The following is a 133,882-nucleotide window of genomic DNA, read 5'->3' as shown; positions in this document are numbered from 1 at the left end:
AGGGCATATTAATTACTCTTTTCGCCATTCACTGGTGGCCCCTGGAACTATAACACATTATAGTATTTCAATGAGTGGGTTAAGAAACATACAGTATCATTAAATTTTAGCAAAATGATTTATTAAAAGCACACTGAAGCTGTTGTCATCAATGCAAATAGAAGCCCAATAATGTGACTTTGTTTGCATTGATAGGCTGTCTGCATGGAGCAGATGCTGTTGTTGCAGTTGTTACAGCTGAAAGTATTAAACATAACCAGCCCGACCTTGGGGATGCAGCACGTTTGCCAGTGATGGGCTCTGGTTCTGCATATCAAATGTCATAACTGTTTTTGTGATGTTTGGGTTTTGGATACACCCGGAAAGCAGAGGCTCAGGTAGAATTGGCGACAAAAAAAAAAAAAAGGCGAGAGGCAGAGAGAAACACAAAATGGAACCGCGAAATACTAATAAAACTTACAACAGAAAAAGACGCTCATCCAAAAGGAGCGGCTGGACCGGAACAATGAGGCTGGCAAGAAGACAAGGACAAAGAGGATAGCCTACACACAAAACACGTAACTTTAAAAACATGAATTAGATGCTGTAGACAGATGAGGAAGGAAGACTATGTTCAGCTCATTCAGGACACGTTGGCTATCTATCAGGACTTTTCAAAATATTCCCACTGGTTCGATCCTTGACTCCACTGTAATCATTGTAATGATTGTCCATCCATCCATTTTCTATACCGCTTCATCCTCATTAGGGTCGCGGGGGCATGCTGGAGCCTATCCCAGCTGACTTCGGGCGACAGGCGGGGTACACCCTGGACTGGTCACCAGCCAATCGCAGGGCACATATAGACAAACAATCATTCACACTCACATTCATACCTATGGACAATTTAGAGTCGCCAATTAACCTAACATGCATGTTTTTGGGAATGTGGGAGGAAGCCGGAGTGCCCGGAGAAAACCCACGCGCACACGGGGAGAACATGCAAACTCCACACAGAAATGCCCAAGGGAGAATCGAACCCAGGTCTTCCCGATCTCCAGGCTGTTCCTGTATTCCATGCGGCCCTGTAATGATTGTAATCATTATATTAAATAATTTATTCATACATTTCAGGTCATTTCAATTCAGCTCATTTAGGACATGTAGACTGTCTTTCAGGATTTTTCTAAAAATTCCCACATTTTCCTTAAGTCAATATTTGTGGGCATTTTTCCTACTGAATATGAAAGTGTAATTTTTATGTTGCCCCCTATTGGTGGAAATTAATTTTACATTTAACATGACATAAAACATTCTACATGTTCTTTGCTCAGTGGCATGGCTAAGGGTCATCTACCGACCTGGTGGTAGCTGGTTCGATCCTCAGTTGCTTGATAGAGTTCAGCATATTTCGACATTTCAGTTCAGCTTCAGCATTTCAGTATTCACACTCAATCTTTACTGAAATGGCTTCATCTAGTTGTGTTTGCTCTTGCGGGAATTTCTGTTCGACTTGTTCTTCCTTTTGGACTTCTGTAGTTGTTCTTATAACAACAACATATACTTTGCAAACACCGATTTCTTTGTCACCGAATGCTTTTGAAATTTTGATCTGCATAACAAGCATAACTCTTTATATTGCTCATACTGCAATATTTATTGTCTTGAGTGGGTGTAAGATTACACATACATTTTTAATACAAAGCTTGTGGTTTATTGGTAATGTGCACATGAGCAACAATCTCAACAGCTGGTGATTTAAATTGATAACGAGAATTACAGAAAGAAGCACAGACATTAGTGGAATCCATACATTCATATCACTATAATTGTCATGAAAATGCCGAACATGACCAGAATAATAACCAGGGGCCTCACCTATGAAGCTTGCGAACGCACCAAACAGGGTCGAAAAGTTGCGTACGCAATTTTCCACGCCAAGTACGTTACTGTAAAAATACAACCTGGCATGAGCGCACCAGTACGCACCCTTTCTAGCGGGCGTATGCACTTTTTGGAGACATGGCAAAAAGCTAACGCACATTTTAAGTGGTGAAGTGATATCATATGTTAGAAATAAACATGCAGTGGAAGCCAGTAAAGATGTATCCATCACTGCATGAAAACATCACGCACGCCATTATTGACATAAAACATTTGTGGAGAGTGATGTTATTTTACACGACACTGATGGATATCATGTGTCATTTATCATAAACACCATTACGCACGAGTGTAGAGTATGCTGACAAAAAGATACATGAAAAACACACCGCAGCGCTTGACTACGCCATTGTTTTATTTTATAATCATGACGATATGTGATTAATATCATTCTAACAAACAACAGGTTGTAAATTAAATAATTCTATAAAGTTTAAATTTACAATACATAGAGATAGTATGTCCAAAGTTTTTCACTGCACATGTCAAGTATGTCAGTGGTGTCTTTCTCTTTCCATTTCCACAAATGATGGGGTTTTCTTTTGTTGTGCTTTGAACTAACACAGTTTTATGCTGTTAATGTCATCATTAAGTGAAATAATTTTGAAATATCTGTCTGGAATTACAGCAATTAATCTTTGACGTAACTTCATACCCGTTTTGAGTTTTTGCGTACGCCTTTAAATGAAACAGATTTTGCTAAGTTTATCCATCCATCCATGCATTTTCTATACCGTTTCTTCCTCATTAGGGTCGCGGGGGCATGCTGGAGCCTATCCCAGCTGACTTCGGGCGACAGGCGGGGTACACCCTGGACTGGTCGCCAGCCAATCGCAGGGCACATATAGACAAACAACCATTCACACTCACATTCATACCTATGGACAATTTAGACTCCAATTTAAACTCCACACAGAAATGCCCAGGGAAGAATCGAACCAGGGAAGAACCAGGGAAGAATCGAACCCAGGTCTTCCCAATCGCCAAGCTGTTACTGTGTTGGCCAACGTGCTAACCACTAGACAGCCGTGCGGCCAAAAAATCTAAAAACATGCTCAGTAAAAATGGAAATGTGTGCCTTAATATCGGATATATTTTTTTTTTTGCCTCTGTTGGCTCAGCTCCTTTCTCACATATGACAGCGGATGTGCTCTCACTCAGTCTTTGTTTTATTTATTATGCCACTGCTGTGTCTTCCAAATATGACACTTTTTCCAGTATTTCCACCTCCATTTCCATGAAAGTCCGTTTCTTCATCCTCATGGTCTTCCCACCAGATGTGATTCCAATGCAATCAAGGCTCTTTAAAAATGGATGCCACATTCATGAGTCACTTTGCATTGATCCTCAATGGCAAAGTGGAGGCGTGCAAAGGGCGTAACTTGAGGCGGAGTTCTTCAATTCTCCTCAAAGTGGAATCTATGAACCACAAATTGCGTGAATGTGTGCATATGCCACTTTTTTTTAGGTTTGAATATTTTTTGTCGGTACGCACATTTTGGATATCTGGTGCACGCAGACTTTTAGGCAGATTTCCATGCACATTTTTATAGATGAGGCCCTAGAAAGGAGAGGGTCTGTGCTTTACGGTAGTAGTACTTGTAATTACCGTGTCACAGCAGCTCTGAGAAGGCAATACAAAGCAGAGTGGGGGTGTGTATACTAAGGAGCACGAGGAGAGGGAGAGCAATCTTTACTGTACATGACAAAGTTCTGCAGCAAAGTGACATTTTAGCAGATTTGTGTGTTTCTTACTGTTGGTTTTTTTACTGTTTGTTGCATTTTTGCTTTTGTTTGATTCCAAACATGTCAAGGAAGTCTTCTGGGACGTAAACAATACAAAGCTGATTGAAGGAGAGAAAAATCATCTCAATCACTGTTAGTAAAGACTAAAATGATATACTGACCCAAAGCTGACGTAGTCTTTGATGTTGAATGTCTTATAGTTCATCGTTCATATTGTAAAGCCAAAATCCTTCATTCATGTACATTCTGGGTGTCTTCAGCAAAAACCTGTAAAATCCAATTGTTTGAGTTGGTATCATGTCCCGGTATAAAGAACATGCTTTTTACATGTCTTGGACTGTATGTATATTAGATTGGGGGGGGATGCAACGGTACATTTGGTCCACCCTGCACGGGACAATCCGACCTTATTGACAGGGGTTTTGCAATACATCTGGCACTTTGTGTGTATGCACGTGTGCCGGTCGAGGCTGGCGAAAAACTGTCCCATTTCCCACACTGTATATACACATACAAGTGAGGGACAATCTGCCTAAAAGCAGACAAAAAGGTGACGCATTCGGCGACAGAGTAAAGGACAGAGTATATATTGGAGAGTATCGGTGACAACAGCCGTGCGGCCCCGCCTGTCTGTGTCTGCAATGTGCTTTAACGACTCCTGGCCCCGACGTCATCACCTGTGTTTGGAAGCTACACCTTTGTAAACGGACAAAGATGAGTGCAATAAGATGAAAGCAGCGTGCTGCCGTTGTTTAGTAGAGATGAGAACGGTTTTGCACGCTGCAACTATTAACGCTGCACTTCAGGTAAGGAACTTTACTAAAAGTAAAATAACCATCGCCCTGTTCAAACACTGTAAACCAGGGGTGTCCAAAGTGCCATTTTCGGCTTATTCTAAAAAGAAACGTTATTTATGAGTTATATTATTAGATATTACAATTATTTGCTTCAGTACCTATAACACAAAGCTCATATAGCATACAGCACAATATACTGACCTACAATGACTGGTTTTAGCATCTTTAATGTACACATCAAAGTGGCCCCCACATTCTTTAGATTTCTATACACTATATCGATAAACTGTATTTTTTGAGAATTTTATTTATTGGGAAGTTATCTGTCAATACGTTGCAATTTCATTTTCATGCTTCATTTTAAAAATCTTTTAATAACAATGAAGAGAATTTTGGGAGCAAAAGTTGTTCTTTTTACGCACTAAAAATGTAGCAAAACCAGACCAAAACCGTAGGCCGAATACCGAGGTGCGGACCATACAATGGGTTACCTGTACCGTCACACCACTAATATATATACCATAAACACACATATATATCTTGATAAGTGACCTTCCATAATTGATCTTTCTCTGTCTCTCATTAAAGAAGGCCATTTAGCCTCCCAGTCATGTGAACTGCTATTACATTTATAGCACATACGATGATATGCTGTGGGTATCATTCTTATCGAAGTGAGGAGCTGCCCATCTGCTGCAAGTTGTGACTGATAGTCGACCGATGTGATGTTCCCACAACGTATCGTCCTTGTGCCAAATGGAAGAAGATAAATGGACACGTGTGCATATTTATTTCAAGTCTAAAACAGATGCTGATAGCGCATGTGTGTGCATCAGCGAGTGAGAGCTCAAGCGAAACAGGCTTTTGTTTGACTTTGAAAAGGTTCTCATAATTGACTGTTTAATTGTACGTTCTGGAAGAAGAGTTCCTAATGACAGACGAGCAAAGAGTCTTTCATTTGCATGCCGACCGAACTGGATTATATCACCGGGAAAAATAAACAACTCGTGATTATAATCAGACTAATTAACACCACCTGAGAGTAACTTGAATTTTTGACATTATTATTTGCCAGCTGTGATTGGATCCACCCAACTCTTGAAATGACAAAAAATAGCTGACAGTGTAGCGTAAATACATATGTAGGGACATTATAGTACTGCCTTGGCACTTTCAGTGCTATCTTGATAGGTGCTAGCATGCTAACTGTAGCGTGTTAGCATTTTTCCTATTTTAATATCAGAATATCAAAATGCACATACATTCATGATGTTGGGACACTATAGAACTGCTTTGGCACTTTCACTACTTAGCATGTTAACTGTTAGCATGATAGCTTTTAAGCTATTTTACTCAGGTCAAATGCCAATTTATACATTGCATTATTTAAGTACTTTAGAAATGCTAATAGCATGCTAGCAAACACCAGGCTAGAGGTTCACAACAGGTGGTATGACCATCAAAATTTTCACTTTTTAGTCATGATAACAATTTAACTACATTTATCTTTTTTGTTTGTTGAATTTTTACACATGTTTTTTTTATTATACATTTTATGTTTGTAAGTCATAGGAGGGGTTCATTACTTGTTAGACGTGCTTACACTAAGCACAATTACATTTTCCTGACTTGGATTTGACATTTTCAGCGGTTGACTCCGTAGTTCTTTACTAACTAATACAGTTACAGTTACGGAACAAGTCTCTGCTTTTCTTATTAATCACGGCTGCAAAGTAACCCAAAATGGAGCCAAAGAAAGTGTCAGCATTTTGATGAAGGTGAGACACACTATTTAAATACATTAAATAAATAACTAGGTGGTGTCCGTGTTGATCTTGTTGCCACATAGTGTCTTTGGCAACAATCACGTCTGTAATGAAGGTAAAAGTAACCTTAAATGTTAATTTATCCCTTTCATTTGTCATTTATATTTCAGTGTTTTCTGCATAATAATTGTAAAACTATAAAACTGTAGGGCTGCATGGTGGCTTAGTGGTTAGCATGTTGGTCACACAGTCAGGACATCGGAAAGATCTGGGTTGAATTCTTCGTTGGGCATCTCTGTGTCATCTTCTTTTCCCCGTGCATGGGTTTTCTCCGGGTACTCCAGTTTCCTCCAAAAACATGCATGTTATGTTAATTGTCGACTCTAAATTGTCCATAAGTGTGAATGGTTGTTTGTCTATATGTTCTCTGCAATTGGCTGGCGACCAGTCCTGGGTGTACCCCCGCCACAAGTCGGCTGAGATAGGCTCCAGCATACCCGTGACCCTAGTGAGGATAAGCAACATAGAAGATGGATGGATAAAAATGTATTTTGTGTTCACATTTATGGGTTTCTGGATTAATGTTTTTTTACATTATTTCTTATGGGAAACATTTATTCTGTTTTATTCTTTTTATTCTGTCACCGGTACCGCTCTGTTGGTGGGGCCGAACCGGGTAGTGGGAAACTTTCAGGTGCAACGATAAAAAAAATTCACATAAAAAAACACATTTGTAAATTAGTACATCAAATTGTATGCAAATGCTCGTAGTGTCACACGATCTCTTGTCAGAAGATCTCACAAGATTAAAACGTGACAAGATTTCTCATTCAGAAAAATACATAGACCTGGGACCGTATTAAATCAATTAATTAATCACACAATAAATGAAAATGAACTGGAGAATTTTGCCGGCCTCAATACATTGCCATGTGCATGCGTGTCTGCTTTCCTCATCTCCTGCCTCCTAACAGGCAGGAAGGACAGTTCACTCTGTGCATTGGTTTCAGCACCTTCCTGCTTTTGTTCCATAGAACAACGGCATGAACGGAGTGAGCCCATTTGTCAGTTATACAGTCTCTTTGTCTCCGTGGGTGGAGGCAGGACTGGTAGCATAAACAGAGTGCACGAGTGTAATGCAGTAGAAACTATATTAGTAGATATACAGTATTGCGATATATTGTCATATATTTTTAATAAAAGTAAGGCTAAGTTCGTCTCGTAGACCCAATCTGGTGTATCGTCTCATCTCGTGACACCCCTAGTAAATACATATACATTTTGGAAATATAATATATAATATCTTATTCAAATAATAATTTACAGTTAGAAAATCAACAGTGTCTGATACTAGTGTCATAGTATCTGCGTCTAAACAAACACAAAATCTGTCTTCCATCATATTTGACACATATTTGTCATTAACACATTTTGGCATTTCTATCAAATGTGAAGATCAGTCACAAGCTGTATGTAAAATTGTGTACCAGTTTTGTTAAACGGGCCCTATCCTGTTTATCATTTAAATGATATTGGATCTTAGTGGGGCACTATAGTAAGTGTCGCTAATAAAATATTCCATGAATGTCAGAAGATATTACAGTGGAATTTTAGGTAGAGTCATTAGTCCCATCCAGAAGGTCCGACTCTAACCGAAATGTACTCTAATCAATAATCAATAATGTACAAAAATCTTTAACATAAAACACGCTTTTATAGTTTTATAATTGTAGTTTTACATGCAGAAAAGTATTGGAAATGCATGTAAATACATATAAATGATGAATGAAAGGGATAAATGAACATTTAAGGCTTAATTGAAAATGTGATTGTTGCAAAAGAAATGATTTGGCAGCAACATGAGGAGAAGCGACATAGAAAATTGATGGATGGATAAACAGACTCCACTTTGGTGTTTATTTTAATTATTATTATTTTTAGTTATTTCTTGAACTCAGTACTGTTTCTCACCTCAAGTCTCTGTTTTTCTTTTGATCACAGCTGCAAAATAACCCAAAATGGAGCCAAAAAGAGTTGCAAGTACCAGCATTTTGACAAAGAAGGTGAGAAACACTATTGAATTCAGGAAATAAGTCATGGCAAAACACGAAGGTGGTGTCTGTGTTGATCTCGCTGCCACTTTGCGTCTTTGGAAACACGTCATCACGTCTAACCTTAATTTTTGGTAAAAGTAATCTTAAATGTTCATTTATCCCTTTTATTCATTTATATTCATTTACATTTTTTTTGCATGTAAATTTATAATTTTACAGCTATAAAAATGTGTTGTGTTAACTTTTTTGAGACTTGTGGTGTAATTATGTTAATAGTAGTTATGTAGTTATCAAAAGAATAACAGTCAACCGCTCATGACATCATAGATGGTCGACGGAGCTGATTTCCGCTTCCTGTTTCCACATAGTTGTCCCTCGCCACTGAGCGATCACTGTTTTTCAAAAATATATTAATTAATAAATCACGCTGTTTCATGGTTGAATACGGCCTAATAATAGTACAAAAAATATGCATATCTAACTACGTTTTAGTATTTTTTTATCTAAATTAAACTTTTTCAAGTATAAAAATGGCTAAATGACCTAAAATACAAATATAAGGCATTAAGAAGACACATTCAAAGATGCCGTGAATGATATGTACCGGTAGTATTCTGCACTGGTCACTAAAGCACAATAATCCCGAGTAAAAACATGGGCTAATGTTGCAACCATAACCCAGGGCAAACTAAAACTCAACTCTGAACCCCCAATTTCACTCCCTATCCACCCCTTTACTCAGCCCCCCTAGGGAACACATTTATGACAACACACACAAGCACACAAGTCTTATTTATGTTTTAAATGGCTTATTTTTCTGTTATGTGTTATGTTATGTGTACTATATTTTATATATATATATACACACACACACACATATATATATATATATATATACACACACATATATATATATATAGTGTAAAGTTTAATCCATATGGGGTGTTAGTTCATGTTTAGAGGGCTCTAATAATGTTAAAAAATTTACTTAGAAGGTCGTAAACAGGTTTTCTTTCCTCTAACTAACATTTATAAGTAATGAATCCTACTTATTGAAATTCACGGTTGGGTCCGGAACCAATTAACCACAATAAATTAGCAAGCTACTAAAGAAAACAAGACAAGACACGCGCCATATTGTACAGCAGGGGTGTCAAACTCGTGCCACGGAGGGCCGAGACACTGCAGGTTTTATCTCCAACCAGTTTCTCCAGCAGGTGATTTGATTGATGAGCTCCTTCCCTCAAATTGAAGGTGCTGATCATTAAAATCACCTGCTTTAGTAACTAGCTGGTAAGAAAACCTGCAGTGTCTCGGCCCTCCATGGCACGAGTTTGACACCCCTGTTGTACAGTAACCTGAAAATGTACGCAAACCGAGTCAGACTTTTATCGTAAATTTTAACTGAAAAACGCGCTAATTGGGGCATACACTAACCGTTATCAACTTAGGGTGAATGGGATGTGTGTGAGATGTGAATTGTTTTAAATGGTAAAACACAAAAGGTGGTGTTCATGTTGATCTCACGGCCACATACTGTCTTTGGCAACAATCACGTCTTCAATGAAGCCTTAATTTTTTTTCCCCCCAAAATCTGCAAATTTGTGGAGTCACAAATGCCGAATAATGAGTACCCGTTGTAGTTGGATGAATATTACAGAATCCAGCATCGAACTGTGCTTTCTTCACAAAACAGGTGACGTGGCAAGAGCAGAGGAGCAGTGACCGTGAGGTAGGTCTTTAGCTCCCCAGAAAACAACAAATCATTCCATTGTGTTATGTGAGGATCGGCTCTGGACCCCAGATGCAGAGGCAGGTGAGCAGGTAAGTGAGTCTTTTAATACAGTCTTAAGTGAACAACTAAAGGCGATGGTGTGTGGATAAGCAAATGAAAAAATCACCTGGAGAGCCGTGAGCAGTGGGCGCACACTTTGGGAGACGATGGGGAACGCTAAGTCTTCAAGAGGATAAAATAAGTTAAGTACGTGTAATGCAACAGAGGTAGTTAAAGTCTAAAGAGCTGTCCATACATGTGGCACAAACCCAGCGGACTAATCCAGCGTCTCCCAGGTGCAGTCCATCAGCTTAAGAGGGGTTGGTGCTCATCAGGGGCAGGTGCACCCAGTAGTCTCCTGCAAAAGAGAGAACATGCCCAGGAGAAGGCAGGGAAGTACAGAGGGCAAGGACAGGAAGTGAACCACGACACATTGCTTCTTTACTCATTTTTCTTGGAAAGCCCATGGAAAGATACACAATTCTTACATTCCAAAAATCACTTTCTGCCTGCCATTTTCAACGAAAAGCGACCCACGGTACTGAGCAGCTGTCGTCGATTACCTTTGGACAACTCAGCAAGTTGCCTTTCATGGACTTCCTGAAGTTGTGACATGAGAAATTCACAAGCTCTCATAAAATTCTCATACCCGACCGTACCGAAGATTGAGCAGCGGCATAAAAATGAAACCAGAGATAACTTAAAAACATACCAACCTCATGAAATGGCACTTCCACATCGTGTAGAACAAGAGTAAAATATTTCAAACATAAGTCTGAAAAGTTGCAAATGTAGGATAAGATTTTAATGAGTGAGTTATCTGGTTCTTGTGCAGGTGTGATGTAGCAGCAAATGGGGAGTTGCTGCTGTCAGTCTATATTAGGTCTCCTTACAAGCCATGACACTTGGCACTGACCATGGCACTTGAGAGATGATCAAAACTTCTCCCTCGAGATGAGCACTGTGCTTGTGTGAAAAGAGGGCAGCCATGACTGCACAATATCTATTCCTCAACTGTCATCCGAAAGGTGTCGACCGGACAGAAGCATGGATAATGAACTGAGTGACAGATTTGAAATGAGATCTTTTGAAATGTTAAATGATGAATATATGCATGTACTGTGTACAAGATATCATTAACTTTAAAGTGCTCTTCACACCAAAAAAATGTTTAAAGGAAAGAACACACTTAATAAAACTTTTTTTTCCAGACTGCTGTCATCCGCCAGTAAACAACTATAAAATACGAGTGAAATGAAGTTGTAATTATCAAACGCCCCCCAGCGAGTTTTCTGAACCGCTGCCATCTTGGCTGTGACGTGATCCTGAGAACACTTTCCAGCAACCAGACACATGAAAACACAGCCACGAACGCACAGCAATACCAAAGAGAAAGAGAAATATTCCCAACAAGAGCACAGTAATAACATTCACTGATATTGTGTTGTGATGAGTATGATATAACACACACACATACAACAGGTATGTTGTATGTGACTGGCAGTGATTGACACTGACAGGTTGACTGCAGGATACAAGATGAGTGAGCAGTGGTCCCTGTTTAGCTAGCCTTGAAATTTAGCATGAAAACTCATATTCTATGATTTGTAGCATATATGTAGTAGAAAAAATGTGGATCTACTTAAGGCTAGGTCACATACTATTGTTGTCGCGCTATTTTTGGCGTTCCCCAAATCGCTGCATTTTGTTGTTTTTTGTTCTAGGAGAACGTAGTTGTGGTGACCATGAAGGAGTAAGATCTCGGCACGCATGGAGGACGTATGAAATATCTGAACGTGCGTTGGCTGCATTAATTACTTATGGGGGTGCGCGTGTGGTGCAGGACACACATAGGAGTCTGCAAGTGCGTTGTATGAAAAAAATTGACATTTTGCCCAAACCTGACACCGGCAAAACGTACAAAAGACACACGTTGGCCGCACGGACGACGAATGAAGATGTACGAAGTGCATAAATTTGTCTTACAACCTGAAAAAAAACGGAAGCGGACATCATTTCTTTGACATGACAAAGAAGCTCTGCGGCCGGTCTACAGCTCGAAAATCAGCACGTCACACAGGCCCTTCGTGCGGTTCTTGCGTTTTTTTCACGTAGACCGGCCGTAGGAGCCTGTAGGGACGGTTGTAACCTAGGCTTTACTGACACTGACAGATCTACTGCAAGATGCAGGACGAGTGGGCAGCTGTCCTTGATTAGCTGGCCTTGAAATTCGGCGTGAAAACCCATATTATCATTCTAAGATTTTTAAAACATATCAAGTAGAAAAAAATGCGGATTTAGTTACTGCCACCATTGCACGTTTTTCCACGGTAGAAAGTCTTCTTGGTTTTTGAGTTTTTGTTTATTTTCATCTGGATGGTTGAAGCACCCTCCGGTAATACACATTCAGTCCCAAACCTATCATTATCTGAGGCGCAGCATCAAAACAGCATTGAAAAGTGCCAAACACAATATTAAAGAATCTGACGTGGTGAATGTCCTCTTTAGGAAAAATGAACAGGCTTACTCTGTCTGCTCGAGTGTTTGAGCACAATATAAAAAAAAATATCAATTTTATATAAAATCAACAGAAAAAGCACCATGACAATATGCAAAGAGTGTATTCCATGGCTAGTTTCGAGTGGGAGGGTTCTGGAGGCAACAAGACTTTCTCCTTCTCCTTTAGTCTCCGGAAGAAGGTTTTAGTGACAAAAAGTGTAAAAAAGGGTAAATATGTCAACGTTCAAGCACACACCTAATGCAGAAAATATGCATTTCAGTTATTTTTCACAGCAAAAAAGCTGTCTAACCTCCGCAAGATGTTGAAACAGAGCTTGCCAATTTATAATAATTATAATTCTCATTTATTTAGTAAAAAATTGCACCTTGTTACTGCAGCTGCTTCTGAAAAACACATTTTATGAGTCATCAGTCATATTTCATACTCTACAGTAAATCCATGCAAGGGTAATCCAAGGCTCTCAACTTCCCACAGACCTGATAAAGCTAATACATGACATGAACACGATGTTCCAGCAAACAGTCCTAATTTCATATTTTGGTCCCTCACAGAACATATTATATTATGAACTCATTTTAACTAACAGCTAACATTATCTTCGTCGTTTTCCAGGACTAATGAAAAGCTGATGTTGTGCACACCGCCCAAGGATTGTTGCGTCAAAATTGAGTGCCAACTGTATCCATGCTGTACCTCCGATGCATAGTACCGCCAGTTGTACTGTCGTTTAAAAGGTAACGTTATACAACGGAGCCCCGCATATTTGTGAATTAGTAGATTTTTGATCAAAGCAATTTTTTATTTGTGGGAAAACCCAACTTTTGTGCTTTTAGTCTCCATAATTACACTGTTCATGTGGCAGAGAACCCAACTCATTTACCCTAAATGGGTGATAATTTATAAATATATGGTAATGAATACACAATACAATGTCAGCACAGTACGTAACTGCATTGATAGGCAGCACAGTGAGGCAAGCTTGAATTGCACAGCAAGTAGCCAGAGGCAAAGCTCAGCTTGCTTGAGGAAGTGCTCTTTATATGCAGTGAATCAGCTTGACATTTACACCCTTACTCACACAAGACAAATCAACAGGAGTTCATCAAACCACGCATTGTGCAACCAAAAATACCACAACAAGTAAAACATGTGGAACATGTCATGTACTGTGCTATGCGGGTACAGAAATAAACACTTACGCACTAACATACAGGCATAACAATGCTATTTTATACTAATTCATAACCTGCAAGGCATGCTGGAAATGCACACATGCACACTTACCCAACAAGATGTTGCCCAGCATGCTTTGCGGGTTATGTTGTGCGATAGGTGTTGGTTTTGAGAATTCCCATTGCTTTGTATTGTGTGCGCAAATTCATTGCAAATAAAGAGTGCTTCTCTAAGCACATTAGTGATATGTACACTAAGTAACCCCTGGACGAAGCAGCATAGCCCAGGCTTGAGCAGAGTGTCAGACATTTTTAGGGGCGTCTCAGTTACTTGCAGTTTTTCGCCATTCTCTGGCGTTATCTGTACCTTTGCACCCCTAGTACTGTATACTGTATCTATACTACTGTTCTAGACTATTGAGAAACCACTGGCTTATGTTGATGTGAGTCGACGTAGACACTTATTTTGAGTCATCTTAGAAAAAGACTGTCAGGCTAATATAGTGACATTTAGGGCATTTTTACTGACGTCAAACGGGTGGTATTCGAATGTATGCAAGGGTTAAGACAATGTTTTATTTGCTCTTTGTGCAACTGTGCTTCGGAAAAAAACATTCATGCTAATGAAGTCTATTATGAATATGATTTGTATCATGCGATATGACATTGAGCAATCAGCCTGTACATGACTGTAAATCAAAATGACACCGTTTATTATCCGAAATATCATTCCTGACAGTAAATGTGACAGTTAACTTGACAAATTAAATGTCTCCGATTTATTATCAAAACATGTTTCTTTAATGCACACCTCATTTTAAAGTGCCATTAGGAGCCCGACTGCAAAATAATAAACTCTAATGACCTCATTGACCCTCTCACATTGCTCCGCTGAATGGACCCCAGAGAAAATAAAATGCGCCCAGAACCATCGTGCTAATGAAACTGATAAGGCACTGTAAAAGCAGTTTGGCACACGTGGACAACGACAAGAATTATGGTTACCATGGTAGCAATGGGGCAGCAGAGTGGTTAGCATGACAGCCTCACAGTCTGGAGATGGAGGGTTTGAACCTCTGTGTCTCTCTGTGTGGAGCTTGCATTGTTGTCTACAGATACCCCAGCTTCCACCCACATTCAAAAACATGCATGATCAGCTAATGAGAGACTCTAAAGGTGGGAATGTGAGTTTATTGCATTCTCGGGGCATTGAATTCATCACAGCTGGACTGTTCAGGTTCTCTTAGAAGACGTTTCGCCTCTCATCTGAGCAGGGTTCACGCTCATAGATTAGATAGGACACTGTCCTGTAGGACTATCTAGGCTATATTGATTGTTTTCACTTTCAACAGTGTCCTATCAACAGTGTCCTATCTAGTCTTTGAGCATGAACTGATGAAGCGTGCTCAAATGGGATGCGAAATGTCTTCTAAGACAACTTGAACATTTCCATTGTGACTGATCCCATGCAATAGAAGTGAGTGTGAATGGTTGTTTGGCTACATTTACCTAGTGGCTGACTGATGACCAGTCCAGGGTGTACCCCGCCTCTCGCCCAAAACCAGTTGGGATAGGCTCCAGCTCACCCCTGACACTAATGAAGACAAGCGGGATAGAATATTGATAAATGTGTGGAATAATGAATCGTAGTAATGATCCAATCCTACTAAACAGCACCTTTACATTCACAAATGTGAAATTTTTGTTTCTTTCAAAGAAGTTGCTTTTTAGACACTTCACGCCTTTGTCAGCTTTGCACTGCTTTTTCAGCAATTAGCAAATCTCGTCTCTCTTTTTAATTACTGTATTTCTTATATACAATAATCCCTCACCACTTTGCGCTATAAATTTTACAGTTTCACTCTATTATGGTTTCTCAGAAATACGTTATATGAATTAATAAATCATGCTGTTTTGTGGTTGAATATGGCCTATTAACAGTAAAAAAAAAACATGCATATTTAAGCAAATGTTGCATTTTTTTTTGCCTAAATTAAACAATTTTCTAGCATAGAAATGTCTAAATGAACTAAAATACAACTACTTGTATAAGGCATTCAGAAGACACATTCAAGGAGGTTGTGACGATATGTAGTATTCTACACTGGTCACTAGGTGCCAGTAAATGTCACTGTAACGTTCAGTGAGATACATGAGCACTCAACTTGGTCCCCAGAACAACAGGCTTTTTTTGCAGGTTCGAATGACCTCAGAACAGGTAATCCATAACTCGGACTACTGGTGCAGCCATAACCCCCATTCAGCTCCCCTAGCACCGGAACACGTTTACAGCATCTTATTTATGTCTTAAATGGCTTATTTGCTCTTATTATGTCTACTATATTGGGTAATACGAGTGTAAAGGTGACTATAGGGGTGTTATTTCTTGTCTAGAGGGCTCTAAAAATGATTAAAAAAAACTTATAAGTATTTATAAGGTCATAAACATGTTTTTTACGCTCAAGCAAAATGATGGAACACGGATACGGCAACAATAGCTGCACACTGTTACTAGGTGGTTGGCGGAGGCAGAAACAGATGGAACCAAATATAGTAGAAGCAGCGTGCAAACTCAGCGTGTACAGAAAAAAACAACTAAATTAAGATCACTGGGAACAGGCAACATAAGACGACTTGGCAAAGACTACAGAAGAACATGCAAACAAATAATAATGACTAATGGCAAGACAAGGCACACATGGACAAAACATGGACGGACAGAGATGTTTGGAGGAGACATGAGTGTAAGAGCAGACATGGTGGACACAGGTGGAACTAACAAGACAGAGGCTGTCCCTCAAATAGTACACTTCAATAGATGTACACTGTAGTTACAGTTCCATCCATTCTCCTGCGTTTATCTGGATCTCGGTTGCGGAGGCAGCAGCTGCAGGAGGGAAGCCCAGACGTCTCGATTTCCGGCCACCTCAGAGGCGTTCCCAGGCCAGCAGTGAGACACAATCCATCCATGTGTCCTTGGTGTACCCTAGGACTTAGAACACGTCTAGGAGGCATCTGGAGTAGATGCCCGAGCCACCTCTGTTTCAATAAGATCCAGGGAAACAAAATATAATAAGGGGGATGAGAGAAAGAATATATTGAAAATATATTAATTAATAAGTCATTGCTGTTTAGTTGTTGACGAGAGTCTATTACTAGTAAAAAAAAAATGCATGTTTAAGCAAATTTTATGTATTTTTGTCCCTAAATTAAGCATTTTCAAGCTTAAAAATGGCTACATGAACTAAAATCCAAATCTACAACATTCAGACACGTCACCACAAATCTGCCTTTGCAAAAACATGCGAGCGACGATGACGTTACTACTACAACACATGTCAACATAAATAGAATGATTTTTCATAGAAATTATCCCTTTTGGGCTCAAATTTTATGTAGACAAAAGAGTTGGTGGACGTAGCCGGATCGTCGACATAAACAGGGTCGACCTGTTAGATATTATCATTATTACACTTTTAGATTCAGTCTAAAACCTCAGTGCCTTGTGAGTCTAATAACTTCTCATAGGGGCCTTCTGGACACACACACACACACACACATACGCCATGACACACATTCACATAGCACATCTAGAGTTGCACAACCATGGGAAAATATAGACAGACAATAGATGCATTGTACTCACTCACACAAGCTTAACTCTCACTTCACAAATTTAAGTTTCACTTTCTTGAGGAGCACGGCAACTGCTATATGGACTCTTGTGTACTTTCATTCTGGGCTCTTCCTCAATCTTCCTCATTGATGGTAAGAGTCCAGCGCTGTAATCAAATATATTGCTCTTATTTTTCAACACAATTTGAAAAACTTAAAAATTCTATAAATATTTGACTACTTCTCTGAAAGCAAAGTGACCCTAGGAAGCGGGAAGGAAGGCTATGGAGAAGAAATAGCCTTGACAGACCGAAACAAATTCCACTGTAGTGATTATACAATAGTTTAATTAATCAAAGCCTTGAAACACGTTCACACACTCCCTGTGCTCATTTGCCATTATATAAAGTCATAAAGTCTGAATTGAACAGTTATAATAAAAAACTTATTTGACCCTTAGTGAGCTAGTCAGCTATAACGTGTTTTTTACAAAAATATTAATCAGTGGCAGATCGATCGAAACATCCCCAATGCTCAATAACACAGATTTAGACAGATTTGTGAACAGTATTTGAGAGGGATCGGCCTTTTGTGTACAGTTCATGAAAAATGGGAGCAAGAACAAAAATGTTGCATTTACATTTTTGTTGAGTGTATTATCACATATTTATAAATGACCACCAACTTACGTTGAATGTTAAATGTGTTTCTGTGGGAGAAAATGTCCAATTATCAGAGAAATAAATTTATTTTGAACCAAAATCCACAAATTTATCTCCTGTTTAAAAACATGTCAGTACATATTTTTCTACAATATAAAAATGTATTGTCAATTCCAAAACTTAATGGCAGAGCCTGGCTCCATATGCACAGCCTCCTTGGTGGAGGTTTAAAAAAGTCAATATAGTGGAACCACAGGGGGCAGTAGGGGGTAGGTTATATTAAACGTGAGCTCAGTTTCGCCTGCGTGTGTGCATTCTGTTGGAGCGGAGAGGAAAGGCATGACAGTCCACGCAGGACTGAGCAGAGCTCCTCACAGCATGGAGACAATGGTCCACATATTCTGTGCTGGCACGAGGACGTGCGTAAAATACGCGCTGCATTTTACGCACCGAACAAATTCAGATTTCTACTGAAGGAAAGTGAAAACCCTCCAAACTTACACAGTTGTGATGAAAGTTAAAGTTGAGTGAGAGGTTTTTGTAGTGTAGCATAATGGATCCAGTATTTAATAGCATGGACGAAGGCAACTGGAGCGTCGACTCCTCCAACGAAACGAACAACGGGACGGAGTACTGGAACCAGTTTGTGCAGCCCGCTTGGAGAATCGTGCTATGGGCGATTGCCTACTGTTGCATCGTGGTGGTGTCGGTTGTAGGCAACGCGACGGTTATTTGGATCATTATGGCGCACAAGCGCATGAGGACTGTCACCAACTATTTCCTGCTCAACCTGGCATTTGCCGAAGCCTCCATGTCTGCCTTCAACACGGTCATCAACTTCATCTACGCCGTGCACAACGAGTGGTACTTCGGACTGGTGTACTGCCGCTTCCATAACTTCTTCCCCATCGCTGCTGTGTTCGCCAGTATCTACTCCATGACCGCCATCGCCCTGGACAGGTAGAATTCACTTGCATTTATATATTTTCATATTTAATGTCAATTTTTATACATAGTCACATTACACATGAGCGAAGCTCCAAAAATCTGCAATGAGGCTTAGTGATGCGTTTTAAATGATCTTTTTTCCTAATTGGCAGTCTTAACTGGCCCAGGTGCGCTGAAGTTAATTCATCATGTTTATATTAATCAATGTTAATGTTATTGCTTGGTACATTTGCAACGTGCAGCACTTGAGTGGGGATTTATGTAAATGCGTGGTTATTGTGGATGTAGTCATAAGAAAATGAAGGTAATTAAAATAAATCAATATTAATCATGTTCATATTAATCAATGTTAATGTTATTATTTGGTTCATTTATAACCTGCAGCACTTGAGTGGGGATTTATATGAAAGTGTGGCTCTTGTGGATGTAAAAAAAAAAAAGAAAATGAAGGTAATTAAAACAGAGTAACATGTAACATGTGTTCATTATGCATGCTATGTTGTTTTATCTGGCCTGCCACATGTATTTACAGTGGCTTGCTTTTATGGTGTGTATGCGGGTGTGTGTGTGTGTGTGGGGGGGGGGGGGGGGGGGGCTGAGTTCATCAATGGGCGGCTCTTCCTGTCAATGAGGGTGAATGAAAATTGGGTGCATAAAAGCAACTATAAGCTCGTGTGTGTGCAAACTATACAGTCCTTTGAGCAACAGGAAGCCACCATTATCTGTCATTCTCTTTCTCTGTAATGCCAGTGTGCTCTCAGCACTCTCATCTGCTTGACAGAATATAGTGTATTATGGTGGTCTCTTGCGCCCCCCCCCCCCCCCCCCCCCCCCCCCCCCCCACACACACACACACACACACTTGCAGCATTTATTTCATGACTGTAGTGGGAAGTAATTTTTTTCAGAGTTTTCAGTATGGTAAATATGATGATGTACTGGCATTTGTTTGTATTATACTCAGTGTTTCCCACAGGACTGCAATCTATTTGTGGCGGGGTTGATGATGCAATTGTCTAATTTGCATTATAGGCCATGGCACATGGGCAAGTGTAACAGATGCCAGCTAGTGTGGCTGCAAACCTCAGTCCTTGATACCTTAAGAGGCACTCTGGATTCTATGATTTCGGCCTCTCATGTGGATATTTTTAAATGTCCTTAGCCAAAAACAAGATATTCACACAAATCAGCTTTGACTGATATGTTGCGGACCAAGCCACTAGCTGTTTGTGGGCCATCTAGGGCAGGGGTGTCCAAAGTGCGGCCAAAGTCCAGGTGGCCATTTGCTTTTTGCTTTTTTTTCCTAAAAATATAATTTAACAAGAAAATGAAAAAAGGCAACAACAATTGAAAAATCAGCAGTCATTTTAGAGGAATAAAGGCAAATTATTAAGAGAAAAATGTTACAATCTGATGAGAAAGTTACACGTTAAAAATCATCCATCCATCCATCCATCCATTTTCTATGGCGCTTCGACTCATTAGGGTCGCGGGCGTACGCTGGAGCCTATCCCAGCTGACGTCGGGCGACAGGCGGGGTACACCCTGGACTGGTCGCCAGCCAATCGCAGGGCACATATAGACAAACAACCATTCACACTCACATTCATACCTATGGACTATTTAGAGTCGCCAATTAACCTAACATGCATGTTTTTGAAATGTGGGAGGAAACCGGAGTACCCGGAGAAAACCCCCACACACACGGGTAGAACAAGCAAACTCCACACAGATCTTCCCAATCAGTCACACTGTGACTGTGTGGCCAACATGCTAACCACTAGACCACTGTGCAGCCCCATAAAAAATCATTTTAAGGGGAAAAATAATGTCATTTTACCAGCATAAAGTTGAAATATTATATTATTATTATTATATTATTAATGTTTATAGCGTGTCCCCATGCGATAAACCAGAATGTGACAGAATGCCCAAACACAGAGCAACATCGCGGAGTACGACTATTGGGCCCAGCTGGTCCTCAAGGTGATGGAGTCCGAGTCCACACAGCCCGAGGCGCTGGAGACAATGACGTGGGGATGTGACGGCAGGCTTGTCCCCATGGAGTCGGTGCACCCAGGTGCCACCGCTCACACACCAGCCCGCCCACGACACAGACACATGTCTCGGCCATCTGCAGCGAGGGCTCCACAACATTCTAAGGTTCAGTCACTACTTTTCCCTTTGCCACGCCAAGTTGAGGTGCAGTTGCAGCATGATGTTCCTGAGTGGCGGCCCAGGGTACAGCCTGTTACGGCTCCTGGTCAACATCAGCACAAGTTCCAGCTGCCCTTGTCACCTGCACAAGTTTTGCCTCCAGTGCAACGCCAAAAGGAGGTTGTCTCACCCCTTACTGCTGTACCACGCCTTTCCAAGCTTACAACGCTCCCGCAGCCCGCACCTCGTCAGGTCCCGACGCTCGCATAGCCCCTACCTAGTTGGCTCCCGACACTCCCATAGCCCACACCTCGTTAGCTCCCAACGTTCCCACAGCCTGCACCTCGTCAGCTCCCGACGCTCCCAGATCCCGCACCTCGTCAGCTCCCGACCCTCCGGTAGCCACCTTGTCAGCTCCTGACGGTCCCGGAGCCCACACCTCGTCAGCTCCCAACACTCCTGGAGCCCGCACCTCGTCAGCTCCCGACGCTCCCAGAGCCCGAACCTCGTCAGCTCCCGACGCTCCTGGAGCCCGCACCTCGTCAGCTCCCAACACTCCCATAGCCCGCACCTCGTCAGCTCCCGACGCTCCCAGAGCTCGAACCTCGTCAGCTCCCGACGCTCCTGGAGCCCGCACCTCGTCAGCTCCCAACACTCCCATAGCCCGCACCTCGTCAGCTCCCGACGCTCCCATAGCCCGCACCTTGACAGCTCCCGACAGTCCCGGAGCCCACACCTCGTCATCTCCCGACGCTCCTGGAGCCCGCACCTCGTCAGCTCTCGACGCTCACAGAGCCCGCACCTCATCAGCTCCTGACGCTCCCATAGCCCGCACCTCGTCAGCTCTCGACGGTCCCGGAGCCTGCACTTTGTCAGCTTCCAATGCTCTTGGAGCCCGCACCTCGTCAGCTTCCGACACTCCTGGAGCCTGCACCTCGTCAGCTCCTGACGCTCCCGGAGCCCACACCTCATCAGCTCCCGACGCTCCCATAGCCCGCACCTCGTCAGCTCCCGACAGTCCCGGAGCCCGCACTTTGTCAGCTTCCGATGCTCCTGGATCCCGCACCTCGTCAGCTTCCGACACTCCTGGAGCCCGCACCTCATCAGCTCCCGACGCTCCCAGAGCCTACACCTCATCAGTTCCCGACGCTCCCATAGCCTGCACCTCATCAGCTCCCGACGCTCCCATAGCCCGCACCTCATCAGCTCCTGACAGTCCATTAGCCCGCACCTCGTCATCTCCCGATGCTCCCATAGCCTACACCTCGTCAGCTCCCGATTCTCCCATAGCCCACACCTCATCAGCTCCTGACAGTCCCAGAGCCTGCACCTCGTCAGCTCCCGATGCTCCCATAGCCCGCACTTTTTCAGCTCGCTATGCTCCCGAGGCCCGCACCACATCAGCTTCTGACACCTTCAGTGCCCACTCCACTTCCTCTTCCGATGCCCCATTGTGCCCGCTCCACGTCGTCGCAAGCCTCCGATGCCCGCGGTGCCAGCACCACATCGTCTCAAGCTTCCGACCCCTCCTGCATCGGCCCCTCGCCAGCCCACGTCACCTGGAATTAGGAAGTATGTGGGACAGATTGATTGACATTGTTTAACAGTGACAAAACACACTGAAATTCATGATCTCATTTAGTGACGCTAATTTATTCTTCTAAGAACAGGTCTCTTGTGTGGCAGTCGCTGATAGCAGTGTTGGCCTTTAAATATGAATCACTGATGATTACGCCCTCATTTTCAGTCTTCAGCATTAATTGAATGGATCCATTCATAGTTTTGTCTGGAAGGCAGCCCAAAAGCGGGGTATGCTCATCTCCAAGAAGATGGAGTAGTGGTAAAAATGTGCACTTTCTAGGATCAGTTTATGTAAAACCAGGCCAAGTCGTATTTCAGTACTGTAGATGTAAATAATAATTATTCCCACCAAATACTCTTTGTTTGTTTGTTTGCAAGATTATTTCAAAGAAAAGTGCAGTAAACGTTTGATCTGAGGTGGAGTGGTTGATGTACAGTAGATTTGTTTTAAGGTTACGTTTACCTTCATTGAAGACATGATTGTTGACAAAGACATGACGTAGCACCACCTTTCTGTTTTACTATGAGTTATTTCTCAAATTCCATAGTGTTTCACACCTCAGGTTTCTGCTTTTCTATTGATCACAGCTGCAAAATAACCCAAAATGGAGGCAAAGATAGTTTCAAGTGCCAGAATTTTGATAGAGAAGGTGAGAAACACTTTTGAATTGACAGTGGTGTGAAAAAATGTGTGCCCCCTTTTTTTTTTTTGCATGTTTGTCACACTTAAATGTGTCAGATTATCAAACAAATTTAAATATTAGTCAGTGACAACACAACTGAACACAAAATGCAGTTTTTAAACTTTTTCCAAACCGCCATGGCCCTGGGTGGCTATTTTTCACACCACTGTAACTCACAGCAAAACACAAAGGTGGCGTCCTTTCCGTGTCATTTTCAATATGTCATCTCATCGTTAATGAAGGTAAAAGTAACCTTAAATGTTCAAGCATCCCTTTCATTCGTCATTTATATGCATTTAGAATAGAGCTGCACAATATCTTTTTTCAGACCAATACCGATACCCTAACCCTAACTTTCTGATTCTCAAGGCCGATATGATACCGATTTATATATTGTTATTTGTTTTTTATTTAGATTTTATCATAGTTTGTGCACACCTAGAGGTAAGAAGGACTTGAACAAATTTGGATTTGACCAATTGTACATGTTGATTGGTCCTAATCAAATATCAGGACATTACTACTACCAAGGTGCACTGTATTCGGGCACCATGGAGACGCCATGGAGGTCTCTGGCAAACCTTTTGCACTTTTCAAACGCAGCGGCGCTGTCGTTTCAGGTGGCTGATAAGATTTTTTGTATGCTCGATGCGGGTTTTCCTGTCATCTTGGAGCGTTTGGTAAAACGTCCTTCCTTTTTTAAAGTGAATTTACAAGTGAGCTCAGGGTGAAGTTACGACATGCCGTGAATGTCACTGGCAGGAGAAAAAAGAAGCGAACGATTATCGATAAATCTTGATGCGTCTTTTTTTGTGATTAATAGTTTTGTCAGTTTTTTTATGCATAATTTCTTTCTATATATAATTTATTTTTACTCACTGTGTAGTATTAAAACAAATCATATTTGTAATGATCCACAATTAAAATAAATGTGAAACAGATTAATTAACTTCCATTATCTTTTAATAATTGGAAAGTTACATCTACCAACATACAGTATTTCCCATTGCACAGAACCAGCAGGAAAAATAAAGTGCACCACTAGCAGCATGTACAAAATTAACAAATATCAGCATATTCTGAGTAACCAACATTAAAAAAAATCTGCCATTGTTCGCAAATAAATAATAGACTTCTGAATTCCTGAGCATAGAATCTCTGACAAAATAATATTTCTGCTGAATAGCAAAGTCAAAAACAGCTTTCAAACAAAATACAGATTTTTGTACCAGCGGCTCTCATACAAGAATAATGCTTGCAGAGGTCAGTATATTATGAATAGCCAAATAAACTAGGCTGCCCTTATTCACAATTGACATAACATTGTGATGGGAAGTTGTATCTGGGTTCCAAAGTGCGCAACAAAGCATGAAAGCCCTGCTTCTCAACAAACGAATACGGCCACAAATCCTTCACAATAAATGTCGCGATTGACTTTGTGGTTCGCTTCGCCTTTTCCGAGTGGGGTGGAAAATAAGTTATCACCTGCTCGATGGTTCTTTGGTTGGCAGCAACTTCAGATGGCTGGTTTTCCTTCTGGTTCACGTGGAAACGTGCTATGTCGTGTTCCCAAAATATTTTAAGCTTGCATATTGTCTGGCTCTTGTCCAGCTCATTTTTACCTTCAACTACGTGAAAGGCAAAGTGCTTCCAGACGCTCGCTTTAAATCCAGGGGGTGCGGGTTGGAGTTTACACTTAGCCATTTTGGTAGCGTCTTACACTTAGGTGCACCACCATAAACTGGCCGCTTTTCGTGTTTTTGCTCCGTTTTTTTTTTTTTGTTCCGTCAGCATTGATTATTGACATTTATGAATCGATTAATAATCGTCAATGTCCGTATCGCAATGCATCTAAGAATTGAATATTTCCCCCACCCCTAGTGTGAAGGTAATATAATGTCATGTCTCATCAATGTTTTGTGTCATTACTGACGCCTAGTGACCAGAATACTACAGATAAGTTGTATTTCAATATTTTTTTGACTAATAAAAGGCCATAGTCAACCAGAAAACAGTGATCATTTATTAATTTAATAATTAAAAAAAAAAACACACAACAGAGTCAGGGAGCAATATTGGAACCGTGATGTGGCGAGGGACGACTGCAAACCCTGTCTGTTGTGAAACCATGTAGCAACTACACATTGTGAAGTTAATAGTCAAGAGTGTTTCCTCTAGGTTTACAGCTGTGGGGGAGTGGGGGGCCTGACAGATAATGACAAAAACATACGCAAACACGCCTTAAATTACTGTACATGTTGTGATCAAAAAATTGCCTTAAATGGTAGGGGAAAGACTGAGACAGGAAAACTGGAAGCACTTTTCCACCACTTTTTGTTGTTGACGACCTGCATAGTGTATCAATAAAAATCTTATCATTGTCTCTTGTCAGGCTTTCTTTGTTATTTTCAATACACTTCATTCGCTTTGGTTTTTTTTCCCCAGACGGATCACGATGCATAATCATGAGATGGTATTTTGGCCATTCCTTCTCATCACAGCTCAAAAGTGGGAATTATTCGTCACTAATCATTCGAAAGGCATTAATCCGGCAACGACAGAAACTGGATTGATGTTTTATCAGAAACAACAATCCACCACACTCATTTGAGTCCACCTCTTTTTGAGTCCTCCCTGGGTGAAAAAGACGCCCTCGGTGCATCAGTCCTAATCAGAGTCAGTGTCACACATGGAGATACGTTGAAACAGATGCCTGGTAGCTATGTCACCTCAGATAGAATGAACAACAGTCCAATCAACACCAATCTAATCATTAAAAAAATGCAATCTTATTGGAGCTTGATAAACGACATGAGATTGGACGTGCTTTGCTGGAGGTCAGTTTGCAATGCGAATGCTTTGAGACTAAAATCAAAGAAAGTTTGAATTCAAAAATGCTTTGCTTTTCGTGCAAATGTCCGTTATGCATGGACCATGCTATAAAATGGTTCAGGTCCAAATAAAAATGCAGATTTAGCACTTTAATTTCAGTTTTTTACACTTTAGTCACAGTGACATCTGGAGCTGCAACAATTAATGATGAATTGATGATTATTAAATTTTCCAATTAAGCAGCATACTTTAATATTAGATTAATTACTATTAATTGTAAATGTTCTCAGATTCCAGTCTCTCAAATGTGAATATTTTTTTCCTTAGACCCATTATCTTTGTGTTTTAGGCAAAACAAGATATTCACACACATCAGCTTTGACTTTGGAAAATAGTGATTGACATTATTGCCTTTTTTCTGATAGGTTGCAAGCCAAACCACTGTTTGTCTTTGGTTCATATTGATTTGGACCTGAGGCCTAACCGATAACTGTAATTTCCGTTGTAAAAGCCGCTACGTTTTTCTTCAACTTTGAACCCTGCGGCTTATACAGTGGCGCAGCTAACACTGTATATGGCTATGTTCTAATGCCGTGGCATCTACTTCAGAACTACTACTAATTGTTTAAATACGGTTTCTGTGGCAGGAGTCAATCACAAGTTATAAGTGAACTCACGAGCTTGTCAACCCATTGGAAATCGCAGGAGGTCAATGCTCAATATAACAGTCTAATTCACGGTAACATTTTATAAAGAACGCTAAACTCATTATGCAGGAAGTTAACACTCAAAAGGTAGCTAAGGAATGTACACTACAAGCACCAATACGAGTTTAAAATAAAAAACAACCATTTTACCTTCTTACCATAATGCATTTTGTCTCAGGAAAGTGTTTCATTCAAAGCATTTCAAAGCTGATTCATTCAGCTGCCTGTGTCCATCAGAGGGAGCCAGAGGAGCCGGGAGCCCTATTTGTTGTTGTTTTTAATGTTAAACTCATGACAAGCTCGTCGTGAGTTTTTTCATAGCTCATAATTGGCTCCTGTTAAAGAGATACCTGGTCCTCACTGACTTGTCCGTGTCACAATATGCCATTTTATGATGTGGACATGTGCGGCTTATAGTCCAGTGCGGCTTATGTACCTGTATGTACTGTTTTCCTCTCTAAATTTAGTCGGTGCAGCTTAAACATCAATGCGTCAGTACCGGAAATTACGAGAAATTAAATTACTCGATGAATCAAAACACCAAGCTTCAGATTAATCAAAAGAAAATAATCGTTAGTTGCAGCCCTAATGACATCCAACCAATCCCTGGCCATCGTTTGTCCATTCGTAACATCTTTCATCATCCTCTATGAATCAGGAAGTAGCCTACAAGCCAACATAGGGGAAAAAAACAGTTTGTCGTTGGCAGAGGTCTGCACTCTGTATTCTAGCTGATATTTTGAGAGTGTACAGTGAATCCACGCACATTCGCCATTCAGCATTCACAGCTCTGCAAAGTTGCACATTTTTGGTAACATGTATTTTTTGACCAAAGAAAACACATCTCATTCATGTCAGTACTAATAAATGTGTGATGATAAAACTAGGGCTGTCTTGCATTAAGGATTTTCATAGTCAAATCTGATTAGTTTTTATCCATAGTCAAGTAATCGTCCAACGTTATTATTTTTTTTTTTTATAAGAGCATAGAGTGGATCCCTACAAATAAACAGATCTCTTTTGTGACTTTTTTCATCTCAAAGAAAAAGGCTAAAACATTCCGTTAAACAAATAAGCATGGTGGGTGTGCTTTATTTATTCAGTGACACAGAAAGCAAGATGAGCAAAACCGAAACACGGTCACTTTCGGCAAGTGGGCATATCACGCATCGGCAAAGTGCACATAAAATAGGAACTTGGCTTAAATACAACTTGCCCAAAGTCTCTGTTAGCAGCCTAAAACTATACATCAATTCCTTGCGTCTTTTCGCCATTCGCTGGGAGTCCTGGAACATCACCCCCCCCCACAACTGCAAGGGATAACAATGAAGTTAACAATACTACAACACCTCAACATAAATAGACCATTTTCCATAGAAATGACCCCTTTGGGTGTGTTAAAGTTTATGTCGACTTAGGTGGGAACTTTTTAGCAATAAGGAGCCGGTGGACCAGGGCTTGATGAGTAGGTCAACTAGACGGGTTGTGGACGTACAGGGTTGACTTAAACATGTTCTACTGAAGTGAAGCAGAGAAGCCGAGGTGATGTGTTGGTGTATAGATGGAAATTGATTTTGCAAGGGGGGCACAGGTATTGATATTGATGAGGCCACGAAGCAGTCTTGTGTGTGTGTATGTGTATGTACTGTATGTATGTGTGTATATAAACAATAATGAAAAAACAATGCGTACCATTGCACTCCCATATATCTCCTCCACAGGCTTTTTCCTTCTTGGAGTTTTATGTATTCTGCAAAACAACAATAGCCTAAAAGGCCAATAAACCAGTAGAAACAAATATTTGATCCAATTATTCCAACTTAATTTCAAATGCCAGGCATGAATGTGGCTTCTTTAGCAGCTTACTTACTTAATCACTTTCGTCTTTTCAGCAAAGGAGCCTCATGGTGTTTATATTGAACCGCTGCATTGCCAGTGCAGGTTAGGTGCTATCCGTGGATAATTGAATGAATGAAGGTATACTTTCGCCATCGAGCACTGGCTGGCCACGCTGCGAAGGTATTCGATTTAAAGGAACCAAATATTACCCAAGTCTCTCAGGTGTCGTTTTCAACATGAGAAATTAAAGGAGCGAAAACAAGGGAGTTAAGACACTTTACTTCTTTTAGCTCCTTTGGAGGAACACAAAAGAAGAGGGTATATAGTTGTAAGATGGCACAGGAGTTTATCATAGCTATTTTCATACATTTACAAGGACCGAAAGTCATTTGAATTAGTTTTGGCACTGACACAAATGTGGAAAAATCAGCATGCCTCCACATAGATAAAGTTCACCAAGATGGAGGAATTTGATGTGATACGGCTCAGGCAGTGGACACCGACAATGTAAAACATCAATTATTATTACATTGTAAAAAAACAGGTACCACTTTTCCAGGGTCACTAAATCACTTTTACAGAAGTCAAACCAAGCAAATTTATTTTTATAGTCTATTTGTTTTATTACAAAACCAAAATATTGGTTAAGTTTTAACAAAATATACATACAATTACACATGTATTATAGATGGTAAAGCAAAGATAACTACTGCATCACGAATACAATTTATTTTTTTTTTTCCTTGACGGGGAAGAACGTGTATGACAGGAGCTCTGTTGATGATACTGGAAATTTTAACTATTTTGGTGCTTTCCTGACTACACTTCATGAACACAAGATCAGTGCTGCTTGCTGAATCCCCCAACTTTAACTTGGATAGTCGAGAGGTACAGATACAAGTATCGATACCTGCTAGCAAGTCTAGCTAACTAGTGAACTGCAGAAGTTCAAAGAGGTTGCTTAGCAACAATGCCAAACACAAAGGAAAATGATTCTGGCTCTGGATTTGCAGAGGACGTGGATATAAAAACAATGCCAGGATACCTACAGTTGAAAAATGTTTTCAATAAGTTAACAGAAACCTTAGATAGTCGCTTCGAGAGTAGAGAGATCACTCTACCACAAATAATGCGAGCAATTGAGAAACTGCATTCAATGGCAGAGATACATTCTGCTTCATATACAGCTATAAGGAAGGCTATATCGTCTCTGGAAATAGAAGTTCAGAGTAATTACAAAACCCTTGAAGTCACAGTGGACGTCAGCAACGGTGTCACAAACATTATGGAAGAAAATAGAGCACAGAGCAAGGCTATCAAAAAACTAAGGAAAGAAGTCAAGAAGTTGCAAGATAAAAATGCAGACCTGAGTGCTGCTCTTAAGGAGGTTAAATACCCTATGGAAGATATCAAGGCTCTGCAGGACGATATTAAGGAACTGTTGAATGACAATGCTGCCTTGCGCTCTGCTCTTAAGGAAGCGAAAAAACGTAAAGAAAATACAGAATTTTGCAAGGATGTTAGGGTTCTGCAGGATGATATCAGGGCATTATTGGAAGATAACGCTGCCTTGCGCACTGCTCTCAAGGAGGCTATAAACCATATGTAAGCCACCTCATGTACTGATCTTAAGGACGCTAAAGACCCCAGGGAAGAAAATAGAGCATTATGCAATGATATCAACATTCTACAGGATGACATCAAGGCACTATTGAAAGATAATGCTGCCTTTCGCACCACCATTGAGGAAGAGAAAGAAGCAAAGGAGAATATCAAGGAGCAAATTAAAAACTTCATTGACGAGATGGATCAGATGGCACGAATGAATGATGTGGTCCTCACAGGGCTCCAAATCACACCCAAGTCAAGAGATGTTCCTTCAATAAAGCAGCAGATTGCTAACTTCCTACAATCGAAGGAGGTGGATGTCGATGTCAACAGTATTGACACTTGCGTCCCACTCCACGGCAGAAACAACACACCTGTCATCATTAAGTTCACCAACAGGGAATTCAAAACTGCACTGCTGAAACAGGGAAAGAAGCTAAGAGGCACAAATGAATGAGCATCTCACAAAACGCAATGCCGACATCACCAAGAAAGCATGAGACCTGAGGAAGCAGGGAAAGATTCAAAACACTTGGATCACTAACGGGAAAATCTACATCAAACTAAAAGGAAGTCCAGGAGTTGCAAGAGTGCTTGTTGTCCAAGATATCAGCGATGTGGATGCATATTAAAGATCATATGACTATGACAATAAGCATAATGGAGGAAACGCCCTACAAGACAGACCAATGCAACGAGAAGGACTACATTCCATGGCAATAACCTTGACATAATTCATAAAAGGAACTCTTGTATACAAACCCAGCGTCACTAGCAGTGCAATACAGAGAAATGACAGGATAAATACAAAGGGAAAAGGAAAGGAAAAGGAGAAAAAAAGGGGAAAAAATATATATGTATACAGTATTTTTTTTAAACATGTGTACCTGTATACTGTATATGTGTATACTGTATATGTACTGTATATATGTGTGTACTTGTGTAGGTGCAGATGTATGTGTATATACAGCCAAACCTGTCTTAGCGGCCACCTTTATAGAACGGCCACCTGCCTATAGCAGCCACTGAAAAATCCCCTGCAGCAAATTTACATGTTATAGACCGTGTGTATAGCAGTCACCTGTCTAACGCGGCCAGCGGCCACCCATTTTGTCTCCCTTGGTCAATATATGACCGCATATAGCGGCCAAATTACCGCCTCAAGTAGAAGCTTCATGCACAAAAAAGTTTTGTTTTTCAATCAATGAAGCCGTCGTGTGTAGACTTTAATTACTGAGTCCTAGCTCAGTCACAATCATTCACAAGATCCACACAAACTGTCAGTTGTTCCACATAAAAAGCCGTCTTCTTTTGAGCTTGCTATTTCCTGGTACATGTAACTTTAAGAACATTTGCACCAAAACATTACCGCAAAGTAGGCTGGGAACAGGACGTGCTCCCAGCGACGCTACAATACAATACAATACTGCCTGCACGCTAAAACCATGCTAGCATATGTTTTTAAAAAGCAGCGGGAGCAAAACTGAGTTCGGTTGTACTTAATTGAAGTATTTTAGAATGTACTCACGTTATTTTTTATCAGTCCTCATCCACAAATCCATCAAAGTCCTAATCTTCTGTATTCGACACAAAAAAAAGCCGTCTTCTTTGCCGTTCGCTTAACTTGTCAGTGTTATTCAGGTCCGAACCGTAGTAAGGGCGACCAGACTCCAGCAAAGAATGAAACTTCTAATATTTAAATTTGATGATCAGGAACATTTAAGTGTGACAAACAGGCAAAAAAAAAAAAGAAATCAGGAAGGGGCAAACACTACTGTATGAGTTGTATTTCAATATGTTTTGACTAATAATAGTCTACCACCAAGCAGTGCTCATTTTTATTAACTAATTAATTTCTGGAAAACCCGCTATAGCAAGGGAGCGATAATCGAACCACGATAATCGAACCACGAGGGACGACTGTGCTGGAGTGTTATTGACACATGTTAGCATAATAGAAAAAATCTATGGTATTGAAAAAGAGTCACTTGAAAAATAAGATACAAAATACAAAAAAATACAATATTTTATGTGAATATTTTTCATATGATGCTTTTCATTGCCAGTCTTCAGGTGTTCTGTTTAGTACTATTATTTGTATTAAAAATCTTTCTAACAACTGTAGTCGCGTCATCGTTTTTTTGTTGGCAAGATTAATGGTTAGTGATCCACTTTCACCAGGACTAACCTTCCAGCCTCTTTGCGGTACTCATCTATGTTCAATGCCGCAACTGAATTCTTCGCTGTGACCCTGAACAAGATAAGCAAAGAAAATGAAATAAAATGACAGATGTATTATGACCACGTTGCTAAGCTTGTCCAATACCGTTTCCTTCAAGTAAGAAATATTGCAAAAATCTGACCCGAGACCCCTGTGTGTTTCGGCCAAGAGGAGAAGAATGCAGATTTACCCTGTACACAGAGTATTTTATTAAAAGAAGCTTACTATATTGCCTCACTGGGATCCAGTATCATTTGAAAAGCTCCTTAAATGGAGGAAAGGGCCCCTTTTAAGTAGAACCAGTCATCTGTGTCTCATCACCTGTACAGTACTCATGTCTGTCCATTGTCAATACCAGAGTTCATTTGACCATCCTCTTACGCTTTATTGCGCAGTACGTCACTGTTACTGTTATATTGTTATATAAATAAAGTTTTACTTTGCTAACTGGAGAGATTCTGAGAACGGGGGCTGCAATCCATCAAGCAGAGTTCTGACCTCTGTCAGGGGTTCCTTTTGATTCTGACTTCCACAACCCACGTATAAACAAAGAAAAGGGCTTCTATTGTTGTTTGAAGCCAGGACCAAAAGTAAAACTAAGACCGTAATCTTCCCTTTTTTTTTAAACAGACCATCGGAAGATGTCTTTGAAGTAATTAGTGTGAGCACATCTATTAGCAGATTCCTAGTTGTGATTAAGCCCTTAATTCGCTCACTTTAGCTATTCCAAAACCTTGATTAGAATATTCACATTCCTTGATGAACCATGGGGAAATGAACTATTAAATGAATCCATTAATTGGTGTGTCACATTAGGAGAATAGTATGGTGTGTATTTTTCTGGCGAGGCATTGTGTTGCTTTGAATTTCACCTGTTATTGATGGTTAGCTTGGCTTGCTAGCGGCAATCGTAACCCGGACAGTACATACAGACTTCAAGCTGAGGGTATCAGTAAGCTATACTGTTATTTTGGTCAAAATTCGTGGTAAGTATATGTGCCCTGCGATTGGATGGCGACCAGCCCAGGGTGTACCCTGCCTCTCACCCAAAGTCAGCTGGGATAGGCTCCAGAATACCCGCGTAACTCTTAAGGACAAGCGGCATAAAAAATGCACACGTGGTCAGGAACACTTGAAAAAACAATATGAAACTGATATTGATGGGAAGCTCAGACTTTTTTTTTAAATACATTTTAACTTGCGTATATACCAGAAATGGCCAAACTTTTTCACCGCGAAAACCAATCCAATGAAAGTCAATATATGCTAAACAAAATCCACATGCAGTGAAACCTCAGTTAGCGTACAACCCAGTTAGCGTGTTTTTCAGTTAACCTCAAAAATGTATGCGTACATTATTAGTTATTTGTTTTATTTGTTCAGTAGTTTTTCTCACTTTTACCAAAATGCTGTTGCAACTTTCTTTGGCTCCGTTTTCGGTTACTTTGAGGTGAGAAACACTATTGGATTAAAAAATAACTCAAAACATGACGGTGGCGTCGGTGTTGATCTTGCTGCTGCATCATGACTTTGACAACAGTCACGTCTTCAATCACTGTAGAAGTGACGTTCAATGTTCATTTATCCCTTTCATTTATCATTTATATGTATTTTGAATCGTTTTCTGGATATCAACTATAATTGTAAAACTATAAAAACATGTTTTGTGTTAACATTTAGGCTTCGGACCTTCTGGAAGAAATTAATGACACTAACCAAGGTTCTACTATAGCGTTGAGTTATAGGTGACAAAGCAAATTTGTATAATGTGGTTGAAAAGGGCCTTCAGGCCATACTTTGGACAACCTTGGTATATACAGTAGACGCCATTAATATTGCACTGCATTTTTATGGTTTTTAATTTGTTGAAAAACACATGTAGAAAATGTCCGTACATTAAAAATGTTTTCTCAACCTGGTGCTTGGACTCTATACAGTAATCTCTCGGAATGTTGCGCTTGGAAATTTGCGGCTTCACATCCCGGTTTTTCAAAACGACATTAACTAATAAATCTTTCTGTTTTGCTGTTGAAGACGGCCTATTATTAGTCCATAAATTTGCGTATGTAAGCAAATGTTACATATTTATTTGCCTAAATTAAGCATTTTCAAGCATAATAATTGCTAAATTAACTAAAATACAAATATTTATATACATATTTGTATATAAGGCATTTAGAAGACTCTTTCAAAAACATTGTGATGATATGTAGTATTCTACACTGGTCACTAGGTGTCAGTAATGTTACTGTAATGTTGAGTGAGACACACAAGCTCCAGACTTGATCGACAGAACGACACTTTTATTGCAGGTTTTAATTATTTCACAACAGGCACAATAATCCCTAACATGGGCTCCTGGCTCGGCCGTAAACCCCGCCAAGCTGAAACGCAACTCTGAACCCCTGACGTCACTTCCTTTCCGCCCGCCACTCAACTCCCCTAAAAGCGAAACACACTTACAGTAACACACACTAGCATTATTTACCTCTTAAATGGCTTATTTTGTCTTATTATGACCGATATATTTGATAATACGAGTGTAAAGGTGACTATAGGGGTGTTATTTCATGTCTAGAGGGGTCCAATAATGTTAAAAAAAAAAAAACATATTTAGAAAGTTATGAACAGGTTTTCTATGCTATGCTATGAAAATATTCCATTTATAAATAAGGAATCCTACTTCACGGAAATTCACTTATCATGATCGGGTCTGGAACCAATTATTTGTGATAAATCAGGAATGTATACAAGTGTGATTTGAGTTCATTTAGCTTAAAATGAATCTGTTATTAATAAAAGACAAATATTCCAATATTTATTTTCTGAAAATAGTTTGGAGTTTAGGGGCTGCACTGTGTGTAGTGTGCAGTAGTGGTTAGCATGTTGGCCTCACGGTCAGGAGCTTCAGGGTTAGAATCTCTGCTTGGGCATCTCTGTGTGGAGTTTGCATGTTCTCCCCGTACGTGCGTGGGTTTCCTCCGGGTACTCCGGTTTCCTCCCACATTCCACAAACATGCATGTTAGGTTAATTGGCGACTCTAAATTGTCCATAGGTATGAATGTGAGTGTGAATGGTTGTTTGTCTATATGTGCCCTGCCATTGGCTGGCGACCAGTCCAGGGTGCCTCTCGCCCGAAGTCAGCTGGGACAGGCTCCAGCATACCCCCGCAACCCCAGTTTTAAAATTCATATTACAGGGTAAGCACTTTTAAAGTTCAGATCCTTGATATGCCCGTGTTTGTAATTAGAAATAAAAGACATGTACTTAGCTTCTGATAGAATTGCTATAATGGCCATGCTAATCTTTTCAGGCGATACCATTGTTTACAAACTGGCAGTTGCTTCATCTAAAAAATGCCATTCTATCTTCTCAAATGATGATTTTCTTGTTATTTTCTTTTCATCTGAGGGGCCGCAATTGTATCTGCATTAAGCTTCTTATAATGGATCTGATCCTCACTAATCCATGTGCCGTGCGAGGGTTATTGACCCACATAATCAGTCAGTAGTATTAACATGCCAGTCTTTGTTTAAACGTAAACGTAATTGACTGACTTTGCTTCGTGTTTTTTATTATCAGTCTTTTCATCTTGGCTCCTACTCATACACACTATTTGTTATGTTTCCCTTCAGTCCACCTGAAGCGTTTTGTAACTTAAAAACATTTCAAGTTGAAAGGGGTTCATTTTAGGCCCTGTCCACACGAATGCAGATATTTTAAAACCGCATATTTGTCTATACATTTTGGCCTCTCATCCACACGCATATGGAAGTTGTTGTCCTTAAAGGGGACCTATTATGCTTTTCCTCTTTTCTGACCTATAAATGTTGTTACAATGTTGTATTCTCGTGGTAAACAATGCCAACGCGTTAGATAATGAGGTTTGTGTATTTGAAGTGAGACCTGAAAGCAGTTTTGGACGGCTCTGCATGCCGTGTTTTAACAGTTTTTTTTAAACACAGAGTTCCATTGACGTCAATGCAACCCGGACGTCCTTATATGGGCATGCCCATGCAAACACCTGCCCTCCCCCTGCTCTGCTTCGCTCTGCTCTGTTCACCATTAGCACGTATGCCTAAAGAGGCAAGCATCAGGCAGAAGTGGTTGTAGTTGCTGATTCCCAGCCAGCAAGAGGAAAATATGCTTATCTGTCCACAGCATTTCACACGGGACTGTTTTGTGAAGATGGGCCAACAGGAAGCTGGACTATCCGCTAAACTGTGGCTGAAGTCCAACGCTTTTGGTCGTGTTGAAGAGTCAGGAGAGCAAGCTATAAAGTAACAATTTATCAGTTTTCTAACTTTGTTTACTGTGTTTTGTGCAAGTAATCGGACAAAAGGGGTTTGGCAACTGTCTGTAAGTCCTCGGGAGCGCTTGGGAGTGTGAGCAATCAGAGCGGATTGGGTTCGGCGGGAGGTGTACCTGGAGGAGGGCCGGGGGTGGAGTAAATTACACAGACCGTTTGGGCGGGAGGCAGGAAACACTGCAGGAAGAGGTGCAGAGTCTGGAAGATCTAGAAAGCTTTCTGTGCGGGTTATCGTGTGTAGCTGCTCTATAAGAGCCCAGAACTCAATGCAGAGGTCTGAAAATGAGTATATTAGTTGAGCATCTGTCTAACTAATCTTGCTATCCAACAAAGTCCATGAGAGCATGAAGGCGCAAGGGCTACCTGTATGATGTATACTTTGTGGTTCCAATTTTGCGAGTTCCCTCTGTCACGATTTTTCAAAAAGATATTAACTAATTAATTAATTAATCATGCTGTTTTGTGGTTGAATACGGCCCATTAGTAGTGAATAAATATGCATATGGAAGCAAATTTTACATATTTTCTTCCTAAATTAATCAATTTCAAGCATAAAAATGGCTAAATGAACTAAAATACGAATATAAGGCATTCAGAAGATGCATTCAAATGATATGTCTTATATTATTGATGGTTTGTATAATTCAATGATAGTGGTGGTGTTAAGAGGTGGATTGGGTTGTCCTCACTGAAGGCCCGGGTACCAAATGCACCGTATGTCGCTGGGACCTTCATTGTATGTATGTTCATCTTTCTACTGAGTTATTTTATCCCTAATTTGGGTAATAAAAATGAAAAATGCAGTTTTGCATGCCGCTTGAGACTGTCTGCCGTTAGCCATTTTATCATTGCCGCGGAGGAGAAACAGCAAATTCAAAGGGGACTCTGATGTCAGCTAGTTCAATTCATAGTGGCATCAAACCAAGAACACTGTATCAAACTGTTCGACACAGATACATGTATCGTTGCACCCCTGCTTTTCCATGTTGGATTTCTTGGGGATAATCATGATGATCCATTGCCTAATACCAAAACTTCTGAAGTAGACATGAAATGCAGTGAACCAATATGGCAAAAGCAGGATTTTTTTTACTTCAGTGACAAAGACTATGGAAAGTACCTGCCATCTAAGCTAGGTTGATTAATGTTCCCGCTGCAGGTACATGGCAATCATCCACCCGCTGCAGCAGCGCATGTCGTCTACAGAGACCAAGGTGGTGGTCGGAGTGATCTGGGTCCTGGCTCTGCTCCTGGCTTTTCCCCAGTACTACTACTCCAACACGGACCAGCTCCCCGGCCGTGTGGTGTGCTACATCGACTGGCCAGAATACACGATATGTGACTTCAAAAAGATGTGAGTGTCTTTGAAACTATTCCAAACTGTCCACTGCACTGTAACAGCTAATGCGGGTGGATCATGTTTGTATCCAATGTAAATTAGGTAGAGCGGTGCTGAGGATTATTTGTGCTTTGCAGTTAATCAACAGAAGGCACAATTTATGTTCTCTGTTTGGGAATAAAAAGTAAATCAATTGTATAGAGCAAAACAATCGTTAGATGCGAGTTTTCCATTCACCAATTCAACCAGTAGTGTTGGAAAAATGCCAGGGGTACTCTTTGAGGTGTTTTTTTTTTATCCAAATTTCACCTTTTTCTTAATGACTGGAGGAAAAAAAGTAATGCAGCAACACAGATTCACAGAACTGTGCAGATTTTTCCAGACTGCCAGGTTGCCAGTTCTAAGGGCTTTATTCTAACTGCATGATAGGCACATGAAAACAGATGGGCTGTGTGCTGTGGCCCTGGACAGAACGCCCGTCAAAAACAGGAAATCTCACAATAACAAAAGTAGAACTGTCAAAACGATGGAGACTTCGCATCGGCCCGTTGTGGTGAATAGGTAGGGAGCTGAGCCAAAAGGCAAAGCTCTCAATTTACCGGTCGATCTACATTCCGACCTTGACCTATGGTCATGAGCTTTGGGTCGTGACCGAAAGGACAAGATTGCGGGTACAAGCGGTTGGGTGGTTGGGGGGAACTCGGATTAGAACCGCTGCTTCTTCGCATTGAGAGGAGCCTGATGAGGTGGCTCAAGCATCTGGTCAAGATGTCTCCCGGACGCCTCCCTCGGGAGGTGTTTAGGTCACGTCCGACAGGTAGGAGGCCTCGGGGAAGACCCATGACACAATGGAGAGACTGTCTCTCATGTGGCCTGGGAATACCTCAGAATCTACCGGGAGGAGCTGGACAAAGTCGTATTATATAAAGTAGTATCATATCAAGTTGTAACATAATACTGCTTTGTTGTTAAAGGTCACGATTTTTGACATGTTTACATGAATAACATCATAAATCTTAAATGTCATCGTTTAATAGGATGTAGTGTAAAACGTCTTCAGTCACCATAATAACAATGTGGATGTAGCTTTGTTAATATGCAGGTCACGTTATGTCAATGGAGCGTTGTTGGCAGTTTTTGGAGTTTTTTTTCAGAAGGCTTACATGCATTCGTAGCTGCTTCTTTTTAGGTGCTTTTATATCTTTAGAACGCACAAATGTCTCACATAAGGATTGTGAATGATGGGCAAAATTTGCAAAAAAGTGCAGTTTTCCTTTAAGACATAAATAAGACATAATATTGACTCTCATGTTAGCATTGGGAGAGTTCATTATTGTTGTTACTTTTTGCAGTGGCTATTGTTTTATCAGTGTAACGTTACTGACACCGAGTGACTAGTCTAGAATACTAAATGTCATCACGTCTTTTTACTGCCATGTATTTGTATTTTAGTTCATGTAGCAATTTTTATGCATGGAAATGCTTAATTTAGGCCATAAAAACATACAATTTGCTTTACATATAATAGGCCGTAGTCAACCATGAAACAGAGCTGCTTTGGTCATTATTATATTGAGAAAAATCGTGATAGCCGCGAAATTTGAAATGCAATGTGACAAGGCACGACTGGATATTAAGTGACACAATACATAAACATTGGTTTATTTTATGTAAAGATTTGACTCTCCTTCAAAAGGGACACACAACATTGACAACAACTGATTTTGTCACACGCATACACAGTAGCGTAAGGTGACACAAGTTGACGAGCGCGCACATCTCGTCATTACACCAGATTATTAGAAAGTTGACTGTTAAAGCAAGTGTTTACGTAGCCACACAGGGAACAAGGTATAATGCCGGCCAAATAGAGAAGCAACGAGACAGTGCTGTGGGAGACCAGGAAAATGCTACAAAACAGTAGAAAAGAACAAAACCAAGTGCAAATGAAACACCTACCAAAAACAGTGTAATGAGGAAAATGGATATGCTGGCAAAAAAGTTTAGTAGAACAACCAGCATGAAAACTGTGACTAACAAGCCGTGGCACAAACAATCTTATGAATGACACTGATTGCGAATGGCGTCCACCTGCCTCACCACTCCGCTCCCAACCTCAAACCATCATACCTCACAAACACCGAACAATTAACCAGTGAGGTAGAAAGAGGAAGTAACAAAATGAAAAAGTGTACGAATATACAGACCATGACAGATAAGATAAATCTAAACAATGTTAGATTTCATAGTAAATAAAAATGTGTTTTTCTGTTAATCTTTCTGTTAAGCTTCAGCTTCTGGCCACCCACTTCTTCTGCTTTTAACACTCCCTGTATGTTTAGCTCATCATCATGTGTGCTTTCCTTCGCATCTGCCTTTCAGCAAGCTGCTAAAGCGGCCTCAAGGTCTGACTGCAAACCGGCAATTATGTTTTCCAGAGTAACACCCAACCAGAAAATGAAATGTGTGAAAAGCCGGAACGAAAAACATGAATGTAATTCACCCAGCATATCACAACACAGTGACAACACGCTATGCAGTGCTTCCCACAGGACTGCTATCTATTTATGGCAGTTGGTCGGAGGAATAGCGGGGTTCTGGGACATGACACATGTGCATATCATTTTTGTGGATGTTGTGGGTGATAAAAAGTGAAAGTAAAAGTGTTACCGATAAGTTTTTTTTAACTAAATTAAGCATTTTCAAGCATAAAATGAACTATAACACAAATATAAGCCATTCAAAAGACTCATTCAATAATGCCGTGAATGACATGTAGTACTCTACACTGGTCACTAGGTGTCATTGAAATGTTGGGTGAGACACACAAGCACCAGACTTGATCACCGGAACACCAGGCTTTTATTGCATTATTTAAGCTGCACATTTCTATGTGGCACATAATGTGCAAAGTGTGAAACTGTGGACTAATACAATCAGTGAAATTATAGACAGGGATTGTTCCGCACATCACACATGAATGCAACATGAATGAAACATATTCGATTAAAAGTATTAAAGGCATATTTGCCCTATTGGCTGGACGGGGCAGGTTTAATAAAAAAAAGTATTAGGAAAACGCCTTACTCCTCCCCTAGAAGGTGAAACTTGGCAATAATTCCAGACCGTGGACATACTGAACTAGCAAGCCTGTTGCTGTGTGGAGCACAATGTCATCCATCCATCCATCCATCTTCTTCTGCTCATCCAAGGTTGGGTCGCAAGGGCAGCATCATAAAATGAAAAGTCACAAGCTTCCTGCTCTCCAGCTGCTTCGTTCAACTCCTCCCGGTGGGTCTCGAGGTGTTCCCAGGCCAGCTGAGAAACGTAGTGTCTCCAACGTGTCCTGGATCTTCCCCGAGGCCTCTACCGGTTGGACATGTCCTGAACACCACCTCAGAGGTGTCCGAGAGGCATCCTAACCTAACATGTGGAGGAGCAGCAGCTCTACTCCGAGTTTCTCTCTGATGACAGTGCTCCTCACCGTATCGCTAAGGGAGAGCCCAAACACCCCACAGAAGAAACTTATTTGGGCCGCCTGTACCTTGTTCTTTCGGTCACAACCCAAAGCTCATGACCATAGGTGAGGGTAGGAACATAGATAACCTGTAAATTGAGAGCTTTGCCTTTCGTCTCAGCTCCCTCTTTACAGAGTCTACACCAATCCGCCTGTCGATCTTGTGATCCATCCCTCCCTCAAGATCCCCAAGGTATTTTAAGTCCTCCACTTGGGGCAGGATCTCATCCCTGACCCAGAAAAGAATGAATCAGGATAGAACTATGGACTCGGACCTGGAGGTACTGATTCTCATCCCGGCTGTTTCACACGCAGCTGTGTGGTTAGGAGGGTTTATAATAGGAGTCTCACACTCAACTTACCTGTGAGTCGCTGGAAGTAGGAAGAGGCTCTTGAATTGGGCAAGCAATAGCTAACACTTAACTCACAGTTTACCTGTCACATAGTGAATAAACAAGGAGTCACTAGGCAGTGCATTAACTACAATCACGGTGCAAATACAGAAATGACAGCACAACATGTAACAGGGGAGTAAACGTACATAGGACAACTACTACTACAGTATGACGAATAACAAAAAACTACAGTAACTCTAATCACGGAACTTTAGCAACTGGGAGTCAGGAAGCACTCACAGCGATTATGCTTTATATTTACTTTTGATATTTTCTCTGGAATACTTCAAACCTTTTTTTTGTAGAATACTTGATGCAGCTCAGCCTCACCCAAACTCAACCTACTTGATGTCAAGTAGGGGGCCACAAAATCTGGTCTTGCATGAGTTTGAGACCTTGCTGTATAGCAGGGGTCCTCACCAGTGTGACAAAAAATAAATAATTGATATTGTCCATAAAATTAAGGCAAAAACATAAATCGACTGTAACGGTATCGACATGGGAATGCTAAATAAGGTCATTACAGAGTTCGCGGAACCACTGGCGTACATTAGTAACTTATCATTTCAGACTGGTATATTTCCAAATAAAATGAAAATACCTAAAGTAGTACCAATTTTCAAAACAGGAGACACACGTCAATTCACAAACTCCCGACCAGTTTCTCTATTGCCACAATTTTGTAAAATCATAGAAAAGCTATTCAGCAACAGATTATATACATTTATAAATAAGAATGAATTGACGGATAGCCAATATGGATACAGAGCAAACATTTTAACTTCCATGACGCTGATCGAAATAACTGAGAAAGTTACCAATGCTATAGATCGTAGAGAGCAGCTGCAATATTTATGGATTTAACAAAAGCATTTGATACAATTAATCACAATATCTTAACTGACAAACTAGGCAGGTATGGAATCAGAGGAGTAGTCTTGAACTGGTTGAAAAGCTACGTAGCAAACAGAAAGCAATATGTGAAGCTAGGAGCATGTACATCTGCATGCTTAAATGTCTCGTGGCGTACCCCAAGGGTCAATCCTGGGGCCAGAACTGTTTAACTTATACATAAATGGTGTCTGTAATGTCACAAAAGACCTAAAGTTAGTATTATTTGCAGACGACACAGCCGCATTCTGTTCTGGAGATAGCACACAAAGGCGAATAAAAATGATCACAGATGAAATGACTATACTAAAAAGATGGTTTGATAAAAATAGATTATCCCTGAACCTAAGTAAAACTAAAATAATGCTCTTTCGTAATAGCAGAAAAGATACTTTTCAAAAAAGATACCTCGGTGGAAAAAGTTTGGACACCCCTGGCCTAGCCTCTTGAGAAACCTGGTGAAGTATTTTGTGTGTCTCTTTTGTCATTGCTGTCAGAAGCACACCAATTTCATCTCTCCTTGCCACTCTGATGCATGCTGAAAGGAAAGCTTGGGGAAATGTATTCTTGTGAAAATGTTGCTGTTAATCATCTGCCTGCACTCGCTGTAATCACGCTGTGATTGACAAACTTCTGTAGCTTGCTGGAGAAAAACCAGCTCAATTTGGCATGCTTGGAAGTGATTTATTCCCCATAACCTCCTCCTTTCATTTATATTGCTCCAATTCCACTGCCCTAACTAGCCAATACATACACCTCGTATGTACTCTTCGTCACTTCTACAAATGCAGACGGATTAGTTGTATTGGTGAAAGAAACACGAGCAATGACGAAGGCTGATGACAACTTCTGTGTTTATCCCACTCAGCAGCCAAGCAGCCATTTACAGCCTGTTTTACTGCTTCTGTTGTATTTCTCCATGGAAATAAAGCTTATGATTAATTGTGCAGCAGCAGTTTAATTTGTTCATGATGGGATTGCTTCCGCACATATTACTTTTTTAATGAAAAAGCCTCAGTAGAACATAGGAGCTCAGTGAACGCGCAACATCTGCTAAGATGATCCAGGGAAGCCGAGTTGCTGATTAGGAGCGACTCGGTGAGGTCTCCCACATTGCCCCACTACAAGTATTGTTCCGTGCAGCCTGCTGCGATGTAGACCATCATACAGAGATTTGTGCCTAATATTTTCACCTCGTCATGGAGCTTGATGTTGGAGGTCGTCGGATTTGCATGAGTGGCCATGATGCATGTGCATGTAATTGTGATAGACGCAGTAGGAGAGAGAAATAATGTTGTGGGAGGGACAAAAAGTGAGTAAAAACCATGAAAAGTAAAATAAATATGTTTAGAAATACAGTGGAACCTTGGTTAGCATCATTAATCCATTACAAAAGGCCGGACTCTAACCAAAACGTACTCTAACAGAATCTGTTTTTTAAAATAATGTAAATCAATTTAATTAAGCCACAAATGTTAACGCAAAACATGTTTTTATAGTTATAGTTATACATTCAAATTATGCACATACATTGAATGAAAGGGATAAATGAGCATTTAAGGTTACTTTTACCTTCATTGAAGACGTGATTGTTGCCAGAGATACAATGTGGCAGTGAGATCAACACAGACACCACCTTTGCGTTTTGCTATTTATTTGCTAGTTATTTCTTGAATTCAATAGTGTTTCTCACCTCACGTCTCTGCTTTTCTTATTGATGACAGTGCAAATTAAACCAAAAATGCGTTGCAAGGGCCAGCATGTTGATAAAGAAGGTGTGAAACACTTGAATTCAAGACATAACTCATAGCAAAACATAAAGGTGGCGTCGGTGTTGACCTTGTGTTGAGGGCTTTTGCTGGGAACACTCAAGGAGAAGAAGTACGCCTGTTCACATCTCGAAAAGAGACCATTCGCCATTGGCAAAATTTGTGGGACAAGTATTGTAATACTGCCCCGCAAATGGAAATAAAGAGTCAAAAAACAACAAGACATTCGACCGTGGAAAAGCGTGCCCCTCTCTTCACGTGCGTTCATGGCTGTGCTTGTTTGCACCTGGTTGCCGGTGTCGCCCGCAAGTATTCTCCACATGAATTGCTTGCAAAACATGGATTGCAGTCACTCGTCTTTCTAGCCTGTCTTGCAGCCGATCTGTCAGTTTCAATAAGTAAATCCATATTTTCTGACTCCATCTATTCTAGGAATCTTTTAATAACAGTATGGGGTTTCATTCCAGGGCTGAATAAGCAGCGATTGCTGCTCACTGGTCTTTTATTTTGCAGTCTGCATAGTCAAAAACAACGTACTTGTGGTCAATTTTTGTGTCATCCGTCATCCCGGACGAGCCTGGCTCAAGGGCCACAACCAAAAGGAGACACAGCGAAGGTACAATTAAACAAACCATACTTTATTATAACCCCAATTAAGCCAAATTAGACCAAATCCAAATGTTAACTAAATAATAAGGCAGTGTAGGTGAATGTCAGTATAATGTATAGCGTTGGGTGTGTATGCATGGAAGTGTGTACGTATGTTGAGGAATGTAACCCTTAAGTTACAAGTTACCAAACCAAAGTTGGGAAGATAACCTTCAACATGTTCCCCCAGGAGAGAGAGTGATTAGTTGGCAGCTGGAGCTGCCACAGGTGGTCCAGATCGCCCGATTAGCCAACGGCACCTTCAAGAAGACCCCAGGGGCCATAACATATCATACTCATCACAACACAATATCGGTGAATGGTATTCTTGTTGGTTGGTTGGTTTTAATTAATTTCGAACATGCATACAGCATACATTGCATGCTTTATGTTGCAAGTCTCAGTTTCACATGTCCGAAAGGGGGTAGGAAGAAGCAGAGCTTATTTAATCCTACCCCCCTCTTCGTATCACATCAATTGCTAATACATACATGTGTATACATGCATTACACACATATACAGTATACAGGTACACACTTAAAAAATATATGTTTCTTTTTTCCTTTTCCTTTTCTTTGTATTTATCCTATCCTTTCTCCCCTGTTGATATCCACATCTCCTGGACCTCCATTTAGTTTGATGAAAATTTTACCATTGTTGCCCCAAGTGCTTTGAATCTTTCCCTGCTTCCTCAAGTCTCGCGCTTTCTTGGCGATGTCGGCATTGCGTTTTGTCAGATGCTCAATCATGTAGACGTTTGTGCCTCTTAGCTTCTTTGCCTGTTCCCTGTTATGTCACTTTTTTGGCTTTGCTGCGAGCGCACAGCTGCATTTGTTTGAATCTGGTTCCCGGACCCTAGTCTGGCAGTGGTGTCACGGCCAAGATGGCGTTGGCTCAGAAAGCTCGCTGCGGCGGGGTGTCAAAATCACCACTTTGTTTCACTCTTATTTTGTAGTTTATTTATCTATGACAGAAGTATGACAAAAAGGTTTTATTAAGTGAGTACTTTCATTTTGTTTTTCAAACATTTGTTGGTGTCCTGAATACTTGAAATGTGCATATTTTTTTTTACTAGTAGGCCGCGTCCAACCACAAAACAGCAAGTTTTGTTAAATCATTTTTAAAAACCGTGATTAGGTGAAAGCGTGAATCAAAGTGCAAAGTGGCGAGGGATTACGGTAAAGTACACTTCGGGATGCTTCACAAATTTGGACAATGGGAACATTAAAAAACAACTTACCAAAATTAACTGAATTGCGTGGCAGGAATGGTCTTATTGGGAGCAAATTAGCTTCTTCTATGTAAAACAATAATAAACCCGAAGGGGTATGTGGGTATTTTTAGCACTTGCTTCAAGATTCAGGTGGCAGCATAACATGAACGGATACATGAAAGGATACAAAGCATGCTTGTGCACTTTAGCAAATACATCAAATGCTCCCTTGTGGTTGACTTGTGAGAGCTGCTCCGAAGGGTGACATTGACCCAGTACATCCTCTCAATACCCTCTAATGGCCACTATCCTTCTTTTGAACCTCTATTATGTCAAACCAAAAGCAAGAAGACAGGATGCATTTGTAGCATGTTGAAGAAAGGCAGAATAGTACAGCAAATGAACAAATACAGTACAATAAATATACAACACAATACATGTTTTTGGAGCAGCTGCTTCTCCTTCCAAGACACACAATGTTAGGTCAAGAGGTACTTGGACAGTGACACTTTTTACAACCTCAATGGATTTAATGTGTAGTGGAACCACATATATTAGCGATTCAGCATCACAGCCCTGCAAATTCACAGGTTTTTGTTATTAAAACAACAAAAATATCTGCAAATAGGCCATATTTTCCACAGAAAACACCCTATGTGGGTAATAATTTATAAATCTGTGATAAGACAGGTAAAATGTACAGCATACATGTACCACTGTTAAAAAAAAAGCCTACAATTTTTCCATGTTTATGCCTTTATGCATCATTGATCTTTTTTTCCTCAAACATTAAAATTTTCTCAGCAGTCCCTGACTTGTCATAGTCGCTGTGAGACACAAAAATGAAACATTTGTAATCAAAATTTTAAGACCAGTTGGAAAAATTGCAAGAATTTATATTTCGCACTGTTGGATGTTGCAAAAAGAAGAAATGGGAGTGAGACGAGTAAGTAATGAGTAAGCGATTTTTTGCAAATAAGCATTAAAGTGAAATAGGTTGTTCATCAGCTGATCAAAAGTTTAAGATCACAGCTTTATAAGCCAAAATGTTGGCAAAAATGTGCAGTTCACAATGCCCGCTGACAAAGGACTTCTTCCAGAGGAATAACCCCACTCTTTTGGGACCTATGTGTTCCCGTGATCTAAATCTAGTTGGGGATGGATGGCAAGGGAAGGTTACAAAAATGGACATCAGTTCCAGACAGTGGATGCCCTCCGTGAAGCCATCTTCACCACCTGGAGCAACATTCCCTCTAGCCTCTTGGAAACACCGGCATCATGCCCAAACCAATTTTTGAGATGATTAACAAGAACGGCACAGCTACTCATTACTGAGTCCTTTTTTGAACATTTTATTTCTTCAGCTGGTGAACAGCCTCTTTCATTGTAATGGTTGTTTGCAACAAACTGCTTACTCCAATTTTTTTTGGGGTCACTCCCATTTCTTCTTTTTGCATTTTCAAGCTCCATGTAGAACCTCCTTAAGATCCAACAGTGCAAAATGTAAATGCAATTTTTGAACTGGTTTTAAAATTTTGATCTGGAGTGCAGTGCACTTATAGACACTCAGTACACTCAAATTCACACCTACCGACAATTTAGAGTCTCTAATTAACCTAGCATGCATTTTTTTGGAATGTGGGAGGAAGCCAGAGTACCCGCAGAGAACCCATGCACGCACGGGGAGAGCATGCAGACTCCACACAAATACAAACCCACGATCTCCTGACTGTGAAGCCAGCATGCTAACCACTAGACTGCTGCACCGCCCTCTATTTGAAACCAACACAAAAAAAACGTTGTTTTTTTTTTCATAATTTGTTTTGTAAACAAAATCAAAAAACATATATTACCGGGAATTAAATCAAATATGAAGAAGATGGATAATAAGCATATAAAGTTGATTTTTACGATTCAACCCGGAAGTAGTTTTACATGGACTTGGGTGTGCAGGTAAACAAATGTAGAATAAGACAGAGGAAGACCAAGACAATTAAGAATACACTAAATGGTACGTTTGTGGTGGTGGTGCAAAAATCTAAATTCAGCCACTCTCCAAATACTTCTGGATGTAACTTGATAAAGTTGACCTGAAGTTTGTTCTCCTCCCCTGTTTGCATTTTTGTCCACATTCCCACTCACTGTATACAGCACTTCCAGCCAACGTTTAAAGCAAGCCTTCATGTTTGGTAAAGAGATGAAGCAGCAGCACCACTGTGTATAATTTGTCAGTGATGTTATGTGCTGACCAAGGTTTTATTGATTCAGCTTGAGTGACTGGAAGGCGACAGAGTGCAGCCTCTTTTTTCATAAAATCTCAACCTTCAGGCAGAGTGGCGGTGTTCTCCCAGGAGATAGCTGTGTCAGCTGCGTACAAGATCCTACTTCAACCACTTGCCTCCTAACAGATGACAGTCGGGATTTTATAGACATGTTGCTTTCCTGTGCTTCAGTGCCACCACAACCCTGAGATTTATGAAGTATTTTATTAAAAGAAACATACTACTGCCGTACTGGGATCCAGGATTCCAGCAAGGAATACATACTGAAAAATCCATACTGAAAATGAAAGGATGCAAGGACCGCTTTAATATTTTTTAAACCAACACATGTAGATGTGCTACACGCAACAAAAATATAAACGCAACACTTCACTTTTGTTTTTGCTGTTGTTTTTCATAAACTGAACTCAAAAGGTCTCAAACTTATTCTATTTACACAGAAGGCCGATGTCTCTCAAATATTATTCACAAATGTGTCTAAAATGGCCACAATAAAAGGCCACTCCAAAATGTGCAGATTAACTGTATTGCAGGTGGTCTTCAATATTTCAACTCTGTGCGACTGAACGTTTATGCATTTTATTGTCATGAAATTGGCATTTTTTCTTTTTAGAATACAACATTTTTTCTCTTAATATTTTGAATTTCTTGTAAAATGTCTGCTGTTTTTTTTCCTTTTCTGCTAATGTTTTTTTTTCAGTTTTCCAAATATTTGAACTTTCTTCTTGAGAATGTTCCTGTCATAGTTATGACTTCATTCCCATAACATTTGGACTTTATTCTCATCATATTTGTCAACTTTTTCACCAACCCAATTTTACAAAAATTACAACTTTGTTGTTCATTGTTTTGTTTTTTTCTAGTAATATTATGACTTTAAAAAACGTCTTTCTTTCTTTCATATTTCAACTTTATGCTACAAAAATGGCATATTTTTTTTGTCAAAATATTACAAGCTAATTATCGTAAAATTGCAACTTTTTTGTCATTAGATTTTTTTCTTAAAATTTTTAAATTATTTTGTTCTCGTAACATTTCTTCAGTTTTCCATTTCTGCTGTTGTTTTTTTAATTTTCCAACTATTTAAAATCTCATGTGAATTTTCTTCTTGTCATGACTTTATTTTGACTTTATTGCCATAATATTTTTACTTTTATTCTTATAATATTATAACTTTTTCCGCAACCTAATTTTCCAAAGATCACAATTTTATTTGTTGTTTTGCCTTTTTTTCTTAATATTATGACTTTGAAAAAAATCACATTTTTTTCTTTCATATTTTTTTGCGACTTTTAACGTTTTTTTGTCCCTCATATTGTTACATTACTGTGGTGCAATTATGACTTTTTTCTTGTTAGACTGACTTCAAAATGATGTTTTTTTTTTTTTTTTCATTTTTGCTGTTGTTGTTTTTTACTTTTTTTTCTTAATTTATATTTTTAGAATTTGCAGCGGCCCAATAAACAAAAATGGCTAATGGACCCCGGGTCATACTTTGGACACCCCTGTTTAAAACAATCAAATTGGTGGTGGTCAACAACCTTTTATGCAGTATCCATAATTCCATATTCATGTTGCAAGAGTTGTACAGACTACCTTCAGGCTTCAGTCCAGTGAGCTCAAAGTTTGGACAATCCAACAATTGTTTTCCCTTGATTCCTCCCCTCTTTGCAATGTACTTTGGTTTGTGCGTGCACAGTCATTGTCACCCTGATGAAAGCCAGTACTGTGAATTTCTGCGCTATTAACATAATTGTACCTAATAGCCACGGAAATGGCCTGTGAGGCTCATCGGCAGCGTTTGCAGAGGAGAAAACAGTCTGTGAAGGGTGAAGTCCCTCGTGTTTCATGTTACACAGGTCAAAATTTGTACTTTTTTTCCCTAAATCATCTAAAATACTTACACATACCCGTCCATGTATGCTACATAATGAGACACACTCGTGATGCTGACATGACCAAACACTGTGTCTGTGACCAATTAGGCATGAAGCGAATTGTCACATTTGTTTATTTCATAAAGTCGTTAAAATCCCTGGACAGTTACTGAAGCTGTGGTTGACATGTTTCAACTCCATCTAATGAGCTTATAAACAAAACCACAGAAAAAAAACAACAAAAAAGACCCTACTAGAGCCTGATGTAATCATTTCCTCTAGAAACGATCTAGACTTCTTCCACACCTTCCCATAACTCAGCGCAATAAAGAAACAATAAATTGCATCAACTGTATATTCATTACATCTTAACTGTATTTAAATGAACTAAAGGTAAAGTAGGATTCCTAATTAGAGCATAGAAAAATTGTTTGCAACCTTCTAAGTACGGATTTAACATTATTGAAGCTTTCCAGACATGAAATAACACCCCTATAGTCACCTTTACACCCCATCCATCCATTTTCTATGCCGCTTATCCTAACTAGGGTGGCAGGGGTATGCTGGAGCCTATCCCGGCTGACTTCGGGCGAGAGGCGGGGTACACCCTGGACTGGTCACCACATATAGAAAAACAATCATTCAACGGAGATGCGAACTCAGGTCTTCCCGATCTCCTGACTGTGTGGCCAACATGCTAACCACTCAGCCACCGTGCAGCCACCTTCACACTCGTATTACTCAATATAGTAGCCATAATATTAAAATAATAAGAGAAAATAAGCCATTTGAGACATTTATGTTTGTGTTACTATAAATATGTTCCCTAGGGGAGCTGAGTTGGTGATGGACAGGAAGTCGTGTCAGCGGTTCAGAGTTGGGTTACAGCTTGGCGTGGGTTACGGCCGCAATAGTAGCCTCCGTTGTGAGATCATTCAAACCTGCAGTAAAAGCCTGTAGTTCTGGCAATCAAGTCTGGTGCTTGGGAGTCTAACTCAACATTACAGTAACATTACTGACGCCTGGTGACCAGTGTAGAATATGAAATCCGAAGCGTGAAGTGGCAAGGGATACCTTGGCACCTTAGTGGACTGACATACAGTTCACAAAATTTGAGAGCAGTCGGTTGAAAATCATTGACAACAAATGGGGGGAGCCACAACTGCCAAAACAATTTAGTTCAAAATCACCCCGCAAGTGTTATCATATTGAAATTGTATGCTGCCGTCTGGCTAAATGCACTCAAAATAGCCTTTTGACCACAGGCATACGTGCCACAAATGCTAATAATAAAAACATGGCAGACACTTTCACAATGAAGAATGTTGTACTGTTTGTTTTAGCGCTGCCAAAACGCTGGCTGGTGTGTGTGGCAGAAAACAATTGCTAACTCCAAAAAGGAGTCCTATAGTTGCTCTTTTCGTCAAATGTGGGGCCTTGAGCTACTGCAGCTCCACACGCATACGTCTATTAGAGCAATGGTGCCCAAAGTGCAGCCCCGTGGCCATTCTAGGCCCTGTTTTTTTATGGTCCTTGGGATATTGTAAATATTAAATTAATTCATTATTAATGAGATCTATTTTTAAATGTTGCACTAATTTGTTTTGTCACCTGTAACACAAAGCTAAGATGTGGATGTTTTGTTCAGCTAGCACATACTGGATACATTGGATTGCTTTTAGCAGATTTCATGTACAAAATGTATCAAAGTGGTCCCCATGCATTCTGTTCATTTTTCTGTAGTTTTGATACCTCTATTAGAGTCATTAGAACACTACGTTTTTCACATGACTCGAAGTTACATGCTTTAGAACAATGATTCTCAACTGGTGGGTCGCGAACCTGTTTTCAGTGTGTCACGGATCTTTGCCGAAGAAATCATACGAGAATGATCTTGCACTTTTATTCTAAAGGAGTAAGATGGCGGCGTGACTACAGTAGATGCAACAGCCCCTCTCTCTCCGATGTGTTTACATTTTTGCTTTCGCTGAAACACGTGTACTGTCGGAAGTTGCATTGGCAGCAGCTCTTTGCGAATTTTAAAACCACGGACAACCAGGAATCATGCGGTGGTCCACCTCAGCCTCGACCCCCACTACTGCGCTGCAACCGCATAGAAAGCACTGTGGGCGGTGTGAGACGAAGCAGAGGGATCCGGGCTAGGCTAACAGCTAACCCGTACAACCCGGCTTGTCCATACAACGCTAATGTAAGCTTCTGATTCGCCAGCCTCTGATTCGATTCGAAGGTGGAATTAAACTAATATGCAGGGAGACTGTTTGTCTGTTCTCCATGTGAAAGCATTTTTGGTAAGACATTACCTAGGGCTGGGAGATATATCGATATTGTAAAAATATTGATACTTAAGCACGATATCAAAAGACTGGATTTGCACTGTATCTCCCTCATCCCCACATGCAGGAGGAGGGAGGAGGGACGGAGCAGAAGCCTGGCGGCTCCAGTCGAAGCGATAGAGTCTGAGGTGGAAGAATTAGTCATCAAGGAATAAGCGGTGGCTCGGTAATGTGGCGGTATTTCGAATTCAGAGCATAAAAAAATCTTTTTCACCACCTTAAAATTTGGCACAAACTCCAATACGAGGAATGTGTGAAGCTGTGCGCTGTCTGCCACACGCTTGTTGCGTTCCTCATGAAAGGATAAGCAAGGTGGTGTGCTATTAAAAAGAGGTGTCCTATCACATAAGATATGGTCCCCGTTGCAACTGTGGAAATAACTGCTTTAAAAACCTGCTGAAAACTATGGATTTGCCATGTCCAGCGAGCTTTGCAGTCACAATTATTTAGCACGACAAGCTGTACCACAAATGTACAAGGAAGTACTTCCTTGTCTAACCAAAGACAGTTGCTAAGCCTGATGCATTTGACAGGTTGGTGTTCCTGGCACAAAATAAGGACATGCTTGTATCTTCTAAAAATGTTTACCTAAAAAAAACTACTGTTCAATTGAAAGTATTTTTGAGTTGCTGACATTTTAAAATTTCCTCTTAAACTGGGCACTCCTTCATATTTTGTTCTTTTGTTATTACCTGAGGATTTGAGCATATCCAAATGTTTTCTATAAAATAGATTATACAGTAGACGCCCCTACAACGTAAATAATCCGTTCCAAGAACTTTTATGTTATAGGGATTTTATGTTATACGAAGCGTAAAATACATGTAAATAGCCCAATCCATTCCAAAATCTTCCCAAACTCACACCTTTGGCCCTTCAAAATATTCAAAGTCCACCAAATATGGTGGGAAAATATAAGAAAACGTTAGCATAAACATAGTAGAGTAACATTCCAATATAAAATAAGGTAAATAAGGTATAATGGTCAATGGGGAACGGCCGTATAGTCTAGCAACATCACTTAATTTCATACCACCGTCATGCTTCTGGATTATTTCCTGCTTTGTTTCGATCGACAACTTTTCCCTTTTTTTCTTCTCACTTACACTTGGTTTAGGGCCCATGACTCCGGTAATTTTAACACAAAGAAAAGTAAACAAATTAAGAAGAGATTTCAATGCGTGCGAAGTTTAAGGGTGACTAAGATGAGGAAGGGAGCTCACACACAAACATGGACGCGCTGGATAAGTCAACCAATGAGATAAGAGCGTAGGCGGTGCCCCGATAATCAGCCAATGAGATGAGAGTGTAGGCGGTGCCCCGATAATCAGCCAATGAGAGCGTGCAGCCAGAAGGCATCACCAAGTGTACTCTGTTAGTCTCTCTGTCGCTTGCACCGACTTGACGCTTTACGTTATATGGAATTCCTTACGTAATACGTTGCGAAAAATTTACTTAAATTCTTTACGTTCAGTGGAATTTACGTAAAAGGAGGTTTACGTTATGCGAGGTACTACTGTATTCGACTTTTTCTATATTTATTTTAAAAAGAGATTGGCACACTTTATTTTAGAAAAAAAATTTTTATGTGCATCTTGCATGAAGCTTTAAAATTTCAAAAAACATGTTAAGTATTTATTTTGCTAAAACTTGACACGCATATTTGGTCTAAACTCATTGGATGAACAATTGGATTAATAATTAATTGTTGTACCAGTTAACATTTTAAAAAGATTACAACTTTTACAGGTGTAAGCAGGTGTAAGCTGTGTAATGTTTTGCGGCTCCAGACTTTTTTTCTTTTTTTTTACTGGAAGAGGAAGCAAAATGGCCCTTTTGATGCTAAAGGTTGCCGAACCCTGATCAAGACAATATTAGACCTGGTCCAGTTCAAAAACCACTGAACTAAGACCGGGAGTCTCATGCTCAGTTTCCCTGGGAGTGGCTGAGTAGAGTCTAAGTGAGGCTGGGCCGCATCAAGTATTGAGAGCTCCCAGCATCCTTTGCAGTACTTGTTTTGTAAAAAGTTGCTTAAGTTATGTGTTTAAACTTAAAGGAAAACTGCACTTTTTTTATTTTGCCCATCATCCACAATCCTTATGTGAAACATGAGCATATACTGTATGTCTTTGCCTTTTCTGTGCGTTCTAGAGATAGAAAAGCAGTTTGCATAAGGGAACTAACAATGGACGTAATTGGACACACCTATTTTGACTCTATCGCCCTCTAATAAACATCTAACAACATTTTATTATTTTATATACATGCTGTGACCATGCAGTAACAGCTACATTCATGATAATATGTAATACTTATAGTATTTTGCCATATTTTGATCATTTTAAACATTACCAGAACTTCTTTGTGAAGTTCTTCTTTGTGAAATCAATGCGCCCACGCATTGATTTCACATAGCCCATAGGTCGAAACGAATGCTACTTCCGTCAACAACAGCAGCATAGAAAGAGCGTGTCTGTTTGCTATTACTAATCATGGCAGACTTCATGAGACGACGACTACGACTACTTGTGGACAAATGAGGATTCAGAACCCTATCTTTTGGAGCCTGAATGTGCCTGAATGCTCATAGTTATTGTGGGTGTTTTGGAGACTGCGTTGATGGACTTACTGTGCTTAAATAACAGCGCCCCCATGTGGTGTATTTGGCAGATAAATGACAGCACACGTAATACAGCAGTATCACAGAAGTGGTGCATGCCAAATTTCCACCTTTTTTATTTTCGGTAGTTGACGACTTAGCTTACACAAACAGACACAAAACACATTTTACATTTTGACTGTAATTTTGGTATCTTTCAGATTAATTTCACACCTACAAGCTTCAACGACAGAGTCTTTGATAGGAAGAAGTTTGCCCTGGTGATGGATGGAGCATCCTTGATTAACGAAGAGTGCATGTATTTCCGCAGGTATTATGTGTGTGTGGCCATCCTCATCTACTTCCTTCCCCTGATGGTGATGGGCTGTGCTTACCTGGTGGTGGGACTGAGCCTCTGGGCCAGTGAGATCCCAGGAGACTCTTCAGACCGCTACAAGGAACAGCTGACTGCCAAACGCAAGGTACGCTCAGCTTGTTGCCTTATCTTATCTTGTAAAAATAATGAGGTTCGTGCATTCTTATTGTGTTGTGTATTAATGTGGAAATGCAGGTTTTATTTCTGTTGTTTTCTAATAATATTACACATTTCATGAATGTAAACAGTATAATTCATTTGATTTATTGACCTGTTTCCATTAAGGGCGGAAGTGTATTGAAAAATCAAAGTATTTACGAGGCAATTGATGTTTTTAATTGTGTAAAGAGGCTAGAAAAAAAAACATATAGCAGCCTTCATGTCAGCCTTGTGTTATAGGTGACATTGCGTATTGTTATTAGTGGGGATGCTCCGATCAGGGTTTTATGCTGCCGATTCCAATACTGATCATCGAGGACTAAAAACGGCTGATACCGATCACATGGCCAGGGGCGCCGTATAAAGGGGTAAAGTCAGGACAATTCCAAGGTCCATTATATAGGTAATTACTAACAAACTAGTAATACTAATAAAATTACCGCTTACTAATAAAATTTGTAACGTGACGGGGGGGAACGGGATTTTTTTTTTTCATGGGACCCAGAATTCCTGGCTGCCATCCCTGCTACTGGCTATATGACTTGAAGAAAGGAACCATAAAATCACCTTTATTTAGACAAAAACATATTCAACTTACTTTTTGAAGACAACATATATCACTGGTGGATGACACGCCTTCTTTAAGGAGACTTTGGATATGAGAGTACATTGGTGGAGCTTCCAGGTACGTGAGAAAGCACTCAGCGAAGCCAGTGTCTTCCACTGCTGAGAAAGGCTGATCATCTCGTCCGATAAAATCAATTATTTTCGAGTTATTAGCTTAAGCTTCTGACTGTTATACACATACGGGCGAGTGTTGTCCTCATGGCTGCGTTAGCTGCCTCGAAAACTCACCATACTCCGTCAATTGTTTGTTCTTCAGAAGCCGTATTAAAGCTTTTTAACGTGTCTGTCGTTCCACACGACAGACATGATTGTTATTGTTTTGTGGGAGGAGAAAGTGGAAGGATGATGCTGCCAAAGACGTTAGTTACATCAAGACGCTGCACGAAAGATCGCTGTGGGCTGCAGTAGTGCACCCGATCGGAGCGACACTAGTTATTACTGTTATTAATATAGTCCAACCCGTTTAAGTTTATACATCCATCCATCCATTTTCTATGCCGCTTATCCTTAAAATACAACATAGTGTTTTTGAATCGTATCTTAACTCGATGTGTATGGAAGAGTTTACCACAAAGAGATTTACATCCATATTTATTATAGGTAAAAAATTATTTCTATCTGTGATTAAATGTGATTAATTCTGAGTTAAATGTGATTAATCATGATTAAATATTTTAATCGATTGATAGCCCTAATTGTATTATTATTAAGTGTAAAGGTGACTATAGGAATTTTACTTTATGTCTAGAGGGCTCTAATAATGTTAAAAATAGTATTTAGAAGGTTGTGAACAGGTTTTCGATGCTCTAACTACTTAAATATTCCATTTATAAACCAGGAGTCTTACTTCACGGAAATTCAAACATTTTTAATAAATATTAACGTATAGGCAAGTACATATCTTCTTTTCCTTTTCTGCTCACTTCTTTCTGAAGCTTAATCCTTTTTAACACCAAGATGTTTTGGACAATTGTATGCTTTCAACTTTGCAGGAATTGTCTGGGAAAGTCTCTTTTCTGTTCCAGCGTGACCCAGAAACAGAAAACTGACCTCAACCTCATTCAACACACTTTGGATGGACTAGAACATGGATTACGATGCAGCAGCATCACGTGTGACTTGTTTGTGTTGCAGGTGGTGAAGATGATGATCGTGGTCGTTTGTACATTTGCCATCTGCTGGCTGCCCTACCACGTGTACTTCCTGTTGCACCAGTTTTTTCCCGACATGTTTGAGGAAAGATTCATCCAGCAAGTCTACTTGGCCATTATGTGGCTGGCTATGAGCTCCACCATGTACAACCCCATCATCTACTGCTGCCTCAACAACAGGTCAGCATCTGCACTCACCATATATACAGCACAGTAGATCCCTGCCATTTGCAGGCCTTCTTGCAAAATTATATTTGGTAACAAGATATTTGGTATACAGAAAGATTTTTTCAGCTTTTAATTAAACAAATGCTTTTTTCCAAACAGGGCTGAACACTGTGTGTAATATGTCAAGTTAAACAGTAGTAGGGATGGCTACCTTTCACATTTGAACCGAAACGGTTCAAATGTGTACTGTTATCAGTACTCAACGGTACCAATTTTTGGTACTTTTGTGTGTGTTTATGTGGTAATTAAAAAATAGTATATATTTTTTTCAATGTAAGACCTTTATCTCTCGATAAATATATATAACAAATAAATATATACAAATATCTATGAAATATATATATATAGATGAAATATATCAAAACAACATCCAACTGTTGTATTGTAACATCACAGTTATTATAGTTATTACACAGTTATTATATCGCAAAATTCCTCATGAAAACCGATGCTTTTTCTTAATAATGCACAAATTAAAACCCAGTTTTACGTACCTTTCGTGTCATTTCCTTTTTCTTTCCCATCTGGAGGGCAAATAAGTTTAAAACAAAAGTTGGGACTGTAATGCAAGGGTCAATATTGGGTACAACTTTGTCGTATTGTCGTGTTTTGGGTTATGCAAAGTGGTACTGGCAAACTACATACAGTATATTGAAGTTGACCAACTCATCAAGTCCTGGTCCACCGTGTTATTGTTAACATAATAAATGTCAACACCATGAAAAATCAGCCTGTTTACGTAGACATGTGTGGTTAAAATCAATAAAAACAAACAAAGAAGGGCGGGAGGGGCAACAGGAAAGGAACTACCACTTACCTTCGATCTTCGGACTTTCTTTTTTTGCGATAGACTTCTAGCCGTTCTTGCATCCCCCTTTTAACTACTACCATTTGAAAAGTGCACAAAAGGAGGAAAACGACGTCAACCAACTGCCCTAGGTTAAAAACAATTCTGTCATTGCCTGTTCTCCTTCGGTCTCTGGTGAAAGTCCCAAGTAAATATGCAAGCAATGATGGCTAGTTCCAGTTATGTCGACAACCGCTATTGTAGGCGTTAGTCAATCTGAGGGAGGTCAACAGGTTCCATTGTATATAAAAAGTGACCCACAATAGAGAAGGCATTCATGCTCACTTTGACGCCTTGCTCTTAGAAGTCTAAAGATTGGACTCGCACATGCTGACAATGTGGCGTGATAGATGCCCGTCACGTTTATTTAGTTTGACGCGGGAAAAAAACAGATGTTGAACGACGCTGTGACAACCTGTTAATTGTCTCCTTGCTGTCACTCTGCGGGTGTTTTCACCTCTACGTGAAAAAGTGAAATACGTGAGCGTCCTAATAAATGCTGAGGTTTAGTCATTCTTCAACTGCTGATGGACTGTGTCTCTGCCAATTCAGATGATTTAAATCAAATAATGGCGATCTCCTTCCATTTGCCATCAATCTCTTCTTATCTCTTTCCCTCTCGTCTTTATTCGCTGCCCTCTCCTCTCCCTGTGATTCCGCACTGCCTCGCCTCAGCTGTTTCAGTTATCGCCACGCTATAATTTCTACTCTGTAAACCTCACATTAAGACATGTAAATTAACACCTGCCAACAGCAAGTGTGGCGGAAATGCACCCCCAAATGAATGTCGTACACATCAAGTGTTAATTTAAATTACAACATTGTTCAGTTAAACCAGGGGTCTCATCCTCAATTTCACTGGGGGCCACTGTAGGTAGAATCTGGTGAGGCTGGGCCGCATCAAGTATTGGGAGTAGGGCCGCGAATCTCTGGGTACCCTCACGATACGATACGATACGCGATGCATGGCTCACGATAACGATAATGTCTTGATACGGCCATAGAGTGACACAAACAATACATTTCAAGCCAAAAGTGATTCTAACTATGCTATGCTTTCTATTTAACTTCACCGGACGATTCTGCTATTTGTTTTTTTCTTCTTCTTCTTTCATTTCTTCTTCTCCTGTGTTTTCCGCCCAATTTTCTGCCATTCTGGCGATGAGCTGCTCCTGGATGACATGTAAAATGGTGGCTCTGCTCATTGCGAAGGGACGGCGGTTTAATATCACGATAGTTTGAGATCAAGTTGTTTTGTCACGCTTCTAATTGGGAGTGATGCCGCCTCCTAGTATTTGCCCTGTGTGTGTTTATTTACCTGTTACATCTTGTGCTGTCATTTTGTGTGGGTAGTGTTCTGTCTGGTGACCCCCTCGTCTCCATGTGATAACACCACTGTTAGTTCAGAGTCTGTGTTCACATTCCCCTGCGAGTAACACTGAACTTACCCGGCTGTCACAAGCTGCAATTACACTACGGTTTGATGTCACGTCGCGGGCTGCAAAATACAATTCGGTGGGCCGCGAATGGCCGTGGGCCGCGAATGGCCGCGGGCCGCGTGTTTGAGACCCCTGAGTTAAACAGAGACGTTTACATTACAGTTCTTTTTAGGGAGTGGCGATATTAAATTGTCAATTCCTCTCTGGAAAAGGTTAAAATGGCCTTTTTTTGTTGCATGATGATTGGACAAATACATCCATGGCTGTGAATAACAATAGCAGATTAAGGATGAATGAACGCCAGAGGGGTCATGGATTCTGTGTTCTGTGTACAGTGTGACTCACTTCGGAGTTCATTTGGGTATAATTTAGGCTTACACTAAAACTCAATTTACATTGCAGTCTAGAAACGGAACTCCTCACCTGAAAACCACGTGTACTTTACTAAAAATGGTTACTGAAATGTGAAATGAGCGGTGTCTCACTTTTTTTGAGAGATGCTGTATAATGCGGTGTATGAATGCGTTACATTTAATAACCTAAACTAAACTAAATATTACAAAATCCATACAGCCTCAGTGGTGAACACAGTGTTTGCACAAAGTGCATGGAAATGCATCTGTGTGTTTTTAGGATGTGTTTGTGGAGCCAGTTGGAACAATTCCAATAATCCTCTCAGATTTGTGTTGATGCACACCTACAATTAAGAGGCAACATTTCTATTTATCAGCCTAATTTCCCACTATGCTGAGAAGCCGGTGACTAACTTTTTCACTAATCACAGCCACCTGCTCTTGTGTGACAATGAGATTGCGTGGTGGTCTTCTTTCACTTGCGCAAAAAAGGGGATAAATAAAATAAAAAAAAAAGAAAAGAAAAGTAAAAGCATTAGATAGATGGTCACGGTTATGGTTTACAGTAAATATCATGCTCGTCCTAGGTCTAGTGCCCATGAGGCTTTTTTTTTTTGGAACAATTAATCTTGTCACGTTTTAATCTCGTGAGATCCTGTGACACGAGATCTGGTGACACCCCTAACCTTGAGTGAAGTTGTTTGATTTATGGAGATTAAATTATGTAGATTAAAAGCAGAGGTGTCAAATTAAGAGATTAATTTTGATTAATTAATTCCAGTCATATTTATTGAGGTTTTTTTTAATCACAATCAAAAAATGTTACAGTTTCGGTATGTGAATTGAGTTTTTATGAAATCTGTTTGTATGCATTGGGCTTCTTCTTGTGGTTGATTTGTTGGTGGTGCAAACCTATGGTCAGTCACACCCTGAAGTGGACATTGATTGGCTGTCATTGTGTTTGAGCCTGTTTAGCATGAGCTGATGAGCTCCCGTTGTAGTTGGGAGGGCAAGGTGAGGAGCGGTTTATTTGTTTTGGACAAGGTTTGGACATTACGCAGGAGTAGAAAGAAGCAAAGCGTATTTAATCCTTTACGGGTTTTTTTCTTTAAACAAAAAATATATCTTTATGTTTGTTTGTTTTTTTAAAGAAAAAAATGTACCACTTCTGCAAATCTATTGTGATATATTGTTTAATAACTCTTGTTTACATTTTGTCATTGAAAAGTTTGTCCACATAATATGGAGATAAAAATATCGTGAAATAGATAAAATGATGTATTTCCTCTGCAGGTTCCGTGCAGGTTTTCAACAAGCTTTCCGCTGCTGCCCCTGTGTCCCTCAAGGCTCACACGAAGGTCTGGAACTCAAGTCCACTCGTTACTTTCAAACTCAAACAAGCACCTACAAGGCAGGCCGAATGGAGACCACCGTGTCCACGGTGGTCCAGGTGGGAGACGAAATGGAGCAGTCTAAGCCGAAAGCTAGAGTTGGTCCTGGGCCTGTTGGAGCCGCTGTCACGTCTTCTTTGGAGCTGACTTCCAACGGGTCTTCGTCTTGGAGCGTCTCCAAAACGATGTCTGAGGGATCTAGCTTCTACTCCAGTAACAACCTTCAAGAGCAGACGTTGTGAGTTGCACAAAAAGACGACACGAACGTTGGAGTGACTGTGAAATATTGCTTTTCCACTCGAACGCCATTTGCAGCTGAGGGCGCCCACAACATTCTTGTGTAATTGACTCGTGCCAAAAAGGAATGATGAGTACAACGCCGAAAGTTGTACACTGAAGCAGATGCAGCGCCTTGAGTGTTCACACAACTTTCTGCTCGTCACACCCGCCCTCGCATTGCACACATCACACATTCTCCATCTCACAAGTCTATTTTAGACCAGCTGAGCTAAAACATGACACCAGCAAGCTGTCAGTGCACAGCTCTTCATTCCACACAAGTGTTTTCTGCAAAGAGACAAAGCTGGAGGACCTCTGGTTTGGGAGTATTTTCATGCCAATTTGTCCCCCAAGTGAGACATGTCAAGCTTGAGCACCTGTTTGGCTCAAGGGAGCCCCGACAGACGCTCCTGGAAAGTAGTGATGATTACCTGAAACACCGTCATGACTATTTCATCACGATAAACATTGACTCCAACAGCTGCTAGCATCTTGTCTGCATCACAGGGATGCTCCAGAGACTGACAACTGGCGGAGGCCAACCTTGAACAGAACACAAAACTGTCACAGGAATGAAGCAAGCCTACTAAGTCCCACACCTTGCATTCTAAACAGCACTTTGACTCTACAACACAACGTACCTTTGCTCAGCACTTATTTGCTCAATGCTTCTCACATGTTCAAACTTTACTGCTGTGTGCTCCAGCATGCTGTGTGTTTACTTCACACATTTGAACGCAATTTAGCGTAAAATGAAAAAAGTAGACATAAAATGATTCAAGAATTCAGAATCTGAGCAAAAAATGGGAGAATGTAATAATATGTCATAATTGTGGTAGTGGTTTGCTGTACTAAAGTGGAACCCTTTTTCAACCCCGTATTTGAAAAACGTGTTCAGTGGATCCTTGGTTAGCGTCATTAATCCGATCCAGAAGGTCCGACTCCAACCAAAACGTACTCTAACCAAATGTATCTTTCCCATACGAAATAATGTAAATCCAGTTAATCCATTCCAGAAAGCCACAAATGGTAACACAAAACACATTTTTATCGTTTTACAATTAGTTTTACATGCAGAAAACAATTTAAAATGCATATAAATACATATAAATGATGTATGAAAGGTCGATTTTCATTTATATAGCCCCGTACATCAGCTGCAACTGAACCAAAGAGCTGGACAACCAGATTAAAAGAGCATAAAACGCAAAAAATAATAAAATATTTCTTAAAATTTATAGCAAAAGTGTCACAGAATAAATACTATAATATATAATAATCATTTCTAAATAAATGTCTATATATATTCATAAATAAACAATAAGTTTTGCCTTAAATTAATGTAAGTTTATGGTGGTCCGCAATTCAACAGGTAAGACGTTCCAAAGCCTGGCTCCAGCTACAGAAAGGACCAATCACAACACTGTCTATGTTTGAACCAAGGGATCTCAAGCAGCTGTTGTTTGGCAGACTGCAGAGCTCCGCTGGGGCGATGAATGTTGAGAAGCTCACATAAATAAGATGGCACAGTACCATGAATTGCCTTAAAAAAAACATAACAAGTTTAAAAGCGACTCTACAACGGACTGGAAGGCAGTGTAGAGAGCGCACAACCAGAGTGATGTGGCTCTGTCTTGGAGTGTTGGTGAAGAGTCACGCTGCAGCATTGTGTACCAGTTGCGGACGGTTAATTGAAGACTGGTTGATACCAACACACAGGGCATTACAATAATCAGTGTGAGAACTAATACAGTCATTTCAAGATCTTGCCGACTAACAGAAGGCTTCGCTTTAGCCAGAAGGCAGAGCTGGAAAAAAATAGCTCCAACGACACAGCCAAACTTCTTGTCAAAATTCAGCTTATTGTCAAACTTTACACCCTTGATTGGTTAAGGTGACTATTACCTTCATTGAAGACGTGATTGTTGCCAAAGACACAGTGTGGCAGCGAGATCAGCACAGACAGTACTTCTTATTTCTTGAATTCGAGAGTGTCTCTCACCTCGTCTTTGCTTTTCTTATTGATCACAGCTGCAAAATAACCCAAAATGGAGCCAAAGAAAGTTTCAGGTGCCAGTATCTTGATAAAGAAGGTGAGAAACACTATTGAAGTCAAGAAATAACTCAATGCAAAACACAAAGGTGGTGTACATGTTGATCTCCCTGCCACATCGTGTCTGTCTCACATCATCAATGAAGGTAAAAGTAACGTTAAATGTTTACTTATCCCTTTCATTCATCATTTATATGCATCAAGATGTGTTTTCTGCGCGTAAAACTAGAATTGTAAAACTACAAAACGTGATCTGTGTTGACATTTTTGAAACTTGTGGCGTAACTGTGTTAGCTGGCAAAGAACTACAGTCAACCGCCGATGACATCATTGGCGGGCGACCGAGCTGAATTCCGCGTCCTGTTTCCATGTATTAGCAAGGTGCTAACGAGGACGTTTTGTGATTAAAAATACATTAAGAACACAGTTGGATTCACGAAGTGTATTAATAACCATACGAAACGAGCGCCATATTGTACACTAACCACAAAATGTGTGCACGAGCAGCATGACAAACATACACACCCGTTAGGTTTTTAAGAGCAGTATATGTATAATCATAATATGGCCATATGGAGATATTGTCGCGATCGTGAGCCATGTCATGCATATTGTAGCGTATGGTGAGGTCCCCTCAGATTCCGAGCCCGAGCAATGAAGTTAATGATAATGATTCATTTATTCCAGAAAATTTGCAAAGAAATGCCTACTTGACAATCACTAAAATAGCTTAAAGCATTTTTCTGTGACTATCAGATACCCGATAAATACGTTTGGGTCCTAAACCTGTTTGAGCGAGGCTGATCGAGGCTAATATATCTATATATCTGACTAGTTATTGGACTCAGGAGCGTCCTTGGGACTGATTTTACGTACATAAGTCTTATTCATGGAGTCATAAAATATAAGACTTGTATTACAGACTTTGATTAAGTTACATATTACAGCAGGTAATCAGTGCAATCAAAAACAAAAAAATAACCTATAAAACCAGCATGTGCTTGGGAAAGGGGTACCTAATCAGTGACGTGCTTCTGTTATTGGTCAAACCATTTAGACCTGCACAAACAGAAAGCTGAGTCGAAATCATTTTCCCCCCATTGCATTGGCACCCGCCCTTATGAATGGCATATTGTGCACACCCACTTTTTACGCCACTGATTGGACTCCATGTTTCAACATTTTCAGTGGAACCTTGTTTAGCGTCATTAATGCAAAGGACCAACTCCAACCGAAACGTACAATTTTGCCCATAACAAATAACGTAAATCCAATTAATCCAGAAAGCCAAAAATGTTAAAACATAACACGTTTTTATAGTTTTACATGCAGAAAACAATTCCAAATACATATAAATGATAAATGAAATTGATAAATGGTCATTTAAGGTTACTTTTACCTTCATTGAAGACGTGATTGTTGCCAAAGACACAATGTGGCAGCGAGATCAACACGGACACCACCTTTGTGTTTTGCTTGAATTCAAGTCTTAGCTTTTCTTATCGATCATGGCTGCAAAATAATCCTAGAATGGAGCTAAAGAAAGTCGCAAGTGCCAGCATTTTCATAAAGAAGGTGAGAAACACTATTGAATTCAAAACTCGGCAAAACTCAAAGGTGGTGTCCATGTTGATCTCGCTGCCACAGTTGGCCTCTCGCAGTGTATTAATTCAAGACAAGCCGTGGCTTAGTACACTAACTACAAAATGTACGCAAACCGAGGCAAAATTTTGGCCTTAACCAGGGCGTACGCATAACCGAGGTTCCACTGTACTCCAACGACTAAGGACACCATGATGTACAACTTCTGACATTATTCATTGGTTTTGCTTTCCGGATGTATTCATATGTAATCCAATGTTGAAGCGAATGACAGTGTTGTCGTGGCAGGGCTTTGCTGACACGTTAATGCGAATGCACGACGCTGCTTAGCATAACCACGGTAAAAGGACAACGGGAGACGCGGCTCGCTCTGCAGGAGCCCAGGAAAAGGACAGCTTGACAACGTGCACCGAGGAAGCCCATCAGGGTAATTTAACATCTGCATGCTTAAACACACACGCACTCGCGCATAAACATAAGCAACCATTGTGTGGAACGACAATACAAAAATTCCATAGTGTAGTAAATGAGTGATTGACAGCATCTAACGGCTTGGATTACTACTAACTAAATCAGGTAGGCTGGAACAAGTTGAAGATAACTTCTATGGGTTTTACACTTGTTGCTTGTTCACTGCATTAAGCAAAACACACACACACAGTGATCACCTGTTGAAATGCGTCAATCTGCCCCCCCCCCCTGTGTCCCCTGAGCCCCCACCCGCTGACTCCCGGTCTATTCTCAGCATACAAAAGCTGCTATTTTAAATTCCATCGTCAACATGATGTGAAAGCGAGACACAAACACGAAGCAGTGCAACTTGACGATGACCGCAGTCTTGTTTCGGTGGCCTGGAGTAATCCATGAAAACATTCATAGTATAAAAACTAAACAAGTCTGCTTTTTGGTATGCTATGACATTGTAACAGTCTACTAATAGTGCAGTGCCGTGGTGACGTAAACATCATAGCTGAGTGCTAAAATATGAAAATAATGTTTTGTGATAGTGACAGTCGGTGACTTCTACGAAAAATAGAAAATGTGCCAAATGTATATGACACGACATCGCATTTGGAAAGATGCAGCAAATTCAGTGTATTATTGGAATGGAAAGAATTTGCCCTTAATGCCAGCTTTACTCTACTGGGATATTCTCTGCTGTCCAGCTCAATTGTTTTGTAATGTAACAAAAGATACTTAGGATTATGTCTACATGGTTGTATCTTGTTTTATTGTTGTTGTTGCTGTTATAAATAGTGTCAGAACAAGCAGTGTTATTGAGCAGTACCTGTGATGACCATAAAACAACATGGCCTGCTGATTTTAGAAGTCCACATGCTTATACTTGTAGTCAGCCCCGGCTGTGGAGCTTTGAATCCTGACTTTATCATTTCACACCTTGAAAACATTCTTCATTTTATATTTGGTTATTACAAAATATGCATTCCAGCTTGGTCCCTCGGTTTTATTCATTCATTCCAAAAGGTCAGCAAAGCCATGTTTCCCAGAAGAAATCATGTAAATCCAATTGATCCATTCCAGACACCCAAAATATATATAACAAAAATGCATCTTATGGGTAATAAATATAGTTTTACCTGCAGAAAATAATTATAAATGCCAAATAAAGTGGGTAAATGTAAATTTAACATCACTTTTACCTTTATTGAAGACTCTTGTTGGCGAAGACGGCGAGGAGCGAAGAGGCAGGTGGGGAGGGCATGCTATTTTCGTACTTTGCCATGTGTTGTTTCCCTAATTCACCAGTGTTTCTCATCTTGCAAATTGTCGTCTTTCTCAAATTTCAACTTTCTGTGACCCCGTGGCGGGCTATTTAGCAGTCACCTCAATAAATAAAAATGCATGGGCAGTGAGTCAGCAACACGTATGGTGCTTCAGGGCAAACGGACTACAGTAATCCCTCGTTTCAAACATTTTCAAACATAAAAATGACAAAATGAAGTAAATTACAAATATGACATGTTCATATGTAGTATTCCACACTGGTCACTAGGTGTCAGTAATGTTACAATAGTCACCGCAAGAAGTCCTAGAAGTTAAAATAAACAAAACAACAACAACGAGGATCTCTCCCCATGTGTGAGTCTATACGATGTCTTATTTTCTCTTATTATGTTATGTATAATAGCGGAGTGTTAGCAGTGCGAGTGGCTGGTGTGAGTTGTGGCCAACAGCAGCTCCTGTGTGAATGTTCACTGCATATGTAATATAGTATACTGGTTACTAGGGGTCAGTAAGGTTACATTGATGAGACAATAGCCACTGCAGGAAATATTCTGTCATAGCTAACGTGTGAGTCTATGTTATGTCTTATTTATGTCTAAGACTCTCTAAGATGTCTTATTTTCTCTTATGGCGACTATAATGGGTGACTATGACTAAAGGTGACTATGTGGTGTTATTTCATGTCTAGAGGGCTCTAATAATGCTCTAACTATGAAAAAATTTCATTTATAAATAAGGAATCCTGCTTTGCGGATTTTCACTTATCACTGTCAGGTCTGGAACCAGTTAACCACGATAAAGGAGGGATTACTGTACTTCTTTACGCGCAATATTGGATGATAACTGAGACAGTGTACAAGTACCAGGGCAAAATCTAGATGAAAATTTTCATCAAAAACCAAATGATACAACGAGGGCGCTCTAAAATAATCTAAAGGTTTGACTGCAGTGGCAGAGCTACGGGGTGGCCAGTGGTGGCCGTGGCCACCTCACTGGCCATCTAGACATTTCAGGTATCAACCTATTGCCACCCCTGTGTGAGTAATGGTCTCACCTTGGCCACCCCAGTGAAAAATGTCTGGCTTTGCCACTGTTTGACTGTGTGCAGCTACAAACTAATACTTTCAACCAACATCCTACTGCTTGACTACTTCAGTGAGGTTATTCTTAAGACAGTGGTTATATTCTTGGATATGTACAGTTTTTCCCTGCAGACTGGACAACCTACATGATGTGTCTGGTTTCACTACAGTGACCCAATTCAGATTTTTCTCCCCCAAACAGGGCCCAGTTTGGCTATGCATCATTGCAATTTTGACAATGAAAACACATTTAATCAGATCCGAGCAACATTCTCACCTGACTATAATATCCACCGGTTTGAGTGCACAGTAGGTGGACAACATTAGATGCAGTATAAAGTAGTTCTCTGGAGAAGTTCCAAGAAAATGACAAAAAAAACAAATAATGGACGCCCCCATAAAAAGCTACGACGGTGCACATTTTTGATACTCTAAATTCTACAATATGCCTGCAACACTCATTAAAGGGTACTTTGGATTTTTTGACATGAAGTTGTATGACATCCCCAATAACAGCGACTTACCCCCCTCTTGGTCTCCTAAGTCCACTTCTGGTCAGATTTCCGTGAAGAACGTAGCTCCACTTAGTTGCTGGGGACAATTAAGTAAAGAGTTTGGCTTCTCCAAAACAATTGGTTTGGTTTGGTTTGGTTTAGTTTATTTGAACATGAAGGTTACAATGGAATACATCTCGTGAATCATTTTTTGACAGTTCCACATGTCCAAAAGGAGTAGGAAGAAGCAAAGCTTATTTAATCCTACCCCTCATCTATTCTACATCTAGTACAGTACATGTAGTTCACTTCCTGGATTCCATGTCATGTTTTCAGTGATAGTCAGGATAACACATAATAGATAACGGTGAGATAACCCTCCCCCCAAAAAAAGAGAGAACATTCATAATAATGATAATATGATGACAATACTAAATAAATAAATAAATAAATAAGAACAAAGCTTTTTTTTTTTTTTTTTTAAACACAACAAAGAAAATTATAAAAAAAAATAAATAAATAAATAGAAATAAATAAATAACAAATAAAATTTAATTAAATAAATAAAAAATAAAATAAAATAAAATAAAATAGAAAATAAAAAAATAAATAAATAAAATAAAATAACAAACCTGACAGAACAATCAGGACTCTTCTGCCTTGTATTTGGCAAACATCAACTGCTTGTATTGTTTTTTGAATTTGCTCATCTCTGTACATTGAGTTCTTTACTGTACATTGTTTGAGTTCTTTACTATATAAGCGTGCAAAAGATTAAAAGAGACCAAGTGGGGAGTAAGTCACTGTTATTGGGCTACACTGCTGATGGGGATACATACAACTTCATGTCAAAAAATCCGAACTATCCCTTTAAATGGATTTTACATTCAGTTTTACACAGTAAAGGTGCAGACATGTTGAAGCATTGAGTGATGTGAATGTGAGACAGCCCCCTCTGCTGGATTCATCGCTGCAGTAAAGTTAGTGTTATTAGTTAGTGTTATTAATACACTGCGTGAGTGCAGCTGTCTTCTATCACAAAATATCCTTGTTATTAGCTTGCTAACACATGGAAACAGGAAGTGGAAGTCAGCTCCGTCTATGATGTCATCCGTGGTTGACTGGTTCTTTGCTAACTAACACAGTTACACCACACTAGTTTTACAAGTACAGTTTTACATGCATAAAACAATTCTAAATGCAAATGAATAATGAATGAAAGGGATGAATGAACATTTAAGGTTACTTTTACCCTCACTGAAGGTGAGTGGTAATGTGGTTACAAAGACCTGACGTGACATTAAGATCAACACGGACACCTCCTGTGTTTTGCTGTTTAGTTATTTCTTGAATTAAATAGTGTTTCTCAACTTCTTCTTTTTTGAAAATGCTGGCAACTTTTTTTGGCTCCATTTAGGGTTGTTTTGCAGTCATGATCAAAAGAAAAGTAGAGACTTGAGGTGAGAAACACTATTGAATTCAAGTACTACCTCATGGCAAAACACCAAGGTGGTGTCCGTGTTGACCTCGCTGCCACATCGTGTCTTCAGCAGCTAATCACATCTTCAACAAAGGTAAAAGTACCCTTAAATGTTAATTTATCATTTTCATTCATCATATATATGCAATTTGAATTGTTTTATGCATGTAAAACTATAAAAACATTGCATTTTTTTGTTTTCTGGAACAGCTTAATTGGATTTCCATTACTTCTTATGGGAAAAAAATGATTCGCTTAAAGTATGTTTTGGTTAGAGTCAGTCCTTCTGGATCGAATCCTCTACTCCCTCCTGAACAGCTCGACAGGAAATTTGGAAGAATATGCACCTCCTATGTTGCCTGCGCTCTTATTTGCCTGACAAATACACGACACGGTGTCACTGTTATTAAACCCCAAAGTGTGACCCCATTAATCAATTCAACCTGAAATAGTATCTTCCAAGTTGAAATTGTAGATACCTCAGAAACTATCAGACTACGTCCATCAGGCTGAGGGGGAAAATACTTTGGAATCATCTGATGAGCTGACATCCTCAGTATCACACAAGCAGAACAGAACAGAATGATCCAGGATAACAAGAGCGCAACGGATGATGTAATTGGAGAGTTATCTGATTAGACTGTGAATGCAACCTGTCCCTTGATGCCTCCTTTCCTGAAAAGGGGATTTGGAGTCAGTTGGGCTGTGGCTGCTCCTGTCCGCATGTGTTGATGCATGTAAATGAGCCCGTAAATATAAATAGGTGTGTTGTGCAGATGGTGGGACAAAGTGGCTTCTCACTGCTCGCAAATTGAGTACCATTCTTCTTCAACTCAACAGGCTATGTTCATGTTGATGACACTCACTTGCAGATTGGTTCTGATCCTGCAGAGGTAATTGTGTAATTGTGTTATCCGGAGGACCCAGCACTCCATCATTCTGGTCCCAGATAGCAGCATCGGGGTTTCAACTTTTGGAAGATTTTTTGCAGGAATTCAGTACGCAAGGGATCGCGTTCTGTGTGGAAATGCTGTGCCTCGTTTCAACCTAAGTTTGTATGGTTGGCAGTGCAGTGTTTCTACCAGATGTTGGACAGTTAAACGTCGCAGTCGTCCCTCGCCACTTTGCGGTTCAGCTTCACTCTCTTACGGTTTTTCAAAAGAAACGAATTACTAAATTATCGCTGCTTCGTGATATACTACAGCCTATTATCTGCATATTTCATAAAATGTCACGTATCCTAAGATAAAATTAAGCATTTTCAAGCATAAAACGGCTAAATGAACGAAAATACAAATAAAAGGTATTCAGAAGATGCAATATGTAGTGTAATATCTGTGACGTGTGTGCACCTTTAAGGGGCGGGGCATGGGAAGTGACTTGTGTGATAACATCTAGCAAGAATTGACTGTGTTTAGCTGAGTGTTAGCAGTGTGGAGAGTGTGAGTGGCTGGCGTGAGTTGCAAACATGCATATTTAAGCACATTTTGCATATTTTTTTACCTAAAGTAAGGCAAAAATGGCTGACTGAACTCAAGTACAAACATAAGGCATTCAGAAGACGCATTCAAAGACATTGTGATGACATGTAGTATTCTACACTGGTCGCTAGGTGTCAGTAATGTTACTGTAATGTTAGGTGAGACACACAAGCACCAGCACCACCCTGATATGAACAGCACAAAAAAACAGATATTTGTGAAAATAACTGAAAAATATCCATCTCATCACGATCGGATACTGAAACCACCCATGGCATCGATACAAACTATGTGGATCGACCACCCACCCTGATAACAACAATATGTAACATAAAGGCAACCATTTTGTCCTCCGATTCAACTTTTTGACACAAATTAACATGCAAACGGGGATATTCTTATTGATCATGCATGCAAACACGTGTTGTCTTAAAGAGAGCATGAACCTCCGCATGAAAACGTAGCGAGCATTGTTTAAGTCAGTACAGGGTTACATAATTGCATTAGAATGCTAGCACGCCCAACCAAATTTGGCCTAATGCGATATACTGTAAATTGTCCACGCATCATAGACTGAGACAGTACTTGGAATGTCAAAACAGAATGAGAACTGGACAGTAACAGATAATTATCACGTCAGTCCATCTATTTTTTGTGAAAAGCAGGAATGAGACACCTCGATGTGTTCACATGCAACTGTTTGGACAAGCCTAGCGGTGCAGGTGAACAAGATGCTGGAGCTTTAATGAATGCGTAATCAACTTTGTTCTTAAACGAGTGGAGAGGCGCCAGGCAGGCTACACGGCGGGGGGGGAATGGTCTCATCAGTGCCATATCTTCCTGTATCTATCCATTCCTTGCCATCCAATCATGCTAATTACATCCAAGATGTGGAGAGACGAGTGCTCATGCATACTTTAAGTGTTTAAGTGGCAGAAAATCAAAAGATGACTGACTTTGGTGCAGACTACTGAGCGTGCGTGTACAAAATGCAGGTAAATGAAGTCCCTCGATCTACATCCGCCGATGCGAGTCACGTTTTAGTCTGAACTTATACCTGCATTTGACTTGAATGAACTCCTAAGTCACTCACACTGTACACAGAACACATGGAAGGTCATATAAAACAGGGTAATAAAAAGATTATGTACAAGAAAGAAATGAAAACATGATAAATATGGTTGTCTTGCATACTGGAAGGGGCGTTGCAAGGGAGGGAGAGACGGGCTTATTGGGAGGAGGAAAACCACAATACTGCTTACTTATCACTGCCTGTTTCATAGGAGCAGATCATGTCACATGTTCAAGGATACCATTTTTATCCTTGATGATTATGAAGGGAAAACATGCTTCTGGCTCCAAAATAAGACAGCAGACAAAACAAGTTATTAGAGAATAATGAAAGGTGCAATTTCATAAAACTTGCATATAAAGGGACAAGTCAATACAACCCAAACCGTTGCTAGAGAAAATGTCTGACTGTTCATGCTGAAATGTTAGTCAATATAGACAATCACATATGCGAGGGGAAGTGTGATGTTCTCCCCCTGTGAGACGGTGAAGGGCAGACTTCACATGCGTAGACACCCAAGGCTGTTTGAATCAGGAGAGTATGTGGAGGACTTGTGTAACCCTGCTTTCACACTGCCCGGTTCGGGGCTCGAACACAGGACCTTTGCAAGAGGAGACAAGAGCGCCGACCACACGGCCAGAAGCCCGGACTTTCGACCGCGTGTTCAGCGCAGCTCTCAAGGCACACGTACACGTGCACAGGCTGGCATCCGTTACGCTTGTTTTGGAGACAAGAGGCCTTGAGCGGATAATCATAGCAAGTCAGTGTGACAATGTGTATCAAAGCAGAAATACATATTCATGCCAATGCATAATTATAACTAATATTAGTCAAATGAAATTGAATAATTGACACAAAACATTTTTTAAGTGCAATACCAAACCGTATTTTCCGAGTCGAACGGCTTAGAACAAGCATGCGACCAATGTTGGTCCGTCTTTCTCCACTTTTTGAGCACTTTACAATGTCAAATTTCACTTCACTTTCACTTTCCCTTTCTGTGACGTAGCAGCACAGTGTGCCTCACGCTTGGGAGACACAATAAAGGGTTTAAAGTCAACAAGTTCAGTTCAGTTGTCCATCCACAGTGTAGCGACATGCTACTACGGATTCTTCCACTGCTACGCACACGTAGTTTTGCAGGGTATTTATAATTTACGGAAGTGCAGCGTGACCGCAAACTGTCGTAACATGAGGGTCGTCTGCATACACATTCAAGGCGGAAGGAATTACCAAATGGAAGTTGAGAATTCAAAGTACAGTGGAACTTTTCCAAGTCGACACCGTCGGTGTCCAGCGTTACACGGGAGTGTTGATGAGTGTTGCATAGCCGCCCACAGCACTTTCTAAAATGCAGTATATTAAATATAGCACAGCATAAAAGCGTAATTAATTCGTTCCAAAAGGTCCGACTCATCCTGAAACGTACTCTTAACTGAATACATTTTTCCCATAAGAAATCATGTAAATCCAATTAATTTGTTCCAGGAAGCCAAAAACGTTAACACAAAACCCGAGTTATAGTTTTACATGCAGAAAACAATTCTAAATGCATATAAATGATGAATGAAAGAAATAAATGAACATTCAAGGTTACTTTTACCTTCATTGAAGACGTGTTGACACCATGTGGCAGTGAGATCAACACAAACACCACCTTCCTGTTTTGCTATGAGTTATTTCTCGCATTCAGTGGCATTTATACCCTTCTTTATCAAAATACTGGCACTCCATTTTGGGTTATTTTGCACCAGTGAGCTGTAAGAAAAGGAGAGACTTGTGGCGTAACCCTGGTAGTTACAAAAAAAACTACAGAGTCAACCGCTGATGACATCATAGGTGGGAGACGGAGCTGACCTCCGGCCCCTGTTTCCATGTAGTAGCAAACTGCTAGCAAGGGCATTTTGTGATTAAAAATACATTCAGAGGGCCGCACAGGGGCCGAGTGGTTAGCATGTTGGCCACACAGTCAGGAGATCGGGAAGACCTGGGTTCGAATCTCCATTGGGCATTTCTGTGTGGAGTTTGCATGTTCTCCCCGTGTGTGCGTGGGTTTTCTCCGGGTACTCCGGTTTCCTCCCACATTCCAAAAACATGTTAGGTTAATTGGAGACTCTAAATTGTCCATAGGTATGAATGTGAGTGTGAATGGTTGTTTGTCTATATGTGCCCTGCCATTGGCTGGCGACCAGTCCAGGGTGTACCCCTCCTCTCGCCCGAAGGCAGCTGGGATAGGCTCCAGCATACCCCTGCGACCCTAGTGACACTAAACGGCATAGAAAATGGATGGATGGATGGATGGAGGGATTGATTGAGAACACTGTTGGACTCGAAGCATGTGACAAGACGCATGCCATATTGTACGCTAACTGAAAAAATGTACGCAAACCGAGGCAAAATTTAGGCATAGATTTTTGACGTAAACTGAAAAACACGCTATCTGTGGCATACGCCAAAGGGGACTTACATCCCAACGTACGTGCTTCTACAAAAATACGTGCAAAAATGGGGAAAATCGCAAGATTTTCAAACCCGCAGACAGCACGCAAACGCCCGTAGGAAGAAAATTGTGAAATTGGGAGGAGGAATGTCACGAATCACCTGCTTCATAAGAACAACACACTTGCAACCCCTCCGATACCCTACTTCCTCAACGCGCTGGCCACGGCTAACGCTTTTCCCAAAAATTGCGCAGCCCGTGTGTGTGGTAACACGTGCGTCAGGATGTAAGTCCCGCTTTACCGAGGTTCCAGTGTGGCTCTCATCTCACAGTCTTTTGCAACCAGTCTCATTTCCAGCTTTTTCACAAGATAAAAATGTACCTCGACTCACAATTTGGCCAGGATTTGCGCTTGATTGTGGATCTCAGTTGAAGCAGATTGGTTGCTTGTGTTTTCTTAGTGGTGCTTTGGCTCACCGCCATTGGAAAATGTCAACCATTTCCCCTGCCAGAGTTGCTAAGCCTTCATAACCTTGAGTCCATCTTTCTCCACATTTTTCCTCTCCACGTCCAATTGAAATGTAATATACAAGATTACGTTTGATTGTATTTTATCTACGCTTATGTACAATAAATGTTGTCATTTCAATGAGTTTTTTGTGAACACAGCATTAGTGTGCGCGTGCGTGTGTGTGTTTGTGAGTCGGAGTTAAAATGTGAATCTTCCAAGAGTGATGATGTTTACATATCTGACTGCCTGAGGCATGTTAGGGAATCGAACAACTTTTTGGATTATGTGCAAGTGTGTGCTGCACCGAGCCTACTAACCTCCCAGCATTGTTTTTTTTTAAAGCCTGACATAATCCTTCAAGCTGTAAATTGACATATTTCTGTCAAACCATGCCTTTTACGGCGACCATGTTCAGTGAACTGTACTTTCCAGTGCCGTAAATGTGAAACATACGCTGAAGATGTCAGACAAATACAGTAAATCCCCGCCATTACCTTCCAAGACCATCCGCGAATAGTGACGGCCATAAAAATGTGTATTTTTCACACTCTAATAACAATTATATTACTGCGTCGAGGTGCCACCGTATGCTACGCTGGCTCGCTCCTCCACCTCCAAACCCTTCTACTAGCTTGAAGTTTGAACATTTGCAATAAAACTGATGTTAACCTGCTACTAGAAGCATAATGCAGTCTTAAACCTTAAATATGCCTCACGCACTGAATAAAAAGCACTTTTAAAGTCTAAAATGTAAAGGTACTCACCGCTAATGAATGATCACGGAAGACGATCCATAGAACAGATGGAATCGAAGCCTACCCGTCAACATTTGCTTTCGTAAATAAGGGAAATGTTGGTTTTTTTATGCTTTACTATCATATATTTATAAATGATAGACAACTTAAGGTAAATGAGATGTGTTCTGTGAAAAAAAAACTGCTTTTTTCGGAGAGAGAAAGCATAAATGTGCGGGGTTTTCCCGCAAATAAAAAAAATTATAACAAGTATGACCAAAAACCCACAAATTTGCGGGAACGTGACTGCTAAATGGCCAGTATGCGGGGATCCACTAAAGTACACACTGGGTGTTGACTTCTGATCTGTGCGTTGTGTTGCTGTGTTGTTTCCCGTCATGCTTTTCGCCATCATGCCTTTGGAAATGTAAATGTTCTTCTGTAATCGAACATTGTACTCTGAAAACCAAACTGTTGTTCGAAAAAGAAAGATGACAAAAAATCCTCTATGATTTTCAGTGTTGATATGTGTTGTGTATCGACTTGTGCCTCCATCGTCACCTGTCTGCCGTCAGGTCGCCGTTATGTGCTCTGTGCCAAAATATCAGCGTAATGGAACACAAGTGATAACAGTTGTCATTTTACGGTTGTAAATTGTCTTTGTGTGTCCTCATTTTGCGTTGTGTGTATGTGACGCGACGGTATCCAACACAAAAACAAATAAAAGCAAGCATCAAAAGTTGAACGGCTTATGTTGTGTTCTGAGAGTGAAAAATCCTGACCTGCACACTTGCACATAAAGTGTGTGTGTGTGTGTGTGTGTGTGTGTGTTCAGGCAAATACCATCATTTACATTTTTTATAAGTGCTAATGCAATTACAGATGCGAAAACAACAAAACAACCCCCCCAAGAAGACAGACGTGCTTGCGTTACCTTCCAAAAGTTTCTTTTCGTTTCTTGGTAAGTATAGAATACAGCAAACCACCCCGAGTTGATTGTGTTGAACTTCACATGTGACTTGCATTTACAAGCTGTTCAAATTTCAAGACTGCTGCTATTTTTTCCTTCACGTATTCCTTTGTGGCAGGCTCATGTCACCTTCCCGAAACCTTTATCAAGTGCGCATCCAACATTTAAATAGCATTTCAACGTTCATAACTCTTATACAGGTACAGTGGGTTCCCGTGTCAGGATGGCTCCAGGCATACCTTTGGATGCCTTTATTGCAGCACCCTGATGTACAGCATACCTCCGCTTTTTGCCCTGCTTTTCATACACGTTTTTCAATGTGAGTCACCTTCCAGGATTCCCTCCGCCTCTATTCACGTACTGTGAGTATCGATCAATTCTCGTCTTTTGCTCACACCAAGTTGTCTGCATTTTAACATTTTTTTTCTCTGAAAATGGGCTATTTTTTTTGCAGAAAAACATCTCATTCACCACAAGTTGGTAATCCATAAATGCAAATAAATACAAAATGTACAATGTCAAATGTACAGCATACATGAACAACTGTTAAAAAAGCCCCAAATTTGTACTTGTTTATGCGTCACTGGTAATGTTTGTTCATCAAGCGTTGAGATTTCACATTTTATTTGGCGGCCCTTGAATGCAACATAGTTGTGTGCTGTGATTGACTACGCAAGGCCCCTCAATCCCTCATGAGCTGCATCCGGCCCAAAACCACCTATTTGTGGCCCTCAAGCTATTATTCCGGAGGGGTCAGTGCACATATACTAGGACTGTGTCCCCGTGCCGTTGATACACAGACAGCCTGTTACTGCGTCAAACAGAGTTCACTTTTGTTTTTGGACCACTTCGCATATTGACACTTCGTCCGCCATCGGAGCCTCGATTGCAAGAAAATGGCGTGTTCCAGGTTCGCTGCTTAAAGAGTGGAAGGTGAAAATCGGTAATTGAAAGAAGATTGGATTGAAACATTTGATTCATTCTCCCTCCGGCGAGACTCATGCTTGTAGGCCAGAAGACGACAGCTACGATGGAGATGTCCACTTTCAAACATCATTATGAGACAAGAGCATCAGATTTTGCCATCAGATTCAGAGGTAGCAACAACAAAGCTAAATGCACTGAAATTGTCACACATCAAGCTGCTCTTTTCTTGTCACGTGTATGACACAACCACAAAAAGCAACAGAGTGCTCACTTAGAGTGGCGTGGATCTTCAGTACGTCCAAGAAGGCGTTCTCAGATGCAATGAAATGAAAGAATGCATGACTGAAGTGACAGACAAAATGTGTGAAAACAGAAGAAAGGAAAGGACGGCTAAAATGAAGCAAATCCCCCACTCAGATTCCACAACAGTACAGTACACAGACTAAACTCCTGCACCTTCTTCAGCTGGTAGAAGACAGCTGCTCAACGCCAAGTTGTTCCTTCGTACGTCTCCTGCAACCTGTGCCAACCTGCCTTCCATTTACCTTGTGTTTTTGTGCTTTTGCTATCGTGTGTTAGTTCCTACCTGGTAGTGAGTATTATTTTCCTGCTTGGCTATTCCAGCAGCGATCCTGTTCAGTGTGCTACTGCTGTTGTTAATTACCTGCTTGGTTCTCAGCGGCGTTTTCAGTTCTCCACTAGTGTGTGAGCGTGTGAGCGCGTTTTTGCTCGCAGCGATTTTTTTTATTCCTTTTCTGTGGCTCTGCCATGTTTTTGTTTTTGGACTGAACCCCCTGTGTTTCCCCTTTTCCTCCACGGATGTCACTTTTTGTATTAAAGCTTTTTTGTTATCTCAGCCATTGTGTTCCTCTCTGCATCTTGGGGTCCGATAGCGTTACCACGCCAGCGCGTGACAGCTATATTTTATACTTCAAATGCATTTAAAGGTGCTATACCTCCTTGGCTCCAAATGACACTTTCTTCACTCGGAAAATATAAGAACGCCACCCCTGGCGAGGAGCTCCTCCTGTATAAAATGGCGACTCACTGAGATAGAACAGTGGAAGACGTCTAGAGCTGCTGCATTTTAATAATAATGAAAAAAGTGGTACACAGTGAGAGGGTATCGGTAATCCATTGTGGGGTTAAATATTGCAATAGTTCAATATATCCATATAAGGTACCGATACGCCTGACCTACACTATACTGCTTGGAACTTGGAGTTAGAGACTAATTTCCACCAGTGATCGGTGGTGCTTGCAAAGTAGGCGCTCAGCCAAATGTAACGAGCGTAAATAGAGCGGCCCGGTGATTAAGGGTTCACCTACACTACAACATCATCTGGAGCAGTTCACAAGCAATATTTATCTAATAACATGACAAAATGTAAGACCTTTTAAAAATATATACAAAAGTAAAATACATCTATTCACCAGAGATGTCAATTTCTGATCAAAGCTAGCTATGTTAGCTAGCTAGCTAGCCCTGAGAGGCAAATGTGAAGTCTGGCTAAAAAAAAAATAGTGTACACACATTGCTAATAGTGTATGGAGAAGCACTCCCGATTCTTTTTGGACATTTTGGATGGCCCACATAAAAAATGTTAGGATGAGCTGCTTTCAAGCTTTTAGAGGAGGAGAGAGAGTGCAACAGCAGCTGATCTGAGTGGGCGTCAGGGAGGCCTTTATGATATCTCACACAACGTAAGGACTATTATTTGGCTTCGCTGCGATCATCAGTCCAGCAGTGGGGATATAATGACATAGCAGGCAGCGGCCAACTACCCCTGATTATTTTCTACATAAACACTCAAACAATCTATGTCTATACTGCTCCCGAGGGGTTTTGGTGCCTAACATTTTTATGAGAGATCCATTTTCAACCAGACAGTAAAGTACACAGTCCAGTGCATCCTGGAAAATGTATTCCCTCTGAACTCACAGTCAAGGGGAAAAGGTACATTTTATGTGTGTATGTTTTAGTTTTTACTCCGGTGTGTGTGCAGTGTTGCTGCCATATAGTGATGCCAAAACAAATAATAGCTGTCTTGTTCTCAGGGTGATATTTACAGAACACAGCGCATCACCGCATATTTGAGATTCGACATCCACGTCTCTGCAAATTCAGATTTTTGGTTTTAAAAATGTGTTTTATTTTTGGGGAAAACCCACCCATTTGTGCTTTTTCTCTCCAAAAACATATCCTATCTCATTGATACTAAATCCATAATAAGTGTCTCTCATACATTCATTTATGTGTGGCGGCCCGCCAAGAATACATTTGGACCATCAGAAATATATTTGGTGCTACCTGCTCGCCCTCGCTAACAAACACATTTTAATGGGAGTGTGAATGTCGCTTGTCATTCCAAATTTGTACAGTAGATGGCATTGCTTCCTAACAGCTCATATGGGAATAAGAAACTTTGCCGCTATACTTATTGAGTATTCTGACCCCTCTGCGGTCTGTTTTGCAAGCCCGCCTTGTCTGCTTCCTGCCATTATCTCTCTTGCTACGGCCTACATTAGGAATCTTGTGTTTACATTTTTTGGGTGATGCTTGGTAGGCCAAAATATAAGCTTTTTTCAGACCGGATTTGGCCCCTGAGCCGCCTATTGAGGATGCAGATTCCCCCTCTGTTTATCAATCATCTTATATTGCTTTATATTATTAGTGGCGAGTACCTTATTAAGTTGCATTGAATAAGTGTGTGAGGCATATTTAGGGTATAAACATTGATTGTTCTTCTATGCATTTAATTTGTTAGCTTACTTTTTTTTCTTAACCTGTCCTGTTGAGCAGCTTAGTCGAGTAGTATGAGTGAACACTATGATTGTTTTGCAGGAACAGTTTTTCTTTCCAGCAGGTGAATCTGGCATACTCCTCCTGTTCCAATGGCATTGCAAATTAATCGTTAAGACCACCGAACAGAACGTGGTTAGAGGGACGAGAGACAAAGAAGAGAGGAAAGACAGCATTCGGTCACAACATTGACTGAGATCAGAGTCTGAGTAGACAATATTGGGTAAGGGTTATGGGAAGAGAAGGGACAAAGATGCAGCCACAGGTGGTGAGAGGATCCACTTCATCGCCTGTTTCTGTAGTGCTGGATGAGTCAGATAGTCAGCTGGTGCAGGAATACTAGGGGTGTAGTTGTAAGAACTGATTGAAGAACCTTGGGACTGGTTTTAGAGCCTTGTGGGAGAACCTGGTGATGGACAGGAAGAGAGAAGAGAGGGCGAGACATACCAGCAGACACAGCAATAACTGTAGTAAAAGCATCTTTATGGATGGTTGTTATTACTGCTACGGTTACTGTCATTACTGTAATAATCATTAACAACAATGACTGAAACAATGGTGATAACAATAATATTAATAATGTTAAGTACCAGATTAAAATAGGCTCAGAACAGACCATGTATGCATGCTAGTGTGTTCAAATTTGTTTAAAAAGTCTTAAAAGTGTTTGTCGCTTGGTGCCGGTGCTAGTTCCCCTTGAGGGAGCCACACCGCCCCCACGCTCCAAAGGGCACCAAGGGCTCCGCCCAGACCACCCCGGTCCCCCCAGCCCTCAAGAGTGTATGAGAGCCGCGGAAACTCCACCCCCTGGCAGCCCGAGGGACCTACAGCGGAGCACAAGGATGCCCAATCCCACAGCGGGGCATCCCCCACCAACAGGAAGGGCAGGAGCAGAGAGCTGCCCCACGCCCAAGGCCACCAAACGCTATACACAGCACGACCTCACACCCAGGACCCCCCACGAGTAGACCTCCCAGCGTCCCAGATGCCACGGCCCCGCCACATCTCTGGCAAAGAGAGTACCCAGTCCCAGGCCCACCTGACCCAGTGAGGCAGCTCAGACCAGGACAGCAAGCAACCCAGGCCGACTAGGAGGGTTCTGGATGATCCGAAGTCAGAGGAGAGCGTCAGTGTCAAGCGAGCAAGACGGGTTCGGAAGTGGCATACCGTACGGCAGCGCCTCGATGCAGCAGCACAATCTAGGTTTCATTAGCATGTCCAAAAGTTTTGACGCAGCTCAGTAGTTCATATTTCCCCATTCCGCCTCTTATTGAACTTTTATGGTCAACAATAGAAACAACTTTTTTTACAATGACTCAAAACTTTGCTGGCGGAGCTTTGCACATTGACTTGTGCAATATGCCGAGTCATGACAAATGACATTCCCTGGAGAAACGGAGGAGCTGATACAGGACAGAACGAAACGTCAGAAAGACAAACTGCCATACACAGCCCAATCTGTTATGAGTGCAGAAAACAAATGGTGACCGCTTCCAGCATTAAAAAGTACGGTACCTCTGATTGCCATGACAGTACGTCGTCATGGTGCAATTGTCATTTTATTTCATATCCGATTTTGTACACTGCAATTCCACATCATCTTTTATTTACGGCACAGAAAACCATTAAATATGCAACTGCAGCATTGCACACATGATCTGTTGTAAAGCTGTGGCATTCATCAGACAGTATTACAAATACACATACGAAGGCCATACTGTGTGCCTTTCTGTGAAACTGTATTGGGCCATTCATGGATCACACACCTGTTGCCGTTCAGCTCCCTGTTCGAGAACAGCAAGTTATGCAAAAAGTACTGAAACATTGAACACTTTACTTTTAAAGGTTAGACAGTAATCCCTCGTTTGTTGTGGTTAATTGCTTCCAGAAGTGAAATGGAAGTAGTATTCCTTATGGAATGGAATATATTTATAGGTAGAGCATAGAAAACCTCTTCATGAACATCTAAATACATTTTTGACATTATTAGAGCCCTCTAGACATGAAATAACACCCCTATGGTCACCTTTACACTCATATTACCCCATATAGCAGACATAATAAAAGAAAGTAAGACATATAAGAGAGAAAGAAGACATACTACACACACACACATGTTAGCATTAGGAGAATTCCTTGTTGGTGTTGTTCTTTTATTTTACTTCCTATTCTGTATAGTACTTCCTGCAGTGGCTATTGTCTCATCATTGTAACATTACTGACACCTAGTGGCCAGTGTAAAATGCTACATATCATCACAGTCTTTGAATGCATCTTCTGAATACCTTATACAACCCTTTAAATCATTGCTCTTTTGTGGTTGAATACGGCCTATTATTGGTGTGCAAAATATGTCATTTATGCAACTGTTACATATTTTTGACTGAATTAATCATTTTTAAGCATAAAAATGGCTAAATGACCTAAAATACAAAGATGGGGCATTCAAAGAAATTGTGATGATATGTAGTATTCTACACTGGTCACCAGGTGTCAGTAATGTTACTGTAATGTTCGGTGAGACACACAAGCACCAGACTTGATCGCCAGAACAACAGGTTTTTATTGCCGGTGTGAATGCTCAATGCACAACAGGCACAATTATCCCTAACACGGGCTAATGTTGCGGCCGTAACCCATGCCAGTCTAAAACTGAACTCCTCACCCCCGACGTCCCTTCCTGTCCGCCCCTGACTCAGCTCCCCAAGCACCGGAACACATTTACAGCAACACACACAAGCATGAGTCTTACAGAATGGCTTATTTCCTCTTATTATGTCTACTATATTAGGTAATACAAGTATAAAGGTGCTATTACATGTCTAGAGGGTTCTAATAATGTAAAAGAAAAACATATTTAGAAGGTTGTAAACTGGTGGAGGGATTGGCTGACAAGGCAACGCAACACCGGTTAGATGAGCATTTGAGATGGCGAGGATTGACTGGCACAAAGGGGGTGTGTCGTGCCTAACAAGACCAGGTGTGGGACTGAGTGAGGACTGATTGGCCATATTATTATTTAATTTTATTATTTCAATTAATTAACTAATTAATCAGCATGGCTAGTAAAAAAAAATATCCATCTTTTCTAAACCCATGTGGTTTAGTAAATAAACCCTTCTGGTGTACGAGTATGTATTTGAGTACCATGCAAATTCCCCAATGGAAGTGCAGATGAGTAGCGAAGCTACAGGCTTGATAGATGACGTCAGTAAAGAGAGAGAAATGAGATTTCACTGATTATGAGGAAACGTATAATGAGAAGATTTGGACAGGCAAGTCATCAACATTTTGAGTTATTGAGGTGCAGCTCAAGTTCTTGCTCTCAAGAGCTATGCTAGAAAGTGATTGCAGTGGTAGTTAGTTAGCATTATAGTTAGCATTAAAAAATCTTCCCCGTGACCCAGAGGTAGATGCCTAAGTTGTCAGGAAGTAGGACAGTTTTAGTTATTACAGTGGAACCTCGGTTTGCTGGGGTTAGCTTGTTTTTCGGTTAACTGTGTTAATTGTGCTTCGGTTTGCCCACATTTTCCGGTTACTGTACAACAGGGGCCACCATTGTGGTGCCCGCGGGCACCAGGTAGCCCCCCAGGACCACATGAGGTGCCCGCAAGCCTGCTTTTCATTCAGGTTTTCAGTTAATAATGTGAGAACACTAGAAAGAAATGTATTCTGTAGGTATTTATCTGGTTTCGAGCTTGTGTCAATCAAGGGTGCATGGTTGTGAACTAGTGTGCAAGCAGGCATGTGATAAGGTTGCCGGGCAACCTGTCTGCCCCACTGCCCTCATCCCCACCCCTGCACAGAGAGGCCTCCAAGCAGCCTGCCTGCACAGAAGTGAGAGCAAGCCCAGCGCAACCACAGAATAACCCCATAACACAACTCTATCTATTTCTATCAACTCTAACATGAATGTATTTTTTATCATAAAATGTCCTTGTTAGCAGCTTTCTCATTCGTGGAAACAACAAGCAGATGTCATCAGTGGTTGACTCTGTAGTTCTTTGCTGGCTAACAGGGTTACACCACAAGTCTCAAAAATGTAAACACAAAACACATTTTTATGGTTTTACACTTATACTATTACAGGCACAAAAAACAATTCAAAAGAAGATTTACTACATATTTATGAACCACATTTTAAAATGTGCAAAACATTGTCAATTTGAACAATAAAATAGCGTAAAAGGGTGGACGAGGTCTTCTTTACCACATGAGAGAGACACTCTCACGGGTTGAAAAAGAGTAGAGTGAAGAGTGATACTTGCTCTGTTTTCTTGTACGACATTTCCCTACAGATAGAGCTAATTCCTGAAGATCACGTGGCTAGAGGAATGATCACTGGCTGCATTTAAACCGATATTTATCAATAACGGGGGGATGGTCAACACTGGGACAGGTCATACTTTGAAGTTTTAAAGCATTAAAATCTTATTAATGTACAATAATTGCACATATTTGACAAATAACATTACATAATAACACAAAATGTAGAAATTATTTGATGTTTATTACTTATATTTGGAACTGTAGCCAAGCGAACATGAGTGGGGAAACGTCAGGTGCCTGTTTGCAAAACAGTAAGATCAGTTATTCTTAATTAATTAATCCTGTCTTTTCATATTGTTATACTTTATAGTTGAAGTGGACATACACTTTCAAATGTGATTTTTCACATTTAAATTGGAAGGTTTTTAAACAAAATATACTGTAGCATGACAAAAATGGCACAGAACTGTAGGAATGACTCATGTAAACTATAAAAATGTATTTTGTGTGAACATTTTTGGATTTCTGGAACGGATTAATTGGGTTTACATTACTTCTGATGGGAAAAATGTATTTGGTTTGAGTACGTTTTGGTTAAAGCCTGACCTTCTGGAACGGATTAATGATGCTAACCAAGGTTCCACTGTAATTTGTTCCAAACAGTCCCTCAAAACCCAAAACGTAAGGAAACCGAAGCAATCGGAAATAATGTAAATCTAATTCATCACTTCCAGACATCCAAAAATATGAACAAAAAATACATTTTATAGAGAATAATTATAGTTTTACATGCAGAAAACAATGCAAACTAATTATAAACGCTGAATGAAGACTCTTGTTGGGAAGCCGGTGAGGACCACAGTGGAAGGGGGGGGGAGATCCACACCAAGAACTTTGATCTCAGCATGGAACTTATTGTTGATACGCAAAACAGATTAATTTGTGTAACATTCTCATTTGAATTTGCCAAATGAATGAGCCTTACATGATACCTTAGTGTTGCACACATGACTAATAAAAGGAGATGTGTACTGGTTGTTTGCTATTTAATAAGTGAATCTGTAACAACAGAAATAGCACATGAGCCTTTTGTCATTTTGTCACACACTTGTTCTTGTCCAGCGTGATACTCCAGCACAGGATGTTCTTCTTCTCTGCAATTATTCCAGTATAACTCCAACATACACCATATAAAACACACTGTATCCCCACATTGCAACAAAACGACTGTTTCACAGTAATAAGTGCACTTAATTATCAAGTGTGATACTGAGTAGCCATATCCGGTCAGCATCACATCACCCTCGTTCATATCCGTTAGCTTAGCTTAGCTAGAGCCATGAGGTGTAATTATTGCTCATTGCACATACAAACGTATGGATAACCGGCCAACATTCACACACTTGCATCACTGATGCTACTCAAATACATCGTGTACAATCAACTCTCACCTGTAACAACAGAAATAGCACATTATCCTTTTGTCATTTTGTCACACACTTGTTCTCCAACGTGATACTCCAGCACAGGATGTTCTTCTTCTCCGCTGGAGCGACGCACATTTGACGAGACACTCCCCCTTGTGGCGAAATAGTGCTACTACATCCCATTAGTTATTTGTGTGCAAGGGTTTGGAGAACAGTACATATTTTAACAATGCAACAACCGTTAACTTTCCAATACAATCAAAAATGTGTGGGGGTGGCTTTCTTATCCTTACATTAGCATTGAGTCAACTAAGGCTGAATCCCAATTCCACCCCTTAGCCCTTCCTCTTCATCTTACACCTTGTCTTACCTCTTCTCCTACCCCTTAAAACCTATGGCCAAGGGAAAGAAGACACTAAGAATTGGGACACCACTTGATTCTTCTTCAAGGTTTAAAATCCTCCCTGTTATGGCCTCGGTCTCCTTCTGTAGTTGATGTTTTCCCTCAGATTCCCTTGTAAGAAAGTCTAGAATGGCATTTTGTTGCATTTGACTTTTCCATACTGGGATCGCAGCTTTTGAATGGTACTGGAGTGCTGTGTGGTGCAGCAGAGGGCTGACTTTGCTTGGCTCAACATGATTGATGGGCTACAACTATGAACTCATTGTAAACACAGTAATAGTAATAGTAGTATAGTAATAGTGTGCTGAAAGCAAATATAGAGTAGGTAATGGGAAAACAAAAAAGATAGGATAATGTTAGATTCCAAAGTATGATGGTGTGCTGTCCACATATGAATCTGTGAAACTAACTTGACCACGGTACACCGCGGACATGTCTGCATGGTGGTGTTGCGTTTTCTTCTTCTTGCGGTTGGCAGGAGTCCAGTGGCAACCGGCTTTCAGGCGCATTACCGCACCTACCATTTTGGAGTGTGGCTCAGAGTTACGAACGTGATACGGCAACCGGATCGGCCCGATCTCGTGGCAGAAGCTGATAATATTCAATCTTCAAAATATAGCAGATCGGCAGCCGATCCCGATCCTGAAGATCGGATCGGGACATCATTAGTAATGACTCAAATCCGCAACAGCTCATATGTACAAGCGTCTTTGGAGGTGCGAAGTGCAGCAGCCTTGCCTCAGGCCTGCACCACAGGAGGGCACCAGAACATCCATTAAAAACCAAAATCACACACAATGGGGCACGAGCCCTAACACCTTTCCAACAAAAATAATAACCATTTTCTCCAAGCAAAAACCCTGCTGGGTGAGAATGTTCATTTCACAGTTCTGGACAGGCATCATCCATCAGGTTGTTTTGGCTTTTCTTTAACAAATATCAGTGGTGTTGTCCTGTCACACTAAGGATGCATGAGCCACTGACTACTGTTCTATAGAAAAGAAGACAAGGGGGTTATGATCCGAAAAAAGTCTGTCAACCAACTTCTCAGGTCCCGGTCCGTCGTGTTCTTATTACTGAATCAACATACATAGTGAACCGTGAGATCGGCTGGTGGATTGATGCGGCATCTGACAGTGATGCGGACTCTACATCGGTCCCTTGTGGTGAAGGCAAAGCTCTCGATTTACCAGTCGATCCAGGTTCCTACCCTCACCTATGGTCATGAGCTTTGGGTAGTGACCCGAAAAGACAAGATCTCGGGTACAAGCGGCTGAAATGTTTTTCCTCTGGAGGGTGGCTGGGCTCTCCCTTGTAGATAAGGTGAGAAGCACTGTCATCCTGGAAGAACTTGGAGTAGAACTGCTGCTCCTCCACATTGAGAGGAGCCAGATGAGGTGGCCCGGGCATCTGGTCAGGATGACCAAGACCACTCTCTAAAATCCTGTTTCACTAAATATTTTGCATAACGACCCGTCTGAACCTATTCCCTGCAAAATAGGCAAAGAAATCAATCACGCGAATGAAAAATTAGACACAAAAAGCATCTTAGCATCCATCAAACCTGTGCATAAATCACTTAGGGACAATTTGCAAGCCTACGTCCAGTCGTTTTGCACACAAACACACACACTGGAGTGGTACGCTACCCTGTACAAAATAGAGACTGGATTGTGACACAGTGATGTGAAGTGATTGACTCCTTCCTGATTTCGTATTTTTTTGCATGTTCGTCACACTTAAATGTGTCAGATCATCAAACAAAATTAAATATTAGGCAATGACAACACAACTGAACACAAATAGCAGTTTTTAAATGAAAATTGTTATTATTAGGGGGGAAACAAAATCCCAACCTCTCTTACCACTCTTTTACCATGACCTGTGCTGGTCTGCAGGCCTCTCCAGACTTCCCTGGCATTATTCTGCTCCAGCCGCTTCTCCAGTTTCCTCCTGTAGCAGTCCTTCCCATTCCTGATCTTATGCCGGAGTTCCCTCTGGACTCTGCGCAGCTCCTCCTTGTCCCCCGAGTTGAAGACCCTCTTCTTGTTATTCAGCAGGGCCTTAATCTCAGAGGTCACCCAGGGTTTGTTGTTGGGAAAACACTGGACCAACTTGGAGGGCACAGTGTTCTCCACGCAGAAGTTGATATAGTCTGTGATGCAGTGAGTCATGCTGTCAACGTCACTGCCATGGGGACTACAGAGCGCTTCCCAGTCTCTGAGCCTAGCACTGCTCTCCTCAGACCACTGCTTCACTCAGCCACGTCTCCGTGAAGCACATGAGGCTGCATTCCCGGTACTCCCTCTGCAGTCGGGTCAGCGCCGTTAGCTCTTCCATCTTGTTGGGGAGAGATCTTACGTTCCCCATGATGACAGACGGTAGACATGGCTTGTAGCGTCTTTTTCGCTTCTTGCACTTCACTGCCGACCTGCATCCTCTTCTGTTCCTCCGCAGCTCCTTGGGGATCTCCGGCCTCTTCGCGCAGAGAGGGGGTGTGTGGCACAGGGCTAACAGCTGATCCCGGGTGTAAACAATGGAGCCTTGGTTGAATGGGGAGCCGTGGCTGAAGAGGTTTCCCACAGTTGAACTGAAAAGTTCAAAGAGTATCAAGGCGCAGACTAGAAAAGCAACAATATGAACCTCCATAGCTGCACACTTGACAAAATGCGACCAAAAGAAAAAGTAAGAAGAAGACTAAAATACTATAAAAACACTAAAAGGTGGAAGAAAAGTACAGAGCTGCTGTAACCGGCAGCCACTCACGCGGTGCCATTTTGAAAAAAAAAAAAAAAAAAACAGAGTGTCTGAGTATTTTCCCAATGGTCTTGGGGATCATCACGATGTTTTAAGGCAAAATTGAATCTTTTTGTTCAGCAGTGGTTTTCGTCTTGGAACTCTGCCATGCAGGCCGTTTTTGCCAAGTGTCTTTTTTACGGTGGAGTCATGAACACTGACCCTAACTGAGGCCAGCGAGGCGGCCTGAGTTCTTTGGATGTTGTTGTGGGGTCTTTTGTGACCTCTTGGATGAATCATCGCTGCGCTCTTGGGGTAATTTTGGTTGGCCGGCCACACCAGGGAAGATTTACCATGTTCCATGTTTTTGCCATTTGTGGAGGATGGCTCTCACTGTGGTTTGCTGGAGTCCTCTAGCTTTGGAAATGGCTTTATAACCTTTTTCAGACCGATACATCTCAATTAATCTCAGTTAAATTATGTTTTAATGGGGGGGCAATCACTTTTTCACACAGGGTCATGTAGGTTTGGATGTTTTGTCTCCCTTAATAATAAAACGTGTCATTTAAAAACTGCATTTTGTGTTCAGTAGTGTTGTCATTGACTAATATTTAAATTTGTTTGATGATCTGAAACAAACACGTGTGACAAACATGCAAAAAAATAAGACCTCAGGAAGGAGGAAAACACTTTTTCACACCACTGTCAATTCCACATACATCATGGAGACTGAAACCTGACATCACGCGTTCTCTCCATTATCTACTTTTGGCAGTTCTTGTAAAGCGACGGGCTCTGCATGCCCATTGACACTTGTTCGCCCTGACAGGATACAATAAAGGTCCCTGCGGCAGAGAAAGTCAATGTTCCCCTGCAATCCTTGTCAAAACACAAGCTTTTAATGAACTCGCTTCACAGCCATTCCCTTTGTTCCAGTTCCTGCTGATTTCCTCACAACCTCGCCACACCCAACAGAGGAGCAGTTCTTTTCAAATGTCAGTGTCTTGTAAAAACATATTCAGACTTAACTGTTCATTGGCAATTAAGCACTCACTAAAAACATTCAAATATTTACACCAAAAGTCATCAAATAACAGAAATCTTATCGTTGGCTCGATAAAAACAGTGTTTTGCAACGTGACAGAAAGTTTAATAAATGCATTATTTACACAACATTGAATATTCATGTTGTTCTAACACACAGGAGGATTGCAGACTTGTTTGTCAGCCAGATACAAAATAGCAAATAAACAATCAGGCTATGAAAGGTTTTATCCACTATCTAAGGGGTGAGGGGTCAATCCAAATATGGATTGTGTCAATACCAAGGTTAATATCAGTATCAGATCAACACCAGCTTGATAAGATTAACATTTTTCAGTTGTCCTCCATGCTTATTTTCACAAATATCTGGATTTTCTGTTATTATTTTATGTACAGTAATCCCTCACCGAAGTTAATTGGTTCCAGACCCACCGATAGCCCTGTAGATAGCCTCCCTGTGAAACTGCTCAAAGATGTGTTTCATACAGTTGGGCCTTTTTTTAAGGCTGTTAAATGCTTCTCTCATGTCTGGTTATGTTCCAAGTACATTCAAACATGCTGTTGTACAGCCACTTTTAAAAAAGCACAACCGTCCTGTCAAAAAACAGACCCATTTGTAAAGTCCCATTCCTGTCAAACGTTTTGGAAAGTGTGGTCTATGCCCATCTAGAATCGCACCGCAAGTCAAACAACATTGTGGAAAAATTTCAGTCTGGTTTTAAATCCTGTCATAGTACAGAAACTGCACTTTTAAAAAATGTTAATAATTTGCCTTTAATATCAAACTCTGGTGGTTCAGCCATGCTGGTGCTTTCATACAGTACTTAACCGCATGCTCTTTCTCTGTCAGTCTTGCTCCATTTTTGTCAAAGACTCCCCCGCACCCCTTTGGTTATGGGGTGCCTCATGGCTCTATTTTAGGTCCTGTCTTGTTTTTATTGTACTTGTTGCCACTGGGTTCAATTTAAAAAAAATACATTTCCTTTCACTGTTGAGCTCACGATGTGCAAATATATACACTTGCAATCCAAAACTGATTCTTTTATGGCTTTAAAAAACTGCCTCCATGACGTAAATGCCTGGCTGTCAACTACCTTTCTGAATTTTCTGAATAAAACCGAGGTTGTGATTTTTGGGGACAAAGCCCTCACTGACGTCAGCAGTCCCCAAGGCCCCTTTTGTCCTATTGCTACCCTTGTGAAAAAAATCTTGGTGTTTTTATTTAATTTTAATCCGTTCAGTGATTTAAAGCAAGTTTCTTTCAGCTTAGGACTCTTGCTGAAGCGAAGCCATACCTTCCCATAAAACAATTTGAAAAGGTCTCGCATATGCTTATTTCTTCAAGTCTGGACTAATTCCCTGTACTTTGGCCTTGCCTAGTCTTCCATTCATAGACTTCAATTTATCCAGAACGCAGTTGCTCACCTGCTCACAGGGATCAAACGTTACAAACACATTACAACACGTATGCTTGTTTGTTGCAACAAAAATTAAAATAACATTACTTGTGACCAGTGTGGAATAACAGATATCACAATTTTAATGTGTCTTCTGAATGCCTTATATTTGTATTTTACTTCATTTAGCCATGTTTATGCTTGAAAATGTTTAATTTAGGCAAAAATACGTAATATTTGCTTAAATATGCATATGTTCTGACTAATAATAGGCCATATTCAACGAAGAAACAGCATGATTTATTAATCAATACATTTTTTAAAAAGCTGCGGTAGAGTGAAGCCGCGAAATTGCGAGGGAGTATTATCGCATATTTATAAATTATTACTTATGGTGAATGAGATGTGTTTTCGGAGGAAAAAAATCCATCCATTTCTATCCATTTTCTATTCCGCTTCATCCTCATTAGGGTCACGGGGGCCTGCTGGAGCCTATCCCAGCTGACTTCGGGCGACAGGCGGGGTACACCCTGGACTGGTCGCCAGCCAATCGCAGGGCACATATAGACAAACAACCATTCACACTCACATTCATACCTATGGACAATTTAGAGTCTCCAATTAACCTAACATGCATGTTTTTGGGAATGTGGGAGGAAGCCGGAGTACCCGGAGAAAACCCACACGCACACGGGGAGAACATGCAGACTCCACACAGAAATGCCCAGGGGAGAATCGAACCCAGGTCTTCCCGATCTTCAGGCTGTTCCTGTATTGGCCAACGTGCTAACCACTAGACCACCGTGCGGCCCTCAGAAAAAAATCCAAATAATTTTTTTTGTAATCTATTATATCAGAATTTTTTTAAAGATATAAACAATACAGAATATATGATGACTAATACCCTATTATTGAAAATAGAAAAAAATGAACTCATTCAGTATAAATGATGGTTCTCATGACGTAATAACAAATGAGTGCATTCAAGGTTAAATGATTTCAGACACTGTGGTTATTGTGGATAGTTCATCAGCTGTTATAAAGTTTGGAATATTTTTCTCTTTCTAAGAAACAAGAAGAACCATTAGCTGATCCTGCTGTTTTAAGTGATACCATTTGAGTTGAATAATTGATACAATTAAAATGTAATTACTTCTTAAATAGCGTCCTAGCACAATCCACCTGCTGAGATGACTGCAACATGACAGATTCCTCGCATGACCTGAACACCTCTACAGATAAATCTTTTTCGTGTTTATTCAGTTGGGGGTTGGACAAAACTGTCAACATTCATTCACTGTTGTTTTATAAATGTAATAATAACATAGCAGCCTTAAATTAAAGAAAGTCGAACGATTGCAGTTGTTTTTGTTCATTCCCACCTCACGCATGTCCGCATGATCATGCTCCTGGCCTGTATAATGTATGTAAATGTATGCTATCTAATCTGAAGAATGTGAAAGTTGTACATGCGTATTTTTTGTTGCAATGTCATAGATAGTTTAACACAGCTCAGCCTCAGCGTAGTGAAGTATTGTTGGTGGAAAATGAATAAAACGCATGGCTGATGGACTGAGGACATATTGTCTACCTCATTTCCTGGTAACGGCAGCCAACAGCTGCACTTTGAGGATGAAATTCATGCGAATGCGCTATAGACCAGCCCAACAGCAAACCCGTGTGAAAGCAAAGCAGCACAGGGAGGGTAGAAAAGAAAATTCAATTCAGTCACTTTCTTTCAACACAACTTTATTTAGCAGGAATTTAATATTTACGTCAGAGTTAGGCTATTTCCTCTTGGATTGTTACTCCATTGACAGGTTCTGGCTTTCATATAGAGAACCATATAGAGAACTCAGTCAATTTCAAACTATTTAATTTGTTTAGTCTATTTAGACCCTTACGGTTAGGTGGTTCCGACCGAGATATCGGAATTTCCCAGCTGACTTCGGGCGAGAGGCAGGGTACACCCTGGACTGGTCGCCAGTCAATTGCAGGGCACATATGGACAAACCTTCACACCTATGGGCAATTTAGATTCGCCAATTAACCTAACCTTTTTGGAATATGGAAGGAAACCGGAGTACCCGGAGAAAACCCACGCAAGCACAGGGAGAACATGTAGACTCCACACAGAAATGCCCAACGGAGATTCAAACTCACATCTTCTGGATCGGATGGCCAACATGCTAACCACTCGGCCACCGTGCGGTTATTAGAGGCCATTAGACATGAAAGAAAAACCCCTGTAGTCACCTTCACAGTCATATTATTCTTTGTTTACACAACATTGCGCAGGCTACGGGATCACTGTAGGGACATAAGAGACAGCAAGCTGCCGAGCTAACTAGTTAGCGCCTCTCTTAGTTTTTCTAAATTTAAGACAGCGTTTCAAATGGAGTGGGGAAGGACAAAGAAACCAAAAACATACCACTTCCACACAGAATGGAAGGAAAACTTTTTTTCACTCTGTCATGTTGGACATGCCATGGCTGACCACATGCAGTGTGATGGTAATAAAATGTAAGGTAAAGTCTCATCAATGTAACATTACTGACGCCGAGTGACCAGAGTACTACATATAACTTGTCTTCCGATATTTTTTGACGAATAGGCCATAGTCAATCATGAAACAGTGATCATTTAGTCCACCACCATAGTGCCTGTACCCAAGAAGAGCAACGTGACCTGCTTGAATGACTATCGCCCTATAGCACTCACTCCTATTGTAATGGAGTGCTTTGAAAGAATAGTCATGACCCATATCAAAAATAGCATCCCGGCCACTGTGGACCCTCTACAGTTTGCATATCGCCAGAACCGGTCCACGGATGATGCAGTCAACACTGCCATCCACACAGCCCTTTCTCACCTACAGGGCCAGGACACATACGTCAGAATGCTATTTATAGACTATAGCTCTGCTTTTAATACAGTCAGCCCCCACAAACTCACAAATAAGCTCCTCACACTCGGCCTGTCACCCTCCCTCTGTAACTGGGTGTTTAACTTTCTAACAGGCAGGCCCCAGTCAGTCAGAGTCCAATCCAGCAAATCCAGCTCAAGAATTGTGAGCACTGGGACCCCACAGGGGTGTGTGCTGAGTCCGCTCCTCCACACGCTCTTCACCTACGATTGCGTGGCCTCCCAGAACAACACCAGCATCATTAAATTTGCACATGACACTACAGTCATCGGACTGATCACTGGTGGTGTTGAAACATCATACAGAAGAGAGGTGGCGGAACTCAAAGCTTGGTGTCGTGATAACAATCTCCTTCTCAATACAGAAAAGACTAAAGAGATGATCATCGACCCAAGAACAAGGGAAAAGGAGCTGCATAGACCCCTGTTTATTGATGAGACTGAGGTGGAGAGGGTGAAAACCTTCAAGTTCCTTGGCACACACATCAGTGAGGACCTCACCTGCTCTCACAACACCCAACAAATTATGAAGAAGTCCCAAAGGAGACTGTAATTCCTGAGAAGACTGAGGAAATTTGGCATGTCCACCACAATCCTGAGTTGCTTCTACAGATGCACCATCGAAAGTGTCCTTACCGCCTCCATCACTGTTTGGTACGGTAACTGTACAACACGTGATAGGAAGGCACTCCAGCGGGTGATCAAGACCTCACAGAACATTGTTGGGGCAGCCCTCCCCTCACTGCAAGACATTTATAAAACTAGAGTCCTACGCAGAACACACAACCTCATCAAGGACAGCACACATCCACAACACTCATTATTCACACTCCTACCGTCAGGCAGACGCTACAGGAGTTTGAAGTCCAGGACCACAAGGCTGGCAAACAGCTTTTACCCACAGGCCATCAGGCTTCTCAACGAAGCACTCACACGCACACACTCATAGCACTTTATTATTTATTTATTTATTTATTTGTATTAATGTCTCTTCTGTTGTTGTTGCTTAATTTATTGGTATATATGTTTCTTATGTTCTTATTCATTTTCTTGTGTTTTTCTTTCTTTTTTGGGAGAATGAACAGAACAAGAATTTCATTGCATAGCAGAACTACCTGTTTTACTGTGCATATGACAATAAAACTCTTGAATCCTGAATCTTGAATTTATTAATTAATTTTTGGTAAAACCGCATAAGGGTGAGGGAGCGATGATCGAACTGCGATGTAGCAAGGGACGACTGTGCATCTTTTCATACAACCAACCACTGGAAAGGCTATTGCTTCTTTTTAGCCTGTCTTCCCAGTTCTTGAGACTTGCCATTGGAGAAATAGTCAATGATCACACAATTTAAAAGGTTTTCAAAATGTATTTTTTTTTAAATCAGTGCAATATATTTGGTTACAGCGCTGAACTATGGATGAAGAAGACCGAGGAAAGAGCCCAGAATGAAAGTACACAGAGTATATAGAGCAGTTTCTGCGCCCCTCTGGAAAGTGAAACTTAAGCTTGTGTGCCTGGAAAGTTAAGTGTGTGTGATAGAACTGGTTTTAACTATACTAATAGCATGTCTGTTTACTATCTTCTCCTTTCAGTACTTAACCATGGGTTAATCTGTGAGTGTGTGTCAAGAAGACCTTCAGTGAGAAGCTAGGAGACAGAATCTAAGGGTGTAACAATAATATCTAACACACACATCCCAGAATTCAAATAACATTTGCCATAAAGGTCAGTGTTTTGTTTTGTTTCATTTTTGACACAAATCATTGTGCTCGTGATTGACAGTGGACTAATTGGATAACATGGGGGAATTCAGCTGCTCAACTGTCAGTCTTTGGTGGTGTAATGGTACTGCTGCTGCCTTGTAAGCCAGAGGGTACGTCTTCGATCCCAGCACTGGATAGTCTTTTAAATTCTGTTAATTTGTTATTTTGCACTGACAATAACTTATTGAACAATGTGTTTTTTAGTCCAAAGCATGCATATAACTAAATTTGGGTTCAAGTCAAATTGTATAAAAATAGCTTTTAATGTGTCAGTTCGGTCCTAAAGAGCTGCCAATGAGGGGGCCTGTGTGATTTTTTTTCATTCATTTACAATTTTGACTCCAGTATTTACATATTTATCCTCTATGTTCTTTTTCTATTTCATAAAAAATATAGTATCAAATAGTATCACTATTGTTCAATTTTAATCTTATATTTCACATATTTAATTTACTTTTCCTAACACTGCACAAGCTCTACAGAGTCATTATTTTAACTCCTATTTGCTTCTTGATTTTTTTTCCGAACGCCTTCCATTCTTTTCACACATGTAATGAACAAAATTAACAAAAATTAAATGACAAAATGTAAGTAAATGCAATATTGCTTGACACTTGCAACATTTTGTTTTGCTCACACATGAAAGATATGGTGTGAATTAATTATCAGTAAGAAACATGGCGAAAGAGTAGGCTGGACAAATATTTGATGATCAGACAATATATTGAATACAATACTATTGAACTATTTTAAGAAGAGGGTTTGGAGGAATCAAGGCGAGGCTTTCAATTAGGAACACGATGTAAACTGTCAAGTGTGGTGGCTGGAGCTCATGCTCAGGAGCAAGGTTTTTGTGAAATTGGAGCTTCTAAAAATAGCTCTGTTGGCAAAGCCTTTTGTCTGTATATGCCCCGTGATTGGCCGATAAATACAGGATGTACTCTGCCTCTTGCCGGAAGTCAGCTGGGATAGGCTCCAACATACCCCTGTGTTAAGATAGAAGATGGATGGATGGCACAGCCTTTGAGTACAAAATGATGCATTATTTTGTTGCGCTCATCTACCAATTCTATATATATATTTTTTAAAAATTGATATAAAATGATCCACAATGTATAACTGTAAATGCACATACATTTCATGACTTTGACAGACAACTGTTACAAGAACCCAAGTGTATCTTATCTTGTTGTTATGCTTGCACCGCTGAGGAATAATGGCATCAGAAAACCAGTGGTCTAAAAATAATACCTGAATGTGAGCAAGCACTTTGGTCTAAAACATTCCCTCCAAACACGGCAGGTCACAGTGGGACAGGTCACACTCTATTAAACTCATGCCTCAAAGATCTGGAGGGGAGAGCAGTCTTTTTTGTGTTGAATAAAAGGCACCATGCCATGACACACCACACAGTCTCCACTTGTAATCACGACAGGGTTGACAAAAGCATTAACCCCTTGAAGAATTATGTCCACAAAGGATGAACAGGGTATATTACGAAGAGGAAAGTGAATACCAACTGCACAAATCTCCTCAACTTGAACCAAAGTGCTGACATTTGTTGTGGTCAGCATTCTAAAGTCAGTTGCTATCCTTCTAAAAGCTTCTGCTTAATGAGAAACCTCCAGTCTATAGCAGGGGTCAGGAACCTATGGCTTGCGAGCCCATATATGGCTCTTTTGATGTCTGCTTCTGGCTCTCACACATTTCTTAACACAACATTTTTTTAACTTTCTTTTTTGTTTTTGTTGACATTTTAAAGTAGAACATTACAGGAATCACAATGTTAAAAAAACATTCAAAATATAAAACATTATCATGTATTTTAATTTTTATTTAGTATCGGGACTGTCAGGACTGTCAGGACAGCAACTGCATGGAGCCGACAAGCTGACCAAAAAGTTCATGAGTAAGCAATTTATTCCAAACAAGCATTAAGATGAAATAGTCTGTTCATCAGCTGATCCAAAGTTGAAGACCACAGCCTTTAAAAGCCAAAATCTTGGCGAAAATGTGGATTCAATGTCATTTTCTGTCAGATATCCACACTCATGATCTCTTCATGGCAAAGGCAAAAAAGCTTTCTCTTTTTGAACGCGGTCAGATTGTTGAGTTGCATAAGCAAGGCCTCTCACAGCTACCATTGCTGCCAAGGTTGGACACAGTAAGACAGTCATTTGAAACTTCTTCAAAGATCCTGAGGGTTATGGAACAAATAAGTCAGGTGGTTGACCCTGAAGAATGTCACCGGCCCTGAGCCGGAGGATCCAACTGGCTGTCCGTCAAGACACGGGACCATCATCAGCCCAAATGAAGTTTGTTACTGTTGCCGAGTGCAGTCCAAAAACCATCAGATGGCATCTGCGAGAGAAGGGTTTTAAGAACAAAAAGGCCTTATGTCCTTCAACACCACAAAATTGCGTGTTTGGAATTTGCATGAGCACCAAACATGGGACATTGACAGGTGAACAAAAGTGTTTTGTGTTAACATTATTAGGTGTCAGGAACAGATTCAGTGGACTTACATAGTTTCCTCTGGGGGAAATTTTTTCCAGTTGTTCAATTGTTTGGTTCATCGTGAGTTTGGTCTTTCTTGAAGCAGACATAAGACTATCAATTCACATCTGACACAGCCCATCAGTATATTACACTTTCAATGTAATCTTTGATGCCACAAGTCTCCCTTTTCCAAACATTTACATTATTGCACTAATAAATCTCAAGAAAATCTTTGGGTCATGAAACGCATTTCATGGGATTCCACAGTGAGAAACCAGTACTTGGGGGACATAAACCATACAAGCGTGTGTGGGTGACGGCTTCTGCTGAATGTTCTTTGGTTAATAGCCATGAATACTCGAATGAGCCTGCTCTTTTCTCAGTAAATGTAATTTATATTTAGTGAAGACAGTTCAAGCAGAGTAAGTATTATGAATTGCAACCAACTGTGGCTTTTGTGTATGCTCATTCTGAGGGGAGATGAAAAGGTTGCTTGATGGATTAGGTTTTGGTTTTCACAAAGCCTGCTAAATGTTAAAGGTGAAGAGTGCACTTGATTAAATGGTGAACAATTTAATCAGCACAACAAAAGATAAAAGAATTATACTCTGCAATGAATAATTAAAGATAAGGGGAATGTGAATATGAAGATCAGCGTGGACCAACAGGTCATTCATTTACGCTGTGAACCCAAACTGGATGATTTAGTATTTGGAGCAAAGTTATGAACAGATGGATTTCAGGGAATATAGTTTTACATGCAGTGGAACCCATTTAGGTCGACATCCCTTAGATTGCTACAGATAAAAATAACACATAAGCTCATGAACTGACGCAACAATATGCATAACTGATTTAATTCTGGGGGGTGCAATCACTTTTTCACACAGTGGTGTAAAAAAAGGTTTGCCTGATTTCTTATTTTTTTGTCACACTTAAGTGTTTCACATCATCCAACAAATATAAATATTAGTTAATGAAAGTCAAAAGGTTATAAAGCCATTTCTAAAGCTTTGGGACTCCAGCGAATCACAGTGAGAGCCATTATCCACAAATGGTGAAAACATGGAACAGTGGTGAACCTTGCCAAAATTACCCCAACCAAAATGACCCCAAGAGCGCAGCACCGACTCATCCAAGAGGTCACAAATGACTCCACAGCAGCATCCAAACAACTGCAGGCCTCACTTACCTCAATTATGATCAGTGTTCATGACTCCACTTTAAGAAGGACACTGAGCAAAAACGGCTGGCATGGCAGAGTTCCAAGATGAAAACTACTGCTGAACAAAAAGAACATTAAGGCTTGTCTCAATTTTGCTAGAAAACACCTTACGTAAAAGTAAGATGAAATGCCGCATTGCAGAAAAAGAACATCATACCAATAATAAAGTATGGTGGTGGTTCCCTTGTGGTGGTGGTAACCACTACATTGTAAAAAAATATATATACAGTGGAACCTCGGTTAGAGTCGTCCCTGGTTAACATGTTTTACGGTTAATGTCGAAAAATGGACGTCAAAATTTTGCCACGGTGTGTGTACATTTTCCGAATAGCATACAATATGGCGCATATCTTGTCTTGTTTTTAATACACTGTGTGGGTCCAACTGTGTTCTTCATGTATTTTTAATCATGAAATATCCTGTTAGCATCCTTAACTTCCTGACAAAATGGCAACCGGAAGTCAGCTATGTTGCCCATCTATGATGTCATCAGCAAATGACTCAAAATTGTTAACAAAAAACACGTTTTAATAGTTTTGCAATTATAGTTTTACAATTCTAAATGCAAATAAATTACAAACAAAGGGGATAAAGTAGTATTTAAGGTTACTTTTACCTTAATTAAAGACGTGACTGTTCCCAAAGACACAATGTGGCAGCGAGATCAACACCGTCGTCTTCAACACCACATTCCAGTTTTGTTATGAGTTATTTCCTGAATTCAATAGTGTTTCTCACCTTCTCTTTTTAGCTTAATTTTGGGTTATTGAGGTGAGAAACACTATTGAATTCAGGAAATAAGTCACGGCAAAACAGGAAGGGTTTCATTGACATGTATTTATATACATTTTGAATTGTTTTCTGCATGTACAACTATAATTGTAAAACTATTGTGTTAACATTTTTGGCTTTCTGCAACAGATTAATTGGATTTACATTATTTCTTATGGGAAAATGGATTCAGTTAGCAAATGTTTCGGTTAGAGTCGGACCCTCTGGAACAAATTAAGGACGCTAATCAAGGTTCCCCTGTGTGCACATGTATGTGTAGGGGACATAGTGGAGTAAAAAGCAAAAAGGAAAGACGCTAGCTCACCCAGCTGTTTGATCTGATGAGGCGCTGGCTCACTTGCCCCTAATGCAAAATCACCACTGCTTGGCATTAGCACAGGTAATGATGAGTGTGCGTATTGACTGTTTTGCATAAACCGAGAGGCCTGCATAGTGAATGGTGACGCACATGAAATTTGATCATGTTTACCACATGCTGGCTGCACTGTTAGTATCATCCTCTCCAATCAATCCCAGCCACGTTTTCAAACACATTCTGGTCCAGACACATCCGTAAAGAGGGGGGGCAGTGCATGATATCAGAGTGCGGATTATCTAAAAAATTATGACACTGCATCATTTATCATTCATCGTTCATCATCTTTGGGTGCAGTTTTGGGCACTCCTGATGAGCAAACAATACATTACGACTTGTTTTCATGTACATTTTGTCAGACAACATCACTAGTAGCACAAACTGCCGAGTCACAGCAGATTGGAAATGATGGTTGGTTAACAGTTGGTGTTTATACAGCAGCATAAAAATTTCAGAGCATGACAGTCTCTGGTGCTTGTGCTAATCCTTCCTCTTTCAAACACGCACAACACTGATCCGGATGGAAATTGATGATAAAGGAGCAACAGTTAGTCAGTGTGAGCGGAAGGTAAACCATGCAGTCCTGGCATAAACACTCTATGTGGTTGTTATGGGCCACAACAACCGGGGGGGGGTACATGATCAGAAAGGCTGCGGCTGCGTTCAAGGCCATTTTTATATTTTCAAAGACTGCTGACATTTGGAGCGTTGGAGGGTTTTTGATTAGCATCTTATAGAATGTAACCTCGTAATATTTAAGGCTGAAAACAAACAAAATCTTTAGAGCCACAAAAAGCCTTGAGCCGACACTGAAACGAGTAACGTGTCTTGTTTGAGTAAACATCTGTCGGAGAAGAATTCAAACGAATTTAAATGAAGACAATGATGCGTGTGGGAGGACACAATCCACGTCTGCCCTGACTAATGCACCATGCCTGGAAACACACACTCACATTGGTAATGACTTTATAACCCACTTTATGGAAATGGACACACTGGCAAATCATATTTTATTTCAGTTTACAGAAAGTTGGAACCCGTTTAAGTCGCCATCCCTCAAATTGGCTGACTAACGTCAACATAACCAAAACTAGCCATTGCTTGCAAATTTATTCATAGCTTATGGCAGAGTCATCATAAGAATGGACGATAATAAATCTTTTTTTAACCTACGGCAATTTGGAAAGAAAGGGGTTGATCGCCAAAGAAGAAAGCATCTGTGGTCCTATGCCGAAGCTTTGAAGGTAAGTAGTACTTTCCTGTTACCCCGTCGATGTTGTTATTGATTTTGACATAACCACAAACCTGCATTTGCCAAAACACATTGTTGACGTATGATAATGATTGTATTTGTACGATGTACAATCAATTGTGAAAATCCCATAATGTACAATCATTTGACCCGTTTAATACATTAGCAAACACAAACAGGATACATCCGGCACTGCGCCTGATGTTGTGTGCATTGTCTCAGGCGTCTTTTTAGAGCCAGTTAGGGGGCGTTTTTTCCCAACAGTGCTGTTAAGTTTATTTAAAGGTAAAATTGCATTATAAACTAGACTATACACAGCGACTTGCAGACAGGGGAGCCATGTGGCACAGGATGAAAATAAAAAAACGAATAATGATAACAAAATTAATTGTAATATTTTTCCATTGAGCTGTATTACAGATGTATTTGCTGTACATTTTTCTTCAGTAAAAATCTCTAATTTACCACATTTGCTGGTCACATCCAGGACGGAAACCAAAAACGCCGACAGGCGTTATTACACACCATGACTTTCTACAGCCTGTGTAATGTCTTTATGTAAGTGTGACATCATTGTTCTTGCTAATGGGACATTATAATACACAGAATCATCCCCAGAGGCGCTGCAGTAGTCACCTTATCCTGAATGGGTGGGGGCGTGCATGAGCTGGAAGGTGCTTGTCTGACTATACTTGGTCTGTGGTAATGTTTTACTCTAGCAGATAGTCCTAATCAACAGCAAATTGGGTTAAGATTTCCCTCAAAATATGATAATTTTCAGATTCTGGTTCAGTAATTTCTCATTTCCCATCTGGCAACAAAACATGTCGACGTAAACAGACAGATTTTTCATGGAAATGAGCTATTAGTGACGGCTAATTTATTTGTAGTTTAGTGTCAAGTACAATCGCATGGATAGTAGATATGGAGGTCTAATCTTTTAAAGGTCCAACATTGGCTCCAAATAACACCCCTAAGACATAAGACATAATGTAAACTCACATATGGGGAGACTCCCTCTTTGTTTATTTTTTACTTCCGGGACTTTTTGCGGTGGCTAATGTAACATTACTGACTGTAGAATAGTACATATCAGTGTGTCTTTAATGCATTTTCTGAATATCTTATACTGTATTTGTAAAAGCAGCAGGCCCAGACAACATCTCAGGACGTGCACTTCGGGTTTGCTCATCAGAGCTAGCTGATGTGCTTGCTGACATATTTAACCTGTCTCCTGTTGCACAAGCATCTGTACCGACCTGCTTTAAGTCCACCACCATAGTGCCCGTACCCAAGAAGAGCAACGTGACCTGCTTGAATGATTATCGCCCTATAGCACTCACTCCTATTGTAATGAAGTGCTTTGAAAGAATAGTCATAACCCACATCAAAAAGAGCATCCCGGCCACTGTGGAACCTCTACAGTTTGCATATCGCCAGAACCGGTTCACGGATGATGCAGTCAACACTGCCATCCACACAGCCCTTTCTCACCTACAGGGCCAGGACACATATGTCAGAATGCTATTTATAGACTATAGCTCTGCTTTTAATACAGTCAGCCCCCACAAACTCACAAATAAGCACCTCACACTCGGCCTGTCACCCTCCCTCTGTAACTGGGTGTTTAACTTTCTAACAGGCAGGCCCCAGTCAGTCAGGCCCCAGTCAGTGGCCTCCCAGAACAACACCAGCATCATTAAATTTGCACATGACACTACAGTCATCGGACTGATCACTGGTGGTGTTGAAACATCATACAGAAGAGAGGTGACGGACCTCATAGCTTGGTGTCGTGATAACAATCTCCTTCTCAATACAGATAAGACTAAAGAGATGATCATCGACCCAAGAACAAGGGAAAAGGAGCCGCATAGACCCCTGTTTATTGATGAGACTGAGGTGGAGAGGGTGAAAACCTTCAAGTTCCTTGGCACACACATCAGCGAGGACCTCACCTGGTCTCACAACACCCAACAAATTCTGAAGAAGTCCCAAAGGAGACTGTACTTCCTGAGAAGACTGAGGAAATTTGGCATGTCCACCACAATCCTGAGTTGCTTCTACAGATGCACTATCGAAAGTGTCCTTACCGCCTCCATCACTGTTTGGTACGGTAACTGTACAACAAGTGACAGGAAGGCACTCCAGCGGGTGATCAAGACCTCACAGAACATTGTTGGGGCAGCCCTCCCCTCACTGCAAGACATTTATAAAACTAGAGTCCTACGCAGAACACACAACCTCATCAAGGACAGCACACATCCACAACACTCATTATTCACACTCCTACCGTCAGGCAGACGCTACAGGAGTTTGAAGTCCAGGACCAAAAGGCTGGCAAACAGCTTTTACCCACAGGCCATCAGGCTTCTCAATGAAGCATTCACACACGACGCACGCAACACACGCACACACTCATCGCACTTTATTTATTTATTTATTTATTTGTATTAATGTCTCTTCTGTTGTTGTTGCTTAATTTATTGGTATATATGTTTATGTTTCTTGTGTTTTATTTCTTTTCTTGGGAGAATGAACAGAATAAGATTTTCATCGCATAGTATAACTGCTGTTTTACCATGTACATGACAATAAAACTCTCTTGAATCTTGAATCTTGAATTTCAGTGCCCTATCATGACAGACAGCACCTTTAACCAAGGGGATCGCAGTGTTGGGTATTTCCCTCTTTGAGGGCAAACTGTCACGCTCTGCCACGTCATGACATAAACTGTGTATTAGACGGTAATAGTTTGGTCCCTGAATAGGATTTTAACAGCTCCCTGCGGTAAGAGGCTACACATAAAAGTTATAATTTCCTCCCCCCTTTCAACACCATGACCAAAGGGCTTCTCTATATTTTCTCTGATGTGGGCTTGTCTATGCTCCATTGCCACATTAATCTTCTTTCTGGTCAGTGACCTCCTGTACGACATGTAATATATACTTCTATACACTTAGCGCGCCCACGGTTCACACTTCTTTTACAACAATAAAACATAATAAGATTAACTGCGTAACAAAGAGCTGGTGCATTTCCAGAACATAACCCAAGCATTATCATGAATAAGCTGCTTCTAATTGGAGCTATACAATGCAGACAGGCATGTAATTTATCCCAACCGCACGACATGTCACATGTCATAAAAATCGACAAAGCTTGACAGTTGGAGTTTGCTTATGGTCAGCTTGGTGCTTTTTCAACGGAAAATAATCTGACGTCAGTCTTGCAATTTATAAATTAGTTTCCTCCCATAGTAGATCAAGGAATATGATCAATATTTGGACTGCCACCTGCTTTCCTGATATGAGCCATCAGTATTCATGGGATCACTTGGGGGTCATTCAGTTGATTGAGCTCACTGGGGCTGTTCTCAGCATCGTGTTTTACACCAGAAACATCAAAAGGACTTTACTATGGATTAAAACTGCTTGTCGGACAAACACTGCAGCAAATAACGTTGCAAAAAATAAATGCACATTATGTAATTCAATCTAAGATCTGTTTGCATAATTCAGTTGACGGATTTTGGAGGTAAGAGCGCAGATGTAAGAGTGACAAGCAAGGGCACAGACGCTCAAAAATCAGTCACGAAAATATTCATCCAAGTTTCTCATTACTTCAGGTCAACCAATCATCCTGTCGCAGTGAGCGACACCTGTTCCACATGGGTAAGGGCAAGGGAAGACATGCAAGGTTAAGGAGAACTCAGACTCTGCAACTAGAGAGTCTGCAGTTCTGATCGAGGCTGCTGATGAGAATGACACGACATCTGAAATTCTTCATTTCAGAATCGGAAAACATCTTTGTCATTCTTTTGACCATGACAAGAGATCACTATGAACTATTGTGGAGGGTTCATTAAATCCAGCATGTTGCATCTCCTTCAAAATCTTGTGAGCTGCAGCCTGGAGCCTCCTGAGTCACATCCAGATTGGGCCATCCAGCCCACATTATCCTCAGACAGTCAAAAAGACTATTTGAACTCAAGCAAGTGTTTCCACAGCTGGTCTTGCTTGCTCTGGGTCAATCCACCACAGTTTTTCTGCCATACTTCCCTCACAGCCGCAGCTGTTTTTCCACCGTCTGGTGACACATCAGCAACTGTGAGGTTGGGGGTTGTGGCAGGTTTGGGTTCCTGTGGCATCTCAGGACAGGAAGCCGGGAAAGTGGGCAGGTAGTTGGTGTCCTCGGCTGCTAACGTGATGCTTTTGTCCACACGGCCGCCCAAATGACAGGGGCATCTACTCAACATGCCAACCGGGGAATGTGAGACAGATCTGGGACAGCAGATCCCATCCAAGAATGGAGTCCTCCTTATTTCCAACCCACACCTCGTGTTGAGCAGATGTGTTTTCTACCCCCAGAGCTACCACTACCGCTCCGGCCATGGGAGTTTTCTCTCCAGTGGCTATTTGGGGTTTCACCAAGATGGGTTGAACCCTTCAGCACAACCTCTGGTTTTATTATTGCAGAGGGCAGTGTGTCCACTACTGCAGTGCAATGTATCCCCCACAGGAGTTGGGTTGGGCATCGTTTGAATTTGAACGATTCCGGTTCCGATTCAGATTCCTCGTTTTTATTCTGGTTCCTAACAATTCGCGATTCCAATGCTTCCAAGAGTAAGGGTCATAAAAAGTTACCACGGTTTAAATGGAGGCGCTAACCAGAACTTTTTGGGGATTAAATGTGTTTAATTACATGAACTTTTTTATCAACTTTACTATGAATTTGTCACAGGGCTATTTTCAACCATCTGAGTTCGAATCTCGGCTGGGCATCTCTGCGTGGTGTTTACATGTTCTCTGTGCATGCGAGGGTTTTCTCCGGATACTGAGGCTTCCCCCCACATTCCAAAGACATGCATGTTGCGTTAATTGGTGACTCTAAATTGTCCATAGGTATGAATGTGAGTGTGAAAGGTTGTTTGTCTATTTGTACCCTGCAATTGGCTGGCGACCAGTCCAGGGTGTACCCCGCCTCTCGCCCGTAGTCACCTGGGTTAGGCTCCACCATAACCCGCAAATGGCATAGAAAATGGATGGATGGATGGGCTATTTTCAACTCGTATATAAATATCAAACCATTCAACTTGAATGTAAATGTTCTGAAGTTTTTTTCTACTGGAGTACATTTTCACAAAAGATGTTTACTTTTGAAAAGCTGATGAAAAAAACATTTGCATGTATACTGTTGATTATGTGTTACTGAGTGTGTGGTGCTGCAGAAACTTAACCATGCACAACCAACCAAAGAACTTAGAAAGATTTAATTCAATATTTAGATTTAAGATTTAATAATAAATAAATACTGTACAATAAATACCTTTTAAAAAAAACACATAAAATAAAATAATTAGGAAAAAATAAAACAATAATGATATAATTTTGAAATTATTATTTAAATTATTATTAAATTTAAAAAATAACAATCCAGGCTACTAGCACATCTCAGTATATTAGAATATGGCACAAAATGTATTTGATTTCAATAGTTAAATTCAGACCAAGTGCCCAATTAAGTACTTTACAATACGGATCTTTTGACAGTTTTGAAACATTTTCTGAGCTATTCACTGGGGGGGGGTTTACTAGCTATAATATCTAAATTATTAATAAATAACATTCTTGAGGTATTTCACTCTGAATGCTGGTGGTCCTGAATGCCTTTTTACTTGACAAGGCCAAGCCTCGGTAGCGATCATGGTTGAATGCAGCTGATAGTTTGATTGCACTCATCGGACGACAAATACTCAGTGAAGGTCAAAGAAGGCGAATTCAACATTTCCACAAGTTTGGAAAGAACAACAGACTCCAAGATCATTGTCCATATTGTAAATCCAAGTTATTTGGTGGGTGTCACCGATTTACCATGGTCTGGAAGGCAACCCACACTGCTCAACAAAGCTCAAGCCTGCCATCAAATGGAAGCTGCTAGAACAGCAGTGACACTGTCCACATTACATCCAGATGGTGCCCACCAACAAAGAAAGTAGTACCTCACAGTTGAGCTACATAGGATACCACCTAACAACGCTTACACACACACATGGTTTCCTAGGATTTGCGGCCATGTGACAAAAAGATCACTTTTGACCCCACCAAATGTATTTTCTAGAGTCTATGTCAGTCATGGATCCTTACAATCGTCATCACTTTTCTCCCCATAAGTTGTCCTTGCATGGACGCACACGCAGAAGCAGTTAGACCCGGCAGTCATGATTCATCTGCTGTGGCTTTGAGTACCTTTATTTCTCAAGGTTAGCCTCTGACCTCTACTGCTTGCTCTTGGTCACGAGGTCATTTTACCTCATGTCTATTCCTGGTGGTGCCCCTAAACATAAGAGTGTGGAATCTGGGAGTATCGTGTAGCCCAGGGGTGTCCAGAGTGTGGCCAGCAGCTCATATTCTTATTCTACAGGCAAAATAAAAAATAACTTACATTTCAATATAAGACTCAGACAGACTTTACTTCACATCGGAAATTGCTTGGTCGCAGTAGCTCAATTGCATGAACAAAAAAGAAAAGCAAAAACATTGGAAAAGAGGCCAAAAAGGTATACAGTACCAGAGATGTTTGAGGTTTGTGGCTGGTGAGGCAGTGGCTATTGTTAAAACAGGTTACTCATTAACCCATAACCCACTTTGGTGTCACCAAGACCCTCCAGCGTCTCGGCTCCCGGTTCTAATGGCCAGGGTGTCGCCAGGACATAGAACTCCACGTGCACCTTTGCAAAACCTGCACTGTACAGAAGGACCCAACCCAACGGCCACCTGCCCTCTTGCCGCAATGCAGGTTGGGGCACCGTCGACATCCTGGGCTACCTCCTGGCCGCAGAGCAAGGGAACAGCTACGTCCTTGCGACAATGGACTATTTTCAAAGGGGCCTGAAGCCTGCGCCATCCCCGACCAGAGTGCCACCACCGCCGCCAAGCACAGAGTGAATGAGATGCTCAGCCAGTCCGGTGCGCAAGAGGAGCTGCACTGTAAAATTTTGAAGCCTAGGTCAACAATCTTAGGAGGTCTACAAGTGTCTTGGAATCAAGACCACCTGCACAACACCACTGCACCCCCGCAGCAATGGTCTGGTGGAGCGCTTCAACTGCACCCTGGCCACTCAGCTTGATGATCAACCAGACGCCACTGGGACCTGCACCTTCCCCTGATCCGGGCATACTGGATGGCAGTCCAGGAGTCCACCAAGTGCATCTCAGCAGCCCTCATGTTCGGGCAGCAGCTCTTGCATCCTCATCGACCTGGTGTTTGAACCTCCTCCAGAGCCAGAGGTGGAGGTGGAGGGTGAGGCCGGCATAACTACTACAGCCAGCTCTGGGAACAAATGAAAGAGGTGCACGATGTGCCCCGACAGACCTTCAACGAAGCTGGCAGTCGTCAAAAGAGAGCGCATGACGCCCACTGCAGAGAAGAGGATTCCGCCGTTGTTGTGCAAGTGTGGGTCAAATGCCCATTAAGACGGAAGGGCCTGTCTCCCAAATTGATGAGCCCATGAGGACCATGCATCATTCTGGAGAAGCTGTCAGATGTGGTGTATCGTGTGCAGCTATGACAACCAGGTGGCGGACAACCAGGTGGCGGTCGTCCACCTGGATCGGTTGGCCCTCTTACAGCCCCTGACGTCTCCCGGCTCCCAGCATGCATTGCAGTGCTTTTGTAAGTAGTGTTTTATTACTTAAGTTGCTATTTCTAACAGTATAGTAGTTACAGTGTGTGTGTTAAATGTATTTACTTACTTGCTATGTGTTGTGATTTTTGTGTTCGCACCATCAGTAAAGTTGTTAAGCTGTGTAATTACATCTTGCTGTTTTGCTAAGCTTCTTTTGAGATCAATGATGCTATTGATTTTAATCATAGATGAATGACTTCCATCCAAGTGTTGCAAAACATGTTAGTGATTTTAATCATAGATGACCAACTTTCATACAAGTGTTGCAAAACATGTTCTATCTTTTCAGTCCAACAGAGGAAAGCATCATTTCCGTTGCACTACAAAAATGACCTGTTTTTTCAAAACATTTAATGAAATTTCACTCATAAATGTACTCAAATGTAGAGCTGGACAAATTAGAGTGCCTGTGTTATATGTGCTGTGATGGACGTGTTGGAAATGTACGTGACACTACACACCCTTTTATTTCCCTTGACATTAGCTAACCCCAATTATAAAACATAATAGCTCTTAGTGATTAACATTTTTTAAAAGGTCTCTCTTTTTCAGAGGTAGCAATAAATACGCTCATAATCCACAATTTTAAATGCCATTCTTCTCATTATGCGCACACACCAGGGACAGTGGAAATACAGAGAAAAACAGTCATGCAAAATCATATTTTATATGACAAAAATAATGAATCTGTCATTTCATTTTTGCATGTTTCTCGTGGTGTCAAGTAAGTGTGGAAGTGGGAAAAAACAAATTTTTCACTAGCGCACCAGCTCACCCTTGACCCAAATGAGGACTAGTAGTATATAAAATGGATGGATGCATATTTACATATTTATTTTGTATTTATAATACACAAACACAAATATTTACCAAATTAATGTCTTTACAGTTATGCATATCATTTGCTGATTTCTTTCACAGGCTTGACAATGGTTAAGCCTAATCACACTGCATTTTTTTTTTACATTTTCAGTTTTATGTCATCAAATGTGACTTTGTTATCATAGATGATGACAGGACATCAGATATCAGAAGATAAGTGTAAAATGTTGTAAAATTGAAAACAATACAATACAGAGTCTCCCTAAAATGGATCAAGAGAACTCAAAGAGTTATTATTCTAAGCTACTTATTTTGTACAGTGCAGTCAACTGGGCTTTTATTGTGAAGGCCGGAAGTGTGTAATGTGTGACTGTGAGACGAATCAGGGTGTCTTAAACATAGCAATAGATAGACGCCGTATCGAGCGCTGAGACATACGTCATCGCCATATTGGATGGGTAAAGGTTTATACATCACAATGTATAATTTTGTACAATGTGATTGTGATTATTTTTGGTGCCTAACTGTTTCCCAAGTATACTAGTGCGTGTGTGAATGTATAAACGAGAGGAATTAACTTACATTTCTTTATAGAAAGGCGCTTTATGAAAGCAAGTACATTGACTTGTATTCATTTAAAGGGCAGCCTTGACCCATCCAATGTGGCGGTGACGTTGACGTGTCGCAGCAGTGGACAAACCCACTAGATCCGGCGTCTATATCAAGAAGTGTCATTTAAAATCATTCACCGATGTTATCCAGTTAAATCCTTCTTTATCAAATTCAAGTGTGCTTTTGTGACTCCCATACTGAGACTGTTGTTCATCTGTTTTGGAAATGTGAATATACCCGTAAACTGTGGCAAGATGTTTGTAGATTTATTTTAGATCATATCTGCTGTGATTTTGAGCTCCTCCTGCAAAATGTCCTTTTTGGCTTTGTAAAGAATTATGCTCTAGCTGACAAAGAATATTTTTTAATTAATCCCATTTTAATTCTTGCAAAATTCTACATCCACAAATGTAAATTTGCCAAAGTGAAACCCCTTTTTTATGTTTTCATGAAAGAACTGAAGCTGTACTTCAAATCAATATCCTCTGCTAATAACAAGAAAGCTATCAAGACTATAAATCTGTGCTCCCACTTCAATATCCTTAATTAAATTTAATTTTCATTGCTCATGTCCCCTGGTGTATCTTACTTTTATTATTATTATTATTATTATTATTATTATTATTATTATTATTATTATTATTATTATTATTATTATCTTTATTTTTTATATATATTTTTTAATTTATTTATTTATCACTTTTCTGGTACGTTTTTATTTCTTTAATCTCGATTTCTGTATGATTTATTTTATGTGTTTTTGTTATCCAACTGTTATTTTTTAATGCCCATGGTTTGATGCGCTGTTAATGTAATTTGTAAGGCATTAATAAAGTTGATTGAAATAAAAAAAAGATCCGACGTCTATCTATGTGTATGGTCTTAATAAAGTCTATTCTTTCATGTGTAGCTTTCACAACGTCAATGGCCATCTTCGTGAGACCCCGGGTAACACTTTGAACAGTCATAAAAGGTTACCTTTTCGTAACACGAACGTTACTTGTAATTTTCCTGATTTATTTTTTCCACTAGGCAGTCGCAACTCATCTGGGCGGATGTGACGTAATTGCACATTGCGTCCGTACGTAACGTCTCGGCGCAAAAATTCAAACACTTGAGCAGGAAGAACAGACAAAGTAAACCCTGTGCTTAAAAACAAAAAAAAAACTTTTTGTACTGGATTTGAGACATTTCACCACACCGTGAGTAAGAATAACGCATGGTAAACGAAATCCGTTTATTCTGCCGTCAAAATTTGAACAATGCGTTCGTGTTTTCGATGCTATACGCTAGCATTGTTGTGCTAACGACTGCTGCTTGTATCCGAAATGACTTAGCAAATGCGTTGTTGTGGTTTTACGAAATGTGTCGTCTCCTACTGTGCCGGACTAAAATAGCTCTAAAGTAAATGTAACGTGTTTTTATAATGTCGCAGCGTTTCCTACAGTGTCGATGTTAGTTGTGCTGCCTGCTGGTTTTATGAATATTCCGGCTATTATGAGTTGCAGTTTTGCAATTAGTCAGCTCATGCAAAGGTCTTAAAAGGCCTCATAGGAACGAGACTTTTTACTGTGCGCAATAACTGTATATGTCACAAACGTCGTTTTGATGTTTTTATGTTTTAAAAAATTCTGTGTTTGGAATATAAATTATGTCGTGTGAAATTGCAATACGGCTATCAATATAACATCACTTATTAGGTCAGTTTGCTTTGCATATGGTTAAATTGTTGCTTGTAAATATGTCTCCAGACTTCGTGTATGCACATGTACAAAAATGCTGCAAGGCCTCTTGTTTTTGAGATGCTGTCTGCTTACAGCAAAGATGAGTGCAGCCTCCACACCTGTCTCCCGGGTACGCCAAGGATGGGCGTCTCCCTCTGTGAAAAACAAGGGTCTATCACCAGCCGCCTGTAGCACGCCGCTGCTCACGGCTTTCCCTGGCAATGATGACGAGAAGGAGCGACGACAACGCAGACGGTCTAGAGTCATTGACCTTCAAGCTGCGACTGAATCGTCTTTCAGTGACTCTGCAACTCACAGGTATGCAATACTGGTTTCCTGTGCACAGTTAGGGGTCACGGTGTTCTTCATCGCCGCAAATCTCAGTGTTGTGTGTGCACAGGTAAAAAGCCAGCTATTTCCGTTTGTGTCATTGTGCCATAAGAAATGTGCGCTGGGAACAAGGAAATGCGTGTCTCAAGCACTTAGTTGAATGAAGGCGTCTTCATTTTACTTTGAACACTGCAAAAAACTCAATATCTTATAAAGAATATTTGTCTTATTTGTAGTCAGCCTGTCTAAGGTTAGGATTTATTAATGCACAGCCGTCAACCTCGTGTAATATGCAATTTAGTCTTCGTAATGTCTCTTAGTAAAGTAATTATGATTTCTCTCCTTTTCTAGTAAATACTTACAGTCTGGGATGGATAAATTCATCTACAAAAGCACCTTGTAGTGTAGTCTGATGTAGTCCATCAGATCCAGTTTTGTTCCTATGCACAATGTGAATTTAAGAAATAAAACAGTTGATTATCTAAAAAATTAAACCAATTGGTCGTGCATTATTTAGTGAAATGTTTTATTTTCTTTCGTGTATTTATAATTGCTCTTTAACCAAGCAAAAATATGTTTTTTCCGATTACTCGATTAATTGAAAAACTTTTCCGTAGAATACTCAATTACCAAAATATTTGATAGCTGCAGCACTAATGCATTGTAATTACACAAAAAATATCCATTTTCTAGTTTAATTTTGTTGAAAAAATAGTCCAATTTGCCACACTTAATGTTTAGAACAGGGGATATGCTGGAGCCCATCCCAGCTGACTTCAGGTGAGAGGTAGGGTACACCCTGGACTGGTCGCCAGTCATTCGCAGGGCACATATAAACAATCATTCACTTACAGTATATGCAGACGCGTACACACAGCCATGTATGCACACAGAACATGCACAGACCTCATTGTTTCATACTTTCATTTATTCATGGTGGTCTACTATATTTGGCGAGTTATCTGAGGATTATAGATACTCTTTAAAAAAAGAAAGGAGAAAAAAAAGCACTAAAATCAATTATGCTCCTAATCGTATGTATAGTTAAGCGTGCTCTTTGACACAGAGCCCCAAACCCCTAACATTTATCGTATGGAAAATAACTCATTTTGTTTGTGTTTTTCTAAGTAAAAACAGTGGTATCACTGAATCAAATGGCCATTTAGAGGGTTAAAATAATAAAACTATTTACATGTTTGGTAGAGATTTAACCAAAAAAGTTAAAACAAATTAATCTGTTATGTTTTTATAGCAATTTTTTTTGGAGTATACTTTTTTGTCCTCTAGGAACCCAAAAGGGTGGGAAATTTAAGGGACCCCAGAGGGTAATGTACACATCATTGTACATCTAATATCTCACTATATTGTAGCATCGAGGGAGTTGCTGCTGGAGTACTCCAGCATGCCTTGCAGGCACTTTGTAAACAACAGTTAAAGTCACGTGTTTGTTGTTTGCACTTAGTCGTTAAGTGCCACATACCCATAGTTACACACATAGAACGATAGTTCGTTGTTGTGGTGTGTTAAATTACCTGTTACATGTTGTGCTGTTAGTTTTTTTTTTTTTGTTCATACCCTCAGACTACGCAGTTATAACGTCCATCTACTGGATGGAGTTGTAATGACAATCAATTCAGTCAGATCATTATAATGTGATTGTGAGCGAGATTGAGCGGATAGCGTCAAATCCTTCTGTTGCAGCTTTAAAAAAAATATAAAGCGCCGCTGTCCAAAAATGGCCCTCGGGCCGCACTTTGGACACCCTTGGTCTAACAATTTTTTTTTTTTTTTTTTTGCCTCGAGAATATACACGAGATTAAAGCAGTGTTTGCTTGCAGTGCTGCAGGGACACCGGCTGCTGTGCCCAAGTTGTCCAATGCTCAAATCTCAGAACATTACTCCACCTGCATCAAACTCTCCACCGAGAATGTAAGTATAGTTAGTGTTTTTATCAATATCCTAAAAAAAAAAAAAGTCCAAATTACAGTATAGTGTTCCATCGCTCTATCGTGGTTCATCTTTCGCAGGTTTTTTTTGGTGTGGGTTTTTTTTTCTTTTTTTTTTACAGCGTATAAACGCTGCCTGGCCCTTTAAGTGTCTTCGCTCTCCCTTCTGTCTGCACCGCCTATTGTTTTCTGCATTCTGATTGGCTGTAGACCATTGTCAATCAATCTCCTTCGTGCCTGCCATGTCATGCCATGCCATGTCTCCTGTGTCATCGCTAGCTTGCTTGCTAGCTTGTAAACGAATCTTTGGTTCGTCTGCAGCAATATGTTTTAACAAGGATACAAAAACGCTGCAGTACAGCGGAACGGCACTAGGACAAAAAGGCACGGTCACAGGAGTGAAATATGCATGAGTGACTGAATAATTTCTTGTGTTGATCATTAACATTCAAACAAAAGTTTGAACTTTTTTGAGTGTTTAAACAAGAGAAATGTGAGAAAATGTTATTGCCTGTCTGAGAAAAGTATATAAAGTGTATGGTGAGGAGTTTTACAGCCTTAAAACATATATAATAATTTGGGGGGGAAAATGGAGTTGGCTACTTTGCGGATTTCACTTATTGCGTGCTCTTTTGGGAACCTTTCCCCCGCGATAAATGAGGGAACACTGTACATAGAAGTTATTGAGTGTTATTGGTTTTACTCATGCATTGTTTTCATTTTTTGACAGAAAATTACAACAAAAAATGCCTTTGGTCTGCATCTTATTGATTACATGGCCGATATTCTCAAACAGAAAGATTCAGAGCTCACAAACTTCAAGGTATGTTGGAAGTTTGACATATTGGTGAAGTTTGCTTCTGGGAAATCCTTGTTGTATTGATGCTAATAAGAACATGTTATTATCATTGGCACAGATGTACTTTATGATTATGACATACAACGTGCATAATTTCACCTTTCTGCGTTTGCTACAATAGTGGTTTCTTTGTTTCAATGTGAGATTTGAGCTAATGGCTCAGTCACTTCTGCTGTTAACTGTGGCTTTTGCAGAAAACTGTGTTGTACCACATTTTACAATCTTAATTTGTAGACCTTTGTAAATATATGACATACTGTATGTCTAATATGAAGATGCTGACATTTCCAGGCCTCTTGTCAGTCTTTGAGTGTTTCGTCTTGCAGGTAGCAGCTGGGACACTGGATGCCAGTACTAAGATCTATGCTGTACGGGTGGATGCGGTTCATGCAGATGCCTACAGAGTACTTGGTGGCCTTGGAGCTGAAACCAAACCAGGAGAAGGTGAGAGCCCTCAATAACACTGTCTGGAGTTGATTTTTGCTTTCTTTAAAATGTAGACATTCTGAATGGTTTTGTTTGTGCAACTGTAGAAAATGCCATTCAGGTGGAAGAGCAAAATGAAGATTCGGAGGTGATGGCCAAGCAGCCAAAGAAGAAGAGGCCTCCAAAGAAGACTGTGGAACAGAATTTGAGCAACATTAACAGCGCTGAGTCTGAGAGGAAATGTGAGGTACAGTGTAATAACATCCACAACACACCTGCCAACATATGTGCATTTTTTGTACACAGCACACATTTTGACTCTTGAATACGCTTGTACACTTCACTGCTGTCCAGCATTTTGTTACATTTCAACAGTTTCAGTGTCGAGTTGAGTCTCTGCGCATAGTGTTATGTGCACCTCAAAAAAAAAATTACTTGAGCCACAGCGATGCGGACCCTTAAGGCCATGATTGTTTGGCTTGTAGTAGATTCCTGCATGTGTGTACAACTTCAGACAGCCCTCCTCCACAAATGCCTTCTCTGACAATTCCCTGTCAATATTTGCAATAAAAAATTTCACCCATTGATGAGTTCCAGCTGTAGTAATACTCCCCATCTCTCTTTACTGACCATTGTTCGCTCGCTGCGGAGGACGCTAACTAGCTAAATAGTCAACCATAGTCGTGGTTGCTCAAAGAATTGACGTCACATCACACGCTCAATGCTGACGAACAATAACGGCAGGGGTGTCCAAAGTGCGGCCCATTGCTTGTTTGTTGTTGGCACATTGTAGAAATAAAATTAAACCCCAAAAAATGTACAAAGGGCATAATGCGACAAGAAAAACTGGCTAAAAATGTGAGAAACATGTTTTTACAAAATAAAAAAAAAATGAGTGTATGTTAGACAGTAGATGTCAGACATGGTTCACTGACATGACACCGCTTTTTCCTCATTGAGCCTTCGGTTGTGTGAATTTAATTAATCAAAGCTTATTGGCTTTTGTTATTTTATAGTGTGTGTGTGTGTGTGCCACATATGCATGATACACAGTACAGTATGCCTGCTCTTGTTGCTAATCCAGGTGGACCCCATGTTCCATCGAATGGCGTCATCCTTTGATGAGAGCAGCACAGCCGGTGTGTTCTTGCCTGTTCTCTTCAGTGAGAATAGTCGCTGTGAGCTGCTCTTTCCATCCTACATGACCCTTCTGCAGTCCACTTCTTCACATTCTCCTCCACCCCCAATGGCTGTCCCTGTATCTCCATTCATGGGTAAACAAATACACTTACGCATTTATTGTTGTTCATTTAGATACCTACATACATATATAGTGGGTGGATATAGTTATTTGATCTCCTGCTTATTTTGTAGGTTTTTAACCCCCTTACCAAGACATGAACAGTACTATTTTTAATGTCCGTTTAGTGTAACAGAGAGAGAGAGAAATTCAACACAAAAAAATCCAGAAAAAGATTGAATAGTTTTTTACAAATTAATCAAATATTTATTTCATTCAATCTATTTGATAGAATATATAAAAATTCTGTATTGTTCTTATCTTTGTAAGGGGGCCAACTTACAAATTCAGCAGGGAACCAAATTCTTATTTTCTCCGCTGTATATATGGTCTGGTTGTACTGAGCAATGTTGAGGATCTTATGTGTGACCAGATTGCCTTTCTCAAGCCATATACAGTACATATACCTGTGTTGTGATTCTGGCAGCTGGACTGCAGCGTTCTCAGGAGAAGAGCTCCATTTGTCCCTCTCTGCAGGACTTTTCCTTCACAAGCTGGAACCCAGAGCAGGTCAGAGAATAGCTTGACTTCACATACAGTATATGGTATATGATTTCAATTAGAATCGTATTGTTGTAGTTTGCTGCAATGTTTACAAAATGAATGTAAAGTATTTCTCTCTGACAGCATCAGCAAAAACCTTTTTGTTTGGTACGTCTATGTAAAGGCAGATGTTTTTGTTAATAGGATTAAATTATACAAATATATATGTATACACAATGGATCCCTACGTATTTGTGACCTTGCAAATTTGCAGATTTTTGATCAAAACCCCATTGGTAAAGCTTCAGTTGCACAGAAAGGCATCCAAGACTAATTGCTTGGTATTTACACCCTTACTCACACATCACAAACCAACAGGCACTTAGTAACAAGTGGAACACACAATGTAACTGCACCACACAGACTATGCGGGTATCAAAATGGATGCCTACACACTAATATGCATACTATTTTAAACTAATTTACTGCATGCTGGGAAGCCCAAGTCCAAGAAAGCTGCCCAGCATGCCTTGCGGGTTATAATTTTAATTTTTGATTGCACTGTGAGGGAGGGAGGTGTTTGGTTTAATGACCTGTTGGTTTGTCGCAAATAGACATTTTTATGGGCGTCTCAATTACTTGTGGTTTTTCGCCCCATGAATAGCAGGGATCTGCAGTATATATTGTAGTGTCTTCTAGTAATTGATATTTTAGAAATTAGAAGATTCCAAAAATATTTCTGACTCGCAATACAGCATGCTGGAGACCCCTGTCTAAATTAGTTTTTGTTGGGAAGTGCGCACATCCTGCCTGTCGAGTTGAACCTAACACCACTGATATTTGTCGTCCTTCAGACAATGAATCAACTCTTGGAGAAGATGAAGCAGGGTGAACACGTGTTTGACGTCAATGCTGAACCTGAACCCGAAGTTGAAGAGGATTACCCCGAATTTGATGGCGACTATGAGGATGATGACTGTGAGGAGGGGATGAAGGAACACAAAGAGGGTTGTGAGGCCTCAGGCTCTGGAAAAGGACGGTGAGAACCTTGGTTTAAGAATAACAGTGCAGCCATTTTTGTGTTGTTCTCAATTTGATATTTATGATTTATTCTAACGACTATCAGCAGTAAATACCATTTGCATGGTTTACATCAGAGCTTGTTGCTTGAGTAAATAAATTGCACTTTCTATGGTGGTCCAGTGATGTGGTTCCAATTGGAGAGGCCGATATCACCACAATGTGCCTGCAGCTGTCCTCTCAGCCTAGAGAGTATTCGTACTTCAGCCCCAGGACAATGGCCACGTGGGCAGGACCGGGCTACTGGCAGTTCAAGCCAAAGCACAAGTGTGAGTGAAATGAAGCAAATCACTCTACTAATACTAGTACTAATGTACACCATCACCAGATACTACAATAATACATCATCACACTTTGTATTGTGTTCTGCATGCCTTAACTACTTCATTTAAATGTCCCCCATTAGTGGACCATTTGCCCGACAAGGAGATGCGTAAAAAGAAGCCCAAGAAGGCTTTTGAAATGGATTTCCATGCGGATGTCAATTTTGACACCTACTTCCGTACCACAAGAGTGAGTAACTTTTTTTTTCTTCCTCTTTTATGGGATAGAGCATAGAAAACCTGTTTACGACCTTCTAAATACGTTTTTAGGAGTTCCCTTTATAAGACTATAATAATAACATAACTGCAATTGGCTGGCGACCAGTCCAGGATCTACCCCGCCCCTCGCCCAAAGTCAGCTGGGATAGGCTCCAGTATACACCCACAACTCTAGAGAGAAAATGGATGGATAAGAACATAATTAAAAACAATAAGCCATTTAAGACATAATTAAGACTTGCGCATGTGTGTTGCTGTAAATGTGTTCCTGTGCTAGGGGAGCTGATTTAGGGAAGGATAGGAAGTGACATTGGGGGTCTTACTTGGCATGGGTTACGGCCGCAACAACAGCCCATGTTAACTATTGTTGCGCCTTCTTATTGTGCATTTTAATGCTCGAAAATGCTTAATTTAGGCAAAAAATATGTAAAATGTACTTAAATATGCATATTTTTTGACTAATAATAGGCCATAATCAACCATGAAACAGCGATGATTTATAATTATGCTTTTGAAATCTGATCAAGTGAAGTCACGAAATGCAAGGCGTGAAGTGGCGAGGGACGACTTTACTGCTATTATTAACAAGTTAGTCATGTTCTCATCCTGTTTTCTACACATTTAGAGTTGTTTGGCTGACAGTTTCCAAACTATAATGCAGTACTTTGGTCTCTCGCCATAGCAAGAAAGCATTTAGCTGTGTGAATGGCTTTCATTGCACCTCCAGCGAGAGAGTCATGTTGAACCAGTGAAGTATCTGTGCTCAATCTGACATCTTCCCTCCCTTTTTCATAGGCAGCCACCACTATCAGCAAGTCAGCCCTCAGTTCCAGCAACAAGAAAACAGTCCTACCAGCAGACTTCCAGTTTCCCCCAGAGACTCTCGCCCAGCTGCGCCTAAAACCCTCCATGTCGGTGAGGCCTAAATACCAGTGCCACCCTGCATATTCCGTTTATGATTTATATATTACGCACAACTGAAATGTATATGCATGTGCACTTTTTACACATCATTCATCCATATTTCAGCCATCTGTATAATGCACAGTTGTCCAAAGTGCGGCACAGGGCATATTCCAAAAAACATATGTTAAAGTAGAACTCACTTAAGTCGATCCTGTTTATGTCAACAACCTGTCTGTTGACCAACTCATCAAGTCCTAGTCTACCATGTTTTTCTTATTACCAAAAAGTGCCCACTTAAATCGATGTTGACATACTGTATATGGTCGACCGCTTTTGTTGACATACAATTTAAATTTTTTGGGTTAGTTAATTTCTACGTGTGTTGTTAACTCCATTATTGCTAAGAAGCATGACATGACAACAGCAGCATAGTTAACAGCATGTCTAGTTAAACAGCATTAAAACATGCAAACAGTGAGCTTCAAAATAAAAGCATGACTATATTAACCTATTTCCATCACCTCTTAGATTTTTGCATGTACAAAATCTTTGTCACTGTAGTCCGGACATACAACACAATTACCACAGCAGCTCTGTTCGGTAGTATAATAATATCATATGAAAACACAAAAATCTAAAATAAAATGTGCACAAATGGAGGAAACTTTAGTCAAGTCAAAAGTAAATGTACAAGCTATGGCTAGTTTTGGTTTGAGTTTTGGTTATGTCGGACATTAACTGGTTGGTTACACTGTATTAGATGTTACCTTAATTTGCTTTGTCACCTATAACACAAAGCTAAGATGTTGTTTTGTTCAGATAGCTTAGCATGTATTGACCTATACTGGATTGCTTTTAGCAGCTTTCATGTACAAAATGTATCAAAGTGGTCCCCGGAATACTTGAATTTTTCTGCATGGGGCCTCAGAGGGAAACGTTTGGACGCCCCTGGTATTCTAACAAAGATGGATACACTTGAAAATAAAATGCTGGTGTTTGTTTGACTGTAGTTATGTCAAGAAGCACAGAAGAGACTGTCTGGAGAACTGGAAGAGGGCATTGGCGACTATGACTACAACAATGCCAACGATACGGCCAACTTTTGTCCGGGTCTTCAGGTATGACATTTCATTTTATTTGCTTTCCAAAAGAGTATTCCCATAAATGTGAAATACTCATTTCAGTCTCTGACGGAGAATAAAGTCTTCTCTCTGTACGATCCCCACTTATCACTGGGGTTTCGACACAGGACCACCAGCAAATGGCGAAATAGCACAAGAAATTTCTATTTTTCACACAAGGCTAATTCCGCCTCGCCCTCCAAACCCCCCTGCTAGCTTGATGTTGGTGTTCTCCTCTGATTTTAGTTCAACATTTGCAATAAATGTGGCTATTTTTTAATTATTAGATTAGAACCCTCCCCTAGCCTCTTCAATATGCCTCACACACTTATTAAATGTATTTAAAACAGGTTGACACAGTGTAGGGGTTATGTAGAACTTTCAGTTTTCAGCAACTATGGTGAGTTCAAGTTTCAACGCTTGATGAAAAAACATTATGAGTGAAGCATAAGGACATAAAGATGTAAAAGTTTGGGCTTTTTTAAACAGTGGTACATGATCGCTGTACCTCTTGCCTTTATTATTATTAAAAATGATAACCAATTTATGGTGGATGAGATGTGTTTTACCAAAATTCAGCTAATTTGCAGCGCCATGCATGCTGAATTGCAAAAGTGCGGGGAGCCGCTGTATGTTGCACGACACAGAGAAGCAGACCACACATATTGTAGGGATGGAGACAAGTACCGATTGTTACAGTGATAGGGTGCACCAACGGTACGCACGGCTCAGTCTACGGGTGGCTTTCTTGGGTGCCTTTCTCGAGGGTAGTAGAGAGTAGGAAAGCAGACGAGCATCTTTCTAATAACTAGTTGCTGTTTTTACTTTTTTGTCTGCAGCAGGATTTGAGGAATGGTTCTCAAAGCCCTAAGCCCTTTGGGACTGTACTACTGTTCACTTTTTCATCCCATTTTGTATGCCTTCATTTATCTAAAACAAATACATCTTCCCTCGTTGTCTCAATTAGGCTGGTGACAGTGATGAAGAAGCGGAAGGCTTTCCAGACTCTGATGATACACAACCCTCAGGTGAAAGCTTTCCACCACCTTCACAAGACGGCGTCTCCACCTACGGTGAGGACGATCTTGTACCTGAACCACACAAGGTATGTATTTGTAAAGTGTTCTCTCACTTTACATGCAATAACAGCCCCAGGGGTTTGATGACCTATTATTGGGGCATTTATCTATATGTCTAAAATGAATATTTGATCATGTTTTGTCATTTCTTTCTAAATTAAGAACAGTTTACCTCATCTGACTAAAAGTCTCTATGCGCCAGAAACCCAAAATGTGCGAACGGACAAAAATATTCAGACCTATAAAAAGTGGAGTACGCACACATTCACGCAATATGTGGTTTATTGATTCCATCTTGGGGAGAAGTGTGTGTACGCAATTCCGCCTCAAGTTTCGCCCTTTCCATGGCTCTACTTCACCGTAGAAGTTTTTTTTGTTTTTTTTACCTTTACCCTGTGTGGTGCAGTGTGTACAGCAATGTACAATGTGTGTTATGTTATTTTGTGTGGCTTGAAAATGTATTAGTCAATGCAAAGTACAGTAACTCATGAATGTGGCGTCCATGTTTAAAGAGCCTTGATTGGTGTAATCACAGCTGGTGGAAAGATGATGTGAATGAAGGAGCGGACTTTCACGGAAATGGAGGTGGGAATACTGGTAAAAGTGTCATATTTGGAAGACACGGCAGTGGCATAACAAATGAAACAAAGGTTGAGTGACAGCACATCCGCTGGCATCGCTGTGAATGGAGGTGGGCCAACAGAGGAAAAACTTTTTAAAAAATTTAAAAAGTGGTCCGCACACATTTCCATTTTTAGTGAGCATGTTTTTACATTTTTCCTAATTGATACCACATTTTAAATTAATACAAGCTTAGCAAAATTTAAAGGCGACTGCAATGACTCAAAATGGATATGAAGTTATGTCGAAAATGAATTGCTGTAATTCCAGACAGATATTTAAAAAAAATATTGAACTTAATGATGACATTAACACCATCAAAATATTAGCTATATTATAATTATTTTATGAGGAAGTCATATTGTGTGTTAGTTCAAAGCAAGACAAAAGAAAACCCCATCATTTGTAGAAAAGGAATGAGTGTACGCACGCGGCCCTGACACTATCCACACAAATAAAGGCCGTGCATGGTAAATAAATGTTGCTATTGATGACATACTTGACATCTGCAACAAAAACCTTTTTTTTTGATAAACTGCAAAGAAAAGCGAGAAACAGAGCACTAAGGACATATTAGCTCTGTGTCTTGTAAACTTAAACCCTATAGAATTATTTCATTGACAATTCGATGTTTGTTATAATTAATATTAATCACATAATATTATCATTATTATAAAATAAAATAAAATAATGAAATATTCAAGCACTGTGTTGTGTTTTTCATATATCTTTCAGTCCAGATACTAGACGCTCATGCGCAATGGTTTGGTTTGGTTTGGTTTGGTTTAGTTTATTTGAACATGAGGGTTACAATGGAATACATCTCGTGAATCATTCTTTGACAGTTCCACATGTCCAAAAGGAGTAGGAAGAAGCAAAGCTTATTTAATCCTACCCCCCATCCATTCTACATCTAGTACAGTACATGTAGTTCACTTCCTGGATTCCATGTCATGTTTTCAGTGATAGTCAGGATAACACATAATAGATAACGGTGAGATAACCCTCCCCCCCAAAAAAGAAAGAACATTCATAATAATGATAATAATGATGACAATACTAAATAAATAAATAAGAACAAAGCTTTTTTTTTTTTTCCTTTCCTTCTTTTTTTTTTAAACACAACAAAGAAAATTATAAAAAAAAAATAATAATAATAAATAAATAAATAAATAAAATTTAATTAAATAAAAAAAATTTAAAAAAATAATATAAAAAAATATATAAAATAAAATTAAAAAAATAAAATAAAATAAAATAACAAACCTGACAGAACAATCAGGACTCTTCTGCCTTGTATTTAGCAAACATCAACTGCTTTATTGTTTTTTGAATTTGCTCATCTCTGTACATTGTTTGAGTTCTTTACTTTACTTTGGTGTTTATGATAAATGACAAATGATATCCATTAGTGTCATGTAAAAAAAACACTTTCCATAAATGTTTTAAAGTCAGTAACTGCATGATATTTTCATGCAATGATGGATAAAACACATACTTTGCATGGAAAACACCGTACGCAGCTTTTCGGTCCCGTTTTGTGTGTACGCAAGCTTTATAGATGAGGCCCCTGATCAGCACATCTAATGTAGAAGTTAGGTAGGGATATTCATCTTTCAGGGGAAATTTAATTTAATTGGTTTAAAATTTTAAATTTAATTGGTTCCAGACCCGACAGTGATAAATGAATTCCCACAAAGTATGATTCCTTATTTATAAATGGAATACTTTCATTGTTACAGCATAGATAACCCGCTAACAGCCTTTTAAATGTTTAACATTATGAGAGCCCTCTAGACATGCAGTAACGACCCTATGGTCACCTTTACACTCATATTACCCAATACAGTAGACGTAATAAGAGAAAATAGGACATTTAAGACTAAGACTAATGTGCTGTGCTAGGGGACAGGAAGTGACAACAGGGATTCAGAGTTGAGTTTTAGCGTGGCGTGGGTTACGGCCGCAACGTTACCTCTTGGGGATTGTTGCGCTTTTTGTGAGGTCATGCAAACCTGCAATAAAAGCCTGTTGTCCCGGTGATCAAGTCTGGTGCTTGTGTGTCTCACCGAACATTACAGTAACATTACTGACACCTAGTGACCAGTGTAGAATACTGCATATCACAACGTCTTGGAATGTGTCTTATATTTGTATTTCAGTTCATTTAGTCATTTTTACACTTGGAAATGCTTATATGTAGAATTTGCTTAAATATGCATTTTTTAAATTAATAATAGGCTGCATTCAACTATGATTTATTAATTAATATGTATTTGAAAAGCCGTAATGTGATTTTTATTTTATTGTGTTTTATTTAAATGTATTTTTTAAATGATTGTATGTTTGTGGGAGTTGTCCAATGTTGAAAAAGAAAAAAAGGTGCCGGCAAAGCCTGCGGTGGGATCACAACGTGCTGTTCTCTAGCAAGGACCTGAATGGCAAAATTTCACAGAAAGACACCGTGTACTTTTTTGTGCAATTCTGTGCTGGTCCTTGCCTGCCCTCTAGGGGTGGTCGATGTGCACTGACGCCACGCTGGATGTAAATGCTGTCTTTCACCTTTCCTTGAAGGTCAACAAAATAGAAATCAACTACACAAAAACAGCCAAGAAAATGGACATGAAGAGACTCAAGAGTAGCATGTGGACTCTTCTAACTGAAAGCCCAGAAAAACCCGCCAAGGTACATCTTTGTGCTTGACTACAACCCAGTTCATTTTCTCATCAGCGTGTTGCACACTGTCCTTTCTTTTCCGTTGCATACAACAATAGGAGTGCAAACATATGTTTTGTTCATTGTTTATGTATTTTTGTTATGTAGGAGGTGGAAGCTGTGGACAAGCCTGAAGTTTGTGGGGACAAAGTCTTCAGTCAGACCACAAAGACGCTGCTTCAGCGGTATAATCTCTTACAAACATTTCTAACTGCACCACTGAGAGGCAATTAGTGGATGACTCAGGATTAATATTGAATGATTTGCGTCCCAAAGTCATCATCATAAATTTGTTTTTGTTTGTGTACCAAAGAACTAGACAAGGTAATAAGCACAGAAATAGACAATGCTGAAGCTCTTTAACATGTTTGTTGGTATCCACTTCATTATTCAAAGTGATGTTTTAATTTGTTTTGCTTTGTGCTGGTCTAGACTGCCCAACACGATGGCTCAGAACCTGTCGGTGCCGTTGGCGTTTGTTGCACTGCTTCATCTTGCAAATGAAAAGGTGAGTGAGGTTTCTCGAGTGCACAAATGCTGATGTTCCACTTCAGTGTTTCGCACAGGTTTACAATCTATTTGTGGTGTTAGTGGTTTGCAAGTGAGGATTTGGGGGGTGGAGGGACGTAATGACATTATTGTCGAATTTGCATAATTGACCATGAAGCACTTGCAAAAAGTAAGTAAAAGACAAGAAAAAGCAAAACAAATGGAGGGGGGGGGCCTACAGCAGCACACGCCAAGTAGTGTTGGGTCTGGTTTAGAAATTATTATGACAGTTATGGTGTTTCTTTATTACCCGGGGTACTTTTAGACACAGAATTTATGTACCTGAATTTTTTGCGTTTGAGTTTAGTCAATTGATTTTTTTTTTTTTCAATGATTTTAAGATGAAAATGTAATTTAGTAAAAAAAAATGTATAAGCATGTGTTTTGAAATTTAGCTCATTAAAATAAGGAGTTTAAAGGTTCAGTTTGGTAAAATACGGTGTTTTAAAAATTCACTTCAATTCAGTGCAAATGGGTTCCAATTCACATGTACACTTCTGGGTAATTAAGACTGAATCAACTGATTGTGTCTCGGAGTCAGCCAATCAGGCATACAGTGCATAGTCACATGTCATGGGTTTTGCGCAAACCGGAAAGTTTTGAAACATCCAAATTATTTGCACTCAATTTTTATGAACTGATGCTTCATAAACCGCATTTTAAAACATTTGTATTTTAACGAACGGAAGTTTTAAACATATGTATTTTGTTTAGGAATTTATATTCAAAGGCATTTTCAGCATAATCTAATGGAAAAATTAATTGAATTCAGTGTCTGAAAAAAAATCTTTGATAGTAAAGAACCAAATTAATCTTTGACACCAGTGCCAAATCGTTATTTTTAATACGACGGTGCTTAAAAAAAAAAAAGGAAAACATACATATTTTGTTCACAACAATGCCCTTTTATTTTGATGGAATTTTGTAACATGGAAGTTGAACAAAATTGTCATTTAAATACTTCAATAATATAAATAAAATGATAACTAAGCGATAAATTAACCAATATGAAATGAAATCCCCAACTAATTTTCCTAATTATCACAGCAATACACAACACAGGGAATGTGCATTGAGTGAATACAAACTGCAGTACGTTTAGAGCATACATTCTGCACTATTTAAACAGAAATTGATAACTGAACACAATTGTAGCGATGTTAGACTACCACGACAACTGTGTTAGCTAGGTAATGCTGCATGCAAGAGTCGTGTATTCGTTGAGCAAAATGTAGAGTTATAACATTACTTGTACAATATCATCTTCAAGCACTTGTTGCAGGCAGCTGGGTCTGCATTGATTTATCACCGAAATGAGACGCGGATATCTACCTAGTTTTTCAATCCGGTTACCACCGTTAACGTCTGCACTGGTGCAATTACGATACAGTGTTTCCGTATGCATCCCTGTCGAGAAGAGCAATATGTGCTTAGTCTCCAAAAGTCTCTAGATTTGTCAATAGTCACGTTTTTTTTTTTTAAGAGTATGTAGAGAGGTCTGATTATTTGCTAAATATAGCGATAAAGTCACTAAGTTTGCAATTCTCTGGCAAACCAGACCTGTACATGAGCGAGTGCAAACAGGTAGCACCAAATCTATTTGTGGCGGGCCATCACAAATAATGAATGTATGGGAAACACTGCAGTTACCTACTTAAAATGTGTTTTAAAAAAAAAAAAAAAAAAAAGAGTAATCCCTCCGCATTTCACACTTCAAATTTTGTGGCTTGACTATCGCAGGTTTTCAAAAATCGTTGTTATTGTTAGTCAAAAAGGATGCATTTTGAAGAAAAGTTTACATATTTTTTCCTAATTCTAAGCATTTAAATATCAGTAAAATAGAAATATAATGCCAAATATAAAGCATTCAAAGACATTGATGATGATATGTAGTATTCTACACTGGTCACTAGGTGTCAGTAATGTTACTGTAATATTCGGTGCGACACACAAGCTCCAGACTGCAACTTTTACTTGTATTGCAGGTTTCGGTGATCCCACAACAGCCACAATAATCCCTAATACAGGGTCCTGTTGTGGCCATAGCCCACGCCAAGCTAAAACTCAACTCTGAACCCCGGACGCCACTTCCTGCTTGCCCTCACACTCAGCTCTTTTAGTCCCAAAACACATGTACAGAAACAAAGTCTTATTTATGTCTTAAATGGCATATTTTCTCTTTTTATGTCTACTACATTGGGTAATACGAGTGTAAAGATGACTATAGGGGTGTTATTTCTTGTCTAGAGGGGTCTAATAATGTTAAAAACCGTATTTAGAAGTTTGCAAACGGGTTTTCGATGCTCTTACTACAAAAATATTCCATTTGTGATGAAGGAATCCTACTTAGCAGAAATTCACTGATCACCGCGATAAATGCTGGAATACCATAGCCTTATTTATGTTTATTGGCGTCTCAAATTATCAGTACATAGCATTTAGCAAAATAAATGTTTTCAGAGTTGGTCCAGAAGTGTAAAGAGTGAAAATATTTACTTTTATCACATTTTGCAAAACCCCATTTAACTCCTGATTTATGTCCTGATTGCGTTGTGACTATTTTTGCTGACTCAAGCGGCAGAAAATAATAATTGTTCTGTTTGTGTAGAATTTGGAGCTGGTGAAGGTTGATGACATGTCAGACATCATCATCAGACAAGGCCGCTGAGGATGGAATGAATGAAGAAAGGTTCATTTTTATATGTATATATTTTGTACCCCATCTCCATTTACGTGATGTCTAATGTCTCTGCAGCACGCCATTGTTCAGTCATTTCTTTATTCTGTACTGTTGATGTTGTGTCCTGTATAAACATGAACAACCGTGTACGTACACAAGTATATTGTAAGCAATAAAATCATTTTTCTAAAAATGCTTCCGTTGGCGAGTTGGGTGACAGTCTGGGGGGTTGCAATATAGCGACAACGCTGCACCTCTCATTCCACTTGCAAATTTTCAAGAAGGTTATATTCTTTCTCTTAAAAAAACTGTTAATGTAAGTTGTAAAGGGAAAATCTACTTTGGGCTCCAAAATAGACAATAGATGAGGCAAGATCTTTGAGAATAAAGAGAGGTACAATTTAACACATTTGCATTTTCACACTGGCTACCATGATGGAAACCCCCACTTCACAAGATGCTTGCGATGCAGTCCTCGGAGGAGGATGAGATTCTCCCAAGTGACTTTTCTGAGAGCCTGCAGGGATCGGATGAAGAGGGTCTTTCGAGCTCGCAGGAGGACAAGGATGAGCTCAACAAGGACACAGCTGGAATTGGCTGGCAGAGCCTGACCGCTCGCTCATGTGGGGTGTCAGTCGGTTCTCTGTTTTCATTTACGAATGTGACCTTCATGTGTAAAGTGCCATGAGATAACTGCTGTTGCGATTTAATTGAATTGAAACTGAATTGAATTGCGTGAATGCTCGATTTGGTCCGTGTGGATGTCTTTAAAAATGTATTTTTTTCATATGATATCGGGTGTATGTTCCATTCGTATACAGTATGTTTGTTAGGTAGATTACTTCTTCCTGTTCAAGTTCATATCGGATTCATACTGAGTGTTGGACCACATCGACTCATACAAGCTTCGAAAGTTAAGTCCAACTTTAAGCCTTTCAAACTGAAGAATCGTAGCTTCAGGACAAAATAAAAGGTATGTAGGATATACATTAACTTTAATATGTATCTGCAGATGACATTTTGTTAAAATCTGCAAAATATGTTCATTTTGGCCATGCAATGTAGTGTGCCGTGGAAACAAATAGTGTGCTACTGCACTGCGAGAGCCAGGCCTGTACGTGAAAATTATGACACGTTAGTTTCTTCCCTGGACTTTTTCATGACCAAAAAATGTAAATGGCTACTCTGTTGACTTTTAAAACAAATGTCACAGCCCGAGTTATTTATTTTGTAGTAATATTGCACTTGCCAATGTCCGTGGGTCAATCCCAGCTTTTGTCTTGACTCAATGTTAAAGCAATGGGAAATAAAGGCACTATTTTCCGGTATGAAATTTGCTCTAACTTCTTTAGTACTTGGGGTAGAGAAGTGAATGAGGTTTCAAATTAAAGTTAAGTCACGTTTTATCAGACTTGATTTTACACATTTCAAAATATTGTAACATTCCTAAGCAAGGCACTTAAGTTGAAAAACAACAGCAAAGGTAGCAGGTAAACCTACGGTTAATTCAACCTGAAGAGACGTTGGTTGCACTTTCAGAGCGTATCGTTCTAAATGAACCAATATCGTCCTTGAATCGTATCAGCAACCATGAATCGTGATATAATTAAATTTCTACTATGGTACCTTGCAGGCTGCACTCTTCTGCACTCTTTGTGGATGCTCGCAGCCCCGCCTCCACCCACCGTGACAAAGAGAGTCTATGACTGACAAAAGGTCTCACTCCATTCACACGCTATACGGTGCTGAAACCAATGCACAGAATGAAACCTCTTCCTGCCAGTTTGGAGGCGAGAAATGAGGAAAACGGACAGACACGCACATGGCAATATATTAAGGCTGGCAAAATAATCAAGTTCATTTTGATTTATTGTGTGATTAATTAATTTATTAATTATCGACCCAGTCCTTGTGCCCACGAGACATTTTTTTTCTGAACGAAAAATCTTGCAACTCACATGCCAGAATCAGGTGATAAGCATGTGGAGGACCTGTTTTGGAAACAGAAGGCCTCGAGAAGATAATCATAGCAAGTCCGTGTGACATTAATGTGTATCTGAATGCAGAAATACATATGTACATATGGACCTGAGAGAACTGGGAAAGGGGCAGTCATCGATATCTTTGGCGTATGGGCACCTCAACAACTGGAATTTCGTGCTGGACTAAGGTGGTGCAGCCCAAGTCTCCTTCCTGTTGGCTGAAGACGTCCCTAGACTTTTCTAGGAGTGCTCTAGCTTGTTGTTGCTCTTGTAGGGTGAGGGA

General features: G+C 40.3%; 2 protein-coding genes across 5 annotated transcripts; both read left to right on the top strand.

The window, feature by feature from the left end:
* Positions 1-18,360: 18,360 nt before the first annotated feature.
* tacr1a (tachykinin receptor 1a) lies at positions 18,361-78,677 on the top strand. Its single transcript, XM_054774196.1, has 5 exons — positions 18,361-18,990; positions 38,076-38,270; positions 56,132-56,282; positions 58,097-58,293; positions 62,274-78,677. Exons 1-5 carry the CDS (start codon positions 18,584-18,586, stop codon positions 62,611-62,613), a joined length of 1,290 nt encoding a protein of 429 aa, XP_054630171.1. The 5' UTR covers positions 18,361-18,583; the 3' UTR covers positions 62,614-78,677.
* Positions 78,678-114,341: 35,664 nt separating this feature from the next.
* ncaph (non-SMC condensin I complex, subunit H) lies at positions 114,342-131,767 on the top strand. 4 transcript variants are annotated; one of them, XM_054773733.1, is made up of 18 exons: positions 114,342-114,458; positions 115,076-115,298; positions 117,149-117,239; positions 117,987-118,079; positions 118,442-118,559; positions 118,649-118,788; positions 119,626-119,815; positions 120,269-120,351; positions 121,179-121,363; positions 121,528-121,673; positions 121,811-121,917; positions 122,742-122,861; positions 123,863-123,970; positions 124,941-125,078; positions 128,248-128,358; positions 128,497-128,573; positions 128,821-128,896; positions 131,546-131,767. In XM_054773733.1, the coding sequence occupies exons 2-18, from the start codon at positions 115,081-115,083 to the stop codon at positions 131,603-131,605; spliced, it is 2,061 nt and encodes a 686-aa protein (XP_054629708.1). In that variant the 5' UTR covers positions 114,342-114,458; positions 115,076-115,080; the 3' UTR covers positions 131,606-131,767. The 4 variants fall into 4 exon arrangements, with proteins under 4 accessions (XP_054629708.1, XP_054629709.1, XP_054629707.1 ...); XM_054773734.1 differs by having other exon boundaries at positions 114,382-114,478; XM_054773732.1 differs by lacking the exon at positions 114,342-114,458 and having other exon boundaries at positions 114,513-115,298.
* Positions 131,768-133,882: the final 2,115 nt, after the last annotated feature.

The sequence above is a fragment of the Dunckerocampus dactyliophorus genome, chromosome 4 (assembly GCF_027744805.1).
Source record: "Dunckerocampus dactyliophorus isolate RoL2022-P2 chromosome 4, RoL_Ddac_1.1, whole genome shotgun sequence".
NCBI lineage: Eukaryota > Metazoa > Chordata > Actinopteri > Syngnathiformes > Syngnathidae > Dunckerocampus > Dunckerocampus dactyliophorus.
The sequence above is the reverse complement of the archived record's forward strand: the minus strand, read 5'-3'. Positions and strand labels throughout refer to the sequence as shown.

What these genes read in the sequence shown, in the direction of transcription:
- tacr1a (XM_054774196.1), top strand. Translation starts at nt 18,584, where the DNA reads ATGGATCCAGTATTTAATAGCATGGACGAAGGCAACTGGAGCGTCGAC. An exon ending in ACCGCCATCGCCCTGGACAG is followed by an intron (nt 18,991 to 38,075) that starts GTAGAATTCACT and finishes TTCCCGCTGCAG; the next exon opens with GTACATGGCAATCATCCACC. An exon ending in ATATGTGACTTCAAAAAGAT is followed by an intron (nt 38,271 to 56,131) that starts GTGAGTGTCTTT and finishes GTATTTCCGCAG; the next exon opens with GTATTATGTGTGTGTGGCCA.
- ncaph (XM_054773732.1), top strand. Translation starts at nt 115,033, where the DNA reads ATGCTGCAAGGCCTCTTGTTTTTGAGATGCTGTCTGCTTACAGCAAAG. An exon ending in GCCTAAAACCCTCCATGTCG is followed by an intron (nt 122,862 to 123,862) that starts GTGAGGCCTAAA and finishes GTTTGACTGTAG; the next exon opens with TTATGTCAAGAAGCACAGAA. An exon ending in ACAAAGACGCTGCTTCAGCG is followed by an intron (nt 128,574 to 128,820) that starts GTATAATCTCTT and finishes GTGCTGGTCTAG; the next exon opens with ACTGCCCAACACGATGGCTC.